General features: G+C 41.3%; 1 protein-coding gene across 1 annotated transcript; it reads left to right on the top strand.

Annotated features, from left to right (window-relative positions):
• The first annotated feature begins 7090 nt into the window (after nt 1-7090).
• Nucleotides 7091-112584, top strand: LOC124775778 (esterase FE4-like). The gene is made up of 10 exons (XM_047250607.1): nt 7091-7231; nt 41563-41700; nt 58069-58219; nt 58381-58509; nt 58725-58910; nt 70962-71161; nt 74215-74380; nt 85887-86068; nt 92692-92824; nt 112457-112584. The coding sequence occupies exons 1-10, from the start codon at nt 7091-7093 to the stop codon at nt 112582-112584; spliced, it is 1554 nt and encodes a 517-aa protein (XP_047106563.1).
• Nucleotides 112585-144179: the final 31595 nt, after the last annotated feature.

Here is a 144179-nt window from a genome sequence, read left to right on the forward strand (position 1 = left end):
ACCGTCATCAAAGAAAAGAAAAAGCTAGTTTTTAAACTTTAAAGAAAAGATATCTACACACATCAGATAAAGTTTTGCATCACCTCGGTTCCGAGAGTCCTCGAACCTGAACAGAAAATTGGAATAGAGATCAACATAAACATCATTTCCGCCTTTTTATTACTCAAGAAAACCACACATTTCATGTTTTACCACCATATATTGAGACCTAGATGTGGTGGTCCTGATTTCTGTAAAAACCGGTACCTCGAATACCCAGTAGCACGTCCTCCTGCATAGATGCATGCCTGTACTCGTCGTGGCACACTATCCACAAGTTCAGAGGCACTGTTGGTCCAGATTGTCCCACTCCTCAACGGCGATTTGGTGTAGATCCCTCAAGTGGTTGTTGGGTCACGTCATCCATAAAAAGCTGTTTTAAATCTATCACAGGCATGTTCGATAGGGTTCATGTCTAGTCGAGCGATGTCATTATCTTGAAGGAAGTCATTCACAAGATGTGCACGATGGAGGTGCGAATTGTCACCCATGAAGACAAATGCGTCTTCAATATGCTACCGATATGGTTGCACTATTGATCGGAGGATGGCATTCACGTATTGCACAGCCGTTACGGTGCCTTCTATGACCACCAGCGAAGAACGTCGGCCCCTACACAATGCCACTCCAGAACAACAGGAAATCTCCACCTTGCTGCACTCGCTCGACAGAGTGTCCGAAGTGTTTAGCCTGCTAGGGTTGCCTCCTAATACGTCTCCGACACGTCTGATTGGAGGTATATGCGACACTCTTCGGTGAAGAGAACTTGCTGCCAATCCTGGGCGGTTCATCCGGCATGTTGTTGGGCCCATCTGTACCCTGTTGCAAAGATGGACCTTCCCATGGACGTCGGGAGTGGAGATGCGCATCATGCAGCATATCGCGCACAGCTTGAGTCGTAACACGATGTCCTGTGGTTGCACGAAAAGCGTTACTCAACACGGTGGCGTTGCTGTCAGGGTTCCTCAGAGCCATAATCCGTAGGTAGCGATCATCCACTGCAGTAGTAACCCTTGGGCGGCCTGAGCGAGGGATGTCATCGACAGTTTCTGTCCCTCTGTATCTCCTCCATGTGCGAACAACATCGCTTTGGTTCACTCCGAGACGCCTGGACACTTCCCTTGTTGACAGCCTTTCCTGGTATGGCATAGACCGTCTAGGCATGGTTGATCTACAGACAACACGAGCCGTGCACCTCCTTCCTGGTGGAATGACTGGAACTGAACAGCTGTCGGACCCTCTTCGTCTAAAAGACGATGCTCAAACATGGTTGTTTACATCTTTGTGCGGGTTTAGTGACATCTCTTAACAGTCAAAGGCACTGTGTCTGTGATAAAATATCCAAGGTCAACGTCTATCTTCAGGATTTCCGGGAATCGGGGTAAGCAAAACATTTTTTGATGTGTGCATTTTAAGCAATTTATTTCAGGTTAATGGACGGATTACACGATATAGGAGCGTCTCTCGCACTCAAATCAGCGTCTGTAAATAAACTGTCCTACACGTGTGTATTACAAACATTTCGGGTATGTGAAATAACATCACAGAATAGAGATTTTGACGCCATTTGATCACATGTCGGAAAAAAAAACCACGATCATTTTACATTTGACAACAAGAAGCTGTAATTCAAAAGGACTTTGCTGTTTTGTACACTACGTCAGGTAACGTTTTACCAGTGCAATGCTGTATCACACTGGCGATTACGAAACAAATGGTGAGAGCCTGTCTAGTAATAGAACCTCCTATAAGATTTTACCGTCCCTTTCTTCCGATACATCGAAATCAAATACCGTTTGAGTGCTAACATTTGACATTTTTTATCCGTAACCCCCTTCTACTGACTGTCTGTAATGTTTCTGTCATACAGAAGACAATCAATCGCAGTTGCAGCAGATTCTTGCATTCTAGTTTTGTAGCAATTTGGTCATCACAGGCTGTTTCACGCAATGTACTCAGATGTCGTGAAAAAATACTATCATTTCTAGATTTCACAACGAGCCATAATTCAACTGATGTCTATAAGTAGAGGTTATGAAGTATGAAATAACTTGTAAGTACCATATACTAGACTGCGAGTGCAGGTAGATGATAGTGCACTACGTCCATTGGGTCATATACATCAAAGTATACCAGTTGTCCCCTAATTTCAACGCCATCCAATGACACAGCAGAATGCTTCCCACGGCTTCATCGTTGAATCACAGCTTCACTACTTTGCAAGTACCATATACTGGATTACGAATGAAGATAGCTGACTGTGCAGTACGTCCATTTGGCCATATACACCAAAGTATACCAGACAGCGTCTTATAATGATGCAGTTATGTTATCTACATATTTTCAGCACATCGGTTATCTTGCAGAATTTACTTCACGATTGACCACCTTTCCCTGTGTGAATGGGCGTCGCCGAGTATTCTCGCATTTGTGGCGTAAAGTCGGAGATTGTCAGATCCCTCCCATATTGTCCTTGACCAATCCTCCCTGCAACTTGGTAGTCATTTAATCTGAAGCTGACCGGAAGTGTGAGACTCCTACAACCGCTACATTCCATGTCCTGTGAAGGAATAAGGTGGCCTGTGTCCGTAACTGCTCTTCAGTGAAGACTGTCCTGCACCAATCCTACCCATGGCACCCATCCAAATGCACAATATCTCTCTAGGTGCGTACATGCCGAGGAGATTAGCTGCTCTTATTGGTGTGTAGTAGACAAGAGAGTTCTGCAGCGATGTAACAGATGGTTAAGAAGAAATGTGTGGTTTATACTGATGGAGCTACAGATCTATGGAGCTTGAAACACTCCATGTAAATCAACTGTGCTATCAATTCTGAAGTATTATTCCACTGTCTGCAATCATGACCCGGAAGCTACCGGCATGAGAGAAATGATTGTAGACCATAAACACAGAATCCTATTGTTTCGCTGTTATGAAACTAAAAATGCTATATCGTTAAAGCCCTGTGGTTTCCAAAGTGTTATTCACGTGGTTTGCAACGCTCTTAATACGCTAATGCAGGATATATTTGTCCATCATCAGATAAACAGCCATCCCACAAGTTTCCTACCCCTATAACCATGCTGACAAACATTAAAGTGATGAAACTACTTCCTTCTACACTCCTAGGAAGACATCGTCAGTGTATACCGCCGCTCGAGCTGCTTATAAACCAATTAGAACAAGTTTTAAGGTGGCAGCTTGAATTAATGTTAATTTTGCACCTTACATGAGATTTTATATGTCATAACGAGTAGATTGATATGTCACGTGACATCCTTTGGTGATAATGAGCAGATTTACCTATCAAAACGTATTGTATGTAATGCAAAAAGGTATGACACTCGATTCGGCGGTATTAACACACTGAACCCAAATCCTGCATGTCAATGAGGAAAATGTGGAGAAAGCTGCTGGAAGAGACGCTTTAGTGTGGGACAGACTCGGGCCATGCAGCCGTGGGTCACATACAAAGAAAGGCTTTTAACAGAGGGTCGGTGACCTATGGTGAGGGAGACAATGAATGCACCAGGTGATTCAACGAAGGTAGCAGGTAACAGCCCAGCGCTGGCTGCAATGGAGAAATTCTTTAGAAAATCCGTTGGGGAATTTGCCGATGGATACAAATAGGCCTGAGACGTGGTTAAAAGAACGTCGCATTTACTGATTACGTGAAAGGTCCGTGGTGCTCTTGTGACATATGTGTGTAACTTTTAGGCATCAGGAATGGGCACAAAATATCCGGTTGGCTGAAATAAACTCGGGCGGAGTAGAAGTGTGGAGGTTACAGGGCAGTTTGAAGGTACGCCCCTTGCGATTGGCGGGGGTAGTTTCTACGAGATGAAAGAAATGCTCCCATTGGTCTAAAAAAGGCTTTGACGTGGAGCACGAAAGGACACAGTTGGGTGTGGGGTGGGGGGGGGGGGTGAAGTTTGCTACGAAAGACGGAATACCGAAAACTTCAAGGACTCTCCTCTCAACGAGCGTGAAGAAGAGTAGAACAGGGCCCAACACGCTCTGCACGACGCCAAAAGAGAAATTTTGTGTGAACACTGCGTTCACTTTGGCTGATATTCAGCTACAAATTAGCTGAAGTCTCGTTGAGCTCCGTTAACAGAGAAACGAAACAGCCACGTAGTTAATTGGCCTTGAGAGAACTGAGAGGGCACCGAAGTATACACGCTGCTCCATCTACGTGAGTGTGTATCGCCCTATTTTCCAGACTAGGGATGAGTGCATGTTTTCCCGACAATTGTCCTGAAATTGTCAAGTCACAATCTATGAAAACCAGTGTGCCTCATTGACAACAATACAGAAGTTAAACCAATTTTGTACAGCTAAACACCGATGTGCTCTGTCGTAGAGTAAGGGTGCACTCCTACCCCAGCTAATTTATTCCAGTGCCGCTAACGCACTCACAGGGTGTTTTTTTCTGATGTCTGACGAATGTGAAAAGGAGTGGTGTGTCAGAAAGTCAGGAGACAAACGTTATGTCTCTTGCGATGTTACTGGATTGAATACGTCTTTTTTAAGTCAGAAATATACGAGAACTGCTCAGAAAGTAATGCGCTGCATTTTTTTTCTCAGCCAGAACTATGCTACGAATGCGAGACGTTACGTATGTATTATTTGAAGTCTCCTGAGCAAGTACACTAAGTTTCCGTAATTTCTGACAGATAGTATAGTTGCCGGAAAAATTCAAAACGGCGTCTGGAGGTGACGTACGTTACAAGCAACATGCCATCATTGAATTTCTCACTGTAGAGAAAGAAACCGTGGGGAATATTTACAAACGCTTGTGAAAAGTCTATAGAGCATCTACTGTCGACAGAAGCAGAGTTAGTCGCTGCGCACGGAGGGTGAGGTCATCAAAAGGCGGTTAGGCGCAGCTCCACGATTTGCAGCGGCCAGGGTGTCCATCCACCGCTGTCACACCTGACAGCCCTGACCTAGCACCTTCGACTTTCACTTTTTTGGACCATTAAAGGAAGCCATTCGTGAAAGACACTGAAACGTCTCTGTGAAGTCGTTTCATATGATGCTTGTCGAAGTCGGTACAACTTATTCACTTTACTACCCGATTTTAGCTCAATTCATTAACTCTTCCAGAAAGACTGAGCACTAAAATAAGTCCTGTTGATCATTATATGCGTGTTTTCATGTAGGGTTTCAGTTTTGTTTTGTGGGGATCGCTGAATTGGTCATCGTCTGCTGGGAGCAGACGATGTTGCTTCTAGTTCGCAGCAAAGCAAAGGATGACCAACTTAGGTTTCTAATATCTGAACAGAGAGGTTTACCCCTCTTAGTCGAAGGCTGTGTCGAAGGCTGTTTTTGTGTGTGAGGTTGGTGACGGAGGGCTACCCCTCTGGTAGCTTCCGCTGCACGGGGAGCTAGGTAATCTCGAAAGAGGAAGCGGCACTCTTCGGAGAACGCTTGGTGAGTACGGATCGTAGCTCTTAAGGGGGGTTTCAGGTGATAGGAAGCAGGTTGAGTTAGGACTTTGTTATGTTTAACTGGTGACATACTTAAGAACTTCAGCTTAACTGAAGCGTGTGAAGCGAGATTTTTTAAAATTATTTTTAATCTTATATTTTGTGTGTCGATTTTGTGCCACGGGTTTGGTAATCAATGACCCTTCTGGTCCACCACGGCACGGCATTAGGCTTTATTTTAACAGTTCGTTTGTTTAATGAGCTACAATTTCTGCAAGAATATCTGTTCTTTCGTGCGCTTTCTACAAAGCAGCACAACAGTTTGAGTCAGAATGCACCACGTGCTCTAGTTCGGCCGTTTGCAAGCAGCAGACGGAGTAAATATGTTAAATAATTATCGCAGAGCCTTGTGAATTGGTTAAACCTCTGTACAGAATCGTGCATGCGTAGAATCGTAATGCAAATCTCACTTAGATATTTTTATGGTATTAATGCAAAGGAGATGATAGTATAATTGTCTCCCATCCCCGTTTTTTGTGTTTCTTCTTACTGTAGTTAATTGTGCTCTGTTTCATTCTCACGAAATTCTTACTTAAACATTTCGAGTCAGGCACCAATTATGTGTAGTTAGGATGTGCAACCAAATATTTAGTTACAATAAATAATTTACGTCAGTGATAAATTCTTTGGTGTCGGTCCTACCCCCTTACTCCGATTTCCAATCCTGAATTAATCAAGTTGCGTCATGCACGACATGGAGTCCTATTTATTTGCTGCTTATAGGAATATGTGTACTTGTTATTAAATTATTAAAGTAATTAAACTAATAATTTTCCAGCTCCGTTTTTTTCTAAATGGTTAGGAAGGGCTTGGGCTGGTGGCGACCCTGAATTTCTGAATTTTTATCGTTAATTGTGTGAGAAGCAGCTAGAAATGCGAGATAACGTATATGGCTCGATGAGCAACGTCGTAAAGATAGTAATACGTTATACGTGGCGGCCCTGCCAGGATGCGCTAGACTTGCGAACTTCTGAGAGATTAAGTTAGATTTAACAGTGTATTAATATATGCAATTTTTTTTTTCACGGCGCTCAAACCACTTCTGTGCTGCTTGAGAGAGAGTATTTCTTTCGACGTTGTGAACGGCATTGTTTGTTGTTCATTGTATCTATGTATGTGTTTTTTTTGGAAATTGTGGGATGTTTAATATGTTATTGGTTTGCATGTGTCGAAATTAAGTGCAGGCCACGTCCAATTTGTGTTCTTATTCAGCCACATAATCGTGTGCTCTCGTGATTAGGGGACGCGTAAGTTATCTTTGTATTGCGTGGATTTTGAGCTATAAAACTATGGATAAGCGCAGCCGTGTAAGAAAATAGTAGTCGGGATGCTCAGGACGACAGTAGCAACAGGATGAATGCGAATGATGAGCCCGTAGAATACGTGGAAAACACGATGCTGAACTCAGTCGAACAAACGGAAGCAGTAAAAAGTAGCGTCGATCCAGTTTGTCACCAAGGGCAAGACATGGAGGATCTAAATAGCAAACAGAATAAATCCAGTATAGAGAAGGAAGGTGATGAACCCACCAATAACCAATTTAATAGTTTGGGAGTAGACATGGGGGCGCTCTTACAAAACATCCTGGGGCAGTTAGGCAAGATCGGCGAGATTCATAAATCTACAATAGAGGCTAATCAACTGACACAAAAGCGATTGGAGGCGAATGAGAAACGATTTGAGAAACTTGAAAACAATGTTGTGAGTAATCTGAAGGAATTTCAGACTACGTTGTGTGAAGAAATAGCCACAGAGTTACGGAAATCGGTCAGTGTTGTGGAGCAACGTATCGGGCACGTGAAAAATGAACAGCTGGGACTGAAAACGTGGTCGAACAGCAGGCGCGGATCATAACGGAGAAATTCCAGGCTTTGGAAATTCAGGCGGAAAGGGACTGCGCGGAGTTATTGTCTAAGATGCAGGTAGAGGGCGAGCAGTGTACGGAAGCCATTAAGACCCAAGTGGACCTCAATAGCACCGCGATTAGTGCTGTCCAAGACGAGTTTGGGGCGAAGCAAACAGGTAAACGCCTCTGAAACCGAGGATATAAGAAATGAGCTCGCGAAGGTCGCAGAAATGGTAGGGAACTGTTCGGCGGCAGGTACTAACGAAAACACGGAAGAGGTGCGATCCTTGCTGAAGTTCCAGAATGGACAATATTTAATAAACCAAAAGCAAGCGGTAGTAACCAGTGATTTAGTTCAACGTGCAGGGGACCTTGAAACACGCGTTGAACGTAATCGGAAAGTGCCCGGACGTAATAAAACACACGAAAGTGCGGAGAAAGACTCTGGGCGCGAGGACGGATGGAACAGTAGCGAAAACGAGGGCGCAGGAAACTCATGGGGGCGAGCAATGAATTTACGCGGGCGTTCTCCGTGAAGAGCAAGGGAGCATGTGGATTTCAAACACATTCTTTCGCTGAGAAAGTTCGATGTGTTCAGCAACGCAAGTGATGGGATCCACCTCGTTGCTTAGACACAGCAATTTGAGTTTGCGCTACCTCCGTCGTGGCCCAGCACGCACAAAAGGGAATTTATGTGAAGTTTTTTAGCAGGGGAACCCCCGCAAGAATGAGAACCGTGGCGCGTAGTTGTGGTTCGGTACGCGAATTCAAGGCAGCTTTCCTTGCGGCCTATTGGTCAGAAGCCACACAGGACAGGATAAAACATAAAATATTCATGATACCTTTCCTAAGAAACTCAGGTTTCACGAGCGCAGCTCAGCTCTTTGATCATATGGTACTGGCGAATCAGTATCTGTATGAACCTTTTGGACCAGCAGAGCTGATCCGAATTTGCTTAACTAAACTGCCGGCACATATGCGCCACATCGTCCTTGCTGCGAGATGCAAAGATGATGTGGAGGCCTTCAAAGGAATTCTACAGGAACTTGAGGACGACTAGGAAGGGAATACATCTAATTATGCGGACGAGGGGGCGCCAACGGACCCGATCACGGTATGATACTCGACAGAATAGAAACAATAATAACGGGTGTCAAAACTTCGGGGATAACAGGAACAATGGGTTCAATAGGAACCGACAATTTGGTAATGAGAGAGTATATGGACATCATGTTACGAACGCCGGAAATGGTGGAAATCGTGACCAAGAATCAAGAAAGCAACCTGGCAGAAAACCCGATCTACACCTACATCTACATTTATACTCCGCAAGCCACCCAACGGTGTGTGGCGGAGGGCACTTTACGTGCCACTGTCATTATCTCCCTTTCCTGTTCCAGTCACGTATGGTTCGCGGGAAGAACGACTGTCTGAAAGCCACCGTGCGCGCTCTAATCTCTCTAATTTTACATTCGTGATCTCCTCGGGAGGTATAAGTAGGGGGAAGCAATATATTCCATATCTCATCCAGAAACGCACCCTCTCGAAACCTGGCGAGCAAGCTACACCGCGATGCAGAGCGCCTCTCTTGCAGAGTGCCACTTGAGTTTACTAAACATCTCCGTAACGCTATCACGGTTACAAAATAACCCTGTGACGAAACGCGCCGCTCTTCTTTGGATCTTCTCTATCTCCTCCGTCAACCCGATCTGGTACGGATCCCACACTGATGAGCAATACTCAAGTATAGGTCGAACGAGTGTTTTGTAAGCCACCTCCTTTGTTAATGGACTACATTTTCTAAGGACTCTCCCAATGAATCCCAACCTGGTACCCGCCTTACCAACAATTAATTTTATATGATCATTCCACTTCAAATCGTTCCGCACTCATACTCCCAGATATTTTACAGAAGTAACTGCTACCAGTGTTTGTACCGCTATCATATATCATACAATAAAGGATCCTTCTTTCTATGTATTCGCAATACATTACATTTGTCTATGTTAAGGGTCAGTTGCCACTCCCTGCACCAAGTGCCTATCCACTGCAGATCTTCCCGCATTTCGCTACAATTTTCTAATGCTGCAACTTCTCTGTATACTACAGCATCATCCACGAAAAGCCGCATGGAACTTCCGACAATATCTACTAGGTCATTTATATATATTGTGAAAAGCAATGGTCCTATAACACTCCCCTGTGGCACGCCAGAGGTTACTTTAACGTCTGTAGACGTCTCTCCATTGATAACAACATGCTGTGATCTGTTTGCTAAAAACTCTTCAATCCAGCCACACAGCTGGTCTGATATTCCGTAGGCTCTTACGTTGTTTATCAGGCGACAGTGCGGAACTGTATCGAACGCCTTCCGGAAGTCAAGAAAAATAGCATCTACCTGGGAGCCTGTATCTAATATTTTCTGGGTCTCATGAACAAATAAACCGAGTTGGGTCTCACACGATCGCTGTTTCCGGAATCCATGTTGATTCCTACAGAGTAGATTCTGGGTTTCCAAAAACGACATGATACTCGAGCAAAAAACATGTTCTAAAATTCTACAACAGATCGACGTCAGAAATATAGGTCTATAGTTTTGCGCATCTGCTCGACGACCCTTCTTGAAGACTGGGACTACCTGTGCTCTTTTCCAATCATTTGGAACCTTCCGTTCCTCTAGAGACTTGCGGTACACGGCTGTTAGAAAGGGGGCAAGTTCTTTCGCGTACTCTGTGTAGAATCGAATTGGTATCCCGTCAGGTCCAGTGGACTTTCCTCTGTAGAGTGATTCCAGTTGCTTTTCTATTTCTTGGGCACTTATTTCGATGTCAGCCATTTTTTCGTTTGTGCGAGGATTTAGAGAAGTAACTGCAGTACGGTCTTCTTCTGTGAAACAGCTTTGGAAAAAGGTGTTTAGTATTTCAGCTTTACGCGTGTCATCCTCTGTTTCAATGCCATCATCATCCCGGAGTGTCTGGATATGCTGTTTCGAGCCACTTACTGATTTAACGTAAGACCAGAACTTCCTAGGATTTTCTGTCAAGTCGGTACATAGAATTTTACTTTCGAATTCACTGAACGCTCCACGCATAGCCCTCCTTACGCTAACTTTGACATCGTTTAGCTTTTGTTTGTCTGAGAGGTTTTGGCTGCGTTTAAACTTGGACTGAAGCTCTCTTTGCTTTCACAGTAGTTTCCTAACTTTGTTGTTGTACCACGGTGGGTTTTTCCCGTCCCTCACAGTTTTACTCGGCACGTAACTGTCTAAAACGCATTTTACGATTGCCTTCAACTTTTTCCATAAACACTCAACATTGTCAGTGTCGGAACAGAAATTTTCGTTTTGATCTGTTAGGTAGTCTGAAATCTGCCTTCTATTACCCTTGCTAAACAGATAAACCTTCCTCCCTTTTTTTATATTCCTATTAACTTCCATATTCAGGGATGCTGCAACGGCCTTATGATCACTGATTCCCTGTTCTGCACGTACAGAGTCGAAAAGCTCGGGTCTGTTTGTTATCAGTAGGTCCAAGATGTTATCTCCACGAGTCGGTTCTCCGTTTAATTGTTCGAGGTAATTTTCGGATAGTGCACTCAGTATAATGTCACTCCTAAACACCTGAGTGTCCCAGTCTATATTTGGTAAATTGAAATCTCCACCTAAGACTATAACATGCTGAGAAAATTTATGTGAAATGTATTCCAAATTTTCTCTCAGTTGTTCTGCCACTAATGCTGCTGAGTCGGGAGGTCGGTAAAAGGAGGCAATTATTAACCTAGCTCGGTTGTTGAGTGTAACCTCCACCCATAATAATTCACAGGAACTATCCACTTCTACTTCACTACAGGATAAACTACTACTAACAGCGACGAACACTCCACCACCGGTTGCATGCAATCTATCCTTTCTAAACACCGTCTGTAACTTTGTAAAAATTTCGGCAGAATTTATCTCTGGCTTCAGCCAACTTTCTGTACCTATAACGATTTCAGCTTCGGTGCTTTCTATCAGCGCTTGAAGTTCCGGTATTTTACCAACACAGCTTCGACAGTTTACAATTACAATACCGATTGCTGCTTGGTCCCCGCATGTCCTGACTTTTCCCCGCACCCGTTGAGGCTGTTGCCCTTTCTGTACTTGTCCAAGGCCATCTAACCTAAAAAACCGACAAGCCCACGCCACACAACCCCTGCTACCCGTGTAGCCGCTTGTTGCGTGTAGTGGACTCCTGACCTATCCAGCGGAACCCGAAACCCCACCACCCTATGGCGCAAGTCGAGGAATCTGCAGCCCAAACGGTCCCAGAACCGTCTCAGCCGCTGATTCAGACCCTCCACTCGGCTCTGTACCAAAGGTCCGCAGTCAGTCCTGTCGACGATGCTGCAGATGGTGAGCTCTGCTTTCATCCTGCTAGCGAGACTGGCAGTCTTCACCAAACCAGATAGCCGCCGAAAGCCAGAGAGGATACCCTCCGATCCATAGCGACACACATCATTGGTGCCGACATGAGCGACCACCTGCAGATGGGTGCACTCTGTACCCCTCATGGCATCCGGAAGGACCCTTTCCACATCCGGAATGACTCCCCCCGGTATGCACACGGAGTGCACATTGGTTTTCTTCCCCTCTCTTGCTGCCATATCCCTAAGGGATACGATGCGAATAGGAATGGGGATGCGCGAATACCACGAGGGGTGGAAATTACGCCGTCGAATCCCGCACACAATCACGGAACTGAAAATGAGAGGCAAGAACTTTGACTCGAAACCGGCGCAGAACGGAGCGAAACTGCAAATAGGACGGACACAAGCATTTTGTACTTGGGGAACGAAGACCTACGGGAAGAGTTATTACAAGAGGCTCCAGACAGATAAGTGGCGGTAATTACTCCCGTTGAAACGATTTCAATTGGTGAATTGAAATTAAGATGCATTCTGGACACAGGGAGTCCATATTCAATTATTGGCAAAGACACATTCAGGCATTGCGAGGAGAGGGGAAATTGGCCCATTCTACCGGTGCGAGGGACGAGAGTAGGAGGAGCGACTCATGGGAAAAGCTTGGAAATCAAACGGCGAGCTCGGATTAACTTCACATGCCAAGGTTACGAGTATGAATTTAATTTTTATATTGTACCCCTGACGCGGGTGGCGGTCATTCTGGGGACCGATTTTATGTGTGCACATGATGCAAGAATTAACGTTAGTGGTGGATTTATGACAGTGGAGGTTCATGGTAACCCCGTCAGTTTAAATATTGATGAGCGCGCGAGAGTGAAACAAGCTGCCTGAGATTTTCCATTTGCACCGAATCGCAACCCGAACTCGAGTTCAACGTCAACCTGATTGATGGACCGGTTTCGATGTTCTCTGAACAGTGTCAGGATGATAGTTTTGGCAATATTCTGAACGAAAGAATATCCTGTTCCGAAAATGCGGGTGGGGAACGTGAAGCGTTGCGTCGGATTATATCAAACGACGCAAGTGTATTTGTAAAAGGGTTACATCACATATCCAATGCGAAACTAAATGTGTAATAAAGTTCCACGACAATGAATCATTGTGAGGTAATGAAGAAGTGTTGCATATAAAAATGTAACTGTATGTGTAATTGTTGTTTCTGTCTCCAACTTATGTTAAAGGTAGCTTTCCTACAAGCAGGCTGTCGAGGCAGCAAGTAATACGGCAAGTATTTGGTGACAGAGAGTAACAAATTTAAACTTATTTTGTTTTATTAGTATGCCAATCAACAGTTTATTGCAAATGAGTAAATGAATGTAGTAGCTTTAGAGAATATATTAATGAGTTAAAATAATGACATGTGGTAATAACAATTTTTTTTTTAACAGGAAGTTTTTTATGTAAGTTTTACCAGTGAAATAATGTAAGACTTATATGTATGTTTAAATGAGCGCAAATCAACAATGTCACTCGATACCAGGAACCAGAGTCACCACATCCACAGGGAAAGGGCACACCACGAGCCTGGATAGTGGTGGTATTCAGTATCATGCATGTATCGCAAATGGAATAGATTAGCAGAAGTGCTCTGTGGAATAACAAGTAGATTTTGGTTGTGATTTGATGTAGATAGTAGTTAAAAGTGATGTGGATAGTAGTTAAAAGTAGATAGTGGGTATTGGAATATCACTAATCAATTTCCTTGTGTTGTCTATATCCCTACAAAAAGGTGATCACAACCATATTGACAGAGCTCAAACATTTCTCTTTTAGATTGTTGTTTTTTTGTGAATAATGTATATTTACTGAGTTATATAAGTAAGATTCAATTGTTGTGTGAGCACAAGCTCATGTGTAATTGACATTGTATAATTCACCTTATCTGTGGTGAGGTACTCGTGTTTAAGCAAATCAGTGCATTACACACTTGACAAAATTTCTTTAATGGGCCCACTGAATAACAGGTTAAAAAATCTTTTAACGTGATAAATTGTAGACTTGTTATAAGATTTTTTTGCGTTTGGTGCAAGTAAACATTAAACTACTAGTACATTAGAATCCTATATCATTTTATTTGTATTTCCGACAAAATTGACAATCAGGGGTCAAGACTATATCGGAGTAGGAACTTGATAAATGTTACTGTAAGAAGTCCTACTGGACCACTCAAGTTTCATATTTTAAAGATGTTTGTAAGGAACAACGTCAAATGATGGAGTATCGAGACGGAAGTTATTGAATAAACAATTTACTGTTTGCCCAAACTTTTGTCAGTGCAGAATTGTTTGGGTGGAGCACCGGGACGAGTGGCGCGGAAAGTGACAGTGGGTGCCCGGCAGCGGAAGACAGCGGGCCCGGAGAATACTTCGGCCAGCTGGCGGCCTGGCGTGGCTGAAGGAAGAGGGGCAGCTACCCCTACCTTCCGGAGGAAGAGGGGCAGCTACCCCTACCTTCCGCTCCTACCGCACAACCCGGCCGGTGAATCAACCAGACGCAGTCCGTGCGTGCGCCAGCTGCATAGCGGGACCAATGCAGTCGGCCTGGCGGCGTGAACACAAATAGTGGATGACAGGCTCTGTGGAAGGACGGGGAAGGTACAAAATAGCCGATGTCCTCTGCTGCCTAGGATGGCGTGCAGAAGAGCCATTTAGCGCCATACTTGCCCGAGGACATCTTACCCACCACATTGTCACTTGATAGTTCGGGAGTAGCCGCTCCTAGATTTTCGTGGCACAACACACTGGTCGATGTTCTGTGCTGCAGACGGTGGTACAAACAAGAGACAATCAGTGTCGCTCTCGTGCAAAAGCATCCACATGACCAAAAACCAGCTGTAGCCACAAGAAAATTATCAAACATTGCCAATACGGAGGACGATATGATCGTCACAAGTGGAAGCTGCGACAACAAATTACCACTTGTCGCTTCTCGGAGACGGTAGAAGCTGGGCAAATTCTCACGGATGTTGCTGAGTAAGGAGAACAATTAAAGTCGTCGGTATAAAAGACAATTGGACACACCACTGCGAATTAGTTCGACAAGTTGCCTCCATCTCTATGTAAACACAAAGAACTGTGATTGTGCAGTGCAAATATCCGTATGACAAGTGATTTATGTAAACAAGTGTGCAATTTTTTTAGCATTTTCTGTCACATCCATCGTTCTAGTGAAAGAAAGAGTACTTTCACAAATCATTAGTTAAACATTTTTAGGAGTTTCCTTTTTAAGGAACCAAGGTTTCAAATTATGTTTTTTACAAAGACTCATGTTTCTTAATTTTATGATAATAAACTCACACTTTAGTTACACATTAGAACCTTGTTTACATGATCTACTGTTCCCATTATATACTATGTAATATTATGTCACAATATTGTATATTTTTTTCTATTATGACTCTTGTATATTATACAAGATTACGTCCAAGTACTGTGTTTTCATGAACTATTTTTCTTTATTATTATTTTGTATATTGTGTAACATTGTACCTATGTAGTGGGTTTGTCTAGTACTATAGTAGATTTAATTCGTATACTAGGTAACATTATGCGTATAATTCATGTTTAAATGGCGTGTATTATCAATTGTTGTGGTGCTTTGCCTATAAATGCTTGTTTCATTGCCGACCAAATGAGGTCAACAGTAAATTCAGTAAATTAGTACCACAAGTAAATTACATTATAAATTTTAAAATTTCTTTTCCTATTTTGGTGGTGGTACTTTGCCTGTAACTGCTTGTTTCATTGCCGATCGAATGAGGTCAACAGTATATTCAGTAAATTAGTACCACAAGTAACTTTCTGCGTACATTTTAAAAATTCTTTATTAAGTAAATATGATAATTCATAAGATGTCCTGTTATGTACACTGTCTTGGGTCACACGCACACACCATTTTTGCTGTGGTACTTTGCCTATACTGCTTGTTTCATAGCCGACCGAATGAGGTCAATAGTTAATTCAGTAAATTAGTACCACAAGTTAATTCACAATATAATTATTTTAGCATAAACTTGTAATTATCCTTATGTTTCTGATTTCTGGTTGCCTGAACTCATACGTTTTTGTTTATGAAATTTAAGAGATGAAAAGTCTATTGGGCAACGTCATAGCATGACAATAACGTTCCCGGCACAGTCTTTTTGGGGGGGTTCGGTGTGATGAAACGTCTCTGTGAAGACGTTTCATAAGACGCTTGACGAATTCAGTACAACTTATTCACTTTACTACCGGATTTTAGCTCAATTCATTAACTCTTCCAGAAAGACTGAGTAGTTAAATAGGGCCTATTGATTATTATATGCGTGTTTTCATGTGTGGTTTCGGTTTTGTTTTGTGGAAATTGCTGAATTGGTCATCGTGTGCTGGGAGCAGACAATGTTGCTTCTCGTTCGAAGGAAAGCACAGGATGAATAACTTAGGTTTCTGATATCTGAACAGAGAGGTATACCCCTCTTAGTCGAAGGCTGTGTCGAAGGCTGGTTTTGTGTGTGAGGCTGGTGACGGAGAGGTACCCCTCTGGTAGCTTCCGCTGCACTGGGAGCTAGGTAATCTCGAAAGAGGAAGCGGCACTCTTCGGTGGACGCTTGGTGAGTACGAATCGTAGCTCTTAAGGGGGGTTTCAGGTGATAGGAAGCAGGTTGAGTTAGGACTTTGTTATGTTTAACTGGTGAAATACTTAAGAACTTCAGCTTAACTGAAGCGTGTGAAGCGAGATTTTTTTAAATTATTTTTAATCTTATATTTTGTGTGTCGATTTTGTGCCACGGGTTTGGTAATCAATGACCCTTCTGGTCCACCACAACACTGCAGTAGGCTTTATTTCAACAGTTTGCTTGTTTAATGAGCTACAATTTGTGCAAGAATATCTGTTCTTTCGTGCGCTTTCTACAAAGCAGCACAACAGTTTGAGTCAGAATGCACCACGTGCTCTAGTTCGGCCGTTTGCAAGCAGCAGACGCAGTAAATATATTAAATAATTATCGCACCGGCTTGTGTATTGGTTAAACCTCTGTCCATAATCGTGCATGCGTAGAATCGTAATGCAAATCTCACTTAGACGGTTTTATGGTATTAATGCAAAGGAGATGATAGTATAATTGTCTCCCATCCACGTTTTTTGTGTTTCTTCTTGCTGTAGTTAATTGTGCTCTGTTTCATTCTCACGTAATTCTTACTTAAATATTTCGAGTCAGGCACCAGTTATGTGTAGTTAGAATGTGCAACCAAATATTTAGTTACAATAAATAATGTACGTGAAAGATAAATTCTTTGGTGTCGATCTAACCCCCTTACTCCGATTTCCAATCCTGAATTAATCAAGTTGCTTCATGCACGACATGGAGTGCAATTTATCTGCCTGCTTAAAGAAATTTGCGTACTTGTGATTAAATTATTAAAGTAATTAAACTAATAATTTTCCAGCTCCTTTTTTTTCTAAATAGTTAGGAAGGGCTTGGGCTGGTGATGACCCTGAATTCCTGAATTTTTATCATTATTTGTGTGAGAGAAGCAGCTAGAAATGCGAGATAACGTATATGGCTCGATGAGCAATGTCGTAAAGATAGTAATACGTTACAAAATTTTGAGGAAGATGAGGAGGTGATACAAGCAGTGAAGCATTGGCTCCGCCACCAGAAGAAGTACTGGTACTGACACGGCAGACACGCCCTTGTTTCGTGCTGGAGGAAGGCCATAGAACTGGATGGAGATTGCGTGAAAAACAAGGTGTCTAAATAAATCACCATTCTTTCGTGTGTGTAATTCTCATTATGTTCAACAGTGAACTGTTGAAAAAAAAAATGCGGTTCATTACTTTCTGGGAAACCCTCGTATACACCCTCAATCACCCTCCCTGTATCACCCGTTCTTATCATTAGTAGTAGTAGTAGTAGTAGTAGTAGTAGTATTGATTTTGATGGATGCAGCTATACTTCACTTCGAAAGAGAACGAGGAGAAAGTGATATGTACATTTTCGGTGCCTCATACATTGAGGTACCACCCAAGCCCTGCTGGACGAAAATGCACACGAAGGAGCAGCAATGTCTTATGAGGGAGTAAGCACCACAATCAATGGGCAAAGGTGATTGACGGTCTTATTGCTGTTTACAGTAGCATCACCATGGCTCTGGTAGCATTCCTCTTGCACAAAGAAGTCCTGGTCTGATGTCAGATACGTTACTCATGTATATGATAATATAGCAATTTCGTCTCTCCAGTACACCCCCATCACACAATTAAAGGTGATGTATGTGGCATCGGTCCATTCCCCTAGAGAACACTCTAGGGAATGGCTTAAGTCTGATAAACGCATTAAATCATCTCCTTAATACTTAAGGAATAACATTGTTTGTGAGAACCAATCATAGTTCGGTAAATCTATATCCGACTGCATGTGTGAGACAGACTGGCATAAGTACGTTTCACCTTCTTTAATACAGTGTCTCTATGTAATTCATATGTCGCCTCTGTTGAAGTATGTGTTACGCAAACCCACGCAGTTTACAGGGTGAGGGGAAGGGTTAAATGTGAATGCAGCCAGAGCATAATTTTTAAGCTTTCTCGGTCACGAGCGTCTGGGTAGACCGTGTAAAGTACTTGATTTGAGTGACTGGGCACATTCGAGTACAGTGCTATACTATACGGTCCGACTAATGTGCTGTTCTGTCTTGTACATAAGAATAATACTGCCGAAGGACTGTCTCCATCCATACAACGGACATCTAGTGCAAGAAGTAGTGGAATTGGGATGATTATGTGTTGTCCTTAGCGTAAGTTCTTTTAAGTTGAATGAAGTAGTAGAGAATTCAAGACTTCAAAATGGTTCAAATGGCTCTGAGCACTATGGGACTAAACATCTGTGGTCATCAGTCCCCTAGAACTTAGAACTACTTAAACCTAACTAAGGACATCACACACATCCATATCCGAGGCAGGATTCGAACCTGCGACCGTACCGGTCACGTGGTTCCAGACTGAAGCGCCTAGAACCGCACGGCCACACCGGCCGGCCCGAGACTTCGCTATTGGTAAGATCTATGCATAGTCTCTAGAAGTATGTTTGCAGAGCTGTCGGCGGCGGGCGGTTGTGGATCGATTGCATAACTTGCTACCTGTTCGTGTATAATTACGTTGCCAGGGTATAGGGAGGGGAAACTCTCAAGTTCCAGGATGTCAACTAACGAATAATTTATTACTAGAATAAAAAAGTACCCGAAATCTTAAGTTTGTTGGTGTCCTGACAGGGTTGTGGGGACGTATCAGAGTTGAAAGTAGCGAAACTCATCCAATAAGAGCATAAAGATCAGGACAGCAGCAGAAATCAACTCTGTACACAGGTCAGCTCCCTGTTCCAGACGCCTACACGCTATACTGGAAGACAGAGGAACGTGTTGAATCGTGTTAGACCTTGAGTTTCCATCACGTGCGCCGATTCGTGAGTCTGCAAAAAAGCTCTCTGATGTGATCTAGCAGTACATGAATTTATTTCCGGACTACGAGTTTCCAATCTGCACCACTACTTATATCTAATCTAGGTATGAGGTGAGTGTTACTATACTTTTCATGATATTCCTGTCCAAAATGCATGCATTTAAATCATGGAGAAGAGAGAAATTCTTAGAGTTTTTTAGCAGATATCTTCGTATAAACTGAAAAAAAGCATGGGTATGTCGACAATATGACCACATACACACACACACACACACACACACACACACACACACACACACACACACATATATATATGTATATATGTGTGTGTGTGTGTGTGTGTGTGTGTGTGTGTGTGTGTGTGTGTGTGTGTGTATGGAAAAATACCGAAACAATTACATAAAATCGCTAAAAATCGAGAAAATCCTGGTATAATTACGACAAACTGATAGACGATAAGTAAAATTGAGGGAAATACACTACGTGATCAAATGATCAAAAGTATCCGGACACCTGGCTGAAAATGACTTACAAGTTCATGACGCCCTCCACCAGTAATGCTGGAATTCAATATAGTGTTATCCCACCCTTAGCCTCGATCACAGTTTCCACTCTCGCAGGCATACGTTCAATCATGTGTTGGAAGGTTTCTTGGTGAATGGCAGCCCATTCTTCACGGAGTGCTGCACTGAGGAGAGGTATCCACGAAGACGGCGTCCCAAAACATCCAGAAGCTGTTCTTTAGGATTCAGGTCAGGACTCTGTGCACGACAGTCCATTACAGGGATGTTACTGTCGTGTAACCACTCCGCCGCAGGCCATACATTATGAAGAAGTGCTCGATTGTGTTGAAAGATGCAGCTGTCATTCCCGAATTGCTCTTCAACAGTGGGAAGCAATAAGGTGCTTAAAACATCAATATTGGCCTGTGCTGTGATAGTGCCACGCAAAACACAAGGGGTGCAAGCCCCCTTCATGAGAAACACGACCACACCATAACACAACAGCCATCGAATTTTATTATTGGCATTACACACGCTGGCAGATGACGTTCACCTGGCATTCGCAATATCCACTCCCTGCCATCGGATCACCACATTGTGTACCGTGATTCATCACTCGACACAACATGTTTCCACTGTTCAGTCGTCCAATGTTTACAATCCTTACACCAAGCGAGGCGTCCTGTGGCATTTACCGGCGTGATGTGTAGCTTATGACCAGCCGCTCGACCATGAAATCCAACGTTTCTCTCCTCCTGCCAAACTGTCACAGTACTTGCAGTGGATGCTGATGTACTGTGGAATTCCTGTGTGATAGTCTTGACAGATATCTGCCTAGTATACATTACGAACAATGTCAGCGTTCTCTGTCAGTTAACAGGAGAGGTCAGCCTGTACGCTTTTGTGCTGTACGTGTCCCTCCACGTTTCCACTTCACTATAACATCGGAAACAGTGGACCTAGGGATGATTAAGATTGTGGAAATCTCGCGTACAGACACAAGCGACACCCATTCACCTGACCACGTTCGAAGTCCGTGAGCTCTGCTAAGTGCTCCATTCTGCTCTCTCAGGATGCCTAATGACACCTGGCAATAGGTGGCAGCACAATGCACCTAATATGAAAAACGTAGGTTTTTGGGGAGTTCGGACACTTTTGATCACATAGTGATCGATGAAATATATAAAATCCCAGAGAAACTTTCGAAATCTCGTAATATGACTGAGGATATGGGATATTACAGAAAAAGTACCATTAAATGCGGGGAACTGAGATGAGTTGGCGGTACTCGGACACTCAAGGCCAAGAAAAGCTGGAAAATTATGCTCTGGCTGCATTCACTTTTAAATACTCCCCCTTCTCCTGAAAACTACGTGGGTTTTTGTAACACATACTTCAACTAAGGCGATATAAGTATTGCACAGAGGCGTTGTATTAAAGAAGACAAAGCATATGTATCCTAATCCACAATTGTGTTTTCACACAGGCAAGTGAATGTAGATATTACGGAATTATGGCTGGTTTTCACAAACAATGTTATTCCTGAAGTATTAAGAAGAAGAATCAATGCATTTATCTGACTTTAGCCATTCCCTACAGTGTTCTCTAGGAGAGTGGACCGATGCCGCATATATCACCTTTAGTGGCCGGCTAGTGCGGCCGAGCTGCTCTAGGCGCTACAGTCTGGAACCGCGCGATCGCTACGGTCGCAGGTTCGAATCCTGCCTCGGGCACGGATGTGTGTGATGTCCTTACGTTAGTTAAGTTTAAGTAGTATTAAGTTCTAGGGGACTGATGGCCTCAGTAGTTAAGTCCCATAGTGCTCAGAGCCATTTGAACCATTTGAACCTTCAGTAGTGTGATGGGTGTCTACTGGAGAGACGTGGAGTTAGAACGAAATTGCTGTATTATCCTACACATGAGTAAAACTACCTCACATCAGACTACTACTTCTTTGTGCAAGAGGGATGCTACCAGAACAGTCATCATGCTACTGTAGACAGTAGTAAGGCTGTTACATTGAGGGGAACGCACATTCAGCTGCCGCCCCCTCTGCACACGTTCGGAACAACGATTTTCCGCAGTACATGTTCGCATTATGACCCATTCATTACGAGTGCTGGTTTTTTTCAATGTCAGTTTTGAGTGTAATTATAATGCATTTCCCATCAGTTGTGGTTGCGTGTATTGGCTTCGGTTACCTGGCCCGCAGGGTGATTGTAGAGCAGACATCTGTAGCGAACTCTGACTTCAAACAGCGATAGATACAGTCCCCGGCTGTATGCTTATAGCTAATACGGTTGTTAAACTCCTCTCTGTCCACCACCAGGATGTCGTCAATTGAATATATTTCCTACCAAAAGAAGTACAGATTGTACCCCTCCACTCCAGCCTTTTCTCCTGCCAGCTTGTAGGTGAGGGTAGAGCTTGAGTGCGTCCGCTACTAGTGGTACTGTGAAATTTTTCCCAGCAGGATAACACCAGTTGTATCGCATCGTCAATTTGTGAGCTGTATTGCAATTTTAGGCAACCCATGTATAGCGCTATGCATGTAGTTGTGTAATCGATGGTGTTTCGTTAAATGGTTCGCACGCTGTCACTTGTTGATAGACCAGCACTGAAAAATGCAGGAATTTGAGGAAGCGTTGCACATCCGTCACGCTGAACGATTGTCTTAAATCGTCGTTGTTCCCTTTCTTGCAGAATCTTTTTCCGGCCGCAGCGATGTCCGAGTTTTGATGTTTTACCGGATTCCTGATATTCACGGTACACTCGTGGAACGGTCGCACGGGGAAATCCCCACTTCATCTCTACCTCGGACATGCTGTGACGCAACGCTCGCGCGCTGACTATAACACCACATCAGCGCCAGACACTTGTTGTCTTATGTAGGCGTTGCCTACGACCACAGCGATGTATTCTGCATGTTTATACAGGGTGATCCATTAATCGTGACCGGGCCAAAATCTCACGAAATAAGCGTCAAACGAAAAAACTACAAAGAACGAAACTTGTCTAACTTGAATGGGGAAACCAGATGGCGCTATGGCTGGCCCGCTAGACGCTTTTTTGCAAACGGATATCAACTGCGTTACTGCGTTATTTTTAAATATCATCACTTTTTAAATATCATCATTAGTTGCAGGTCGTGGTTGACGTTTCACATGTGGCTGAATACTTACTGTTCCCTTAAATAACGTAACTATCCGAAGAACGGTCCAGACACTTGGATGATGTCGTCCAGGATACCGAGCAGCATACATAGCACTCGCCCGTTGGGCATTTTGATCACAATAGTCATACATAAACACGATATCGGCCTTTCCCGCAATTGGTAGACGGTCCATTTTAACACGGATAATGTATCACGAAGCAAATACCGTCCGCACTGGCGCAATGTTACGTGATACAACGTACTTATACTTTTGTGACTATTACAGCGCCATCTATCACAAAGCGAAAAAAGTGGTCCAGCCAAAACATTCATATTTCTTTACGTACTACACGAATATGTAATTAAAATGGGGGTTCCTATTTAAAAAAAAAAACGCTGTTGATATCCGTTTGACCTATGGCAGCGCCATCTAGCGGGCCAACCATAGCGCCATCTGGTTTCCCCCTTCAAGCTAAACGAGTTTCGTTCTTTGTAGTTTTTTCGTTTGATGCTTATTTCGTGAGATATTTCGCCCGGTCACTATCAATGGACCTCCCTGTATATCCGTATTTGAATACGCATGCCTTTGGCATTTCTTTGGCCCTTCTGTGTACATGAACTGAATATTATTATTTTTACTATTACATCCAAACTTCGTGTAATACGATTATTTACGTAAGCTCTGTATCTCTTGTCTTTAGTAGGCGGACGTTAAACCGTCCTCAGTCGGTGATTCGTTTTCACGCACGTCCTCGTGTGGTGGGAATTCAGAGAGTCCGTCCACGGAAAATATCATTCTCTTAACAGCATCTCTTATTGTAAATGATGAACAACCGACAGTCTGAGGATCATAGAAGTAGATATCCTCCATCTTAAATCACGTAATAAAGGCAACGTGTCCGGTCCTGAATAAAGATAAGGACTCTGATCCTGACTGCATACCAGTCAGGTTCTTCTCAGTGTATGCTGATAAAATAGCTCCATAGTTAGCAGTCATATGCAATCTATTTCTCGTTGAAGAAACCGTACCTAAAGAATGGAAAGTTTCACAGGTCACACCAATATCCAAGAATCCGCTGAATTACAGACCCATATCTCAACGTCGATTTCCAGTTGGAGTTTGGAACATATATTGTGTTCGAGCATTATGAGTTATATCGAAGAAAACGATTTGTTGACTAATAGCCAACACGGATTCAGAAAATATCTTTCTTGTGAAATACAACTAGCTCTTTTTCCTGACGAAGTAATGTGTAATATAGACAAGGGATGCCAAATTGAGTCCATATTTTTAGATTTTCATAAGGTTTTCACATCGTACCTCACAAGTGACTTCAAATAGCGTGCCTGTGGATTATCGTCCCAGTTGCGCTACTGGATTTTTGACTTGCTGCCAGAAACATCACAATTCGTAGTAACTGATGGGAAGTCATCGAGTAAAACCGAAGTAATATCTGGCGTTCCCCAAGGATGTGTTATAGACTCTCAACAGTTCATGATACACTTTATATAAACGAATTAGGAGGCAGTCTGAATAATACTCTTAGAATGTTTGCAGATAATGTTGTCATTTACCATCTTATAAAGTCATCAGATTATCAAAACAAATTGCAAAACGATTTAGATAAGATACCTGTATGGTGCGGAAAGTGGCAATTGACTCTAAATAATGAAAAGTGTGATGTCATCCACATGAGTACCAAAAGAAATCCGCTAAATTTCGGTTACACGATAAATCACACGGATTTAAAGGCTGTAAATTCAACTAAATACTTACTTAGGAATTACAATTACGAATAACTTAAGTTGGAATTGTCACACAGATAATGTTGAGGGTAAAGCAAACCAAACCTATAATTTTTTGGCAAAACACTGAGAAAATGCTACAGGACTAAAAGATTGCCTGCACTTGTACGTTCTCTTCACGAGTATTACTGTGCGGCGTGGGATTCGCATCAGACAGGATCTACGGAGGTGTTCGAAAAAGGTCAAAAAAGGGAAGCTCGTTTCGTACTATCGTGATGTAGGGTAGGGAGCTCCACAGATAGTATACATGAATTCGGGGGTAAGTAATTAAAACAAGAGCGTGTTTCGTTGCCGTGCGATTTCCTTATGAAATTTCAATCACCAACTTTCTCCTCAGAGTGTAAAATTTTTTTCTGGCACCGATCTACATTGGTATGAATGATATAATAATAAAATAATAGAAATAGAGCTCGTACAGAAAGATTTATGCGTTGGTTTATCCCGGCGCTGTTCGAATGTGCAACGGTAGAGAAATAGTTGAAGGTGGTTCGATGAACCTTCTGCCGGGCACTTAATTTTGAGTTGCAGAGCAGTCTTGTAGGTGTAAATGTACACATGCGGGGTACATACTTCGTCACGGGTTCAGTTCCCACGCAGCGTATTGCACAGATTTCTTCGGGATGTTCTCGTTATTAAGTATTCTGGTGCTCAGTGTCCTTTCTGGGACAAGGAATGTAAATCGTTGTGGTAAGATAGGACACATGGCTTGCCGGCTGGGGTGGCCGAGCGGTTCTAGGCGCTACAGTCTGGTACCGCGCTATCGCTACGGTCGCAGGTTCGAATCCTGCCTCGGGCATGGGTGTGTGTGATGTCTTTAGGTTTAAGTAGTTCTAACTTCTAGGGGACTGATGACCTTAGAAGTTAAGTCCCATAGTGCTCAGAGCCATTTGAACCATTTGACACATGGCTTACGCTTGTCGCCTCGGCTGCCGGCGCAGCCCCCTGTCGCCACCGGCACGGTCATCTACCGCTCGGCTGCAACAGCCAGGCCCAAAGTTGCAGCGAAAACTTTTTTACAAAAATTGTTTACGTAGTTCGATACGTTCACGGAGACTGAGTGTTGTTTTGCCCTTAACGCTCGTATCGTAACAACTGACATTACACTGTCGAGATGGGTGAGTGAGCACGGCCTGAAAGCCAATAAACTGTAATCGGAAGGCAGATGCTGATCTGGCTCACCATTAACTGGCCTCCTATCACAAGGTGTCAGTGCCTCGTCAATCAACGATCATACATACAAAAAACTGGGCGCGCCACCCATGAGACCTGCTGCACAGGACTCTGTTCTTATTCCAAGCAAAGTACTCCATTCCGTTTGCGAACTGAAAGTAATGTACAAAAAAGGCTCGTCTGAGAGCCGAACAGTTTTTTTGGCATAGATACTTTTCAAGCCTTCGGCTTTCAGACTGTTGACGTAGTCCACCTACGGCAGAATGTCGCAGTTGCGTGACTTTAAGAGGATACAGGATGACTTAGACTTTCCTTGTATGCAGCTAGCTCCAAATGTATAAAAATGTAAGTTATTGCGAATGAGTAACAAAATAATAGTGTAGTATTCGAATACAGCAACAGTAATGTCCTGCCTGACACAGTCACGTCCGTTAAATATCCACTGAAAACACTGCAATGTATTATGAAATGGAACGCACACGTAAGGTTGGTTCAAGGGAAGATTAGTGGTCTTCTTCGGTTTACTGGCAGAATTCTAGGAAATTGTAGCACATCCAAAAAGGAGACCGCTTACAAAACACCTGGGCATCCATTTCCTGAGTACTGCTCGAGTATGTGTGATTATCACCAAGTCGAATTAAACTAACACATGGAAGCGACTGAGAGGCGTGACGCCAGAATCGTCACCACTGGGTTTGATCAACACGCGAGTATTATGCAGATGCTTAGTGAACTCAGGTGGGAATCGCTGGAGGGAACGTGGCGTTCCTTTCCAGAAATGCTACTGACAAAATTTAGAGAACTGGCAAATCAACTTGACTGCAGAACGATACTACAGCCGCCATAATGCATCTCGCGTCAGTAATAGAACTTAGGGCTCGTACGGAGGGATGTAGACAGACGTTTCTCCCTTGCGCTATTTGCTAGTGGAAAAGGAAAGGAAATAACTAGTAGTGGTACACGGTATCACCCACCACGCACCATACGCTGGCTTTCTGTGTATGGAAAAAAGTATTAATGCATTGCTGTTCACGCAAAATAACTTTACTTATTAGAACTAAAGATCACATCCAGAGATGTTACTTGGTAAACTAACAGTAAGAGGTCTTATTTCTTATCTGTATATAGAAAAATATGAAATAAATTAGTCTTCTGTTAAAAGAGTACAAAAATTCTGTAACAGTTCCGGTGACAAGTGGGGAAAGAAGTAATCATACATACAAAAGGAAACTACAATGTACATGTATATAATGACACTGTTTGCATTTTGTAGGCATTCCTCTTTTTGAACGGCTTTGGCATGAAATGAACCAGTTTTGTTGTAGACATTGTTTGAAACCAGTCTTTCTTCATTTTTCATGTTTTACGACCATTCTTTCAAGCTTACTCCAAAGATATTCAATGGGCTTAGGTCTGATCTCTGTGCTGAAAATTAAAGAATATGAGCAGTGTAGGAGAACAACCACAGACGAACAATTACCGTTGTACACTAGGGGCCATTGTGTTGTTGAAAGTAGTAATCTCTATCTAAGCCCCAAGCTTTTAACACATGAAAGATTTTACTTTAGAATAGTTAGATACTGATATCTGTCCATGTCACCTTCAACGAAAACAAGTTGTCCAGCACCAGATGTAGTCGAACCGCCCCATACCATAATTCCTTCGTCACCGCGCTATACTTGGCTTGAATGTGTATCTGGTCGTCTCCACACCGAAATTCTGCCATCACACACAAATATATTGAATTTACTTTCATCTGTGATCAGTACCTTGTCTCAGAAACTTGTCTTCTTGTTTATTTGCTCTCGGCAAAATTAAATCACAATTTCATGTTCTTCTTGCTGATGTAAGATTTTCTTCTAGGTTCTCTATCTCCATAGCATGCACTACTTAAAATATAGTGAACAGCCCTTGGTGTGGTTTCCTTTCCAAACGGACCGTTAACATGTGCAGACAATGCTGAAGTTGTCGTTATAGGATATTTTTTGACAGTTCATATTAACATATTCCTTTACCTTTGCATTAGTTTTATTGGCTGCACAGTTGTTCGGCTTCTTCCACTAACATCAGCTATTTCTGAAAATGATTTTCCCGTCTACATTATAGGAGATAATTATTTTCTTTTCCTCTACAGCTGTTCCCTTCTCTTTGTATCTCTTTTTGCTGTTGCACGGGCATTCACCGCTTATTAAAACCAACATACGCAAGGTGCGGCCTACCACGCAAGCCGTTCCTTGCTGCAAGTGGTTTGTTAGCAGTTTCTATGTTAACATTTCTAATAGTGTATGAATAGTTTTTTCCCCACTGTGTGAAGCGAAGTGGTACAAAGCTGTTACTTACTTCTTGCAGAAGGCTAATTTAGTTCATTCTTTTATACAGGGTGCGCTAAAATTCCCGTTACAAACTTCTAGGACTTATGGAGAGGATTGAATAGACAATATTTTGAATGGGAACCCAGCCGTTTGAATACATGTTTGCTAGGTAGGTATGAAACAGGGTAGTCATAATTGGGGGGGGGGGGGGGTGTTTACGTCCGATCGGCTGATGTCATTTGACGTCTATGCTATGTCTCTCAGCTGATTCGAGTCTCATTCAAGTGTCTGTGAGAGTTAAAGCATAAAATGAGGACACATTGACAGAACACACCGACATGGCCCCGTACGGCCAAGCTCAAGGTAGTGGAAGAGCTGTTCATCTCTTTTTATCAAGACCGTTCTTCATAAAGTACGGCGGCATCGCGCACCCCATTCGTCACGTTTACGCAACGGCCACTACGAAGGGGAACCTTCATCGTCAGCAGGCGTGATTGTGGTTTTCCAGAGAGACGCCTCACAACTAAATTAACTGTAAAAAACAGTGTTTGTGAAAAGTGATAAAGTTTCGCTTTCATTTCTTTGGAAATGCTTGTAAAGCAGCTGTTTTACCAACTTGTTTTTGTTTTCACACGGTTGCAGCACGGATGCGGTACGTTTGCGGGCATGGGTTCCATTTGAAATTATTATCCACTCAGTCGCTTCTACAAGTCCTAGAAGGCTGTAAGAAGCATTTTAGAGTGCCCTGTACGTACAGATTTGGAAGGAAACCCCATATTGTTAGTTTACCAAGTAACACTTCAAGTTGTGATATTTAGTGTTAATAAACATAGTTATTATTAATGAAAGGCGATGTATGAATACTTTTTTCCATGACTGTATGTGGACATGACTGGATGTGGATGTTGATGTACTTGAAAAAACTAAAGGCAACAGAAGGTGCTCCAAGAACCAGGACGAAAGACGCATCGACGCTGGAAAAACAGCGATAGCAAACTTCTGTAGTCAGCAAAATAATACATCTCATTATGCAAACAAGATATCTGAAGGACATAAAACCTGAGGTACCGAATATCAGTATTAGTAACACTGCGTCATTCTATGATTAGATTGGTACCAGATTCATATTCTGCGTTTTTGTTCCGGTTTTTGTATGTTCCTTGCATATGTTTATGATTTCGAGCCTGTTCGGTCGACTTAAAAATCTACACAGTCATTGCTGCATATTTTGTGTATATCTACATTCCAAACTTGTTTGTATTACTGTAAGGGTTTTGTTTCGTACAGAAAATTGTAGGTTTGGTTGTATTTTGTATGTCACGCGACAAAGTAAAGCTTCAATAGGATCTGAGTAAAAATGGGCAACATCACTGTCAAAAATGTTGCCCTGCGTGAGGCTGTTAGTAGAACGTTTGCTTTGTGAGTGGAATGCAGTCTTGGAGAGAGAGAGAGAGAGAGAGAGAGAGAGAGAGAGAGAGAGAGAGAGAGAGAGAGAAGAGTCGATTTGTTTCTTATAATGGAGTAAGATGTGTTTAGGCCGTGCTGCGCTCTGCCAATAACTTTCTTATATTATTTATGGACAGATATTTTGTAAATTCATTCAGAAGACTTCAAAACGTACTGTAATAGCGCATTTACCGAGACAAGCAAGAGTAGTAATTAATTTGGTCAGGGATTTAGAAACGGAGATTCTTGAGAATTTTACGATAGCATAACAAAATCTGATTTACTAGCTTTTCTTCAAAGATGGGTAGCATAGGTCTTTGTATGAAAGTAAAAAAAAAAATTATTGTTCAGGTTTTTCCACTATTGATGTAATGTGAATTTTTAATATTTCAAGTGTTAAATTACTATATGTTAGTGATGCTAGGTTTTGTTAATACCGTTACCTTATTCTTTTTCCATCAGTCAGCATTCGTCTCTTTATTTCAAGTTTCACATATATACTTTTACTTTGGCGAACTTTTAAGTAACAGAACTTTAATTGACAATGATCATTGCAGTAACGAGATTTATTAGCACAGAAGCTTCGTGAATGTTTCTGTAATTTAAAACATAAATTGCAGGTCGTGTTGCCAGTAGCTTGAATTTTTATTTTTTAACCTGCGTAGCAGCAGCAGCCGCAGTAGTTTGGAGATAGCATCAGCACAGCATTTATTCATTGCGCAAACAGGTAGGCAATGTGTAATTTACCTGTGACAAAATTAACATTTTAACACTGAAATACTTTTCAGAAGGGCATTTTTGGTAGTTATTTATATTTCACATTTTTCTCACAGTCACCCATTGCTTGTACAATTGCTAACAGGACAGTTCTCATAAATTTGAAAGAAGAGACTGTACTCTAGCCACGAGCGTTGCAGTAAACAGTTTAATGTTGCATTTCCGATTAACTTTAGCATTGCTGATCACTTTTCAAGAACAGAATGTACTCCGACCACGGGCGTTGCAGTACACAGTTTAATGATGCATTTCTGATTAGCTTTTGCACTGCTGGCCACTTTTCAAGAATTATGACATTTTTCATGAACTTAAATACGAGCTTAACTGTGCCTGTAATCACGAGTTCAACTTCACCTTACCGAAAAGACAAAATACCAGTAAATCTAACTGTATATTACAGCAAAAAGTAATTAACCACTTTCATTACATTAGATTTTTATCTTTTCAAGTATCTAGATAGCTGATAGCGTTATGTGAAATCAGTGAAGTTAAATACAGTACTGGCCATTAAAATTGCTACACCAAGAAAAAATGCAGATGATAAACGGGTATTCCTTGGAATTATATTATACTAGAACTGACATGTGATTACAATTTCACGCAATTTGGGTGCATAGATCCTGAGAAATCTGTACCCAGAACAACCACCTCTGGCCGTAATAACGGCCTTGATACGCCTGGGCATTGAGTCAAACAGAGCTTGGATGGCGTGTACAGGTACAGGTGCCCATGGAGCTTCAACACAGTACCACAGTTCATCAAGAGTAGTGACTGGCGTATTGTGACGAGCCATTTGCTCGGCCACCATTGACCAGACGTTTTCAGTTGGTTAGAGATCTGGAGAATGTGCTGGCCAGGGCAGCAGTCGAACATTTTCTGTATCCAGAATGGCCCGTACAGGACCTGCAACATGCAGTTGTGCATTATCCTGCTGAAATGTAGGGTTTCGCAGGGATCGAATGAAGAGTGGAGCCACGGGTTGTAACGCATCTGAAATGTAACGTCCACTGTTCAAAGTGCCGACAATGCGAACAAGAGGTGACCGAGACGTGTAACCAATGGCACCCCACACCGTCACGCCGGGTGATACGCCAGTATGGCGATGACGAATAGACGCTTCCAATGTGCGTTCACCGCGATGTCGCCAAACACGGATGCGACCATCATGATGCTGTAAACAGAACCTGGATTCATCCGAAAAAATGACGTTTTGCCATTCGTGCACCCAGGTTCGTCGTTGAGTATACTATCGCAGGCGCTCCTGTCTTTGATGCAGGGCCGAGTGTAACCGCAACCATGGTCTCCGAACAGATAGTCGATGGTGCTGCAAACGTCGTCGAACTGTTCGTGCAGATGGTTGTTGTCTTGCAAACGTCCCCATCCGTTGACTCAGGGATCGAGACGTGGCTGCACGATCCGTTACAGCCATACGGATAAGGTGCCTGTCATCTCGACTGCTAGTGATACGAGGCCGTTGGGATCCAGCACGGCGGTCCGTATTACCCTGCTGAACCCACCGATTCCATATTCTGCTAACAGTCATTGGATCTAGACCAACGCGAGCAGCAGTGTCGCGATACGATAAACCGCAATCGCGATAGGCTACAATCAGATCTTTCAAATGGTTCAAACGGCTCTGAGCACTATGGGACTTAACATTTGTGGTCATCAGTCCCCAAGAACTTAGAACCACTTAAACCTAACTAACCTAAGGACATCACACACATCCATGCCAAAGGCAGGATCGAACCTGCGACCGTAGCAGTCACGCGGTTCCGGACTGAGGGCCTAGAACCGCTAGACCACCGCGGCCGGCAATCACATGTTTATCAAAGTCGGAAACGTGATGGTACGCACTTCTCCTCCTTAGACGTGGCATCACAACAACGTTTCACCAGGCAACGCCGGTCAACTGCTGTTTGTGTATCAGAAATCGGTTTGAAACTTTCCTCATGTCAGCACGTTGTAGGTGTCGCCACCGGCGCCAACTTTGTGTGAATGCTCTGAAAAGCTAATCATTTGAATATCACAGCATCCTCTTCTTGTCGGTTAAATTTCGCGTGGTGTAGCAATTTTAATGGCCAGTAGTGTAAATGTTTATTATGAGGCAGTACATAGGAAGTAGTAGTCTAGTTGAACAAGAGAAACATAATGTGCTCTGTGTCTTTTAACGGAGCTGTTTTTAATCTTATATACACAGCATGTTTAATAAAACGTTGCTCATATTGATAAATGAGGTAGAAATTCTGAAAACCATAAAAAATTCCATAAACGTGTCGGGAAACAAATTCTAATTGACACGTGAGCTATTCTATTCTACGATGGCTGTCTGTCTTGAGGAATAGAGGAGGTGCTGAACATCCGATTTGACCTCATGAATGGGAGAAACGCTCCTATAACGTGTAATGGATTAAGGTCAGGAGAAAGTAAAGGCCATCCTGCTGTATTCAGCAACAAATCCAGCGCTGCTTGAAAGTCTGTGTATGGTGTCGCGGCAGAAAATGAGGCAGTGAACCATCATTCATCTTTTTTGCCTTTATGGGAGCCTAACATTTTCCGAGAGAGGGGACAATTTATCGCACAAAAGTTGGTGATAAACAGCACCTGTTAATTAGTCTGAGAAAGTTTATGCGCCTATGTTTCTGCCACACACAATTCCTGACCATACAACATTCCTTGGTTCCACGATCGCTCAAAGGACGAGATCAGCCCACACATGGTTATTGCAGTAAATAATTATTCCACTCAGTGTTAATATTTTTAAAACTTGAATCAACTTTATTCATTTGAATACACACCATAAAATTTCGGTAAGATCGTTTTATAACAGCTGCTCGCAGTTTATAGTGTTTCACGTTTTCCAGGCGGCGAAATAGTTTCCTAAATCATCGGGTTACACTGTGGTGGAAATAACTTTTGTTTCACGGATTTCGTAATGAAACGAAAGGCGGAATGCTGACAGTCTACGTCTGGCTGCTAGGCTATCCGTCAGTGTACTGAGACGACTAGAAACGTCTCACTTTCATATTCCCGATATCAACAAATGTATAGGGTTACATGAAACGACATATCGACACATGTATCCAAAGGACACAATTATATACCTCGAATGTGAAGCTAAGTTGGAAAAGAACAATCACAACAACTTCTACTAGCGTTTCTTCTCGAAAGCGTTGCCTTCACGTTCGCTAACATACTTCACTAAATGACGTGAGCAGAAGTTTGTTCAGTTGCACGAATATTTTGATTCCTCTGAGCTGCTAGACTTCGTGTAGAGAGAAATCATCAGGCACACTACAAAATAAGACTGAAATACAACAAATGGCATTTTGCATGGGAAAAACTGATTGACGAGGGACGGTAATATCCTTAATTTCTTAAACTTGTGTTTAGTCACTATTCATTTGAACGTACTTCCCAAACTCATTATTTCAGTCTATAAACAGAACAAAAATTTGTTACATATGAATAACTTTGATGATTGTTTTTCTGTATTTTTCCATGATATTTACTCAGGTCCTCTTTGTTACATAATGGTTGATAGTTTCTCCCATGTGAATGAAAGAGTCTTAGCTTTTTCTGGTTCTACATAATGCGAAACGGATGAGTAAATCTTTAATTCACAATTCTTGTTACTTTGTACAGCAATTCGATAAGGCTGAAGATATTGTTGATTGCGCTGTTGAGTATTTGATTCATGATAAGAGTAATTATCTGTAAGCGCTAATGTTAAGCACAGCTGTCCACAGTTAGCGTAGAGCGACAGCAACTCTTGAACAACATGGGTGTTCTCTCGGCTCTTCACTTACCAACCATAGTTCAACTATCTTTGTTACCGGTCTTCATATTTGTAAGTCAATAAAATCACGCAAAGCATGGCGCATATTTTGTTTTGTAATACATTTTGTGTGTTAATCTAGGGAACCTATGTGTCTTGCACCGCAGTTTAAGTGTCACAGAAATAGCTGTGATGTTAGCTAATAGTATGAGGTAAAATACTGTTAGGGCATAAATTATATTTGAGGAATTTTATCTCTGTATGTACTGAGAAGTTAACGTTTGTACAACAGACTCTGAAAATAGCCTCATTACTTAAACTTTTCTAAGAGAGTGAAGAAGTGTACCTTCTCTCAGCATTTCAGCCTACATCATGAACATATTGCCAGTTGGGCAATGATTAAGGCGTTATATCATCGCTCTGCCGTGGATCACGCGATCATCGCGAGGCTGCATATTATTTAGTTCACGTTTCAGTTTTGTGATGTTTGTAACGTTTCTTTTTTGGTTGATGATTCCAGATTTTTTATGGATTTTGGGAACGTCTATACAAACGCATCAGGATCACTATTACTCTTTTTAGAGAAATTCGTTATGTTTATTGTTGTAATACAAGTCAGGTCAACACTGGCAATCACGTGAATTAGTCCTGAAGACCACACATCGCCGTGTATTGATAAGAGTATTTGTTGGTGCAGTCCACACGCACTCAAAACAATGCAGCATGAGACAAAGGATTGAAGGCTGCAGTCGGTTCGGTTTCTACTACAGGAGACTGACCAAACTGACTGACATCTTACTGCATGGAGAAATGTGTGGGTGGCTCGGTGGCTAGTCGGGCAGGTACCAGACTACAAATCTAAAGGTTCAGTGAGCACTCCCCAGTCGTTACTAAGACTTTTATTTACCGCTTCTTTGACATCTGAAAGTGAGTCTTCTGTGCAGACCATGCCATATTGCACAGCACGTGGTTCCTCTTTCATAATTGTTTTTTATGAGCTACTTATGTCATAGCTTTGTTAGTCTCGATGTCAAAATTTGAACACATGGTGATGCTTGGGAACTTGGGGCAATGATTTTCTTTTACTGCTCTTAATATCAGGAGCATCATCCTTTCCCATTAGTAGGTCTTGATACTCTCGTTGCATGACACGGAAGCGTTGTTATGTATTTTCGAATGCCTGAGGGTAGATCAGAACAGTTCATTTCCGTCAGACGGTAGCAATACCAACCTCCAAATTTACACTCAAACACCCAAGTTTGCGCTCCACAGTTGGCCAATAAAACAGCATGTCGCATATACTGAGCCATTTCCTGTGTGACTCGAATGGCTAGCCGAGCTGTGCCTCTCCTCACCCCCCCCCCCCCCCCCCCCCGCCCAACACCCCAACCTTCCTTCCACCACGTTACAGGAAACAAGGGACTGTTTTCAAAGGACACCCAGACGCTAGTTTTTAGACTCACTTTTCCTGCAGCCTCCGATGTGTCAGTATGACTTCCCTTGGAACACGGTTTGGGTATAAGTCAGGTTGCTTTGTGTCAATTAGAGTTTCATTATATATGTGATAAAAAAGTATTTGCACTTTCATATTCAGTTAATGATTAAAGACGCTTTTTCAATAGTGTTCGCGTTTGGACACCAACAGATTCATGCATAACTTGAGGTTTTGTTGTGTTACATTCAGTGGTATCTATCCATGCCGCCATATCGCGCTATCTGGTGATAAGACCTGCGTGATCGATTGTGAGACAATCTACTGGTTCACTTTCTTCATCAATTTCGAGCATCTTGTCCCACGTTTCTTCCGATAGGTGGTCTTGCTGATCCATTGCATCAGTTTCATAAATGTCTTTTCGGGGCTTTTAAGGAACCATAGTACATGGTGATTCTAAATTAGTTACCTGAAAGTAATATGAAATAACGCAGTACATTTACTTACTTGAAATAATTTATTCTTAGTTCAGAATCTCAAAGAACATAAAGTTCGTTTTAGCAATGATCCCTGTAGCTTCCTCTTGTCACACGGTACGTATCCCATCAGATGTCTACCACGAGGGACCTTGATCTTTCCCTCCATATGCCACACAACCTGTTTCCGTAGCATGCTTTTATAGTCTTTGCCCGACGGAGAGTAATGTGGTACTCCGTTCAGTAACGTCTTCTTACAATAACTGGCGATTTCTTTCTTGGTACCACAAGCAACACGTTTCAAATGTCTCCATTGTTACCGCGGCCACGCACTGTTCGCGCATGTCGAGCGACTGGAGCGACATCTGGAGGCGTATGATTGAAACTTGTGATCACGGCGTGTGATGCGTAGAGCTCACGGAGAACAATCGGTATGATCAGTCAATGGTTTGGAAATTATTTGTTGTTACTTTCAAGTAACTACGAGGGTAATGTGACAAGTCTGCTAAAAAAGTAAATAAAAATGTTTGTTTCGTAAATAAACGACCTTTCTTCTCGATATAATCTACTTTGAAGGATATACATTTGGTCCAGCTGTACTTCAGCTTTTTCGCCCCATCGGAAAAATGGATTCCGTCGGACCCTACAAAATACTCGTTCTCTGCAACTGTAACTTCCTTATTTGATGCAAATTTCTTCCGAGCAAACCGAAGTATCAATGTAAGTGCAGGAAAAAGTCACTTGGGGCTAGTCTGATGCATGGATTGGATGAGGAACAAATTCCAAACCCAGTTCATGCAGTTTCGCCATAGTGGTCCCTGATAGGTGGGAGTGGTGCATTAGCATCGTTTAACGAGAAGTTTCTTACTTGAAAACCCCTGGTTTTTTTCAGCCAACGCAAGTTTCAAACGATCCAATGATGAAACATAATAGGGTCCAGTTGATGTTCTGCTTTTTTTCCAAATGATCTACGCGGATTATTTCTTGGGTATTCCAATTAGCAATGGCCATCATGGTACCACCTGACAAAATGATCTTTGACTTCTTCAGTGCTCTTTCATCAGACTTTGTCCGTTTTCTTTGTGCTGAAATGGAATCTTATGTAATGAATAAGTGGATCTATGGGAGCTTATCTCCAGTTTGGTTCACCCCTTACAGTCACCAAAATACAAATGCATACGAGAGATGCATTAAATTCCGATATGTGTAAAGCGTCTGTGTTATTAACGAAGCGACTGTTGCAGAACCCAGAAGCGGGAACCACCGGCAGGTTTCCTATCAAAAGGTTGCAGGGGCAACAAAAAATTGATTTTCAATACTTCGCCAAACTCCTGACCGAATTTAAAAACTTAAAATGCTGTCCCAATTTTCCCATTATGAGGTTTAATCTTCTCTTAAAATTTTAACACAATAAGATTCGTAATACACTCAGAAATTGTGTTTTCGTCCTGAGGCAGCGTACTTCGCGGAGCGCATATCACTGCACTTTATTCGTCCAGTATTTAAAAACGAAACCACTTGGCGACTTCCACCAAACTTTACACACAATTTAAAACCTTTACGTAATTTTTATCACTGACTCCCTCCACAAAATGATCGAAGGAAAAATGTTTATCGCCTACTAAATCTTCGCTACTCAAATAGTAAAACTACTGCAACAGGAGTGACGTTTCCATTTATTGTTTCATTACTCTGACGATATTCGCTAACTTCTCAATACAATGCAGGTACATATATTGCTGACTTTACCTACAAAATTATTTCATGGCACGACATAAAGGCTGACCGGAGTGGCCGAGCGGTTCTAGACGCTACAGTCTGGAGACGCGCGACCGCTTCGGTCGCAGGTTAGAATCCTGCCTCGGGCATGGATGTGTGTGATGTCCTTAGGTTAGTTAGGTTTAAGTAGTTCTAAGTCCTAGGGGAGTAATCACCACAGAAACTAAGTCACATAGTGCTCAGAGCCATTTGAACCATTTCTGAACGACATAAAGTTCAAGAGATATGCCGACATATCTCTGCTACCTTCCTCAGTACCATATTATTGGCAACACCTTACATATACCATCATTACTTACGACTAACTTACTAATTTAAAAAAATCATCAGTGGCATCATTGTTTCTAATTATATGAACTGTTCTGAAAGCGATCTTTCTGTATGCTGCACTGGATATTGGTGTTCCGTTAAGGCCAAGAAGGACGCTTCTCAAAAGCCTACCATTCGTTTTGTGTTGACAAATTCATAGTTTTGGGTAACAGTTAAGTTACTTTGATAGTTACTTGCAGCCTGCGCATTGTCAAATGTTTCTAAGTCATATGGGCTCTTTCCCAGAGATACTCCTTATCTTTCAGTATTTCACTAATTGACTGGAACTTTATGTTGCCAAATATAATTACGAGCCAAGGCAGCATGTTGTATATTCAGTCAAATGAAAGTATTAATATTTTGCAATGAAAAAATAACTCTTTTTCTTTAGACTCGTCAACCTTCTTAAATTTTTTTACTATACTCAGGGACTGATATACACTCAGCATCAAGTCACTAGGTACATATTGCTTGAAAATATTGTCTAATCTGTATAAAACTGTTGAACATTATTGTAAATATCTCTCGCCATTTTATTGGGTCAAGGCACGGCGCTCAAGCTCAAAACCACAGCTTTCAGTATACATAGGTACTGAATGTACAGTGTGTGACCTATCAATTTTTGTGACGTATTGGATGTTTAACTGCTTTATGACACGCCTTAATATTCTGTACTACACAATTAAAGGCTCACGTTTTGAAACCCCGCAATTGTCCGCCACTGCGGCGCAAAAGTTTGAAACTTACCCCAAAGCTGTCTACAACCTTCCTCGGTGACTGTGCAGAAGCGCGACGCCTTGTGACGCCATCCTCGGTCTCGAAGGTACCTCAAACATCAAGTCCGCAGCTCGTGGTCTCGCGGTTGCGTTCTCGTTTCCCGAGCACGGGGTCCTGGGTTCCATTCTCAGCGGGGTCAGAGATTTTCACCTGCCTCCAGATGACTGGGTGTCTGTGTTGTCCTCATCATTTCATCATCATTCATGACAATGGCGAGACTGGGCTGAGTAAAGGTTGGGAATTTGTACGGGCGCCGATAACTGCGCAGTTGAGCGCCCCACGAACCAAACATCAACATCATAATCATCAAACAGCAAGGTGTCAACACGTGCGAAGAAATGGCCAGAGCTCAGAAGTCCTGGTGATGTGTAACGTGGGTTCCTGATGTCAAATTGGCACTAAATTTCATCTCCTTTCTGCCCCTGCCGCCGTGGACCTGTCTCGCGATGGGAAGGTTGTCACATTCCGTCCTACTGACATATAAACCCTTCTTTTGACTTCTCTTCCACTGAGGTCAAATCCGCGACGCCCAGCGTTGAAATAACTCGGTTTCCTTATGAGTGGCCGAGGAAAACATTTCAGACACACCACCGCTCAGAATTGACACAAAAGGTCTCAGTGGGTGGCACAAAGGTTGTCAATGAAACGACCCCCTTCCCTGGGGCGTTGATTCCCACATATTTCGCGCTCGGAAACGACAGTTGGCATTCCGATGAGGGACAAGACGACGTTCCAGGCAAACTTTATCACTGCTGACACCCCCGAATGTTTCAGCTCTTTCTCTAAGGACACTTTGGGGCTGTATCGCCACTCAGCGTCATCGCACCCCTGTGGAGTGGAGCGATCGCAAAATTTGCTCTCGTGTACATGTTGGTAACACTATAGACTGTTCAGAACCTCTTGCCGAAATTTGAACGTGGTCGAAAGCAGCAAAGTGGGCTTACAATTTTTCAGCCTTCCAGTTTCGCGCCCTCCTGTGGCGTGATTACGGGTGGTTGCGATACTGACACATGCATGAATACAACAGCAAAGAGTTTCTCTTAATTTCTCTAAAGCCAGGCAATCCACCACCCCAGTTCGGCAACACTCTCTTGGCACCCGCTCACGTTTACCGAGAATTTTAAAAATTGGAAGGAGAAACAGCATTGGTCGTAGTTGTTTGTTTTATTATCCGCAAAATCGACTTTCGGTCACTTAGTGACCATCCTCAGTGCTGTAATATACAATTAAAATTGGTAGGCACTGGTATCAACAAGCTTAGAGCGATCACATAAACTCATTTATGTGATCGCTCTAAGCTTGTTGATACCAGTGCCTACCAATTTTAATTGTATATTACAGCACTGAGGATGGTCACTAAGTGACCGAAAGTCGATTTTGCGGATAATAAAACAAACAAATACGACCAATGCTGTTTCTCCTTCCAAATATATCCATTATCTGGTCGTGGTGCACAGAACACTCCATGGAGTCGCCAATCAATAAAATTTTAAAAATGATGTGCCCTTACAGATAAAAACGGTGAAACAGTCCTCGGCGCCTGCAGCCAGGCAAGCGGAATAGGAAGGCAGTTCAGTGGTTGCCTGCCCGCACGTGGCTAGGGCTATTTCTCATGTTTTCTCTTTAAAAGCACATTTTTAAAATTATCGGTAAATGTGGGCAGTTGTAACCGAAAGTATTGCCGAACTGGGGGGCAGGGGGGGGGGGGGGCGGAAAGGAGTCTTAAGAGGACACAGTCCACCACTCCCTTCCCCCGCTCCTGTGATACCCCCATGGGAGGGCGCAAAATAGGAGGGCTCAAAATACATAAGCACCCATTTCCTACTCTGAATCAAGCCAAAATTGGACGAATGGTTTTTTAAACGTCCGGAGGCGCTAGCATTGTCAAAGGTTGTCGAGAAAGCCATCCAGCTGCTCTTCGGAACGTGAACTGTCGTTTTAGATCGCCCAGGGGAAGAGAGTGGTTCCATTTACGCCCTTTCTGCCAGTCCATGAGGCCTTTTCGTTTCGATTCTGAGCGGCGGTGGGTCTGAAATGCTTTCCTCAGCAACTCATAAGAAAACGGCGTGATTTCAATGTTGCATGTCACGGTTCCGACATCCGCGACAGAAGCGCCAAAAAAGGGTTGAAATTTGGGACATTGCTATTGTGTAACAGGTTCACCGTGGTGCTGGGCCGTATTGTGGTGAAATTTGATGGATATGCGACATCATTTATCAACCTTACACATCACCTAAACTTATCTCTGGCCATTTTCTCTCTGTGTCGACACTTTGCTATTCGAAGGGCAGTCGAACCCGGGGGTGACGTAGCAGTGCGCCACACTTTTGCACGTTTACAGAGAAGGGTTATAGGCACCTATGAGCGAAATTTCAGACTTATGAGTCGTAATGGAAAGGAGTTATGGCGGTTTCAAAAGAGCGGTCTTTTAATTGTGTTGCACAATACGTTTATATCTGTAAGTGTAATATTAACACGATACATTGATGTCCTCAAATATATTTATTAGTTTCAGTTTTCCCGACGTTCACTCTTCCTTGGAGCGCATTTCTTATGTTCTTTCCGTCTGTTGCAGGCCCAAGAGTATGTAACTGTGGAAACGCAAGAAGGAACCCTGAGGGGTCAGATATCTAAAACATACACAAACATTCCCATGTATATGTTCCAAGGCATTCCATATGCGGAGCCACCAGTTGGAGATCTCCGTTTTCAGGCAAGTTAATTATCTGTTCTTTCATCTCCTGCATAAAAAATGTATCAAAATAGAATAGAAGTTACAGTCTGCATCTCTCTTATGGAATGTATTCACTTAACGTTTAAAGAAATGAGATACCGTAATTTATTAGTTTTTTTCCTTGAAAGATAAATTTATCAAGTCTGCATGTGTGTATTGCAGAATATTGTCACATAGCGTTTAAATAAGTGATGTATCACATTTCACTGGCTAATTTTCTTTAACCGCACCCCTCACTAAGTGATTATTTTGGCCTTTATGAAGACCTTTGGTTTGTAAACGAGGCTGTTGAACGTTTGTGGATTAACCACGTCAGGAAACAGTATACGGAGGGATGGATTTTACTGTATACAATCCTTAAGAGTCAAAATCACATTACTATGCTTAAGACGGTGTATAAAAGCCTCCGGCGTTCAAAACAGCTTCCAGTCGTCTCGCAATGGGTAAATACACAAGACCTGTATTGTTTTCAAGGTAATGTTGTACCAATCTTCCTGAAAAATATTTTTATATGCAGGTAACGATGATGGAGATGAACAGGGATCGCGCACTGTTCTCTCCGAAGTACACCAGAAAGGCTCAATGATACTGAGATCCACTGACTGTGTAATTCTTGTACTCACAAAACCAATTGTGGACGTTGCAGACTGTGTGAACAGGGGAACACAACATCACCACTGGAGAGTAAACCTTGTACCATGGGATGGAACTGATCAGCGAAATGGTAATATAATCCTTGGCAGAAATGCGATCTTGCAGAGTAACCATGGAGTCTCTGGAATACCACGATATGGCTGCCCAAATCATCACCAAACCCCCTCAGTGTTCCACTCTTGGGACGTAAACTCGCCCAGAAGTTAGAAACGATGTGAAACAAGACTCATCTGACCAAATTACAGTCTTCCACTGCTCCGTAGTACAGGTATTGTGTCTTCGGCAGCCCGTTCTTCTGTTATGGGTATTTGCATCACTAATGAGAGCGTTTGAAACTCCAGCTCGCCCTGCAATTTCCTGTGTATGGAACTTTCTTCATGTTGTTTTGGTGTTGCAAGGGCTCGCGTGTGCAACATTCAGTTCTGCAGTGACTTTTGCAGCAGACGTCTTCTTATTTTTCATCACAGTCTTTTCAGTGACTGTCGGCCGGCCGAAGTGGACGAGCGATTCTAGGCGCTTAAGTCTGTAACTGCGCGACCGATACGGTCGCAGGTTCGAATCCAGTTAGTTAGGTTTTAGTAGTTCTAAGTTCTAGGGGACTGATGACCTCAGATGTTAAGTCCCATAGTGCTCAGAGCCATTTGAACCATTTTTTTTTTCAGTGACTGTCCACCACGATCATTCCACACCTTATTTCGTCCACTTTGTGACTTAGCAGATAATGTTTTCCCTCTTTCCCTGTATTCGATATGAATCTTCGATACCATGCCTCTTGAAAACCGAAACTTTTCTTAAACGGCAAGGTTCACACACATCTATTTTTTCATCATTTATTTATTTTTTCCAACTCAAATTTCATTAAAAAGAAAATATTGATGTCCGTGGCGTGTGGTGGCCGCCATATATGACGACCTCCAGAGTTTACAGGAAGTGTGGGAAACGGGAGAACACTTACTCTGAAACAGAAATCTGAGTAAGCAATTTGGTCTCACTTAAAGCAAGACCACCACTGGCCGGCGACACTTGAAATCACATCAGTACACTCAGTTGAGCATTGTCATAAAGCTTAATCAGAATAGCATTAAATAAAAGTTCTGTTTTCAGTAAACATTAAACGAGATAGCAACGTGCATAATGGTTCAAAAGCTAACAGTGACCATCAATAAGTTATATGTTTAAGATTTTTCCACGTGCTCACTTAGTAATAAAAGTCACTAGATATGGTAGACATTGTAGCGGCCGCTCTGTTAACTACACCCACACCTCCTAACCTAGATCGTTCACTTATTATCTTTACTGAGCTTAATGTTACTAGAAACTATGCCAGCAGGCACTTATGGTAAACTGTGACTAAAGTAATCAGCAGTAGCCGTAGCTTTAACTAGGCTTTCAGTTTAGGAATGGGACATAACCCCCTTAGAAATAAACAGGCACTAGTCTGATCAAGTAACTGAACAAGCTCTAGTTTGATCAACACTAACAGTAAATCCGAGATTCGTTCTTTAGAACCAGATAGACTTTGGCTACCTTACACGTGGAAGCACATACCATGCGAGCACCAACAATTTGTCCACTATGGAATGCACTTACTTTCCTCACAATTACACAGAACACTGTTCTGTCAACGACTGACGCCTATAAAGGATTCACGACACAGCACAGGTGCCGTGTGTGGTGCAATAAAACGGTCCAACCTGCAGGCATGGCCAGCATCTGCAGCTATGTTAAAGCACACTTTTCTTGCGATGTTTCCATATTTTCGTCCACCTCTGGTATATGGTCTACTGGACATCCCGCAATGGTTCATAAATCCAGTATCTCAGCGAGGTAGGGAGTAGTGTATCATGTCATAAAACCGCCCTCAGACAAGATGTGAATCCGTACGTGAACGTGGTTGTGACGAGTAGACTACTACATTTACCTCTCTACCCCGGAAGCCAGTGCACAGTGCACGCAGGGGTAGTATTATCAAAATTATTGATTTTTTTTTCGCGTATTCTATTTGGGTATAGATCAATAGAAAAATGACTATTCGTGCGCGTCTCGTATGCACTCTTATGTTTCAAATATTGTTCTCACGATCTTTACACGAGATATTCGATGGTGGCAGAATCTTCCCATAATCTTTCTTACAGTCTATGTGCTCTTTATTTATCCAACAAAATATATGGAGAACAATACTCTCTTCCAATATTTCTCATTTATGTTCCCTGAACACTTCTACTACGCTTTCGTACGGACTGTACCTACCTTTAACGATCATAGGAGTGCCCCTTTCGATCCACTTAGCATCTGTTATCATGTCTACTTGATAAGGTCTGCAGTACTATATCATTGGTGACGCTACTCTCTTGTACGCAGTTTTCTCTAGGGTGCTTTGCACTCTCCCAGAATCACATGAACGATTACATGGACATGATCTACGCCCACAGTACTCTCGAACGGCTATTGTCTACTACGTATGACATTTGAACCATACACACATATTAGTATCGAAGGGCCCGAAGTCGGTGCGTTAAATGTATTAGCTCTTGTCGTAGGTGTACAGAGGACAGTATAGGTATATCACTTGATTCAAGTGTATTTAATATCTTAAAACAGATCATTAAAATATTCCATTCTTCCTCATAGAAAATCTCATTGACTATAGATCTAAGCAAGCAAACAAAGTTAACTATATGAGTGACCAAATGTCTAAGACAGATAGTGAAATTTGAAAAGCAACACGCTGCTACTAATCATGTTACTATCTTTCTTCGTAGATATCCTCAAAGTTATTATTTCAAACTTCTTTGACTCCATACCTTGTAAATTCACTTCTGTTTAATCAAAGTGAAATTTTTGATGATGCATATGTTTTTTTCTAGACATTTTAACCTTAAGATAGAGTAAAATTTAAAACCTCTTGAGTCCCAATAATATATAAAAAATTAATTTTAAAATATTTCACGAAATTGACCTTTATCATAATAGCAAGCAACTGGCAAAAAGTAAGCTATCAATTGTTTTAAGGTGGTTGTTTCACTTTGGAATATAATGTTAACATTTTTCAGAAAGTTGACATTTATCAATGCAAGCAATGAAGAAGTTGACATAAAGGAAACAATCAGTTGTTTTAAGAAGGTAATTTCACTTTGGAACCACTGGGATGTACAGTTTTCCTGTAAGTAATTTCGTATTACTTAGATACAATCCAACATCTCGAAACTTCAATGAACTCATAATGCCGAAAACTAATTGTAACGTCAAATAACATGCTGGAATTGGTCTAAAATTTAACAAATTTATATACGTAGTACATACTGCCCCAATGCTTTCATTTCGAAACCACACATAAAACAAGCACTGGAAACTTAGATTTACGTTACAATAACCTTAAATATTCTCACTTTCACTGTCAATGATCTCCTCAACAAGATCATAATATAAAAGAAGCGACAATCTCATGGAATCACTAAGCAAAATCTCGGCGGCGACTTTTGGTTTAAACTCTGTGAGTGCAATGCTTGCCAATCTCTAAACAAAAGGAATTCATACCAAACCGACACGTTTTTAACACATCTTTAATACGCCGATGCCATGAAACATCATGTTTTTGAATGTTGTCTCGTTTGTTCCTCGGCCTCCATTTTCGTGTTTGTGCATATACAGGTTGTGTAAGTTATCTGCCGTCTTCAGCAACTATAATAGAAGTCTTATAAAGGCCAGACCCATTTCACTTTATTTTAAATCATCTTCAGTGTCCACTGTAACAATATGGTTTTGTTCTCTTACAATTTCGTTTGTTATGATCATTAACAGTTCACATGATTTGCTTATTACTACAACCAGATTTTATTCTTTTCATTAATCACGGTTTGATATATTTAATTGCATTCTTCTACGTCTTCCAAGAGTATGTGTTTAATTTCGCCCATAGCACTTTTCCTGCACTTGAAACATTGACTGTTCTGTGTTGGAAGTATCACTGTTACCACTATCCTCACAGAATTCGTGTGTTTTCTTTTCTTTTTCTTTTTCTTTTTTTTTTTTTTTTTTTTTTTTTTTTTTTTTTGGTGCTGTGGGATGTTGGTCTTTTGGTTGTTTTGATAGTGGCGGAAACGTCTGTTAACTCCCTGTAAGTGTTCATATTCCCTGGCCTGTGTGTGTGTGTGTGTGTGTGTGTGTGTGTGTTTTAGGGAGGGAGAGAGAGAAATGAGAGAGATAGAGAGAGAAGTACTTAGCATTTTAGCAAGTGGGGTGATTATTTGTGTGTTTGTGTGCGTGTGTGTGTGTGTGAGGGAGAGAGAAAGAGAGAGAGAGAGAGAGAGAGAGAGAGAGAGAGAGAGAGGAGATGGAACAAGAGAGAGAAAAAGTGGAAGTAATTATTATTTTTTTGTGTTTTTGTTTGTGTGTGTGTGTGTGTGTGTGTGAAGGGAGCTAATATGTCCTTGCTACTATGTGTGTAAGTTACGGCTTTACTATGGTACATTCTCTGCCTCGTGATGACTGGGTGTTGTGTGTTCTTCATCATCATTTCAACATCATAATTGACTCGCAAGTCGCCGAAGTGGCGTCAACTAAAAAGGGCTTGCTAATACGGCGGCCGAACTTCCACGCATGGGGCCTCCCGGCCAACAATTCCATACGGTCATTTCATAGTTGTGGATTATCCAGGGTTGGGATATTGCCTACTTTGTGATATTATTTTGTGGTGTCTATGGGTGTTCTTCTTTCTCAACAATATTTTAATGAACTTCCTGGCAGATTAAAACTGTGTGCCGGACCGAGACTCGAACTCCGGACCTTTGCCTTTCGCTGGCAAGTGCTCTACCAACTGAGCTACCCAAGCACGACTCACGACCCGTCCTCACAGCTTTACTTCTGCCGGTACATCGTCTCCTACCTTCCAAAAAGGCAAAGGTCCCGAGTTCGAGTCTCGGTCCGGCACACAGATTTAATCTGCCAGGAAGTTTCATATCAGCGCACACTCCGCTGCAGAGTGAAAATCGCATTCTGGGAATATTTTAATAGTTTAAATAGCGAATGGCTGCTAATGTTTGCTCGTTTATTATGAGTTTCTTTTGTATTATTGGTTTTTGAATTTGGAAGTTTTCTTGTAGATGTAGGAAATGTTTCTTGTTGCTGAATGTGCCTATTTTCTTGTCTTTTCTGTTGTGTTAGAGTGGTATTTTTCTTGCCAGAAGTGTCCTCCACATGTTGAATGGCTGGTGCCATATTTCCATGCTTTATTGTGTTCGTTAAACATTACTTCGAAAGTTCTGCCTGTCTGTCCTAGTTGTGGAGCATAACAGCTGTTAATCTGGAGTTGGTAAACGCCTGATTTTTGGTGAATGTCCATTTGATCCTCCTTTGTTAGACATCAAGCTTAAACATGAAGAAACACAGCTATTCAGAAAGGCTTAAATCACATGTAAACACAAAAGTAAATGGAAATTTCGTAGAAAATCTGATCATAGAATCTAAGAACATATTGTCTCAAGAACAGAAGAAAGAAACAAGCACCATGAACGTAAGTCCAACAAGAGAATTATAAGGTAATGAAATTAAAAACATCATAGATACAGAGATGAACACAATAAAACCAGAGAGATAACGGCAGAAGCTAAAATATGGAAACTCCTAAGGAAAAATTACGCAGAGACAACCTAATCATAACGAAGTCAGACAATGCGAATACAGTTGTCTTAGTGAATACACAAGAATACAGTAAGAAGTCGCAAGAATTCATTTTACAGCATAAATTCACAAAATTAAAGTCAGACCCAACAAACAGATCCCACACAAAAATCCACTAAAGACAATTAAACACACACTGTGAGACAGCAAAAGGCTTATATGACTGGCATGAACCCCAATGCCCCAAAACTCCGAGGCCAGCCAAAGGTTCATATAGCAAATACGCCAGTGAGACCTGCTATTAACTATAGGAAAGCACCCATATATTCCCTCATCAGATATTTGCTAAACAGGCTCACACAACAGTACACAACAAAATATAATAGAGCAGTTAAAAATACAGAGGAACTAATAAACCACATAAAAGACTTAGACATTCCAGGTAGAGCTATCTTGGTCTTATTTTATGTAGAAAACGTGTACTCCACGATCCCCGTCAACGAAACAATCAATGTTATATAACAAGAACTAGATACTTGCAATTAGTTACCACAAGAACACATAACAGTGAGCAGAGAACCCCTATACCTCATTATTGACCAAAATTACTTTGAATTCAACAAAGAATTCTTTCCAAAAGAAGGGTTGCCAGTGGGATCCCTAATGTTGGGAAAGTTGTAAAATATCTTCATGAACAAAATAGAAGAAAGAACTTATAGAAAATAGTACCATCATAATACAATACACTGTGTTAAAATTATGAAAAGAAAAGTTGAGATTCACCTTATAGCGGAGATACTGAGTCACAGATAGGCACAAGAAGAAGACTGTCACAAAATAGCTTTCGGCCAGTAAGGCCTTTTTGAAGAATAGACGACAGACATCTCTCTCCCTCTCTCTCTCTCTCTCTCTCTCTCTCTCTCTCTCTCTCTCTCTCTCTCCCAGTCGGAAAATATAAACACCCGCAGAACAATAGGAGATGCTTTCACCACTATCAGAACATAAAAGACGAACACATCCCGCAATAGCAAAACAAAACACTCGAAATGGCAAGAGGATAGTGATAATTCCCATCACATAAATTTGAATGTGGTAAGAGCAGGGAAAGTGCTGTGCGTAAAACCCCAACACATACACGTGGGAGACGAAGAAGAATTCAATAAACAACAACAAACATAGGGAATAAAAACCGTTTAAGCAGTAACTAAAGGCTGCGATGAGATAATGATCATAATGAACAGAATTGTACGAGAACAAACCATTTTGAAGGTGCTTTAAAATAAAGTGGAACACGTCTGTTCTTGATGAGACTTCTGTCAGAGTTGCTAAAGACGTCAGTTAACATATAAAACTAGCATATTTTTATTAAATGCCTGTTCTAATACAAAAATCACTGAATACTGTACTTTGGCTTCCGAAAGTTGTATTTTAAACTGGCCTCTGATGACTTCGGGGTGTGACGTAGGAATCAGGCTTGCATCTCATTGGTTCGCATTTATCAGCTTGTTGAGAAACCTACACGTGCTTTTTTCGGCCGTTCATGTGAAATTCCACATTACGACGGACGTCTCTAAACCTCTCAAGCTACACCTCCCTATTCGCATTCACATCGCATCATCTCATGCGAAGACAGCGAAAGCACAAGTTCCGTGAGATTTCAGAGGGCGTTATCTGCAACAGGTTATCATATGTATATTTGAGTTAACTCTTGTAGACTATCATATGAGAAGGTATCTAAAACGACAGTCTGCCTGTTACTGGGGTCGTACTGATCAATCAACAGAATGGACCTAGCATCCCAGGCAAATAAAGTGTGTGACAATACAACACTGTATTTTGGAACGACTTGTAAAGAGAACCCTACACCTTATTCTAGATTATATCAGGACCTGAAATAAATCGACACTATTTCATTATAAAGAATATTCGACTTATCATTTGCCCGGAGTGCTACTCCAAAGAATGACACTGAATACTGCTGCCAGTCATACACTTGACTAGATGAAACTGCACCGTCTTCATTTTATTTTATTATTTATTTATTTATAAGTTATCAGTCTTCTGATCAATTTGACGCTGTCCGCCACGAACTCCTCTTCTGTGCCAACATTTCAGAGTAGCACTTGGAACATAGCCATCATTTATTTGCTGGATGTATTCCAGTCTCTGTTTTCCTCTACATTTCTACCTTCTACAACGCCCTCTAGTAGCTATTCTGCGATGTCTTAACAGTTGTCCTACAATCCTTCCACTTCCTCTTGTCGATGTTATCCATATATTCTTTCCCTCGCCGATTCTCTGGAGAATCTCCTGATTCCTTACCTTAACAGTCCACCTAATTTTGAACATTCTTCTGTAGCAGAACGCCTCAGATGATTCTGTTCTCTTCTTTCCGGTTTTCCTACAGTCCATGTTTCACCACCATACAGTGGTGTGCTCCAAACTACATTCTCATTAATTTCTTCCTCAAATTAACACCTATGTTAGATACTAGTATAATTCTCTTGCAAGAACGCATTTTTTGCCAATGCTAGTCTGCTTTTTATGTCCTCCTTGCTCCGTCCATTTTCTGTACTCATTAGATTGTCCACTACATTCAGAAGATCCTGCTATTCTTCTTCATTTTCCCTGAGAATGCCAGTGTCATCAGGGAATCTTGTCATCGATATCTTTCACCCTGAACTTCAGTTCCATTCTCGAACTTTTGTTTTATTTCTGTGATTGCGTCTTCTATATGCAGATAGAATAGAAGGGGGGAAAGACTACATCCCTCTCTAGCACCCTCTCTAATTCGAGCACCTCGTTCTTGATCCTCCACTCTTATTGATCCGTCTTCGTTCTTGTACATATTGTACACTACCCTCATTTTCCGTAGCTTATTCGTGTTTTTCTCAGAATTTCGAAAATATCGCACCATTTGACATTGCCGAACGGTTTTTCTAGGTCGACAGATCCTATGAACTTGTCTTGAATTTCCTTTACTCTTAGTTCCATTATCAACCGAAATGTAAAAGTTACCTCCTCCGGTGTCTTTACCTTTCCTAAAACCAAGCTAGTCGTCATCTACGGCGTCCTCAAGTTTACTTTCCTGTCTTCCGCAAATTATTCTTGTCACCACTTGGATGCAAGAGCTGTTAAGCTGATTCTGCGATACATCCCGCACTTGGAGACTTTTTCAATTTTCGGAATTGTGTGGATGACGTTTTTCCAAAAGTCAGACTGTATATCGCCAGACTTGTACCTTCTACAAACGAACGTGAGTAGTCGTTCTGTTGTAACTTCCTCGAATGATTTTTGAAATTAGCATGGAATATTATCTATCCGTTGGTTATTTTGCTTCCAAAGCAGCAGGATTCCTTAATTTTATGTTCTTCTTGAACACCAATTTCGATGCTAAGTTTCTCGCTACTCTCATGGCTACTGCTTCAGATTACACTGGTCGTTTTCCGGTTTACTCTCAGCTGATATTCTGTACTCATTAGATTGTTCATTCTATTCCACAGAGCCTGTAAATCTTCTTCACTTTCACTGAGGACTGCAAGAACATCACTGAATCTTATCATTGCTATCCTTTTACCCTGAATTTTAATCCCAACCTTGATCTTTTATTCTATTTTCGTTATTGTTTCTTATATTTATAGACTGAACAGTGGGGGCGAAAGGATGCACTCCTGTCTTACATCCTTTTTGAGTTCTTCGTCCGTGGCCATCCAAACTTAGTTTTCCTTCTCGGTTCTTGTAAATACTCCTATTTTTCTTAGAATGTCGAACATTTATATCATTTTACATTGCCGAAAGTTTTTCCAGGTCGACAAATCCAAAGAGCTTATTTTGGTTTTCCTCCAGTCTTTCTTCCATCATCAAACGCAACGTCAGAATTCCATCTTCTGTGCGTTTACTTTTCCTAAGACGAAATTGATCGTCATTTAACAGTTCCCCAGTTTTCTGTTCCATTCTTCAGTATAATACTCTTAGAGCATCGAAATCTACGCATTCTCATTGTTGTGGATTGGCAAGACAGCCAACCCACTACGAGAGGAAGCCGAAAGGCACACGTTTTAGCAGGCTGGCGTGAGGTCTGGAACAGGTCAAGGAAATGAGACTAACAAAAAACGTACGTAGCTGCTGGAATACTTAACTTGAATCCATAATTGGTGAACATCGCTCTTGACGGTGCATGTTTTACAGCATCAATAGTAACTGGTAATGGCGCCTTGCTAGGTCGTAGTAAATGACGTAGCTGAAGGCTATGTTAACTATCGTCTCGGCAAATGAGAGCGTATTTTGTCAGTGAACCATCGCTAACAAAGTCGGCTGTACAACTGGGGCGAGTGCTAGGAAGTCTCTCTAGACTAGACCTGCCGTGTGGCAGCGCTCGGTCTGCAATCACTGATAGTGCCAACACGCGGGTCCGACGTATACAAACGGACCGCGGCCGATTTAAAGGCTACCACCTAGCAAGTATGGTGTCTGGCGGTTACACCACACTCATAGTTTCGCGAATACGCTGTGGGCTAGGCGTAACTTGTATACTTGTCTCCGTAAGGAAAAAATTTGGGCATTATCTTTCAAATTAGTTCTTCTAGGATTGCTTTTTGTGAAGAGACACTAACTCTTCATGGGCTTTATTTCACGAGGGTCATCTTCCCTACAGATAACAGATATGAGTACTTTTTCCTTTTTTTAAGTACTCTTTGTCGTTGCTTATAAGGGCGCTTCTATTTGTTAACCTTGATTTTGTACTGGTCCTTCCGCTGTTTCAGCAACATCTATCAACTGGAAGCAGTGGGCTATCAGTTCTGTGCAGACAATTACCCGCGTTTCGTCAAGAATCTTCTCTGCGTGACTGGATACATACGTATAAGTGAGACACTAATTGTTCAGTTTTGTTTACTTACCAAAGACATTGCTTTTGGTGGTCACCTGGAAAACATCAACCCATTAAGGGCGCACAGGCCTCACTGTTTTTTTTTTCCACATCTCAATGCATTTTTGCATTTCGTTTTTAGTGAAGTTCCATAGTGTCTCTACAATTTTTGCCTTGAGGCTGAGAAAAGACATCTTCAGCAACCTACGAGTGTATTGCTACTTAATTTTTTTGACATTACGTGTGACACAGCAAGAATACAGTTTAAAGTCAGGTAACAGTCGCACAATAATACACCACCATAAAATGTTCGCTAGTGGTACGAGCAATTTTGTTTCCCTTTTGTCAATAAATATACAAGGTGGACAATTTCCTCTGTAAGTACAACTACGGCAATTTCCACCAAGTACAAAACAGGGTATACTGTGTTTCCTATTTGCGCAATAGAATGTCCGTTATCATGTTATAAGTCTGACTACGAAGGCTTTCCCGGCGTAATAATTGATAATACTCTTCTCAGGTGTGCAGCCGGTTCATAACGTCATCTTGACACAATATTTCAGCGGTCCATCTGGCCGCCGTCTTCAGGTGAGAGTGCTGGAACACGATCTTGCCGGAACTAACGTATCAGCGCAAGCGGCGGCCCCTATATAGGCCGCAGAAGGCCCACGACGCGTGCGCGAGAAGGTGCCGTGATTTTTTGATAGCGATATCTCAATTTCGCCTGTTTCCCCCACTGGGGCGCTGTATGTTTACTTGTTCTAGAGGGCAGTTACGGTACCTTCTCGCGCACGCTTGTGGGCTTTCTGCGGACTATATAGGGGCCACTGCATGCGCTGAGAAGTCAGTTCCGGCGAGATCGTGTACCAGCACTCTCACTTGAAGATGGCGGCCAGATGGACCGCTGAAAATTGTGTCAAGATGACGTTATGAACCGGCTGCACACCCGAGAAGAATATTACGGTATAAGTCTCTAAGTAAGATTTCCTCTCCCCCCCTCCCTACCTCCCTCTCTCTCTCTCTCTCTCTCTCTCTCTCTCTCTCTCTCTCTCTCTCTCTCTCTCCACGTCTGCGCTTAGTTTTCCATTCAGTTGTGAGTTCAGAGGGAACTGTAGGAAGTTGATCCTTTCATTTACTTCTTCATATAGCGTACTTCACTTGTTGTGTCTAGACAAGACACCCTAGACACAATGAGAGGAAGCCGAAAGGCACGCGCTAAGCTAAAGCTGGATGGCGTGAGGTCTGAAACAAGATACGTAATGAATGCTATAAAGAAAAGTACGTAGCTTCTGGAATACTTAACTTTAATCCATCCTTTTGGTACATCTGGAGATTGTGGCGATACAAGTGAGACTCTTTAGATACATGCAATGTTACTAATGGCGCCTTGCTAGGTCGTATCCATTGACTTAGCTGAAGGCTATTCTAACTATTGGCTCGGCTAATGAGCAATGCTTCGTCCATGTAGTCGCTAGCAAAGTCGTCCGTACAACTGGGGCGAGTGCTATTCCGTATCTCGAGACCTGCCTTGTGGTGGCGCTCGGTCTGCGATCACACAATGGCGACACGCGGGTCCGACATGTTCTAATGGACCGCGGCCGATTTAAAACTACCACCTAGCAAGTGTGGTGTCTGGCGGTGACACCACACCACTCATGAAATGACAAGTGTTTATTTACAAGCGTTTCCCAGCTTACTTGTCGTAATCCAATAGTATTATCTCTACCGCTATTTTAATGCTCTATGAAGTTCATTTAAAGAGAAACTTTAGTGTGTTAAGGCGCTACCTTTCGAAATCGGTGTCCGTAACCTGTGGGCAGGCGAACCAAAAGAATGGCTGCCACATTCCACTGCAAAAGATGGAGAAGTGATAAGCTGACGTGACGGAAACCTCCGGTCCGCCACCGGAGCAAGCTTGGCTTTCACATGCGGACCTCTACCGCTTGCTACAATGGCTGGAGTATTGTCCACGCAGCATGTTGCGAGGGAGGGGCTTCCGCAGTGTTGACTTGGATTACACCCTGCCGTGGTCTGGCGCTGCGCTATTTCCGTGGTCAATGTGACCAAAAGTGACCTCTTGCCAGACGAGAGCTGGGTCAAGGGACCATCAATACCGCCAACCCCAGCCACGCAGTATCGGTCCCCGACTGCAGCGTTTACCGAGAAGTTTACTATGACAGCGGTCGACACACAGGCGGACATCCTCTCTAAGCTTCAGTGCATCTGCTAGCCGCGGGTCTACGGATCGCGCCTGGCCTTGATGCTGCCAGGAGCTGGATTGATCCCTTCCAGCTGGGGACCTAATGCTGGTTACCATCAGCCGTCTCCAGAGTACTGTCCATGGTCCCCAGTTCGTAGTTGGCGGCATCCTGCACGGCTAGCCGGTAGCTGCATTTGCACCTGACAGAGTGGCCGGCCTGCACCGGAGATCGCTGTTAGTGCGTGCCTGATGTCTGTAGGCCTGACACAGCTTCGTACTCGACGAGGCACTGACTTCGTCCCTTCTCTCGCTGGCCCTCTTGCCTAACGTGTTTCCACTGGTGGTCCAAGGTCGACAGGCCCCACAGGGTTGTTGACTCCTTCGACTGTATTAATTTTGCTAAAAAATCGTGTGTGTCCTGACCGCGTTATATATTTTGAAGTAATTTCACATAGAACTCTGTCTTGTCTTTTTTATTATACATACTCTTCAAATGGTTCAAATGGCTCTGAGCACTATGGGACTTAACATCTGAGGTCATCAGTCCCCTAGATTTTAGAACTACTTAAACCTAACTAACCTAAGGACATGGCACACATCCATGCACGTGGCAGGATTCGAACCAGCTACCGTAGCGGCGCGCGGTTCCAGACTGAAGCGCCCTAGAGTCGCCCGGCCACATCGGCCGGCTACACATACTCTCTAGTCTGGAATTTCTTGTCGGGCAGACTCCTGCACGACAAGATACTAATTTACCCAACTGTACACTTCTCAGTTTCTCTAGTGCTATGAATTATGTGGAAAATCACTGATGGGAGTAATCACAGAGAAGGTCACCATGTTGTGAGCATTAGCAGTCGCTTTTTCTTCATGTATCCTGTCACATATTCGGAAATACATATTGCTACTTGCGAGATTCACATAGATGTTAGTTCTAGCATCCACACGTATTAGAATGCTGAAGACTGAGCTGGAAGATTCATATTTGTAATTCAGAGATCATTTTTTAATATTTGTCTTAAAACCCGTATTATCTGGTTCAAATAGACCTGAATGCTTTCCGTGTACTTACTTTATACTTAATATTAGGTTGGTGCATAAGTTTGCAGCGTTTTTCCATAAATTTAATTAACGTGACAAATACACATAACAGAACTTTAATAATCAATAATATATTCTTCTCCACTACTTAGAATATTATGTCAACGCTGGCGTAACAGTTCGATGTTGCGACCGTAGAAATCATGTGGTTTTGAGGCGAAGTACGCGTCGAGCCATGTTTAGAGCGCATTTTCATCCATAAAGGAAGTTCCTTGAACGTTGTTCAATTGAGGCCGCAGGATCAGTTGATTAATGTGGTTGCGGAATTGCTTCCCAACCCAACTCCACTACAGTGTTTTTTGTCAATCTAGCAGAATCTAAGGAGGCGTTATCATGGAGTAGCATCACTTCATACAATCTTCCTGCTCTGTGTGGATTAGATGACGTCTCCGTTAGCCGCGCGGTCTAGGCGTCTTGTCACGGTCCGCGCGGCTCCCCCCGTCAGAGGTTCGAGCCCTCTCTCGGGCATTTGTGTGTGTTATCCATAGCGTAAGTGGCTTTAATTACATTAAGTAGTGTGTAAGCTTAGGGACCGATGACCTAAGCAGTTTGGCCCCATAAGATCTTACGACAATGTGTCCGTTATTGACAATAAATATCTAAAATGACGGTTGCACCTCGGGGAAGCAATTCGTAGCACACCACAGCCGTCGCTGTTCCACCAGATGCATAACATTACCTTTCGCAATGCGCGCACGTCTTTGTACGGGAAGGTGCTGCTTGATTTGGGCTCAGTCATTCTTTCTTTTTCTTACGTTACCATAAAGACACTCTTTCTCGAACCAGTGACGATAAGGAATGGGCGGTTATTGTTCTGGAGCCAATTGATGACGAGAAAGTGCACATATGACACTGCGCTGATTTTTATGATTCTGTCTTACAGAATGCTTTACTCATATACCCGATTTCTGAACCCTCCCCGTTGCAGGCAAATGTCACATGATAGTGGAACGAACTACCATTGCTCATCACATTTGCCTGTTCTAGAGTACACTCACCTGAATCGTTGTGGATTAATGAGCTTAAACGATCTTCATCAAAATGTGAAGGTCTTCCTGTTTTACATGCAGAGTCGCTAGCGCCAAAACAATTCTCCTTGAAAAGAGTAAAATATGTTTTTCCGTGGCCTATCCATTAGCATTATCCCCATACACGACGCAAATGTTTCTCGCTGCGCTTACACCCCTGTACTGAACCTGTGCATAAGAGTGTGTCAGGAATATTCAGATTTCTCCACTTGCCACTCTATTTTCTAGCGTTCATAGCTCCACTCATTATCTCCAAATGACAATATATAAACTCAAGTAGCAACAGCGAACTACAAATAAAAATTACATTCGATTAGTACACCCATGGCAACCGGAATACCGACATGCAAAACATAAACGCTACGAACTTATGCACAAAGCTAATAACTGGGCAAATTTAACACCTTTAGTCTTGATAAGGAGTTTTCCACACGCACCAGTGTGTGTGTACGAGTCGTAATCTTGAAAAATTATCGTAATAAGTTAACCTTACAGAGATTTTGCACAAAGTAACTATTATTTAAAACCAAACCTCTCAGAGCCATTTCGTAAGGCGTAAATGTGTAGCAGTTCAAAGAATATTATTTTAGAGAGCTTGGACGATAATTTCGTACTTTAAACCAAGAACAAAATCTTGCTACTTTGCACTTTTATTGATTTGTTTCAGTGTTCAGAATCGTCATAGATACGATCGTCTAGCAAGGACTTTGCTGCCTCGAACATACAAGTGACGATGTAAACGTACTCTTCTGCATTCAACAATTTCATTCCAAGTTTATATATTCTGTTCACTTATTTCCATTTTCACTGTCCTTATTTAGAAGCTCTTTGTACCGCTTTTAATTCTGGCGCCTTGTGAAAACTTAGTTTCTTCTCAGCCTCCAGTAACCAAAGCAGCTTGGTCCGGTGTTAGAGACGCCCTGGCGGTCGGCTCGCAGTGTCCTCAGATCAGCGGCAGTGGAACGGCTGGGAATGAGGACTGCCTCTTCCTCAATGTTTTTGGCCCACAGGTAGGCAAACTCAGCATAAATAACAAATCTCAGACACAAATTGAACCTTTAAGAAAAATCGCAAAAATCTCTAAACTAAATGGCATTGAATAAATGTTTGTAAGACTTTATTTCCCTTTTCGTCTGACGCACTGAAGTGGGTTTATATGGTTTTACAGACGGCCTTACAGCAGGGAACACAGAAAGCTGTTATGGTATTTATCCATGGTGGATGTTTCACATCAGGCTATGGCCAGGGCGCGACACCAAATTACTTCGTGGATGAAGATGTCATACTCGTCAGCATAAACTACCGTCTCGGACTACTAGGTAAGAAATTGTGTTATCAACAAAGTTACTCGTTGTATAAAGTATCCTGTATACAATAACTATGTGTTGAAATCTATGTCTGCACCATACAACTGAAAACGCAATATTTACCTGTACGTAGTATGCCTGTAAATACTGCTCTAGTATCATGCTGTTACGTACGCTTGTTCTTAAGACTAGATTCCACTCATAAGAAAGAAACGAACATTCTTTAGGTTTCCTGAGCACTAGTGATGAAGTCGTCCCCGGAAATATGGGTCTGAAAGATCAGACAGAGGCTCTTCGCTGGGTGCAGAGGAACATTGCAGCATTTGGTGGTGATCCACAAAAAGTGACCATCTTTGGACAAAGCGCTGGCGGTGCATCCATTCATTATCACGTCGTATCGCCACTGAGCACAGGCAAGTCAAACATTTTCAAGTACTCTGCGGGGATAAAACCTGTTAACCGCGGAGTTATCGAATAAACTATTAAGCATTTTACAATAATTAAGAGCACTTGGGAACCAACCATTACAGTTTGTATTTATTAGTCACAGCATGTTTCTGAGTCTTCACGCTCATCCCTAGCCAAACAAACTTGAACATTAACTTGTCAAAATAGATCGCATAAGCAGAACACCGTTCGATGTTCAAAAAGTGTGAAAATTCTCGTGTAGTGACACAGAATAACATTTACCTCTCATAGAAATTTGTATCTTTTGAGGTATAATAGCATACATATGTGCTGATATGTTCCATGTCAGCTGCATATTATATCTGTATCTTACCACTGCGGTTGAATTATAGCCCTATCAACACACACTTAACAGTGCCAAATTTAACAGTCTTTTAGAGTCTAACATATAGTGAAACGAGAACAGATCATAAATGATGTTAACCATATAATAAGAAAAAGAATCTACAGCAGGAAATTGACAATACACAAGTTTTCACCCCCCCCCCTTTCCCCATGAACCATTGACCTTGCCGTTACTGGAGGGGTGGGAGAGGGAGGGGGGAGCTTGCGTGCCTCAGCGATACAGAAAGCCGTACCGTAGGTGCAACCACAACGGAGGGGTATCTGTTCAGAAGTTGCTGAAGATGGGCAGCAGCCTTTTCAGTAGTTGCAGGGGCACCTACACGGATGATTGACTTATCTGGCCTTGTAACATTAACCAAAACGGCTTTGCTGTGCTGGTACTGCGAATGGCTGAAAGCAAGGAGAAACTTCAGCCACAATTTTTCCCAAGGGCATGCAGCTTTACTATATGGTTAGATGATAATAGCGTCCTCTTGCGTAAACTATTCCGGAGGTAAAATAGTCCACCATTAGGATCTCCGAGCGGGTACTAATCAGGAGGACGTCGTTATCAGGAGAAAGAAAACTGGCGTTCTACGGATCGGAGCGTGGAATGTCAGATCTCTTAATCGGATAGGTAGGTTAGAAAATCTAGAAAGTAAAATGGATAGGTTAAAGTTAGATATAGTGGGAACAAGACTTCTGGTCAGTTGAATACAGGGTTGTAAATACAAAATCAAATAGGAGTAATGCAGGAGTAGGTTTAATAATGAATAAAAAATAGGAGCGCGGCTAAGCTACTACGAACAGCATAGTGAACGCATTACTGTGGCCAAGATAGACACGAAGCCCACGCCTACCACAGCAGTACAAGGTTATATGCCAACTAGCTCCGCAGATGACGAAGAAATTGAAGAATTGTATGATGAGATAAAAGAAATTATTCAGATAGTGAAGGAAGACGAAAATTTTATAGTCATGGGGGACTGGAATTCAATAGCAGGAAAAGGAAGAGAAGGAAAAGTAATAGGTGAATATGGAATCGGAGTAAGGAATGAAAGAGGAAGCCGCCTGGTAGAATTTTGCACAGAGCATAACTTCGTTTAACAATCATGAAAGAAGGTTGTATACGTGGAAGAGGCCTGGAGACACTGGCAGGTTTCAGATAGATTAAATAATGATGAGAGAGATATTTAGGAACTAGTTATTAAATTGTAAGACATTTCCAGGGCAGATGAGGACTCCGACCACAATCTATTGGTTATGAAGAAACGCCAAGAAGGTGAGAATTTAAGGAGATGGGACCTGGATGAACTGAAGAACCAGAGGTAGTAGAGAGTTTCTGGAAGAGCATTAGGGAACGACTGACAAGAACGGGGAAAAGAAATACAGTAGAAGAAGAATGGGTAGCTTTGAGAAATGAAATAGTGAAGGCAGCAGAGGATAAAGGGGAGTAAAAAGACGAGGGGTAGTAGAAATCTTTGGATAACATAAGAGATATTGAATTTATTTGATGAAAGGAGAAAATATAAAAATGCAGTAAATGAAGCAGGCAAAAAGGAATATAAAAGTCTCAAAAATGAGATCGACAGGAAGTGCAAAATGGCTCAGCAGGGATGGCTAGAGGACAAATGTATGGATGTAGAGGCATGTATCACTATGGGCAAGACAGATACCGCCTACAGGAAAATCAAAGAGACCATTGGAGAAAAGAGAACCACTTGTATGAATATCAAGAGCCCAGATGGAAATCCAGTTCTAAGCAAAGAAGGGAAAGCAGGAAGGTGGAAGGAGTATATGGAGGGTCTATACAAGGGCGATGCACTTGAGGTCAATGTTATGGAAATCTAAGAGGACGTAGATGAAAATGAAATGTGAGATATGATACTGCGTGAAGAATTTGATAGAGCACTGAAAGGCCTAAGTCGAAACAAGGCCCCAGGAGTAGACAAAATTCCATTAGAACTACTGATAACCATGGGAGAGCCACCCCTGACAAAACTCTACCATCTGGTAAGCAAGATGTATGAGACAGGCGAAATACCCTCAGACTTCAAGAAGAATATAGTAATTCGAATCCCAAAGAAAGCAGATGTTGAAATATGTGATAATTAGCAAACTATCAGTTTAATAAGTCACGGTTGAAAAATTCTAACACAAATTTTTTAACAGTAGAATGGGAAAACCGGTAGAAGCCGACCACAGGCAAGATCAGTTTGGATTCTATGGAAATGTTGGAACACGTGAGGCAATACTTATCCTACGACTTACCTTAGAAGATAGATTAAGGAAAGGCAAACCTACGTTTCTAGCACTTCTAGACTTAGTGAAATCTTTTGACACTGTTGACTGGAATACTCTCTTTCAAATTCTGAAGGTGGCAGGGGAAGAATATAGGGAGTGAAAGGCTATTTACAATTTTGACAGAAACCAGATGGCAGTTATAAGAGTCGAGGGCCATGAAAGGGAAGCAGTGGTTGGGAATGGAGTGATACAGGGTTGCGGACTATCCCCGATGTTATACAATCTGTATATTAAGGAAGCAGTAAAGGAAACAAAAGAAAAGTTAGGAGTAGGAATTAAAATCCGTGGTGAAGAAATAAAAACTATGAAGTTTGTCGTTGACATTGTAATTCTGTCAGAGACAGCAAAGGACCTGGAAGATCAGTTGAACGGAATGGACAGCCTTGAAAGGAGAATATAAGATGAACATCAACAAAAGCAAAACGAGGATAATGGAATATACTCGAATTAAATCAGGTGATTCTGAGGGCATTAGATTAGAAAATGAGACACTTAAATTAGTAAATAAGTTTTGCTATTTGGGGAGCAAAATAACTGATGATGGTCGAAGTAGAAGGGACATAAAATGTGGACTGGCAATGGCAAGGAAAGAGTTTCTGAAGAAAACAAATTTGTTAACATCGAGTATAGATTTAAGTGTCAGGAAATCTTTTCTGAAGGAATTTGTATGGACTGTAGCCATGTGTGGAAGGGAAACATGGACGATAAATAGTTTAGTCAAGAAGATAATATAAGCTTTCTAATCGTGGTGTTACAGAAGAATGCTGAAGGTTAGATGGTTAGATCATGTGACTAATGAGGACGTACTGAATAGAATTTGGGAGAAGAGGAATTTGTGGCACAACTTGACTATAAGAAGAAATCGGTTGGTAGGACACATTCTGAGACATCAAGGGATCACCAATTTAGTATTGGAGGGCAGCGTGGGGGGTAAAAATCGTAGAGGGAGACCTAGAGATGAATAGACTAAACAGATTCAGAAGGATGTAGGTTGCAGTAGTTTCTTGGAAATAAAGAAGGTTCCACAGGATAGAGTAGCATGGAGAGCTGCGTCAAACCAGTCTCTGGACTAAAGACCACAACAACAACAGTTTTCACACAATGTTTACGACAATGTATTGCTTGAAACGTATGTAGCTACAAATATATTCATTATCTTTCATGAATTTTTATCATTTTTGTAAATTACATGAGATATGCAGGAACGGGAAATGTGTTTATTAATTAAATTCAGATTCTAATCTGGTCCAACTGTGTGATATTGGTTTAAGAAACTCTTGATGAAATTCAGAATGTTTTCTCAGAACTGATTTTTTAAATTTTTTGAGTAGTATAATTAATTTGTAGTTTGAGTTGGCTTAATATTTTGGAGAACTCCCAAGATATTTAATTGAAACGATTTCAGTTGAGTACGCTGAATGGTATGTGTAATAACAACGATTCCTATAGATCTCCCTTTTCATTAACGTGGTTTGCAACAGTTAACTAGAGTTTGTTTAAGTGAAGTGCACAGACCTACACACCACATTTTTGGTGAATCCCGTTCCTGTCCGTTTTGTGTAATAATCGTCTAGAAATGCATAAATACACTGATGAGCCAAAACATTACGACCGTATATGGTAGTAATGTAATTCATACATAACTACATTTCAGTTTGAATACAAATTCTTCACTTACGTCAGCAACTGAAAAATCTCAGCTCTACCAGTTTGGTTTCAGTACACATAGATGAAGCTTACAATCACCGTCGGAGTTCTGCTCAGTTGTTTGAACTGCAAACCTACGCGCTTCGAATCACTTCCATCTACTTCCGAGCTTCTTTTTATTTAGCTCAACACCTCTAATGTTGTAGTCAACCATGTACATGGTAGTAAATTCTATCCGCTGCAGAGTGCTTCAAGGTTTCGAGCGTCGTTACCTACTCCTCACCTACCCCTCCTCCCTTCTCTTCAACTTGGCTAGCGCACCGCCGGAAACAATTAGCATTCACGAAACTTACTTTTCAGAACCGTAAGGCGTCCCTAATCCTCACTGATCCTGAACCACTGCGATATCTCTACTAACATTCACTGAAGCGCCAAAAGTCATGTGACACCCCTAATATCGTGTCGGAGCTCCTTTTGCCCGGCATAGTGCAACAACTCGACGTAGCATGGAATCAACAAGTCGCTGAAAGTCCCCGGCAGAAATATTGAACCATGCTGCCTCTGTAGTCATCCATAATTATGAAACCACTGCCGGTGCAGGATTTTGTGCACGAACCGACCTTACGACTATGTCCCATACATTTTCGGTGGGATGTATGTCGGATGAGCCCGGTGGACAAATCATTCGCTCGAATTGAGCAGAAGGTTCTTGAAATCAATAGCAAACAGCTGTGACCCGGTGACATGGCGCATTTTCATCCATAAATTCCATTGTTGTTTGGGAACATGAAATCAGCGAATGGCTGTGAATGGTCTCCAAGTCAATTATCGGTTCAGATGATAGGCAAGGGGACCCAGTGCATTCCAATCCTACACCATTACGGAGCCACCACGAGCTTGCAGATTGCCTTGTTGACAGCTTGGGTCCATAGCTTCGTGGGATCTGCCCCACACACTAACCCTACCATCAGTTCTTAAAGACTGAATTCCGGACCCATCTGACCAGGCCACGGTGTTCCAGTCGTCTATGATCCAACCGATATGGTCACGAGCAAAAGAGAGGCGCTGCAGGCGATGTGCTGTTAGCAAAGCCACCCGCACCGGTTGTCCATAGCCCTACTACGCCAAATTTCACCGTACTGTCCTAATAGATACGTTCGTCGTATGTTTCACGTTGATTTCTGCGGTGATTTCACGCAGTGTTTCTTGTCTGTTAGCACTGAGAACTCTACGTAAATGTCTCTACTTTTAGTCATTAATTGTGGGCCGTCGCGCACTGCGTTGGCCATGGTTAAAAGTAATGCCTGAAATCTGCTATTCTCGGCACACTCTTGACATTGTGGATCTCGGAAAACTGAATTCCCTAACGATTTTCGAAATGGAATGTCCCATGCGTCTAGCTCCTACTGCCATTTCGCGTTCAAAGTCTGATAATTCCCGTCGTGCGGCCATAATAAGGTCGGAAACCTTTCTACATGAATCACCAGAGTACGACTGACAGTTCCGCCAATGCACTCCGCTTTTATACCTTGTCTATGCGATACACCGCCATCTGTGTGTGTACCTGTCACTATCCCATGACTTTTGTGACCTCGGTATACACTATACAGTACATACACTACACAGTATATACAGTATTATTTCTTTTTTTCACATCAACTAACACCACATCTTGTCGTATGCTAGTTTTGACGGACTTCCGTTCCGCGTCAACAATTATTGCGGAACTCTATACTTTTCTTATCAAATGTACTTATTTCCTTACCTATTACTTCTGTTATTCAATGCACCGTTATCCACGTCTTTAAAAACCAACTTCTATGAACCCTATATCACATCTCCCTTTTCACTCATATCACATGATCTTCATCAGGGTTCCGATACCAACACTGCTCTTCTTTTCTCCTAATCATTCATAGGCCGAGGTGCCTCTACAAGAAGCAATTACCCTGTATTCGTACCATAACAGTTACTGCCATTCTGTTTACTTGATCAAACGTTATAGCCCGTATCCTGATCCACACCCGGGCCTTGCACTGCTGTAAATATAAACGTACCTCAGTTGGTACTATGGATTCATTGTTAATCTTCAGAAGAGAATTCGTAACGGATTTATGTTATATGTTAACAAATCCCTCTTCTTCAGAAAAGCTTTCCTTTCTATAGCGAGTCTGCAATTTGCGTCCTGTCCACTTCGGGTATTTTGAGTTATTTTGCTGCCCAAACAGCAAAACTCATCTACCTCTTTTAGTGTCTCATTTACTAATCTGAGTCCTTCAGCATCACTTGATTTAATTCGGCTACATTCTATTATAATTCCATTACTTTTGTTGATTTTCATTTATAATCTCTTTTCAAAGAACTGTCCATTTCGTTCAACTGCTCTTCCAATTCCTCTGTGGTCCATGACTGAATTACAATGTCGTCGGCAAACAAGTTTCTGTTTTTTCTCCCTGAACTTAATTCTCTTTCCAAAAACTCTTCTTCACTAATTATTTGTGCTTTCCGACTACCAGTCACACATTTTTATTTAATGTTAATCCTAACATTAACTGCAAAGCATTTTGAGCATGATTTCGTCATCATGGCGCTTTTATACATACAAATGTTCTTAAGGATAAAATGTCTTAGTTTAAATTAACCCTAGAAATGCCAACCACCGGAAAAATTGACCATACACTTTTCTTTTCTTCGAGAATGATACCAAATATCCTAAATTTACGGGCCTTCTTGTATTTGTCTTTCAGCTTTACTATACTGGATATTTATACGGTTTAAAACCTGGAAATAAAAAAATTGCCCTTGGTTGGTACTACTTGTAACCATAATTCAGATTGGAATTACAGTGAAATCTAGACCATTAGCTGCTTACAGGCGTTGATAAATATCAACAGGAACACTTGAAAAATGTGCTCTGACCGGGACCCGAACCCAGGATCTTCTGCTTACATGGCAGACACTCAGTCTTTTTTTTTTTTTTTTTTACTCGCCAAAAACAGTAACAAAAATGGCTAATGGCTACAATGAAATGATCCGACTGACCATGGCGGACACAGAAGATAATGCGACTGCACGGACTTATCTCTGGTACGCTCCCCGTGAGACCCACATCTCCAACTTCCCGTAAGAGTTTGAGCAATGTGAGTGCATCCGTACTGAAGAAGAAGATCATTGGCCGGTAAGCTTTATCTATATGAAGATGGTATCTGTTCTTTCGAACATGTCTGAAAGAACAGATACCATCTTCATATATAATTCAGATTGTGTCCACATTTCCTTCGGCAACCTTGGCGTGCAGTAACTTCAGCAATCTGTTCAGAACGGCGTTTCTTCGAGTAAACATATTTCTGCTTCTTTATTACTTTTATGTTCTATCTCCACTTGTTTATTCAAATACTCAAACTCCTCCGGATTTCGAGTTTGTCTTCGTCTACGTAAGAGCCATTCAGAATCAGTCATTTTCTGTGCAGGAGGTAAAAGTCATCCAGAAATGACGCTACGCTCTCCAATACAATCGTGTTTCTTAAAAGTTCTCAGCCTATCATAACATATCTGTACAAAATCTGAGGATTTTCTTAAAGGACAAAAAAGTATTATTCAGTTCTTAGATCAAAGAGTCAAAAGAAATTTTGGATAGCCTGTAAATCCAAGTGCGACTTAATTGTTTCTAGTTTATGCGAACTAACTTTTGAGCACTGTTGCTTGTTGTACTTTTTATCAGAGAAAAATAGAGAACTATATTAACTTATAAATTTGTTGACACCATATATGTTCCAAACATTACTTTCTTAGTTACAATGTCACTGAGTACTTTTAAAATGATCTCACTTTGGAAAAACAACACTAACAATAAATACGTATTACAAGAGTTATAGCATATTGTAACACTGACGTATTTTGCGTTTAGTTGGTGCTGCAAATAACCTAAAATAACTTGGTGCAGCATTTGAGGGAGGGGGGCAGTGTATGGCAAGATATCAATGTCTACTTTTGTCTTCTGCTGGAATGAAGCTGTGCCTCGTTATTGTGATAGATACCACAGTGATTCTGAGAACCCAAGGCTTCATCTCCATCGCTGGTGCACTGGCGGAGCTAATCGCTATGGCATAGATCACAACAAAGAGGCACCGCTTCACACCAGCAGAAGATTAGCCAAAGATTTCTGGCCACCCACTGCCCTTCTACTCCCCTCAAATTCTCTACTAACTACTCCAGCAGCAGAACAAACGAACAAGATAATTCTACTTGAATTTAGATTAAGACATTTTACCTATAAGTAACATCTGTATGCATATACCCAGTAAAATTCATGTTGAGATCATTTTTTTATCATTGGATCCTGTTCTTTTAAAATTTTGGAGCATTTACAAAGAACTTCTACAATCAAACCATAAGCATTTTCTGTTTACCATATCGATTATTCCACAGCCTCTTTGACTTTTGTCCTCTTCGGGTTTATATTTTAGTGAAGAATCTTTCTTCACTATACCGTTAATGTATTCTATCCATTTTGACCGTTTTCCTGGCTTTTGTTTCCTAACTTATCTTTTGATCACCAGTAACAACATAACATCGTTTCCTTTGTGATTTAAAAGATAATTATTATGTGTCTACAGACAACAATGAGAATGAAGAAATGGTGAGCAACAATAACTAATGAGACAAAGTGACTAACAAGAATTTACTTTTTTAATATAATCCACTTCTGTAGGTTAGTATATCTTTCCGCCACGTGGAAGGTCTAAGGCCAATCCATGAAAGGATCAAGACATGTCCCCTAAGAAGAGAACTAGGAAAGCACAGGCTCATGAGACAAACAATACAGGGAGCTACTTGGTGACGTGGTGGCACCAAATTCTGAAAGGTGGCTTTAACAGCCAGCGAGGATTCTATCATGTTTCCTGCATTTCAACATCCTTTATACTTCTCTTCTGTATGGCGGTATTTATTCCACTTTATCAAAATGGCACTGTTTTTTTATATTTATTCATGTTGGGACATACATTTGATTTTAATTTGATCAACAACCTTCGTTTATTCTTGTGACATGTCTGGACAACAGTAACTGCCTTTGTTCTAATCTTTTAGTTGCATTTTCTTTGACTTCTATAATATTTCTTACTTCTTCGTTTATTTCTTATTTTGACACCTTATGATCTCGTCTAGTATATTTCTAGTGCTTGTAGGGATTTTTTTCAGTACTGTCTAATCTCCATAATGAGTTCCATGTCGATGTTTCTTCTGCACTTCGGAATTAACGGAGAATTTTGTTGGGTCTCCTTTGTTCTATGTCTTTCACGTTCTGCTTGTTTTACGACAAAAAATCGAAAGCATTTAAATTTCTTATTTCCTTTATCCTCTGCAACACCAATGGGAAGGGAGGAACGGTACTTTATGCCTACATCTGAAAGTATTGTAATCTACTCAATTATTTTATACTTTAATATATAAATATAAATTTTTAATGAATTCTTCTAGTAGGTTCCATGCATGTTTTAAATTTGTAAGTAAAATGTAACCTTGGAGTTGTCACTTTCCCCAGTGAAGGAAGGATGTCAAATTAAATACCTTTCATCTGCCAAATTTCCACCCTTATTTTATTTGGCAACCAGTTTCAGCGTTTTACTACTCCATCTTCAGGCCCCTGGCCGATGGGTAGGAAGAATCTACCTCGGCTGTGATCAAAACAGGAGCCAGCAATACTGGTATTAGTAGATTTTTGCTACAGTTATCACTTCAACCATCACCGCCGACTTGATCACAACCGAGGAAGATTCTTCCTCTACGTCGGCCAGGGGTCTGAAGATGGCTTAGTAAAACGCTGAAACTTGTTGCACAAATAAAATAAGGTTGGAAATTTGACTGTTGAAAGGTGTTTAATTTGACGTCCTCTATCGAACAGCCGAGTCCCGCAACCATCTCTAAAATGATGGAAATACAGAGTTCCCCAATGAATGTTTTATTCAATATTAGCAGGTTCATGGCCGTCCTTATGCATCACGAACTTCTTCAGAAATATGTTGAGAGTAAATGTGAAAAACAATGAATAAAATTTGCATTTTTAAACTTATTTGTGGTTTTCATAAAGACGGTAGTACGCGTTATTGGACAAGCATTGACACTGCTAGGAGTGTAGTAAAAGTTATTTTTAGGTAGTGGACTAATTACACTTCTCTAAAATGTATGTTGTTAATATAATTCAAGAACAATTAATGAATATGGTTTCTTTTAATGTTACAGGATGGTCATAAAATTTTCGTTCCAGATAAACAGTCTTGCCATGAACACTGTCATTTTTAACATCTCAGTTTGTGTGATTTTCGTGAGCAATAAAAAGGGCGTAAACGATATTTATGTTGATCTCTATTCCAATTTTATGTACAAGTTCCGGAACTCTCGGAACCGAGTGATGCAAAACTTTTTTTTATGTGTGTATTATACAGCACTTAAATTTGTAGAACGCGAATTATTTACAAATACTGCGCAAAATAAAACCTCATATCTAACAAGAACAAAAACGGTTGAAAAAGGAGTAAACTGTCGATATCTAGTGCATGTGATTCTAAAATCAGTCTCCAGTCTGAAGTACCGACCAAAAGATTTCCTGCGTCCGTAGGTACACTATCCTACAGACATAAGACTCGCTCCTACAGAAAAATAGTAAAAAAACGGTAGTGTAAGTAATTATCTTTTCAGGTGAACTCCATCACCTCCGTATTGCCTCATCAGTTGAAGCTTCTTGTTCGCCCTTCGCACATCTAGAGTGAAATTAAAAAAGATACTCGTACATCCAGACGAGCTTTAAGAAGCAATCTGTGTTATTATACTAGAGAATATGAAAATCTCTCTTACAACACAAGTCAGATCTCATCAGGATTACGAGAAATGAAGGACTGAAAGAGGAGTCAGAAAGAACCTTCTGTGTCTTCCAAAACCTTGCAACCACCCTCGAGGCCTCTTTTTATTACGCAACCAGGGAAACAAAGGCGGAAAATCTAATCTCAACCAACCTTATTTTGCTGATGAGAATGTATTTTTTGCTTCTAAAACAGATAAAAATGCTACCAGGAATAGAAGCATTAATTGTAGAATTTTTGAAAGTAGGCTTTTACAATAAACCGGTAACAATGTAATCAAAACTGAAAAGCGAGAACTACAAATTAACAGTGAAGTCTTACAAACTGTTGATGCGTTTTTCTGTTTAGCGAAGGTGACGACGATAACGCAATAAAAAGTGAAATGAATAAATAGAGATCTTAAAATGTCGAGTGCATTGCTGATTAAACTGAAGCAAACTTCCGATTCGTCTGGAAAAGGAAGCTCACACTCAGTGTGTATTATCAGTTTCGGCTTATGGCAGTGAGACATCGACATTTAAAGGTGATACCTGCTGTTTTACCTGCTTTGACAGCATTACTTCTCAGAGAGAGGAGTCTGTTCTAGACAATACCTGGAAGCGTGTATTAAACTAGTATTTATTTTATACACATAATATTATGTCTATGCTTATATACTACAAGCATTGTTATTATGCGTCAAACAGTATTAAATATTGACTCTGACGTCTTGCAGCTCACATTAGCTATGCACGTACGTTATAAAAATAGAAATGCGGTTTGAAACAGTTTATATGCAAACTTTATTAAATGGAAAAGTGTTGTTTTCATGTCTGCCTACTACTTAAATGCATCTACTTATCAGAAAACTTTGTTCCTCGTCAGGTCTATTCAAGAACGCCATAGCAATGAGCGGATCGACATTAAACCCTTGGGCGTTCTCTAGAAATGCAACAGACAGGGCGATAAGGTTTGCCCAACACTTGGGATACACAGGGAATACTTCAAACGATCTCGTAAATTTTCTGAAAAATATAGATCCGTCTACGCTAGTGATGGACCCGTATGTTGCTCTATCGGAAGAGGTATGTATATGTCACTCATTATTTTCTTTAAGTCAATGAAAAACTTTTAGTTATATCGCTGCGTTTTACAACACATGAAAACTGTTTTGACAAACCAAAAGCAAATAACAATAATTGTAAGACACAGAATGCCATAGAATGCCATAACATCCATTTAATAATTTTCATGGAAAATATAGTGCTGTAACTTACTTTCACGTCAGTTACCTGTGATGTATCCCTTAGGTATAATTGTCTGCCTTACTACTGTCATACTCTCGCCTAATTGTCTTACATCGCATATCCAATAAAAAACTTGTTTTTGTGAATGAACCAAGAGTTCTACAGATTAAAATAGAAAGAACATTCTGAATAGACTAATAAATAGGCTTTAATAGACACTGGGTTTTGCAGGGGTGTTAACATGTATGTCAGTGATACGTACATTCCTAGAGAAGTAGTGATTTAATTTTTGAACCCAACGCTTCTTTATCCATTGCATCCTGCAGATTTTTTTAATCAACAGGCTTACCTGTTCCTTAGCACTTACGTTATGTTTCAGAGGAGAAAACTTCCATCCGTTATGTTGTTCTCGGAATGGCATATAAGTTTCTCAGTTCATAAAGTGCAATTTTCATAAACTTCATAACACAAAATCATCTGTCAGAGTCATACCAAGTTTCCTCTACGAGTGACAAAAGCGCTGCCCGCAGAGTTACTTCCCTCTGCGATTTAATTAACAAACCCGACATTTGACGTGAAAACAGCAGTTGCCAGCTTTTATTTCCAATTGTCACGACGTTAGCTACCTCTGGCGCTGGTGGGACGCAGAAATGACGAAAACCATACAGTCATAACTTCTAAAGACTAGGTATTATGTCGCTAATGTGATTTTTGATATTGGTGATATTGAGAAGGGGGATAACATTGAGTGTGTACAGATCACACACTCATAATGCGTTGAGATGGGAGACCATGGCACACAACATGGGTTAACGTATCCATCCTGTCCACTGAGTGCCCTGTACCCAGTGTCATGCCATGTATCCCAGACAATACTTGTGCTGACACAACTACATATTGTGCTGGCCCTCACAACGAATCAACCGAGAGAAATGAGAGACTTGGCACGAATGAAGGAACTCAAAGTGTCTAGCTCGTTGCCTGAATGTTTTCACGTGAGTTTACATATGCACTAGTACACTACTGGCCATTAAAATTGCTACACCAAGAAGAAATGCAGATGATAAACGGGTATTCATTGGACAAATACGTGTGATTACATTTCACGCAAGTCGGGTGCATACATCCTCAGAAATCAGTACCCAGAACAATCACCTCTGGCCGTAAAAACGGCCTTGATACGCCTGGGCATTGAGTCAGACAGAGCTTGGATGGCGCGTACAGGTACAGCTGCCCATGCAGCTTAAACACGATACCATAGTTCATCAAGAGTAGTGACTGGCGTACTGTGACGAGCCAGTTGCTCGGCCACCATTGACCAGACGTTTTCAATTGATGAGAGATCTGGAGAATGTGCTGGCCAGGGCAGCCGTCGAACATTTTTTGTATCCAGAAAGGCCCGTACAGGACCTGCCACATGCGGTCGTGCATTATCCTGCTGAAAAGTAGGGTTTCGCAGGGATCGAATGAAGGGTAGCGCCACGAGTCGTAACACGTCTGAAATGTAACGTCCACTGTTCAAAGTGCCGTCAATGCGAACAAGAGGTGAACGAGACGTGTGACCAATGGCTCCTCATACCATCAATCCGGGTAATATGCCAGTATGGCGATGACGAATAGACGCTTCCAATGTGCGTTCACCGCGATGTCGCCAAACACGTATGGACGATCATAATGCTGTAAACGTAACCTGGATTCATTCGAAAAAATGACGTTTTGCCATTGGTGCGCCCAGGTTCTTCGTTGAGTACACCATCGTAGACGCTCCTGTCTGCGATGCAGCGTCAACGGTAACCGCATCCATGGTCTCCGAGTTGATAGTCCATGATGCTGCAAACGTCGTCGAACTGTTCGTGCAGATGGTTGTTGTCTTGCAAACGTCCCCATCTGTTGACTCAGGGATCGTGACGTGGCTGCACGATCCGTTACAGCCATGCGGATAAGATGCCTGTCATCTCGACTGCTAGTGATACGAGGCCTTTGGGCTCCAGTACTGCCTTCCGTATTACCCTCCTGAAGCCACCGATTTCATATTCTGTTAACAGTCATTGGATATCGACCAACGCGAGCAACAATGTCGCTATACGATAAATCGCAATCGCGATAGGCTACAATCCGATCTGTATCTAAGTCGGAAACGTAATGGTACGCATTTCTCCTCCTTACACTTTCTTCATGTCAGCACGTTGTAGGTGTCACCACCGGCGCCAACCTTGTGTGAATTCTCTGAAAAGCTAATCATTTGCATATCACAGCATCTTCTTCGTGTCGGTTAAATTTCGTGTCTGTAGCACGTCATCTTCGTGGTGTAGCAATTTCAACGGCCAGTAGTGTAATATTGGCGATATGCTGTGAAAAGGAAACTTCGGAGAAGCACTGAAACCAAGCAACAGTGGCCGCCTAACAGGTACCAAGCTGAAAATGATGAATAGCATTTCCAAGTCAGCAGAACTATCTGACGGTTTAAAGAAATATTTCTCTTTTCCGATGACAATGGAAGATAAGTACAGGGTAATAGGGTCTAATGTAAGTAGTGCTGCATCTATCACTATCATAAAAATAAACTTAGGCAAAACACTGTAAACTCAACACAAAAAGGATTACGCCATGATTTTACGATCATTATTCGCATAAACGCTATATGTTGTTCATCAAATGCTACAGCCGTAGAATTTAAACGAAATAATGTATTGCTATGTAACTTAGTAAGCTTCATTATTGGTTGGATAACTGCTGATTTCGCTGTATGTAGGAAAAGCGTTCAATATAATTTAAAGAAAAAGCATTAACTTTACTTTATATATTCTTTAGTTGAAGGGAACTTCACACTGAATAGGCTGTCCTTGCTGGAAGTAACAGTAGTAAGTATGTACGAAAATTTTCTGTGGCAGGACAGCATGACGTCGTTCACGTGTATCTGGGTGCCGAGCGCTGAACCGGCGCTCGACGGGGCGTTCTTGGCAGAAGAGCCGTGGACGCTTTTGTCTGAAGGCCGCTTCAATCTGGTTCCTTTCATGGCTGGCAATACTGACCTCGAATTAGTTAGCTACACACAACGTACGTATAATAAATGTTTTCATTTCTGTTTAATAATTATGGTGTAAAAGCATTTGTATAGTAATCGTCTGCGCTAACTATTGTTTCTCTAGTCTCTCAGAATTCAAAAACTGGACGTTTTATTAATATACAGATAATATCAAACAAATTCTGCTTGCATGTTAGCTGTGATTCGGTATGTACTTTGCATGTTGGTCTAGTAACTTGGAAAGCATTTAACAACACACATGGAGACGCAATATTTACGTGGATCTAACTGAATGTATAAGTATTACGTGGATTATTGTTATTGCGAGTACTCGTTATATGCTGCAAAGCTGACAAATTCTAAAGATGACAGAAAATTACGCCTATGTATGGTTTAATATCACGTCGACAAGGTCATGATAAACTGTGCGACGTGAATATTATTGTTGTAATAACGAGTGCTACTAGTTTCTTTTACAATACGTAATATACGAGAAAATGAGGTATCTAGTTTACATATACTGAAGAACATTAAGCCTGATCGGGTCAACGAGCAACTGTCCCATTGCCACGTATAGGATCTGGTCTGAGATTTCAGAAGTGACAAAGTATTTCCTATCTGCGAGGCCTCGAAATTAGAGAAGCGAATAATTATGAATTTTCAGTAAATTTGATTCACTTATACACTCCTGGAAATTGAAATAAGAACACCGTGAATTCATTGTCCCAGGAAGGGGAAACTTTATTGACACATTCCTGGGGTCAGATACATCACATGATCACACTGACAGAACCACAGCCACATAGACACAGGCAACAGAGCATGCACAATGTCGGCACTAGTACAGTGTATATCCACCTTTCGCAGCCATGCAGGCTGCTATTCTCCCATGGAGACGATTGTAGAGATGCTGGATGTAGTCCTGTGGAACGGCTTGCCATGCCATTTCCACCTGGCGCCTCAGTTGGACCAGCGTTCGTGCTGGACGTGCAGACCGCGTGAGACGACGCTTCATCCAGTCCCAAACATGCTCAATGGGGGACAGATCCGGAGATCTTGCTGGCCAGGGTAGTTGACTTACACCTTCTAGAGCACGTTGGGTGGCACGGGGTACATGCGGACGTGCATTGTCCTGTTGGAACAGCAAGTTCCCTTGCCGGTCTAGGAATGGTAGAACGATGGGTTCGATGACGGTTTGGATGTACCGTGCACTATTCAGTGTCCCCTCGACGATCACCAGTGGTGTACGGCCAGTGTAGGAGATCGCTCCCCACACCATGATGCCGGGTGTTGGCCCTGTGTGCCTCGGTCGTATGCAGTCCTGATTGTGGCGCTCACCTGCACGGCGCCAAACACGCATACGACCATCATTGGCACCAAGGCAGAAGCGACTCTCATCGCTGAAGACGACACGTCTCCATTCGTCCCTCCATTCACGCCTGTCGCGACACCACTGGAGGCGGGCTGCACGATGTTGGGGCGTGAGCGGAAGACGGCCTAACGGTGTGCGGGACCGTAGCCCAGCTTCATGGAGACGATTGCGAATGGTCCTCGCCGATACCCCAGGAGCAACAGTGTCCCTAATTTGCTGGGAAGTGGCGGTGCGGTCCCCTACGGCACTGCGTAGGATCCTACGGTCTTGGCGTGCATCCGTGCGTCGCTGCGGTGCGGTCCCAGGTCGACGGGCACGTGCACCTTCCGCCGACCACTGGCGACAACATCGATGTACTGTGGAGACCTCACGCCCCACGTGTTGAGCAATTCGGCGGTACGTCCACCCGGCCTCCCGCATGCCCACTATACGCCCTCGCTCAAAGTCCGTCAACTGCACATACGGTTCACGTCCACGCTGTCGCGGCATGCTACCAGTGTTAAAGACTGCGATGGAGCTCCGTATGCCACGGCAAACTGGCTGACACTGACGGCGGCGGTGCACAAATGCTGCGCAGCTAGCGCCATTCGGCGGCCAACACCGCGGTTCCTGGTGTGTCCGCTGTGCCGTGCGTGTGATCATTGCTTGTACAGCCCTCTCGCAGTGTCCGGAGCAAGTATGGTGGGTCTGACACACCGGTGTCAATGTGCTCTTTTTTCCATTTCCAGGAGTGTATATACCTGCATTTGCGATAAACATTAAGTGGAAACAATCATATATTATATCGTTGCTAATCACCATTACTGTCCTACTGCACAGTATGCATTCTATTAAGTTCACAAACATTTTGCCCTTGTACATATCGTCTCCAAAATGTTCTGAACATTTCACTCTACAGACCTTACAAGGTTATGTATTTATGCTGTGTACGTACAGCCACACCTGTGGACAACACGGTCGCGATTTGTCTCAGAATGAGACTATGGAGAGCATTCAAGGAATTTTAACGGTGTATGATAGTTCCCTCAGAGACTGTTAAAGTGGTTTATGCGAAATTTTAGTTCACTATCAGTACGGGCTGTATGTCTCCTTCCCAGTAACCAACAATGAAAGTAGTATTTACATCCGATCTTAGCTCTGTAATTATCAAATTAATATTGTTACTCAAACGTGGTACTTACTGGAATTACAGAAAACGTGGAAGGGAGGATCCACCAACATAACTGTCTTTCCACAGGACCTGTTTATTTAACAACATAGAAACTGTGTTATCAGACAATCGAAACATTTAACGATAAAATTTTCTTTGACAAAATGAACAAATTTGCAAAATTCTTTTGATAGTAAACCTCAAGTTGCAAGAGGTTTTATCTTGCAAAAGAAATCTGAAGTGCTGTATAGCACAATATGACAATGATTACAAGACGGCTGGACCTGCAGCCCGCCCGTTATCGGGTGAAACGCAGTGTTTGCTACCGCGCTGGACACTGTCTGTCTTGTTAAATTCCCTTCTGCAACACATGAAAACGATATAAGCACCATTGATGACATGAGTATTCAATTACTCAAAACAAATGATTAAGCTTTTAATTTGAAATCTGTATGTCGAAAGGTTTGGGGTTAATGTGCTTAAAGGTTAAACAGATTTGCAAACAATATGACAATGATAAGGCTTACTTCAAAGCAACCAACCACTTAATTCCAATCGACAACCAAGGTGCGACTTGTTCCCAACCCGTCCCTTCTGACAATTGACTAAAGCCCTGGTGACAATTGGCTGTTAATATTTCCAAGGTTAAACTGATTGTCAGTTATTAAGACGGCTCTGAAGGATCGTCTTAAAACATCACTTGTGAATATTTACTACAAGAGAACTCACTCGACGGAATCACAAGATCAAGCTAAAATACACCAATAATGACCAGGTCTTTCAAACAACGAACGAACAGCGTAATACAACAGGTTGTTCAGATTATAACTAATGACTGAGAAATGCAACTACAATCAAAGAACTGTACCGGTTAACAGCTAAATCTAACCACAAGGTCCCTCAATTGTTTAACGACAACCTGTGTCTTAGTACAATTGTTCCGGTTGTATTTACTACAAAGAGCTGATTATTTAGAACATTAATGATCAGGTACAAGCCAGAAAGGAAAGGCCACATAATAGCGGGACAAATTTTCAAACAACTAGTGTCTTAGTAAAATACTACTGCCTATATCTAGGACCAAAGAGCCGACCGAGTAAAACTCTGAGGGGCGGGTACAAACCAGAAAATAATAAGGAGGGCAGGTAGATAATGAAACAAATCACCACGAGGATTACAAAATGTTACTCCCATTTATCACCAAGCAGTTCCATGGATCCATGGTGCGTCGCAGCGGTTTCTGAGTGGTGCCGATAAAGGCAGGTAGAAGAGGGCAGCCAGGACACGAGCGGTCGTCCGACACGAATGTTGCCAACCAACCGACGGAGTGTCGGCCTGCTGCTTGTAGGCAACGCTGACCCCGGTGAAGTACTCCGGTATCTTCGCTCTGCGCACGCCCTCCTTGTGCAGCTCGTGGTTTCGGCCGCTCGGACCTCGTGGCCGCCTCTGTTCGCGACGCTACCGCCAATCCCCAAACTTGGTGCCTCCCTCCTCGGGCCAGCGAACGCCGTATATATATCGGCAAAAGAAAGACCTTTTAAGGATACAACCCACAGATACCAACTCTTCCTCATAGATATTGGCAATGGGGCCGCAAGAGGGATAGTCGATACTACACCTGAGGCAGTGGTGCCAGACAGAACAGTCTGCTAATTCAATGGCACCAAGGCTCAGTTACCAGTTCTTCTTATGTAGCCAATTCGACACAAACAAATCAACGCTACCGTAATCGTTTCATGATCAGTTTCGTCAATTTTATTTTTATAATTTTTCAATTATTTAATTGCAAAGTAAGGTCACGCTACGAATGAATAATTTCTACTGTAACGTATTTGTTTTCATTTGGCGTCTAGAAAACTCTTTGGAGAAAAGTGTTTGGTAGGCTAATCAAAAAGAAGTACAACATCTCTTACAAAATTCGGAGGACTTACTCTCGTTACGATAACATATAAGAAACATATTTTTTTCTTAAAACAGAGAAAGAACCTGCTTGGTAATTCGTGGAACAAAAAGTGCATCGTTAATCTATACTGTCAGCTAAAAGTGCTTTCGAGGTTTACAGATTTTTGTATAACAGAGATAGTAGTTCATAGTACTGGTAAAGAGATGAGTTAATATTGCTAGGGAAGGAGAAAGTGAGCATTACTAATACGCTTACCGGCACTTCATCTACAATTAAATTAATGTTGCACGGTGACAGCCATGCAAACATTTACCAGTATGCTACAATGTGGTGGCCTATAGCCTTTTTGCTTCCAGCGGTAGTAACGTTGGAGATTTCAGGACCGTTTTCAGTACAATATTGTTAAGGTTTTCGTGGCCGCCTGTTGACAAACTGCCTGTTGGCTCCTGTCTCGGGTTCTTCGGTCGACGTTCGTCTGATGATTTTCCTGACGATTCGCCAGCACGAGTTGCTGGCCTTGTAACGAAGTTTCACCCTCCATTGCTGCTGCTGGACTTGAGCTGAGCTCGAGGCCGCAGACTGTATGTACCTGGCACGCCAACTTCCGAGGGCTTCTCCGCGGTCATTTTCGGTGCGGTTCTCCTCTTGCTACCTGCGACGGTCGTTCGCTGCAGCACGGGAAGCCAGGATCCGTTTACCTTGAGGCTTTCCTCTTTCTTGTCGAATCTGTTCGCGTTTTTTTGTATTTCTACAGATTCTCTGAACAAGTGGGTGCGATAGTTCTTCTCAACAGCCATAACTTCCGTGTCGGCGAATTTTACTACGTGGTCAGTCTCACACAACGCGTGGTCTGCCACAGCCAATTTCTCCACCTGCTACAACCTGCAATGTCGCTTATGTTCTGTGATCCTGGCGCTGATCGATCGTCCAGTCATTCCAACATAAACTTTTCCGCATGAGCATGGTATGCGGTATATTCTTTCCATTGCAAGTGAGTCCCTTTTCTCCTTTGCAAATCTGAGACACTCTCTGATTTTCTTTGTCGATTTGTAAATAGTCTTGACGCCGTGTTTGCACAATATACGGCCGATTCTGTGCGTCAATCTGTGAATGTGTGGCAGAGAGGCCGTACCCGACATTTCTTTTTCTGATTTCTCACTTCGCCGACGTTTTGGCTCTTTCATGCTTCTAATATCACTTGTGGAGCACCCGTTGCTCCTCAGAACACTCTCCAAGTGTTGTATTTCGCTCCTGAGGTGCTGTGGCTCACTTATTCGTCTTGCCTGCGTTACGAGCGTCTTAATCATGCCTCTTTTCTGGCTCGGGTGGTAATTTGATAGTTTGTGCAGGTATCGGTCCGTCTGTGTCGGTTTTCGATATACGCTGTGTCCCAGGTTTTCACCATCCCTTGTGAGCAGCACATCTAGAAATGGAAGTTTTTTGTCCTTCTCTACTTCTATATTAAATTTTATGTTGGCATGGAGACTGTTCAGGTATCTTAGGAAGTCACCGAGCTGTTCTCCACCATGGCTCCACACAATGAAGGTATCATCGACGTATCTGTACCATTCATTAGGTTTACAAGGTGCCAAATCCAGTGCCTCTACTTCGAAGTGCTCCATGAAGAAGTTCGTCACCACTGGAATAAGAGGACTACCCATGATGACGCCTCCCAGCTGTTTGTAGAAGTTGCCATTCAACGTGAAATAGCTCCTGGTGAGACATAAATGAAAGATCTTTGTGATGTCTTGCGGGAAGATGGAACAAAAGTGCCACTCAGGGACTCTCTGGAGCACGTCGGTTTCACCTTCTCGCAAGACATCACAAAGCTCTTTCATGCCCCGCAACCCACCGCCACCCCACACCGAATCCAGGGTTATAGTGCGGTTCGGCCCCCAGTGGACCCCCCATCCTCCTCTCCCCCGGGAACACCTCATACCGGACGAGCGTAACCCCAAATGATTGCCTGGTAGAGTAATTCTGGTGTAGACGTACGTGGAGACAGTGTTTGCGCAGCAATCGCCGACATAGTGTAACTGAGGCGGAATAAGGAAAACCACCCCGCATTCGCCGAGGCAGATGGAAAACCGCCTTCAAGACGTGCCAGGAACCGGCACGCCTTCCCGCTCGGGAAGCAGCGCGTTAGACTGCACGGCTAACAGGGCGGGCTGTTATTAGTCTTTACTAAGTTTTTATTATGTTTGCGTTCAGCTAACCAAATCTTTCTGCCAGGCTGTGTTGGATAATATTTTTCAATTTAACCTGGCAACCTTAGTGCAGTAGAATAACGAACTGTGTTATTCTTTATCGCTTCAATCGCATTTTCCATCGCCTCAGGACCCAATGTTTGTTGCTCTAATGTATGAACATATTCTCTAACTTTCTAGGCACCTTGATGTCCTAGTATCTGAAAGAAGAGATGGGGTTAATTCATTCCGAGCCATCACAAATGGATAGAATGGTGGATGACAGCTTTGTATTTAAATGGATTTACAAAATGGCTCTGAGCACTATGGGACTCAACTGCTGAGGTCATTAGTCCCCTAGAACTTAGAACTAGTTAAACCTAACTAACCTAAGGACATCACAAACATCCATGCCCGAGGCAGGATTCGAACCTGCGACCGTAGCGGTCTTGCGGTTCCAGACTGCAGCGCCTTTAACCGCACGGCCACTTCGGCCGACATGGATTTACAAGTCCATCTGTAGTATTATGTGTGATACCAGGTGTTGAAGTATGAAACAGGAATTACACGTCTGTTGTATGAAACTGATAAAAAATATTTTATCCAAAATTATCTCCATTGCTATTTATACATTTCTTTCACCCCTCCGGCAGGCTACGAATGTCATGCCAAAAACATTTCTTTTGAAGCGAACCCGTCAGCGAACCATTTTGGTACACTTTCATACGAATAAAGCGTTTTTCAGCTAGAGCGTGTCCTATTGTCGTAAACAGATGATAATCGAAAGGAACCAAGTCTAGAGAATAAGCCGCATGCCGTACCATTTCCCAACTGAACGTCTCGATCGTTTCCCTGACCCTTGTTGCTGTGTGTGATGGGGCGTTATCATAGAGAAATATGACTTTGTGTTGCCTTTTTCCATATTCCGGTCATTTTTCGCGTAATGCTCGATTTACATTGATCATTTGCTGTTGGTGCTGATCAGTGTTAACGGTTTCACCAGGTTCTAGAAGCTCATAACAGATGACACCCTACTGATCACACCACACACAGAACATTGTCTTCTTTCCAAAGCGATTTGGTCTTGCAATTGACGTCGATGGTTTGCCTAGACTCACACATAATTTACGATGCTTAAGATCCATTTTTCATCACCTGTCAGTACTTTCTTTTGTATCTGGCGAGCAGCATTTCTCGAGTGGCCTTTCGAGATGCTTGCTGCCTTTCATTTAGTACATACGGAACTCATTTTCCCACTTTCTGCGCCTTTCCCATAGCTTTCAACCGAAGAGAAACGGCTTTCTACTTCACATTCAGTTGTTCCTCGAGTTCATGTTGAGTTTGAGTATAATCTTCATCCAATAAGGCCTGTAATTCGTTGCCTCCGAACCTTTTCTGTGGTGTCCCGCGCTCGTCATTTCTCAGGTCAAAATCACCACATTTTAATTTTTTTGAATCACTCGAAACCCTGTTTTCGCAAGAGGATATTCGCCGAAAGTTTCGACAAACATTCGATGTGGTTCTGCAGCAGTTTTCTTCAAATGAACCAAGAAAACCAATGCCGTCCGTAAATCGTAGTTCGTAGGCACAAAACTCAACATGTTTACAGGTTTCAAACAAATATCAGCGTATGGAACTTGAGTTAACGTGTGCTGACATTCTTCGTCAGCCGTTGCAGAAAGCGCATGGAGCTACGGACGCAGTCTCACGGGCCCTACACTGACGCCTAGCACCATGTAGAGGGAAATTCCGGCTTCATTCTTCTACACCTGGTATATGGAAGTAACTAACTGTCTGTGGTGAAAACAGATCGAAAATGACATGAAAAAAAACAGTTAGCTCGGCTGCTTTTTCCGATCATTAGTGCCGCTACTTTTCCCGATTGAACGCTATTTCACAGTGAAATTATCAAACCGAAAGAAACAACACGCAACCACATTCATAAGCAAAAAGATGCTATTTAGACATTTATATTGTAAAAGTGTATTACCCTATGTTTAAGTGAGGTAATAAGGTAAATATATATGACATACCTTACATTAGGCAGCTGAAAGTTGCGATTAAGGAAAGCTTTTAATAAAAAACAACGGACTAGGCCTCCTCTGGAAAACTGACTGGCAGCAGCATTGTCCAGGGGCAAAATTATATATTGGCCACTTTTCCAGCCGTGACCACCTTACCTCATATTCCGCTACTTACAATAATTTTGTAATTCCACCATACAAGTAATATGGAATTTTAGAAAAAAAATATTGATAAGTCTTGTTAATAATAGTTATAATAAAGTTAGGACGCTTTCAGTGGGTTTTAATGTCTTTTTTCTTACACTAGGATTGGTCAAATAATGTGAAAAACCTGTTATTAGCAATTTGTTATCGAAGTATCCTATCAAACTCAACTGTACATCCACTAAAATTTTGTTTTCCTCTAGTACCACAACGTTCAGAAGGTGCCCTTTGCTGTCAGTATGTTTATGACGACGGCAGTGCATTTCTCTAATTATGAAGCAAAATGGCGGTGTTCTACTACTTTGGATGATCATATCTTATTTCTAAATAGACATGCGGTTACTTCAACTGGAGCATTAGTTGGTATGGGTCAGACAAACAGTTCTGTTTGGTCTGTCATTGGTGTAACAGGGAGTAGCGGAGTCCAAGGTGGTAACACTCATCGTTATAACGCTGGAAATATTCAACATACACTGATCAGCCAGAACATTATGAGCAGTTACCTACTATCGATATAAACCGGTCAAGGCGATAGCGGAGTCATCTGGCGAGGAACGACTGCTAGTCAGACACACGCACGGTGCGTACCAGTGACCGTGCTGTCCGTGTCTTGAGTGGGGATGGCGCGTGATGTATCTTAGCTTGACGGAGTGCACGTTGTGAGGGCGCGGAGGCTCCGTTGGAGCATTTAGGAAACTGCACGAATTGTAAGCTATTTGAGAAATGCTGTGGCGAGTGTCCTCACCATGTGGCGAAATCAAGGTGAAATCATGACCAGAAGTCGTAGGGTTGGGTGGCCGCCCCTCGTTACAGATGTCGGACGTCGTGGGCTGGGCAGACTGGTAAAACACGATAGGCGGCGAACTTTGGCGGAGATGACATAAGACTTTGATGGTACAGGTGCGTCTGAACACACAGTGCACTGAACACTCCTAACTGTGGGCCTTCCCTGCCAACGACCCAATTTTAACACCACGACATCAGCAAAAGCGCAGGTGACTCCAGTATGCAAGAGAGGTAAAAGAATGGACCCGCAAAATTAGAGACCTATATCCCTAACGTCCATTTCCTGCAGAATCCTTGAACATATTCTCATTTGGAATATAATAAACTTTCTTGAGATAAGAAGCTTATGTGCAAGAATCACCATGGTTTTAGAAATCACCGCTCTTGTGAAACTCAGCTTGCCCTTGTCTCACGTGACACAGTGAAAACTACGAATGAACGGCAACAGACAGATTCATATTTCTAAAATTCCGGAAAGCATTCGACACGGGTCTCCATTGCAGGGTGTTAACGAAGGTACGAGCATACGGAATATGTTCAGATATGTGAGTGGCTCGAAGACTCCTTAAATAATAGAAGTCAGTATGTTGTTCTCGACGGCGAGTGTTCATCAGAGACAAGGGTATCCTTAGAAGTGTCCCAGCGAAGAGTGGTGGGACCGTTGTTGTTCTCTTTATACATAAGAGTTGCGGACAGGGTGGGATGCAATCCGCAGTTATTTGCTCATGATGCCGTGTTGTGCGATAAGGTGTCGAAGTAGAGTGACTGTAGGAAGATAGAACACGACTTAGACAAAATTTGCAGTTGGTGTGATGAATGGCAGCTAGCCCTAAATGTAGAAAAATGTAAATAACATATATGAGTAGGAATAACAGACCTGTAATGTTCGGATATAGTATTACTAGTGTCCTGCTTGACACAGTGAAGACGTTTAAATATCTGGGCGTAACGTTGCAAAGTGATACGCCGTGGTACGAGCCTGTGAAAACTGCGGTAGGAAAGGCAGATGGTGGATTCTGGTTTATTGGGAGAATTTTAGGAAAGAATAGTTAACATGTAAAGGAGACCGCATACAGTATGCTGGTGCTATCTATTCCTGAGTACTGCTCGAGTGTTTGGGATCCCTACCAGGTCGGATTGAAGAAAGACATCGAAGCAGTTAAGAGGCGGGCTGCTAGATTTGTTACTGGTAGATTCGAACAACACGTAAGTTTTACGGGGATGTTTCGGAACTCAAATGGGAACTCTTGGAGGGAACGCGACGCTCTTTTCGAGTAATACTAGTGAGAAAATTTAGAGAAACGGGATTTAAAAGTGACTGCCGAAATATTCTACTGCCGCCAACATACATCGCTCGTAAGGACCACGAGGGTAAGATACGAGACATTAGAGTTCTTACGGAAGCGTACAGATAGCCTGTTTTCTCTAGCTCTATTTGCGACTGGAACAGGAGGAAAAATGACAAATAGTGGTACAAGGTACTATTCGCCAAGCACCATACGGTGACTTGCGGAGTATCTAGTAGATGTAGACGAAACCAACCCCGACTGTCGCTAGCCGTATCTCCACAATATCCTTTCTTCCCGGAGTGTTACCCCCGCACGCTACACAGGAGAACTGCTGTGAAGTGTAGAAGGTAGGAGATAAGGTACTAGCGCAAGTAAATCTGTGAGAACGGATCGTTAATCAATCTCGGGTAGTTCAGTATGTAGCACTTGACTTGGAAAGGCAAAGGTTCCTGGATCGAGTCCCCGTCAAGCACGCGGTTTTAATCTGCCAGGAAGTTTCATACCAGTGCACGTTCCTCTAGAGAGTGAAAATTCATTCTGGAATGTAGAACTGGAGAATGTCATTTAATTGTTTCTAATGTATTTGGATAATAAATGTAGAAATTTTCTATTTTATGACGACAGCTGGCGGTGGATTTTCAACAGAGGACAAAATAGAGTACCTGAATAAATATTTCGACGAAATAGTAGGCTGTGACTTACGTCTACCGACGAAGGAGGAACGGCTACAAGGCGCTGAGTCTGTCAAGCAATTCTACTACAACGGCAACGACATCACGCTGAAGGACAACTACACCACTGCGCTGGTGAGTCACAAGCACGTGTATATGAAAAGAAAACTGCTCTGACTTCTCTACTCTGTCGAGCTTCATATTCGATTCCGTTGAATATTGAACTTTGGGCTGAGGATTCTACCGGGTGCGATGGACACTGTTTTCACATTCTGTAAAATGGCTGCTTTGCAACTCATAATAATTTCTGTATACTAAATAGTTGTCTTTCCAGATAACAGGGTTGTAAACTCTACATTAGTCGGAAAATGAACGCCTCCAGGGATATAATGTGGAAATACTATGTTACCTTGCAGCAATGATAAACTAAGCCCCGTCCGAACAGGCCTCGGAAGGCCCAACGGTACCGACCGACTGCCGCATCATCCTCAAAAGAGAGTCGTCACTGGGTGCGTATATGGTTAGCATGTGATCAGCACGCCGCTCTCCCGGCCGTTTTCGTGACCGGAGCCGCTACTTCACAGTCAACTAGCATTTTAGTTGCTCTCTGAAGTGCTGAGTACACCCAGCTAGCCAACAGCCCTCTGCAGACTCTGACAGTCCCCCATCCTAGTGCTAGCAAAGTCCGACAGCGCTTAACTTCGGTGATCCGACGGGAACCGGTATTGCCACTGCGGCAAGACTATTGACTGCAGCTCTGATAAACTGTGATAAAATCAAAGATCTGCTCTTAAAATTAATATTCCTCGCTATATCTACCTGTTTCCACATTTCGTTAAGGAATCTTGCTCGTAATGACGAGCAAAACAATTGTTGAATCTTCATCTGCTATAAATGCTACATGCAGATATATCTAATGACCCTTCTGACTATGGGAATTTATGACTATCTGCATATCCAACTGCATCTACGTTTTTATCTGTACTCGGAAAGCCACCTACTGATATCCAGTGGAAGGTAAATATGGTACCAATCGCCTTTGAATCGCAGATCATCATAAGTAACGTGAGACACACTCAATTTTCTCCTTGATCATCATATGAGCCTGACATTGAAGTAATGCCTTTACACTTGTTAGGGTCATTTTCTCAGTATACACTGGCGGAATAATAAATCCCATCACCAAGAAGTTCGTAGGCGTATTTCTACATATATTCCGATTTCGCGCCAGTCGCATTCCTCCACTATGAAGATGCAAATCAGGTTTGCTTTAAAATCAACCTGTAATCCTCGTGAGCGTCAGTTAACTTAGAGATTGGACGTGGTGAGCTAATGTTAGTAATGCCTTTAATGCAAGAAATACGTCATTATCAACACTTCACTGAGTTTGAACGAGGACTGGCAATAGGGCTACGGGAAGTTGGATGTTCCTTCTGCGATGTTGCGGAACGACTTGGCAGGAATGTAGCTAGCCACTGTTCATGATTGCTGGCAGCTGTGGTCACGGGAATGTACACCCGCAAACGGACCGGGCTGCGCTCGGCCACTAGGTCCTACAGGAAGGGAAGACCATGATGTTCGGTGTATGGCTGTGGTGCATCGGCTGAATCTGCACCTGCAATTTGAGCACCAGCTGGCACCACAGTAACACAGCGAACTATTGCAAATCTTGGTTCGTACTACACTATCGACTTTCCTATCAACATTTTCACAATCATTTCTTGGTGATATTTGGAATAGAGTGGCATACTTAGAATACCAGGCGTACCCAAAAATGGAAAAGTCTGATGCTAAATCTCCAAAAGGATATATCTGCAGTCATCAGAACAAAACACATGCCTTTTGGAGATTTAGCATCAGACTTTTCCATTTTTGGGTGCACCTGGTAATCTAAATATGCCATTCTATTCCAACCATCACCAAATTTTCAAAACGACCTTATTTCTTCAAACGTAGTTTTTGGTTAAACTTTCGTGGGACCACTTCGATTCGGAGTTTGTTGCAGCCACAGCAGCTTTATTGCTCGATGCTTTTGGTTGGTATTCAGCAGAGCAGAGTCAAGAACTTCCATCTCATTAACTATTCAGTTTTGCCGTTCAGCAACTCCATTCTACTGAGGAGTATATTGGGCAATAAGCGAATTTTTCGCTTCAGACTTACGTACATCTTTATTACGGAACTTCAAATGGTTGAAATGGCTCTGAGCACTATGGGACTTAACATCTGAGGTCATCAGTTCCCTAGACTTAGAACTACTTAAACCTAACTAACCTAAGGACATCGCTCATATCCACGCTCAGGGCAGGATTCGAACCTGCGACCGTAGCAGGCGCGTGGTTCCGAACTACATCTACATCTACATTTATACTCCGCAAGCCACCCAACGGTGTGTGATGGAGGGCACTTCACGTGCCACAGTCATTACCTGCCTTTCCTGTTCCAGTCGCGTATGGTTCGCGGGAAGAACGACTGTCTGAAAGCCTCCGTGCTCCCTCGAATCTCTCTAATTTTACATTCGTGATCTCTTCAGGAGGCATAAGTAGGGGGAAACAATATATTCGATACCTCATCCAGAAACGCACCCTCTCGAAACCTGGCGAGCAAGATACACCGCGATGCAGAGCGCCTCTCTTTCAGAGTCTGCCACTTGAGTTTGCTAAACATCTCCGTAACGCTATCACGGTTACCAAGTAACCCTGTGACGAAACGCGCCGCTCTTCTTTGGATCTTCTCTATCTCCTCCGTCAACCCGATCTGGTACGGATCCCACACTGATGAGCAATACTCAAGTATAGGTCGAACGAGTGTTTTGTAAGCCACCTCCTTTGTTGATGGACTACATTTTCTAAGGACTCTCCCAATGAATCCCAACCTGGTACCCGCCTTACCAACAATTAATTTTATATGATCATTCCACTTCAAATCGTTCCGAACGCATACTCCCAGATATTTTACAGAAGTAACTGCTACCAGTGTTTGTTCCGCTATCATATAATCATACAATAAAGGATCCTTCTTTCAATGTATTTGCAATACATTACATTTGTCTATGTTAAGGGTCAGTTGCCACTCCCTGCACCAAGTGCCTATCCGCTGCAGATCTTCCTGCATTTCGCTACAATTTTCTAATGCTGCAACTTCTCTGTATACTACAGCATCATCCGCGAAAAGCCGCATGGCAGCGTTTAGAAACGCTCAGCCACAGAGGCTGGCTATTACGGATCTCTGTGTCATCCTCTGAACGTAATTCTTTCACAGCAACAGCAACATGAGTTTTTATCATTTTAATGAATGGTGGTTATTTTACTTAAATGTTATCTTTGCAACGTAAAATTTTCGTTATTCTAAAACAGGATAAATCATCCTTAAAAACAGCGAAGTATCTATGACCTTGCAAACCATTTTCTTTCATATGTCCGCAAAAATCTGCATAAACTTATCATCCGGGTTTAGTGGATTTACACACTCTTTCACCAAACGCCAGCCGATGAGGTTTACCATAGACACAGCCCTCACAATAACTGCTATCAATCTTTGTCTCTATATCACGATCCTTCAAAAACTGCTTCGCATCGCGTTTATTTTGATGAATCATGTTTTCATTCCATTTCTATATGTGTCGTTAGTCTCAGCAACGACACAAGATATGTGTTGACGAACAACCTTCGCAGCTGAACTATGAAGCTAATTTTTACCACTGGATTTCCTTTAGAAAAAAATCACTATATGCCACCTACGAAGTTGGCTCGAACAGAGGCATCTGACTTACACAGGCAGAGCTGTTCTGTTTCAGTAGACCAAGCAAGCTTCAAATATTTCCGAAAATCGTAGAAATCTGTGACGTTGTTAAGGCTAATACAAATGAAATGTCTTCCATATGTTTTTGTTTGTACCCAGTTTCACTTTTAAAGGAGCAGAAAAAACCCAAAAGGTAATTTGGTGTATTAGCTTCGGCAAGAATATCTTTCAAAATGTGGAATCAAATTTTATAATATTTTAAAATTTTTTCAGAACAGCCCACCACATTTAAATATTTTTGAAAAATAATATCGTTTCTTACAACATAAATTAGGGATACTTTCAAGCTACATACATCCATGTGTAATGAAGCTGGTTTCTGCTATACAATTTTTTGAAAATAAGCTGTGCACATTTTATTGACTGAGTATTTTCAACATACCTAATTAAAATATCTAAACATTCATTATTAGTATAGTTATTTATTTAACACATATGTTTTAGCTTTTCAATTTTTATTTTACAAAAAAAAAAGTTCAAATGGCTCTGAGCACTATGGGATTTAACTGCTGTGATCACCAGTCCCCTAGAACTTAGAACTACTTAAACCTAACTAACCTAAGGACATCACACACATCCATGCCCGAGGCAGGATTCGAACCTGCGATCGTAGCGGTCGCGAGGTTCCAGACTGTAGCGCCTAGAATCGCTTGGCCACTTCAGCCGGCTATTTTACATGATACATATTTTTTGTTTTTCTGTTTACCATTTCGTTTGCTTGCATTTTGCTAATTTAAAATGACAAGTAACTCATTATTATGATACAAAACCATTATAATAATGATAACCTGTAAATTAATGCGTAAATCTTACACCATCTACATAAACTCAACGAAATTTTTTCACGTAATACACACGACAGAGAACAGAATATATAACAAAATTCAGCAGGTTTTCAAACCGTCGAGATTGACTCTCTAAGTATCTTGATTTGTATCAAGAATATTTCAGCACATTGGTAAGCCTTGGCTAACAGAACTGTTTGTGAACTGGTGACTGCACCTTGATTATATTGTTTATCAAGCGGAGATTAATATCATAGTCATTTAACAGAACTATATCTGAAAATCTTCTCAGAAAGATCTTTCAGTATCAGAAACCACATATAGCTCACGACTGCACGTGTGCCATCAAGCCGTTTGGGACTACCAAATAAACAAATTCCTTGTCCTCAGACATGAAGCTCTATAGAGTTCTTTTACATTGACATCTTCATGAATCTCAAAATAATAGAGATTTTTCCCATTCAGTGGGAAAGATAACATTTTCAAATACCTTTTGACCTGGTCAAACGTTTGTTTATCAGATTTCAATTCCGTCACCAGGTCATTTGGGTCTTCAAAAAGAGCTTCTCAAATTCTCGATTCAAACTCACCATTAGTTTCTATTAAAGTTATAAAAAGGCGACTGGCTATTCTGAAAAAAAATACGTGTTGACCACTGTATGTCACTCTGACAGCACATTTTGTACAGCTTGTTCTCCAAAAATGGTATTTCGGAAACAAGTCTATTGCTTGAAAGCATTCTTAATTTATGTATTAAGAAAAGTTTCCATTTTCATAATTATTTAATGGTGGTGGAATATTTTGTAAAATTTCAAATTATAATAGTAATTGATTAAAGAGTTTTCAATAACGTTAATTATATATCAACTTTGACCAGATAACTATTTTTTTTGTGTCATCAGTTCGACGATATTCCCTTCAAACCTAATACGCCAGATTATCTTACTGGATGTGTATTACTCGTAAAAGTGAAATTGTGTACAAACCAAAAAATGCGTAATGCATTATTTTGCTCCTTCTAGACACCCGCAGAGTTTCATAAAGATCGTTTAAAGGCACTTGGCAATGTTCCTTTTTTAGTTGTAATATTTCGAATTCTGATAGAAGGTAAACATTTTGTCGCGAATATTTGGGCGGCAGCGGAGAAAAGGCGACAACCTAGAACTCCTGGTCATCAGATCTTGCGACAATGTCACGAGTTTATTTCAGAACACCTTCGCAGTAACTCGTTGAGTAAAGACATTTGACACTGTTTGAGGTGATTCTTAAGCTGGCTTCCCGTCTTGGCGCTTTACAAAACTATTGGGCTACCGAACTGCTCCCGTTTCATAACTCCTGTCATCTGTAACACAAATCGACACTACTCTCTGCACGTGTTTGCAAAATGAGGACAGTGTATTACGAGTAAATTGAAAGGGCTGAAGGAGCCGTTGTGTTGTACGTAACATGAGAAATTATATCACAGTCGCGGAAAAGTATCCTGCAAGCAAACGAAACCTACTTTAAAAGATCTACACTCATTCACCAAGTGCGATTATAAGAATCAGTTCTTTGGAGTCAGCATATATACCACCATGAAAAGCTTACATTTATTGTCGATCTCTTACCCTTCACCCTGTTTTATCCGGCGTTGAAAGAACGAAATTGCTACTGACGAGTATAGCGGAGATGCTGAGTGGTAGATAGGCACAACAAAAAGACTCACAGCTTTTGTCAATTACGGCCTTCGTCAACAATAGACGCACATATGCACACGCACACACAGTCACTCAAACGTTGTCTTTGTGTGAGTGCGTGTGCATGTGCTTATGTGTGCCTATTGTTGAGGAAGGCCTTATAGCCAAAAGCTATTAATTGTGAGTTTTTTTCTTGTGCCTACCTGCGATTCAGAATTTCTGCTGTATGGTGAGTAGCAACTTTCCTTCTCATAATATTGTTACATTCCATCCTGGATTTCCGGTTGTTTGAACATTTAACAAAGCGTTTTCTGCTGTTGAGCAATCACCAAAATTCGTTACTTTAGTATTACCTCCTTGAAGAACTGATTCCAAATTCGTATCTCATTCATGTCTTTGTCCTTTAGATCGTTCAACGAACTTTAAGGCAACTAAGATTGTATTCATATGTATTCTGTGCAGTTTGCAATTTTTTACAACCTTTAATTACATTTTGCAGTTCGACTCGCACCTCTGCTTCGTGGAGGGACTGGACGCCGCCATCAGGAGCATGTCCCGCTTTTCCTCGCAGCCTGTCTACTACTACCAGTTTTCGTTCGTCGGTCCCCTCAGCGCATATCCTGGTGGCCCAGGTACGAGGAATAATCAATATAACAGCATACTCAGTAATTCTCCATCTATCATTAACCGCTCATTGACAATAATGTACAGGGTCACAATTATTGAACTATATGAAGCAAACTTAAATTGGTTACAAACTATGGTATGTACACACTCTAATCAACATGTATATGTCACAACAGATATCCGGATTTAGGTTATGACAAGTTCTATATGCCTGCCATCAATGGCGATCATGTGATGCTGACAATGACCTCCTGAACTGGTGTTTGCAGCTCAGCAATGGTTTTGGGGTTATTGCTGCACACCTTGTCTTTAACAGCCCCCCACAAAAAAAGAGTCTCATGTGTTTAGATCCGGCTAAATGGCGGCCAATGGAGGCCCATGCCAGGGGCCTCTTGGTTCCGCAGAGACAGTCGGTGAACCCCAAAGTACTCCTCCAGGACATCACTCTCCTGCTTCGATGGGGTCGAGATCCGTCTTGCATGAACCACATCTTGTCGAAATCAGGGGCACTTTGGATAATGGTGATGAAATCATCTTCCAAAACCATCCTCTACCGTTCGGTAGTCACAGAGCCATCTAGGAATATTGCACCCATTATTCCGTGACTGGATACTACTCACCACACAGTCACCCGTTAAGAGAGAAGAGATCTCTCGATCACGGAATGCGAATTCTCAGTCCCCCAAATGCGTCGTTGTTGCTTCTTGACGAACCCATCCAAATGAAAGTGGGCTTCCTCGCTAAACCAAACCATACAGCGCATTCTATTTCCCATCGTACCCCGCAGTCAACCATGCAGTTCGAACTTCCTAACGCAAACCGTTCAGAAGATATGACGGTTATATTTCTTATACACACATCAAAAAAGGTTTGGCATCATCTCGGTTCCGAGAGTTCCGTAACCTGTACAAAAAATGGAATAGAGATCAGTATAAATATCATTCCTGCCCTTTTTATTGCTCATGAAAACCACAAATTGCATGTTGTACCATCATACAGCGGGACCTTCAGAGGTGGTGGTCTAGGTTGTTGTACACACCGGTACCTCTTATACCCAATAGCACGCCATCTTGCACTGATGCATGGCTTTATTCCTCGTTGCGTACTACCCACAACTTCATCATGGTACCGTTGGTCCAGATCGCCCCACTCCTCAAGGGCGGTTTGGCGTCTATCCCTCAGAGTGGTTGTTGGGTCACGTCGTCCATAAACAGCCCTTTTCAATGTATCCCAGGCATGAGTGATACGGTTCATGTCTGGAGAACATGCTGGCCACTCTAGTCGGGCGATATCATTGTCCTGAAGGAAGTCTTTCATAAGATGTGCACTATGGGGGCGCGAATTGTCATCCATGAAGACGAATGTCTCGCCAATAAGCCATTGGCAGACAGCGTGACGCCAATCCTGAGCTATCCATTCTGCATGTTGTCGGGCCCAACTTTACCGCGCTGCATGGTGTCGTGGTTGCAAAGATGGACCTTGCCATGGACGTCAGGAGTGAAGTTGCGCATCATGCAGCCTATTGCGCACAGTGTGAGTCGTAATACGACGTCCTGTAGCTGCACGAAAAGCATTATTCAACATGGTGGCGTTGCTGTCAGGGTTCCTCCGAGCCATAACCCGTAGATAGCGGTCACCCACTGAAGTAGGAGCCCTTGGGCGGACTGAGTGAGGCATGTCATCGACAGCTCCTGTCTCTCTGTATCTCCTCCACGTCCGAGCAACATTGCTTTGGTTCACTGCGAGACGTCTGGACACTTTCCTTCCTGGCACAATGTAAAAATGCGGACGCGATCGAAACGCGGTACGGACCGTCTAGGTATGGTTGAACTGCCGACAACAGGAGCTGTGTACTTCCTGCCTGGTGAAATGACTGGAACTGATCGGCTGTCGGACCCCCTCCGTCTAATAGGCGCTGCTCATGCATGGCTGATTACATCTTTGGGCAGATTAGTGACATCTCTGAACAGTCAAAGGGACTGTGTCTGCTATACAGCATCCACAGTCAACATCTATTTTCAGGTGTTCTGGGAACTGGGTTGATGCAAAACTTTTTTGATGTATGTAGTTCAATAATTGGGGGGTAAGGTGTGGGATGCGTCACCAATAGCCTCTCCCACACAAATGTCAACCTCTCCGGAACGTGGTATCCCCTGCTACGCTAACGAGGCTCTGGCGACCGAGTTTCTCCCGGGATAAGGAGAACCCTCTACTAAGTCAACGACCTTCTAGAGGGCGGATGAGCTGGTAGAGCAAGGGCACCCTCTTGTCCTTGGAGTGAGAAATCACTCCTAAAGACGGAAGAATCACCAAGGGTGGTCAACGGCATAGGATGCTGAAGGCAACGGGAAACCACAGCATTAAAGATCCAATGGATATCCCCAGGAAAACTCATCATGGCAGGGTTCAATGTCAAATTATCCGGAGTTTCAACTCCCCCACTCGGATCTCCGGGGGGGGGAGAGCCTTGAACAATGCCACAAGTAAATACAAAAATAATGCAACAATAGCAACTTGGAATGTAAGATCATTATACCAACCAGGCAAAGTAAATAATGTTATACAAGAAATGAAACGCCTAAAAATTAACATTTTGGGTGTAAGTGAAACAAGATGGCCTGACTCAGGAGAAATGACCATTGACAACATGAAAGTATATTACTCGGGAAATTCTGATAGCCAGCACAGGAATGGGGTAGGAATAATTTTAGATGAGTATGCTAGTAAATCTGTCAAAAGCATTTTACCAATCTCAGATAGAGTAATCAGTCTACATTTACAAACGAAACAAACAAACATTAATTTAATCCAAATCTATGCTCCAACAGCCGACAAAGACCAAGAAGAAATAGGAAAATTTTATGAAGAATTAACACAAGCAATAGGAACCTCAAAAAGCAGAGACATTATTATCATCATGGGAGGTTTTAATGCCGAAATAGGTGAAGGAAGTGAAGGTGATCTTATTGGACCTTTTGGTTTAGGAACAAGAAATGAAAGAGGAGATTTGCTGTCACAATTTTGCCAGGAAAACAATCTGTCTATTACAAACACATTTTTTAAACTCCCTAAACGAAGACTTTATACTTGGAAATCACCAAGAGACTGTAATGAAGAAGTTTGCAGAAATCAAATTGATTTCATACTTATAAACAAGAGGTACAAAAATTCTATTCATGGTGTGAAAACATATCCAGGAGCTGATATATTTTCTGATCATAACCTTTTAGTAGCAAAGTTCCATGTGAAACTGAAAGCCATACAAAAGAAACAAAAGGACTATATAAATACAACTATTCTAAGAGACCCCTTGACCAAACAAAAGACTTCTGAAGAGATTAATAAGGAATTAGTTAGGATAAAGAATAATCAAACAGAAGACATTGATGGCAAATGGGAACTTATAAAAGACACATTAAATAATGCATGTAAAAACACAATGGCGACCAAACACGACAAAATGAAAAAGAAGTGGATGACAGAGAAGATATTACAATTGATGGAACAAAGAAGAATACTTAAAAATAGAGATGAAAGTGAGTATAAAAGATTACATGCAGAAATACGAAAAGAAACACGGCGAGCAAAAGAAGAATGGTACAAGGATCAATGCTCTGAAATTGAGAGTTATGAAACAAGACATGATAGTTTCAACTTACACAAAAAAGTTAAAGATTTAGCTGGACTTAATAAAAAGAAAAGTACAAGTTTATTGTTAGATAAAAATGACAAAATAATTCCTGATGTTAAAGGTAAACTGGACAGGTGGACAGAATATGTCAAAGAACTACTTGAAGATACAAGAAAAGATCAAAAATTTTATGATAACATGATCGGAGAACGAGGACCAAGCATATCGAAAGAAGAAATATTACATGTTATCAACAAATCAAAGACAGGAAAAGCCCCTGGACCGGATAAGATACCAAATGACATCCTGAAACTCATAGGAATAGACCATATAGATATATTTGTACAATTGTTTAATGATATTTATAATTCGGGAATTATTCCTAGGGATTGGTTGACATCTACCTTTGTTACATTACCCAAAAAGGCTAATGCCAAAACTTGTAATGATCACTGTACAATAAGCTTAATGAGTCACACCTTAAAGATATTTCTAAAAGTTATACACCAACGAATACACAAAAAAGTAGAAGAAGGTATAAGTGAAACGCAATTCGGTTTTAGAAGTTCCCTCGGTACAAGAGAAGCATTGTTTGCTTTTAACATATTAGCGCAACGATGTATGGAGGTTAACCAGCCAACATATGTGTGCTTCCTGGATTATAATAAAGCATTTGACAAAGTTCGTCATGATCATCTCATAGAATTGTTAGAAAAGAAAACACTTGATAAGAAAGACATCCACATTATATATAACCTCTACTACAATCAAACCGCAACCGTGAAGGTAGAAAATGAGTTATCGAATGATATAGAAATAAAGAGGGGTGTGAGACAAGGTTGCGTTCTCTCACCCTTATTGTTTAATATGTATTCAGAAGACATAATCCAGGCAGCTCTATCAGATGAAATAGCTGGCATTAAAGTGAATGGGCTAAACATTAACAATGTTAGGTTTGCTGATGACACTGCACTACTAGCTGGAAACCTCAAAGATCTACAATTACTTCTTGACAAAGTCGCAGAAAAAAGTGAAGAATTTGGCTTGACTCTTAACGTAAGCAAGACTAAGTTCATGGTGATATCTAAAACACACCAACAAGAAAATCTTACAATCAATAGGGAAAGAGTCGATCAAGTACGTAAATTTAAATATCTCGGAACAATTGTAAATGAGGAGATTGAAAGCTCAGAAGAAATTAAATTGAGAATAGGACAGGCCAGAAGTATCTTTAATAAGATGAAAAATGCATTCTGTTCGAGAGACATTTGTTTAAACACAAAAATGAGGTTGCTAAGATGCTATGTATTCTCAAAATTATTATACGGAATGGAAGCGTGGACATTGAAAAAGAAGGACATGAACAGTTTAGAAGCTTTTGAAATGTGGGCAAATAGAAGAATACTTAGAATTAGTTGGGTGTCGAGGATTACTAATCAAGATGTCCTAAGAAGAATGGGAAAGGAAAAAGAATTAATTAAAACTATTAAAGTAAGGAAGCTACAATATTTAGGCCATGTTATTAGGGGAGTAAATTACAAAATATTGCAAATAATACTAGAAGGGAAAATTTGTGGGAAGAGAACGAGGGGTAGAAGACGGACATCCTGGATTGACAATTTAAAAAATTGGTACAACTGTTCAACGTCAGAAATCCTTAGATCAGCCAAATCTAGATCAGAAATTGCCATGATGACAGCCAACCTTCTTAGAGGAGACGGCACATGAAGAAGAAGAGTTCAATAATTGTCACCCAGTACATAATATGTTAACTTAGTTTGTCACGTAAATGAAATTCTTTGCATGCTATGTAATTATATGGTACTCCTAAAACCTTAGATAAGTACGAGTAGTAACACGAAACTACAGCGATAGAAGACCCAAAATATTTTTATTGGCCTTGAAAGTAATCTCCACTCATTAGTTAATTAGTGTGGTAGAATTAAGTACAAATCTTACACATATTCGAACATTTGTGAGTTGTAACGCTTATACTGTCTTTGCTTAAACCCATCTTCTCCGATTTCAGTATCAACTTCAATCGCCGACTTTGTGACATAAACTTCAGTACAATTGCGTTATTATTTGTTGGTATGCTTGTAGCGATCGATTCATGCATGACGTATCATAAAAATTTACTTTCATCCCAGAACCCTTCTAAGCAGTGTGAACACTCTTCTTTTGTGTCCCGTACAGGTGAATTAATGTCACACCAGTTTCTGCAGCAGTTTTATCTACAGCTATGTGTTGCTGCATTGCGTCGTATCAACGTGCCCGTAGACTCAAATGCAAATGGTTCAAATGGCTCTGAACACTATGCGACTTAACTTCTGAGGTCATCAGTCGCCTAGAACTTAGAACTAATTAAACCAAACTAACCTAAGGACATCACACACATCCATGCCCGAGGCAGGATTCGAACCTGCGACCGTAGCGGTCCCTCGGTTCCAGATTGTAGCGCCCAGAACCGCACGGCCACTCCGGACGGCCCCGTAGACTCACTACTTATCACTTGCAGTGGTAGACAAACATATCTTCTCTTCGATATATGTGGTATCCGTTCATTCGGACATGTCTGAAAGAACAGACACCATGTATATAATTAAAGCGAGACGGGCCAATGATTCCTTATTTGCAGATGCTCACCAGGCTCGAGCTCCTTAAAGGAATCGGTGAAACGCCATGAGTAATGAGGATAATGGGCAATGGGCGCTATGTAATTATAGTGTAGATAAGTTGATAATTCGGGTCTCGTGGGAAGCTTGCTAGGATAGTTCGTGGAGCTACGATGACCACTGCGTCTGAATGGCTTAATGATGAGAGCCGCCTGCAGCCACTGTTTGGAATTCCTTTGGGTCTTAAACGTTTCTTCGGCTTATGGTAACCGACGCCATGTGGCACATCCACTCATAGTTCTTGGCGCACCTATGCTTACTTAGCGCTTGCTGGCTTTAGGATACAGCTTCGTCTACTAAAAGTCCGCACCCGGTAGCTGAGTGGTCAGTGCGACAGAAAATCAATCCTAAGGGCATGGGTTCGATTCCCGGCTGGGTTGGAGATTTTCTCTGTTCAGGAACTGGGTGTTGTGTTGTCCTCATCATCATCATTTCATCCCCATCGACACGAAAGTCGCCGAAGTGGCGTCAAATCGAAAGACTTGCACCCGGCGAACGGTCTGCCCTACGGGAGGCCCTAGTCACATGACATCTATCTATCTATTAAAAGTTTCAGAATACTTTGTGTGTTGTGTTTATAGTAACACCTTTTATCTGTCCATGAAACTAAAATTTTATGGTTTACCTCACTCAACAGTAAGTAGCTTAGCTAGGCGACATAGCTACTGGAAAATACTGAAGAATACTTGTTACGAAACCAATGATTTGCTGTAACCCAATAGTTTTCTCCCAAGGTAAGTGACATGGATTCCAAACTCGTTATGTACTCGAAACTGAACTTACGATCGACCTATCTAGTTATGTATATAGAAAGAATCACTGTTACAAGGTAACTGCCTTATGTCCATGTCCATCGCTTTAATGCTCGACCTAAAGATCACTGATTGAATACACATGATGGAAGAAATTTTCATTAGTGTAATTTGGCGAGCCCACGATCTTGTCGCTGTAGCAACACAGTTTCTCATCAGATCACTGAAGTCAGGCGCTCTCGGGCTTGGCTGCCACATCTTGGTTTGCCCAACACTGTTGGCAAGCGGGATCCATTCAGGCCTTATGAGGCCAATTCCGATGTACTTGATTACCTAAAATAAGTAATGTTTCTGGTCACGAAAAGTGACAGAGGGCCAGGAGAGCGGTGTGCTGACCAAATTCATCTCCATGTCCACATCGAGTGACGTATATCGGCAGAGGACGGATCAGTCGGCACCTGTGGGCTTTCTGAGGCCTACCACTACCTCTGTAGTCCATAAATCATATTTTGGAAGCACAACAGCGCTTTGCCTGCCTGACTACCAAAATGAATTTGGGGATATCAGGATTTGGGATCTGATATTCCTCTGGTAAACTGAAGTTCACTTTTTCCGAAACTTGTTAGACAGATCTGGAATATAGGGACATCGATAGTTGGATGGTGAAAGGCCAGTAATGACGGCTGTACTGATCCTCAAAATATGGAAAATCTACTGCTCAGTGTCGTTTAGGATGTCTGTAGTCTTTGAATGTTTGACATAATGCCCCAGCAGGTGCACAGTTACGGCACCAGTCACCTGTAGAGATGGGCTGGGACTATGATCCGAGTTTTTTGTTCGTCTCATCGATGTCTTGTAGCTCCTGTGTAATCTTGGTGACTACTGTATGTCTTGTCTGGGTGGCTGCATCATGGACTTCCTGCTCTTCCTTGGGGCATTCCGTTTGGCTCGCCTCTTACGTGATCTCCGGCGTCTCAGGAGCGGCAGCGACAGAGACAGACTGCTTTGTGGGGTTGCCTCAACGTGTGTTGGCCTGTTCTCGGTTAGAGCGGTTTGCACCATGCGCAGCTGCTTTCTCAGCATTGATGCCCAGTGTGGCAGCTTCTTCTCCGGTGGTGGTGAGGCGGTCAACGCGGCCTCTGCCATCGTTGCGCCAGCTAACAACATTATCTTCACTGTGGTCGGTGCTGAAGTGCACCAAGTTGGGCATCTCCCACTCTCACTGGGTGGTGAAGGGGGCTGGGGACCCATGGAGGGGGGGAGGAGGCATTCGCGAGGCGCTAGTACCCACGTGTGTCTTCTTCCCATTCGGTGCAGCCGTTTGTTTTGAGGCATCTTTTGGCGCCTTTCTATACCCTGACGGCCCTACCTCTTCTCAACTGCGGCCCTCGTGTGCCCTAAGAAGGCCGGGCAGCCGCGCCAGTCTCCGACATGCGACCCACCGCAGCGGAGGCGTGTCGATTTCTCTTTTTTTCTCCTCTCACGGGTGCGGCTGTCATTCCGTGCGGCGACTTGACGCACCCAAGAGCGTTGCGGATGTGTTTAACTACGTGCTCCATTATGTGGCACTTAAAGCACTGGGGCTTGTTATCCAGATGGGGAGAGAAAGCTTCCACTTTCATTGGGAAACCAAGGAACTTTCGTAGCTGGAATGTCGCCACTCTCCGCTGCTGCTTGCATGGAAACGATGAACAGTGGCTGTTCCGTCCTATTCGTCTGGTTGTGGAATTAGACTGCCACGTCCTGGTAACTGGTACATCGCAGCCCTTCTCGGACTGCTGCTTCATCACAGATCCAAGGGAGCCCACGGACGAGAACCTTTGTTGTCTTCTCGCTCTGTTTTGGCAGCGCCTTCTTCTGCTCTGAAATTTGCACGGTGAGATCGGCCAAAGTGCTCTTCACGGCACTACGGTCGCCCATGTTCGCTACTTGCGGAACGATCTTGGCGTCAGAGCCAAAGGATTCAATGCCATTTTCTACCTTGCACCAGGCTACGATCTAATCGTGTATTTCTGTCCACCCTCTACCTCTGCAACTGATGTAAGGTGCAGAGACAGTTGTACGATTTTCTTCAGTCCTCCGAGCTGAAACTTCGATGAGTTCTACGACCGATGGCCACTTCACAGTCGTAACTTTCTTCTTGTAGCCTATTATGCCCATGCTGTGGTGCGAAAATCACTTAAAATTTGTTTTCTGCCGTTATAATGACACACGAAAATTGCTGTAGTTTTAGCCGCAGCACAAGCACGTCGTCATAGCTCTTAAGCTGCCTCAGTAGCGTAGCGCACAACATCGACAAAGTACACGGCACGCTCGCTCAGGCCGCTCTGGATGATACCGGTCTCTGAGGCCTGTTCGCACGGAGTTTATAATTTGGCCAGCAGAGGAACGAGATGGCATCGTTTCCGATCCTAATTTAGTCTAATACCATAATGGATTCTTCAAAAAGGACATGGCTCTTAAGCGTATTGGTCTAAACCCCAAATCACCTCGCTATGACATGTGGTGTGATGGTTTAACAGACAGGAGGCTCCAACACACTTCCTTATACCAAACATGGTGAGGCGCAAGTCATGTGGCATCATCTGTTCCATCACTTCCAGTCCACACTGCGACACATTCCAGTCCACACTGCGACACATCAATGTAATTACCACGTCACGTTGACCCAGGCTAGAGTCCCGGCACTCGACTGCCAGATCAGAAGAACTGAACATCAGACTACCTGGAATGAAGTATGATGATGAGGGTGCCATAACGTTATCCACTATCAATCGTTTTGGGACAATTACTTGAAATAGCACAGCTACCCACATTTCGACTTATGCTGAAAAATTCTTCACAAATAAAGCTTACATATCAACGGTCTAAGGAGAGTCAGCAACGTACATAAACATAATCTACTTAATAGATTCTTTAATATTGAAAAATTCACATATACAAATCACTTTTATGTAATGAACTAGGAACATTATATAGAAGTAGTGTATTTTACTGGTATCGAAAGATTCACCAAAAGTTTTTCTTTTGTAACGATAAATAAATGACAACTTGTTGAAAACTGTAAATTTGTGTAAGTCACTAATATGTACAGCAAGTTGATCGAGTAATGATCCATGTAGAGTCAAGGACTCTTCAGTCAAATACCAAGTGTGCTGGTATCGGCACCTTGGGAATCCCAGTCTGGAAAATTTTCAAATGAATTTCCAGTTCCACGGTTTGTCCTACGGCCAAACCAAACCTCGAAAAACTTTGGCCAGAATCGATGCTTATGAAACTGTTTTTAATTTAATTCCGGGTGAAAATTTCGCAGACAAAACATGAAAGAGTAACGAATGTGAAAGTATATTTCTAAATCAGTACACTTGTACACGGTAGAGTCAATACGCGTGTAGTTTATCTGTGTCTCTATAGATCGCAATTCACTCATTCGATACTGAGTACCAGATCAATGAATCAACTATTTCACGCAACGTGGCCGTTGTGGTCAAACAGGTAGGGCACTAGAATTGAGTTTGTAGGTTCCGAGTTCAGTTCAATATGGAGGCTGAGATTTTCTTTCGTTCCAATCCTTCCAGCGTGTTCCCAGGTCCACTCAGCCTGGTATCAGATGAGCACCTGCGGTAGAAGGCCACCAGTGCGCTAGGCTCACCACCTGCTGCCCCCTAGTGCTCCCGTGAAGAAAACCCAGTCACAGGCTAGTGTCAGAAAATTTTTTTACTGCATGGAGCAGTTCTTGAAAGAATGGTGTTAAAGGATCATTTGGATGAGTTGAGGACACCACGATCTACTGTTTAAAGTTTACTGGGAGATTGTTGGATAACTACAATTCATTTATGAAATATGTACGAAAGGAAATTTACATTTATCATCCCGTCGACGACGAAATCATTGAAGATGGAAACACGCTCGAATTCGACAAGTAACACTAAGGAAACCGATCGATTCCTCCTGTTAGTTTTTTTCTTTAAACTACTTACGGAAACCGCAGTAAACATTAATCTAGATAGTTGGACGGAGATTTGAAGCCCACTCCTCCCGGGAGTGGGTACACTTTTCCTTTCACCAGTGCACCACATTGATAGCCCTCCTACCAATGCGTTTGCTAATTCTTCTGCCAATTGAGGGGCAAAGAGAATAGAGACCAGGTGCTTGAAAAGCACACAAACCAAAGTACTCTTCCTCTGGAGATAAGTAGGTCATTACAATACTTTATGAAACTTCATGATTGGCACTGTATTTACACAAGTCCGAATTTAGTCTGATTGCAGTAACGGTGAAACAATCGAATTTTCATATTCACTCAGACGTTGAACAAAATAATGTAGTTAAGATCAAAGCCCGATATGAAGTTCCTGGTCGTCTCTTATGCAAAGGCCAAGTCCTGGTGATAGAGAAGGCAGATGGAGAAGTATTGTGATTTATTTGCAAATTGTCTCATGAAGGCAAGATTGATTTGCCGGAAGCGGTCATAAAGAAAACAAAAACAGAAAAATTAGAATTATCAGTCTTCGCTGTTGAAGCTTTCATTCTGTATTTCACATTACTATACATATGAGGTTCCCAAACTTTTCCTATAATGAAACGTTCTGAGAATCCTGGAATTCTGATGGAACTCCTTGTTTATTTTGAAGGTTAATAAGATTATTTAAAAAAACGAGAAAAACTTATTTTATTCAGTGATTAATTCGATTTTAAGCCGTAACTAATGACACAGAAATCATAACATAATATTTCGAAAACAATTAGTGTTCTGAAATTGTCGGAAAAAGCTCTTAATCACTTCTCGCGGGTACCTAGTGTTCGTCGGATCACAATTTCAAGAAGCCTGGTCTCGACCACCCCACACCTGAACGATGTCAGGCATATATTAGAATAGCATGTATGCTCACTGGACAGCTGACAACATCTTATTTGCCAAGACTAAAAACTGCTGCAAGTAAAATGTACCTTTCTGCTTCAGTTACCTCTTCTGCTGCGGACAAGAAGATCTCTAGCATTTCTTTTACAATCGGGAATATCATTTCTCAAGGTACCACACTAAACTTTAATACATATCCTTCAGCATATGTATTAATCTTTCGTTATTTACTTTTTTCAGTTTATTTGCGAAATTCTTTCGGAGCGAACTTATTTCTTTTGAACTGGGCAGGAACTACAATATTTTGCGCAATACCACCCATACAGACTACAACATATTGCGCAATATACTGAGCGAGTATCAGTATTTTAAAAGAACTTGCGGTCTCCTTCAATATATGATGCAAATCGTCAATACCGCTGCCAGATAGTTAATATTGCTGCGTAATACTCAGTACTGCACAATAAACATTGAGCGTGTGAGTGGTCCTTGATGGACCTCGCCGCAACCCTAGGCTCGTGGCTGCCGAAGGTTACGTATTAGCTGTGTAAATAACACCTTCTCCATATCACTGAAGTGTTGCAATATTACAATTACGGCATTCATATCCGTGCATATAACTACCATAATTATCATTGGTTGTATCTTGTGACAAGTGCGTGGCGTTTATAGACGTCTGTTTCTTACAAACTCAAAATTTTTGACACCACGCTGGCGAAGAAGTTCACGTGCCCAGTCGGAGGTGTTTGCGATTTTTCTCGGTGGTATCGCTTGCAACAGCAATCTTGCCACCAGTCAGAACGCAGGAGACAGAGAAGAACGGTCACCTCAGACAATCCACACAAGTTTCAGTGCTCCAACATCGTCACAAGACTGGAAGAAGCTCTAAGGTGTTTTACGGCTACGTGTGCCAGATGGTCGCCATTTGGGACTGTGTTGCGTTATGTGGTCCAGCATCCAACAGTCACCGTTTATAACCGTCTTCTAACATTCATTCCACATCTATAATATAAAAATGAATCGCAAAATGTGTTGGTAAGCGCATAACTCAACAACGCCTCGACCAATTTGGCCAAATCTTTTTTTAAAATGTTCGTTGAAGTTCAAGGATGGTTTTTACGGCGAGAAAAATTAGAATTATTGCTGGAAAAACCCTAAAAATAGCCCTTTTCTTTTTCCTATACAAATGATTTGTAACTAAAACGTAGTCAATTTGAGCTTTATTGTTATGGTATAAAGTTCATATTAAAATGAATCGCAAAATGTGTTGGTAAGCGCATAACTCAACAACGCCTCGACCAATTTGGCCAAATATTTTTTTAAAATGTTCGTTGAAGTTCAAGGATGGTTTTTACCGCGAGAAAAATTAGAATTATTGCTGGAAAAACCCTAAAAATAGCTCTTTTCTTTTTCCTATACAAATGATTTGTAACTAAAACGTAGTCAATTTGAGCTTTATTGCTATGGTATAAAGTTCATATTAAATTACAAGCACTCACTGTTGTCTAAGCAATGTAGGTGTGTTCCTAACGTCAAAGATCATATCTATCAAAACAATGTGCGTGTGTGCGTTGGAGCACAGAATACATAGTTGGAGAAGTTTAATGTCGCGTTCCGAAACTCGCGTTTCTTTTGTATTAGTTTCGGCACGCGAGATAAAATGCATCAGTTTCCACGTCATTACATCAGTCAAACAAAAATCGCGTTACCAACAGTGTTTTATTATTTTTATAATATCCAAATTACAATTCGTACGGCTTAAAAGGATTTGACTTCAAGTCATATAAAATTTAAAAAAAAAAAAGTTGTCTGTGACCTAATCTACTGAGTTTGCTTTTGTCAACTGATACACGAAACAAATTCGTGTTTTGTGCAGAGTGTTTACTTAGTTAGTGTTTGTTTAGTTCGTGATTAGTGAAAAACTAATTTATATTTGATATGCCTCCTATAAGACGAAGCAATTTAGGTAGAAGAACCAGAAATGCTACAAACCAAGCTAATTACCGATCTAATCGTACGGCACAAGAACGTGACGACGGAAATGAACGTGAAAGAATTCGGATATCACAAACGCGTGAAGCGCGAGCGCGACATTCAACTAATAATCGCGCAAGTTTGAATCGAGCTGCTTTCAGTTACAATGTGTCAATTGACTACAGTAACTACCAATGTGTTGTTATTGGTTCTATGAACTCGGTTTGCTCACACTGTAAGGCATTAAAATACAAAAACGAAGCCAATGGATTGTGTTGCGCAAATGGTAAAGTGAAATTGATACCATTGGACCCACCACCAGAACCATTGTACTCATTGGTTTCAGGAATAGGAACAGATTCTATACACTTTTTGACACATATCCAACAATATAACAATTGCTTTCAAATGACTTCATTTGGGGCAACAAATGTAGTTCGGGAAAATTTTATGCCAACTTTCAAGGTATGTATTATAGCAGTTACTCATAATTATTTTAGCGAACAAAATTTTCTGTCACAAAAGTTAAGATGTGTCACTAATGTTCACTTATATATCACTTAGTCATCATATTATATGGTGATTCAGTTTCAGTGACACTTTTATTATATTTTATATTTGATAGATATTAGTTCAAACTAAATATATACTTTTTAAGATCAAATATTATTTAAGTTTGATCACTGACAATCCATTAATTTATACCACACCATAATATTTTATTTTATTTACAGATACAAGGGCGAATATATCACAGAGCAGGTTCACTGTTACCAGTGTCAGATAGCGACAACAAATTCCTGCAAATTTATTTTATGGGCAATTCACCACAAGAAATTGATCTGCGTTGTGCACATAACAATTTAGTAAAGAGGTCTATTGTAGAACAATTACAAACTTTATTTCATCAACACAATCAATTGATTATATTGTTTAAAACTGCCCTGGATCTGATGCCATCCGATAATCACAAAATTGTAATCAGAGCTGATAAAACACCTGCAGGTCAACATACAAGACGTTTTAATGCACCAACTATTGATGAAGTTGCTATCGTTGTAGTTGGAGAAAACTTGGAATCCCATGATATTGTTTTACATCGTCGGAATGATCAATTACAACGTATAAAGGAAACACACCGCTCATATGATGCACTGCAATATCCCATTATATTTTGGCAAGGTGAAGATGGCTACGATTTCTCAATAAAAATGATAAATCCCATTACAGGTAACTAAAATATTAATTTAGCTATGGCGATAATATCTCAGTCATTATATTATGTATTTTAATTTTATATTTGAATGTTATTAAAAGAAAATCTATTTACAGGTTCTGAAACCAACAAAAAAGTCAGTTCAATGAACTATTATTCATACCGCCTAATGATTCGGGAAAATGAAGAAAATCACATATTGAAATGTCGGCGATTATATCACAAATATGTTGTTGACATGTATGTAAAAATTGAAACGGAGAGATTAACATTCATCAGGTTGAATCAAACCAAACTCCGATCTGAAGAGTATATTCACCTTCGAGATGCGATTAATACTGATGGAAATGCACAGAATGTCGGTCGGATGACTATTCTTCCAGCAACATACATCGGAAGCCCTCGGCATATGCACGAATATGCTCAAGATGCCATGTCGTATGTTCGTCATTATGGTACAGCAGATTTGTTCATCACATTTACATGCAATCCGCAATGGATAGAAATCAAGCAGGAGTTATTCCCTGGGCAATCACCCATTGATCGTCATGATATTACAGCCAGAGTCTTTAGACAAAAGTTGAAATCTTTAATGGATTTCATTGTAAAACATAATGTGTTTGGTGAGACACGCTGCTGGATGTATTCTGTGGAGTGGCAGAAACGAGGATTGCCACATGCACACATTTTGATTTGGTTGGTTGAAAAGATAAGGCCAAATGAAGTTGATGCAGTGATATCAGCTGAAATCCCTAATGTACAAGTAGATCCTGGATTGCATGAGGTAGTTATCAAAAACATGATACATGGTCCCTGTGGAACTCTTAATCAAAATTCACCGTGTATGATGGATGGTAAATGTTCAAAACGATATCCACGGACATTAATATCGGAAACAATTACTGGTAATGACGGTTATCCATTGTATCGTCGCAGATCGACAGCAGACAATGGAAAATCAACAATTGTCAAATTAAATCAACAAGATATTGAAATAGATAATCGTTGGATTGTTCCATATTCACCCATTTTATCAAAGACATTCAAAGCACACATCAACGTTGAATCTTGCCATTCAGTGAAATCTATTAAATACATTTGCAAATATGTAACCAAAGGGAGTGATATGGCTGTGATTGGAATTGGTGCAGAGAATTCCAATGATGAAGTTACCCAATACCAAATGGGCCGCTATGTCAGTAGTAATGAAGCAGTTTGGCGAATATTTTCTTTTCCTATTCATGAGAGACATCCTTCTGTTGTTCACTTAGCTGTGCATTTAGAAAATGGACAAAGAGTGTATTTTACAGCACAGAACGCAGTACAAAGAGCTGCTCAGCCACCATCTACTACATTAACCAGTTTTTTTGAGACATGCCAAAACGATCATTTCGCACAAACATTGCTATATTCTGAAATGCCAAAATATTATACCTGGAATCAATCCTCAAGGAGATTTATACGACGGAAACAAGGAAAACCAGTTCCAGGATATACAGATGTATATTCCACCGATGCGATTGGCCGGATTTATTCAGTACATCCAAGCAATGATGAATGTTTTTATTTACGACTGCTATTAGTCAATGTACGTGGCCCAACATCATTCCAACAGTTACGAACTGTTCATGGTGAATTGTGTGGATCCTACAGAGAAGCCTGTCAACGTTTGCAATTGCTTGAAAATGACGCTCATTGGGAGCAAACTCTCAATGATGCTGTAATATCATCACACGCTCATCAAATACGAACATTGTTTTCTATAATCATATCTACATGCTTCCCATCAAACCCAATTGATTTGTGGATCAAGTACAAAGATTATATGTGTGATGATATTTTGTATCAAATACGGAATAGAATGGGAAATCCAAATATACAAATCAGTGAAGAAATTTACAATGAAGCATTGATTTCAATTGAGGACATGTGCTTGATAATGTCAAACAAACTATTAATTCAATTAGGCCTGACCGCGCCCAATCGTCCAATGCATGACGCTTTTAACCAAGAGTTGCATCGAGAAAAACTGTATGATCTCAACGCTTTGAAAGAATTAATTCAAACAAATCTTCCACTGTTAACTGAACAACAGAAGTATGTATTTGAAACTCTTATGAAAGTAACAAATGATGAAACTGGAGGGATTTACTTCTTAGATGCACCTGGTGGTACAGGAAAAACGTTTTTGATTTCATTAATATTAGCAACAATTCACTCACAAAATAAAATTGCACTTGCACTCGCTTCGTCGGGAATCGCAGCAACTTTGCTTGAAGGTGGTCGAACAGCCCATTCAGCACTAAAATTGCCATTAAATATGCAAAGCAATGAAACTCCAACCTGCAACGTTTCGAAGAACTCTGCAATGGCAAAGGTTTTGCAGCAATGTAAATTGATTGTTTGGGATGAATGCACGATGGCACATAAAAAATCTTTGGAGGCTTTAGACAGGACCTTAAAAGATCTACGGAGCAATAATAACCGATTTGGTGGTGCAATGATTTTATTAGCAGGAGATTTTCGTCAAACATTGCCAGTGATTCCACGATCAACGCCAGCTGATGAACTCAATGCATGTCTAAAGTCCTCCAATTTGTGGAAACATGTCAAAGTACTTCATTTAAGCAAGAATATGCGTGTCGAGTTGCGAAATGACCAATCTGGAAACATATTCTCTAAACAACTCATTGACATTGGTAATGGCAAATTTCCTATAGACATGTTGACTGGCTGCATTAACTTTCCTCAAAGTTTTTGTCAGTTAACTCGATCAAAAGATGAACTTATTCAGAAGGTGTTTCCAGATGTTTCTCAAAATTACAGAAACCATGATTGGTTGAGCGAACGAGCTATACTGGCTGCCAAAAACATAGATGTAAATGAATTAAATTTCAAAATTCAAGAACAAATTACAGGCGAATTGAGGATATATAAATCAGTTGATTCGGCTACTAATCAAGATGATGTAGTCAACTATCCACCGGAATTTTTAAACTCGCTGGATTTGCCAGGATTGCCACCTCACAATCTTCAATTAAAGGTTGGATCGGTGGTTATAATGTTGCGAAATATCAACCAACCGCGTCTTTGCAACGGTACACGGTTAGCGATAAAAAAATTACTAAACAATGTGATAGAAGCAACTATACTCAAAGGAAAGTATAAAGGAGAAGATGTTCTCATACCGCGCATCCCAATGATTCCGACTGATGTCCCATTTGAGTTTAAACGACTACAGTTTCCAGTGCGGCTTGCTTTTGCTATGACTATAAACAAGTCCCAGGGGCAATCATTAAGTGTTTGTGGTATTAATCTAGAAAACCCATGTTTCTCACATGGTCAATTGTATGTTGCCTGTTCCCGTGTTGGAAAACCATCAGATTTGTTTATCTATGCGCCAGGTAATCAAACAAAAAACATCGTATACCACAAAGCACTACAATGATAATAATAATAATAATTATGATTCACATGATTAACAATAAAGCGATTACTTACTTTTAAATCCTTATATATGTTTTATTTAATTATTTTTTATTCACAACGCCCTATCACCAGGGTGACGGTTCTGTTCAGGAGAATTTTTTTAAATACGTAGGCAAAAAAACTGCCATATTACAAATCTTTTTGACAGGACGAAGTCTGTCGGGTCAGCTAGTGTTCTTATATGTTATACCTATACGCCCTGTATGGTCCAAAATACCACAAGTGACAAACTCATATCCTGGAGTCAGACAATTATGCCCTGCGATATCTCACGCTGATACTGAAGCTTTTGCCGACCTCTGTGGCCGAGCGGTTCTAGGCGCTTCAGTCCGATCTCAGATGTTAATTCTTATAGTGCTTAGAGCCATTTGAACCGAAGTTTTTACCGTTGAGAAAACTGAAAGAGTCTTTCTTTCCCACGTTACCTAGTTTAATGGCCCTTACTTGGCGACTTTGACATAAGAAACCTTTAAATCATGCCAGAAGTGGTGCAGCTGTATCTATGAACATTTTATCTCTTTGCAGTCGTAGGAAGTAAGTCCTAAAATCATATTCTACATAATTTGGTATCTTCTACTAATTATGGTTAATTTTTCTTTATTTTACAACTTTCAAAAACGTTAGATTATCGACAGAAGACAGCTATCGTTCAGAATGCTAAGGCGAAAACGAGTTCGTACATTCTTCCTTTGTACTCCATTTCTAACTGTATTATTTCTGTCCTCAGCGTTATCCAGTTGCGCCCTTCTTTTTAGCTTCATAGCAAAATCGTTCAAAATTGCAGGTATCTCTGCAGAACCTCTTCATGCTTCGATGTAATGACAGAAAAATGTTCAAAATTTGATGTGTATTGGAAAAAAAGTTCCATTACACTTTAGGTATTAATAAATTAGTGCTCGGCTTATTAAAACATCTTCTACAGCTGAAACGACATCTTTCTCCCAGTGTAACCTTTCTAAAACAAATAAGTAATTAGAGTTTTAGTCCAACGAGGCCTACAACAGGCTGATTACATATGTTCTCTTTCTGTTATGTTCAGGGGCGGCACACGCCGACGATGTACATTACATGTTCACGTCGCCCACTAATCTCGATCCTAATTCGGATGGAGGCATTATCAGAGCGCAGATGATAGAAATGTGGGCCAATTTCGCCAAATATGAGTAAGTAATTTCTTATCAATTTGCTATTTATAACTGACTACGAAGTTTACTTGTAAAATCGCAAACTGAGGTGGTATGGCGCTATGTCGCATAAATTAAAGTGATCGCTAATGCAACAACTTTTATAAGAAAGGCATAAATTTTCTCTGAGACGGTGAAATTTTCAGTGAGCTACCTTTCACACTGGCAGTGTATTCAGTAATTAAGGACGCAAAATCTATATTAGCAATACAAGTAGAAACCCGTCTTGTCTGTCTGTTTCAGCACATTAATCCCAAAATAACAACACGAATCTTTAGGGATTTTTACAGTTAACTTGAGCGTAGGTTGGGACAACGTATAGGTTTTAATTTACCAAAATCATATCAAGGAAAAAATATATCGTAATTTAAAATTATGTCTAAAGCTGTAGTATCTGTCTGTTTGTCTGTTTGAGCACACTTATCTCCAAACCAAATAAATGAAATTTAATGGGGTTTTCACATATAGCTTCAGAATAGCTTGGGGCAACCTACAGCTTTTATTTTTATCAAAATCGGATCATTAAAAAAAAGACACCGAAATTTAAACATTTATCCAAAAACGTCTACGCAGCTTACAAGGGAACTGTCCAGTTCCACATGTTGCAACCTACCCTGATATTTCTTATATAGGACAAATACACTGAAAGAATACCGTCGTCAAAGTTTTAGCTGCTAAGCTACTTTGAAAGTAATTTGCAAAAAAAAAAAAAAAAAGTCATGTTTGCCTACTCCGTAGCTCACCAGGTAACTGGAGTACGCCCCTGGCCCTGGCATAGGTGTAGCAGACAGTGCATGCGCAAACATGGCGGGCACACATTCTTTGTTGGTGGCACATCGGTAAATACATAACACGTCACAACACGATAGTAATTTGTAAAGCGAATTTCAGTTTCCGTTGAATTTTCTCTTATACAGCTTTCTACAGTTACTATTCACTCGAATTTGCAACTCAGTAATGAGCAGTTGTCTTTGCAGTATTGCTGCGTGTTAACAATGGAGATTAAATTGAATTAATCTTCTTTTGTGGTTTCTTCGTATATGCTTGCTAATAACATCTTGCTTCGTGCAGGTTTCAGAGATTCACATTAATGTGGAATCCAATTAACGTTTTCATCTAAGCAAAGAAGCAATATGAAGAACGTGGTACGAAAACGAAATCATCTACTTCTCCTGAAGACCTACATATGTGTTATTTATTAGTTAATTTGATGGGCATTCATTCGAATGATGTCGACATTTCGTTACAAGTTTTGGAAAAATTGGAGCTGATAAGAAATAACTTGGACTATTCTGTGAACTGTGATTCGAACAATGATTGTCATGCTAATTCAAGTCCAGAACCAAAACAGAATACGTTCCAAGTCCTAAGAAAACATATATTGTAACAGCTTTCAGTGAGAAAGAAAAGGCTGTAAGTTTTATAGCTGAACGCAGAAGGAAGAAAACGCTTATATACAATCAGTACGCAAAACCAGCTTGGTTTGGTAAAATTTGAACGTGAATTGTATAAATGGAAAAAATACTTACGTGAAGAATGAAATAAGCACCAAATTAAAGCTAGCAATAGTGAGAAACTATTCGAAAGGTATTTTATTAAAATTGAGTGCACGTTTGTGAAAGACCACATAAGTATTACCCCCGTTAACGCTACAAACTAACTGTACAATTACACAATAGACCAAAATAATTGCATGAAATTCAATCAGTGGCACTGCCATCCATAAGAATCATATACACATATAAGTGATTGCTGGTACTAGCCTCTTGAAGGAGTTGGTACTATTTTTAAAGAGTTCAATTTACTCTGAAAAAAAGGAGGCACATTGAGCACATTAATTTTTGACACCTGTTTATAAAGATAGGGAAAAGGAATGAAGTGACCAAAAAATTTTCCTATTGCTCACTCACGAAAAAGTATGCCCTGCTGAATCAGCAATGTTTATTTACTATCAAATTGAAATTGCGATGGAAGTCTAAGGATCAGCTGAATCATGACCATAGCTGAGTAAAAATTGAGATACCCTAAACTACCGGAGCTCAGCTGCAGTTTACTGTACTGAACATGTGTGCTGCGTCGTTGTGGCTGCGTTGGCTGGTGCGATGGCACGGCCCATGTGCTGCATGACGGGTCTGTTTGTGCAGACGTGTCTATTGGCGAAAATGCGACTAATCTTTACCTACACTGAAATGAATACCTGTTCAAATTTACTTTAATGAGGACGATGGTATGCATCCATACCAGTGCAAAACCAGTGCAATGTTAAACATTTTAATAATCAAGCCAAAATTCCAAGAAATATTCTATAGGCGTGAATAAAGTGATCCTGAGCGATGCTCAAATCGAACACACTGTAAGTAGGGTGTTTAGGTTTTTATATTGCTAACGCCACCGTTACGTAGCGCTCTGTATGAAAATCACTGGCTGTGCTGTGTGCAGTCTGTGGCTGGGTGGGATTGTTGGAATTTGCTATTGTAGTGTTGGGCAGTTGGCTGTTAACAGCGCGTAGCGTTGCGCAGTTGGAGGTGAGCTGCCAGCAGTGGTGGCTGTGGGGAGAGAGATGGCGGAGTTTTGAGAGCGGATGATCTGGACGTATGTCCATCAGAGACAGTAAATTTGTAAGACTGGATGTCATGAACTGATATATATATATATATATATTATGACTTTTGAACACTATTAAGGTAAATACATTGTTTGTTCTCTATCAAAATCTTTCATTTGCTGACTATGCCTATCATTAGTTAGTGCCTTCAGTAGTTAGAACCCTTTATTTAGCTGGCAGTAGTGGCGCTCGCTGTATTGCAGTAGTTCTAGTAACGAAGATTTTTGTGAGGTAAGTGATTTGTGAAAGGTATAGGTTAATGTTAGTCAGGGCCATTCTTTTGTAGGGATTACTGAAAGTCAGACTGCGTTGCGCTAAAAAATATTGTGTGTCAGTTTAGTGTTGATCAGAATAGGTAAAGAGCGAAATGTCTGAGTACGTTCAGTTCTGCTCAGCTGTTTGAAAATCAAATAATGTAAGAGGTTTATCAGCACAGTAATTCATTAATTTTTCTAAGGGGACTTCGCAACACACATAGAATGTAGCTCTCCTACTTCGATCGAAAAATGCTAGGAACTCAACACCTTCAGATATCTGAACCATGTCTAATGAAAAATTTTAATCTCAGAAAGCAAGAGGCTAAACATAAAGCTATCAACTTGGCTGAACACTACGGCAAGAGGTCATTCTACAAATGCATAGTACCAAATAAAAGATCCATGACCACACGCCAATGCAGAGGTTTTCCTGCAATCACATAGGACCAATCAGAAAACTGTTTGATCTGGTGAATTTGAAAACCATGTGACACGCCCATCTGGAGTCAAAGTATAGAGGGTGAAGAAGTGATTTCTCGCGTATGTCTCCTAGTGGCGGTTATGAAACCTCGTACCAACACTATAATTCGATCTTTTCCACTTGTCTTTACCAATCACAGGCCTTAGCATAGCAACAGTTTGTTTACAACAAAAAGAAAAAGAGCTTTATCCAGTTAAACGCTTATTTTCAGACTTACAGTACTGGTAGTGCCCAACGCAGCGCCTCTCTCATTTCACAACATTTTCACCAGTAGGAACAACGCTCTCTGAATGCTACAATATTCCCACGCTACGATTTGGGGTTAAGAAAGAAAAACTATTTACTACTGATTGGTGGCTCTTATTTTTGCGTCCCGTGTCCGTATTTTGGAGATTCCAATCTGCCGAGAGAGTTATCTGCCCTGCGGGAAGAGAGGGGAACCATTTTCTAACACAACAGAGGCAGCCAAACGGAAAATAGAGGCACCTTTTTTCTATTTTTCGAGCTCTGAAGACAATTGTTAGTTAGACAGCACCCCTGTGGGCGGTTGGCAGCGCCATGTCGTAAACCTATCACTCTGGAGTCATCAGAACAGAGTCCCCAGCTGGCTCTGTCCCTTGTAAAGACTGCTTGTCTCGTTCATTTACTTCCCGGCACTGACGAACTTCTACTCTTATAAGCTAACTTCAGGTACAACGTAATGACATGCTACAATTGTAATATATATTTGACATAGATTCAGAATACCCCAAAAAATTATATGATGAACATCATAACTTCATAACTTACCATCTGAAAATAATATTGTGCCTGGGACAAAGAGAAAGGTTAGTAAGAACATTGAATAAGAAATATATTTATGTATTTCTTTGCAAGCCATATTCCCAACCATCATCTTTAAATTCGTAACATCAATGAAATCCAAAAAATTCTCTTATCATAGTTCTCAATGTACAATGCATATATGATAGTTAACAGTTTTGTCGATTTATCAAATAAAACTTTAGGTGTTTCCTTTCAAAATAGCGAATAGTAAAGTTTCTAAATCTTCTAAAAATTTTAAAGACCTATTTGTATTGCCAAATTATTTTTGTATAAATTTTAAGGACATAAATGAATAAAAGAAATGGAAACATATTTCTTATTTGAATGAGTTTTTCCATTTTCTTATTCACATTTTCAAGAAAAGAATGGTGGAGATAACAAGGAGATTAGAAAATTTTAAATCTAACAATAATTTTTATGTTTTGCTTGAAATTTTACGATTTTCCCTTGAAATATTTGAAACATGTTTGGAAAATATTTGGACAAACGAAATATACATTAGAAATTTCTGAAAAATAGTAAGAATGCCTGAAAAATGATGAAAATGCTTCAAAATTTTCGAAAAAAATTTAAAATGTTTGAAAAACTACTATTACTTTACGTTCATATCGATTTATCTTTTGCTGTTGTTGAAGTCTGACTTTTGACAGAATCATTTCTAATAAATTTCATGTGAAAGTTTTCGATTTTTGTGGTTTTCGTTGATTTTTAAAAAGAATTCCAAAATTGTGCTATAAACTGTAATACATACATACTCCCACCGCCATGGTGGAGCGCTGCCTTCTACAACGATATGTATGACTGCAGTGCCCTTGTTTAAAATTACACATCTGATGGGCCGGCAGACTCCTTGCCTAGAGACAGCTGCATACAGTCTGCAGTATCATAGACCTGAGAAGCTGTGCAGTGTTCTGCTCTATCGTATTCAGAATATCTAAGAACATTAATTTCTAGGAAGTGTTCGTCAGCTGTGATTGAGACATACGGTACCATCAATTATTTCTTTCTCATAACAGCTGTTCAATCTTTTATTGACTTCACTGCAGTGTACATCAATTTGGTGGGCAATTTCCCGTGACGCCGCCATTTCATGTGCACTGGACTACCTTGAAGTAAGTCCACGGGGAATTTTAGCAGACTGAATACATTATACTGTCAACAATTGCATACACTGAACAGTCTAATGAACTCTACAGAGAATCTCATTTACATAAATTACTGTGTGTAACTATATTCCGAGTGTTCAAAAAAAGGTTTCTACTGAAAGAAACGATTACTTTGTTTCAGTCATTTATTTGGTGCTTATTTGACATGTATTGAGAAAATACACTTTGCAGCAAAATGTCTCTGCATATCACTCTGAAATGGAAATGTCCCTGCATAATGACTGGCTCTGTGTCCAGTCGCATCTCAGTGCAATATTATGGACCTTCTTTTACTTCAAGGGCAATGAAGACACCAAGTGACCGTCGACTGAATACGATTGTTGATGTTTTCACCATATCACAACAGACACTTCCCATACCCAACTATAAAGTTTGATGGAGCTGATGAGACGTCCTGGGAATGCTTTTTCCTGCTTTTAACGAGCACTAATGATGGTACATGACTATAAGATATATCACTCCACTAATAGAGATGCATTAATTTGGAGCTGTGAAACTGTACATCACAAAACATGGACCAGATCACTGAAGTTATACTTAAAGCTGTTGTATTGGGCTCTTCAAACACTCATCTCCAATATCGGAAAACATGAGTGTGGGATGAACTGAACATCAAAAAGATGTCGCAGTATTTGGCTCAAAATCTGGCCACATCTATTTATCATCCTTCAGGAGGCATTGAAACTTTTTCCAACAAAAAAATTTACGGGCAATATGTGCTGAAATATACCATATGGCCGTGGGAATGTGGGCCCAAAAAGAGTGCAGCAACTTTCGTGTGGAATTCAAATTGGGTTAAATACAATTGCTGATATTGCTCGAGGAAAATATAATAAGTTTCATGGTGCATCAGAAAGAAGCCGAGAAAACCATTTGGCGTTCTCGTGATGCATGAATTTCGCACGTTGAGGAATAGGGAACTGAGTGGATCACATTTAATTCAGTGTTCAAGCATGACGATGTTGTAACTTAAGTTTGGTGGATACCGCTATGCCATGCAGGGAACAGAACTGATCATTCTGTACCTGTAGCAAAAACTTTACTTCCCATATTACTGGATTTCAAACTTGACTCCATGGCTACTGCTAATTTTACTGTTGAACTTGCTACATAAAGTCACGCAGGGTCTTGTGGTATTATATAAATACTGAACATGTCTGACGACAGCTTTCTGGTTGATAACAACAACCTTCTTGTGGTTAAAACGTTTTTCCAAACATGTCCAGAGGTACCGCTTCAATGGAGTATTGGAGTAAATAGCTCAATATATGGGTGATATCTGTCTCTGATCAGTGGTACGGAGGGGCCGTGCGGCTCTAGGCGCTACAGTCTGGAGCCGAGCGACCGCTCCGGTCGCAGGTTCGAATCCTGCCTTGGCCATGGATGTGTGTGACGTCCTTAGGTTAGTTAGGTTTAATTAGTTCTAAGTTCTAGGCGACTGATGGCCTCAGAAGTTAAGTCGCATAGTGCTCAGAGCCATTTGAACCATTTGAACCATCAGTGGTACGATACATGTCACATGACACAATATCCTGTATTAAGTTCTTTTACCTAATATTCTGATTATGAGCTATTCACGACACGAGGGAATAAAAATATTTTAACAATAACTGGACCTATTCGCAACCAAACATCGGTGATTAAGGTGTGAAAGATAATTTCATCGTAAATCCTGGTTAGTCAGATAAGCAGTTCTATTCTGATCTCTAATAAGAATCACTCTGCAGGTCATCCGCTGGTAAATCAGCGAACGTTAACTGGGAAAACTTGAATCGGTCATTTTAGAAACAATGTAACTCCAAATTTTATACAAAATGAAATCTACATGCAGGCATTCTTTAAGGGTAGCCGCAGCCCTCTCTATAGAAATGACGTATTTTCCGTTAATATGTGTATGTTTCTTTGTGTGTGGTAAGTTTGTGTTAGTTTTAGAAACAACACGAGTCCTGCAGTTATGGTGTTTCTAATCTCAGTGTGGCACCACCGTTGAGTCTGTTGGAAGTGCTGTGTGATCTGATCATTCGTGTGATAAAATTTGTTATTGTTGAAGAGTTGGTTGTCTTTTAGACAGAACATACCATTACGTTCTTGGTTATCTGATGTGATTAAGAGGTGCAGGTTGATAGTTGTTTTATTTTAAAGTTCTCTGACAATGGAATGTCCATAAAATAAAACAGGTGTATGAGGAATGAAGCTGAACACAAGGGTGAGGTAATTAAAAGAGCAATGTTCATGGAAGTGAATATATGAACTATGCAGAAAAAACAATTCCAGAAAGAAAAACAGGTGAGTGATGAAACTGTAAGAAAGCATGTTTTGCTAACGTTGACACATTTCATCAGACACTTCATCACTCTCAGTGATGAAAGGGAGGAGGTTTGTCAGTAGACATTTATAGCTTTCATGGTCTTAAGGGTGACAGTAGACTCCGTCATCTAAGAGAATTGTTGAAAAGTTGATTTAAGAAGAATTCACTGGAAAATGAACATCGTTCAAGAGACGAACGATGTCAACATTTACACAGTTCAAGTACTGATTTTGGCATCCAGGGACAGGAGCTGCATCGCCATTCATCAACATAGCACTTTTACATACATTCATGCTGTGGGGTACCAGGAAGCGATATGTGTGTTTACAATGAACAAGTGCATACAACGGACAAAATTTTGCACAAACATTGATAATTTGAAATAACTGATTTCAGTCACACATTAACATTGAAAAGTCATAACACTGTAAGATTATTTTCGTTGTGTGATTTAAAAAACCAGTATGATGGCTCAAATTAATGTTAATGTTAAAGGCAATATATTACTGATGTCACATGTTTGTGTAAGTTTGGTATATAAGTCAGCATTTACATATTTTATAGCTTTTGAACTTGAAGTTATCATTAAGTTGATTACAAGAGCATGTTAAGGTGATAAAGTTTCTCAAGCATTTGAGTTAATTTTAGAAAAAAATACAACTATAATCACATTGATCACCATTTTGGCTATATCTGCTAGGATCTTGAGATTATACTGACTGTTAAGTGATTCACTTAACTAAACTCTTTAAAAAGGACAAAGCTACTTTTGATGTGTATTGACCTTTCTTTAAAAAAATAGTTTCTTATGTTTCCTGAAAAATATGTATTTATGAAGTTATGCTGTTTCTGAAAGGACTGATTACTTGCCATTTGGTAAGAAAAGTATCTAGATGTATTTTAAGTTACTGCTGTTGGATGTTTCTTGATGTAGTTCTTATGAATCATGCCAGCAATCAACAAGATACAAAGGTTATCCTTTCTATATGTGAGCCTATCTGAGATGAAAATTTGCAACCAATTACAGTATCTCCATCTGGACAGGATGCTATTCTAAACGTTCTTCTGACTTTAAATATATAATAATAAATGGAATCTTGGTCGATTAGTTACTGGTTATTTATACACACATTGTTTACAAAGTAGATAGGTCATGTTTACTGAGGTAAACAGATTTTAAAAAGTTAACTGATTAATGCAACCTGTGATATTCTCTCGAGTATGTCTAGAATAACATGTTGTATTGTTGTGTTGATATGTGGTGTGCAATGTTTTTTTCATACTGGGAAACAAGTTAATAATTAATGTACAGAAATGCTTGTACAATATTCACCTGCACCACAGCACTGGTCAATGCCCACTCTATACACACACTACACAACAACAACAACAACTACTACTACTACTACTACTACTACTACTACACAACAACGCACTGTAAACTAGCATACACAGACACACACACACACGCACACTTTCAACTGGCATCAGGATTCTGATGATACCTCCACTGTTCTGTTGAGCTTTTTGTGGCGTCCCTTTCGCTACCTGAGAAAGATGCATCAGCATCTTACCACAATGAACGCTATTTTGAGCTCGAAAAATATAATAAATATCCATCATCAATTATGGGGAAAGCATTTTACAACAGGATTTATTAAACTTTGACTGTTTACTGCAAAATGGCGTTCCCTATTCTGCGTTATTCAAATAATCCTTGACTTTGTATAAATATTATTTGAGGCTTATACCTTGGATATCAACAGTTTCTTTAAGCAGCTTAGACAATTTATTGTGCTTTGTAGCCTACCACAGAAAATGTTTGTTTATTCTCAATAAATTCAAGTATAGTTTGCCTGTTGTTCCATGATCCTGAATGCTACTGTTTCTGAAAACATAATTGTTGAAGTTCTTGAAGTGCATAACAGATTAGTAAATGTATGGACGTAGCGCAATTAAAAATCCCTAACTGTTTAACAAGGATCTCAGTTACTATTTTCATATATTGACGACGAATATTTTTAAAGTAAACACAATGCAAATAAAACAAAAATGTTATTGATTTACACATCTGTAAATAATAAGACCTTGTTGTGATAGTCCAAAATTTTCTAACTTACTTTCATAGATAACCACCCAAGCCTAATAAGCTGCAGATATGGTCAGACTAGTTGCGTTTCTTCTTCCATTTGATGCTGGTAAAATACCAACCAGCTTTTGTTAATTATTTATAAGTTGAATTACTCTGAAATAATGTTATATGCAAGGTGAATAAATCACACAACAGCAATGAAATGTTGTAAAATAGTGTATGCTATAGTGCAAGCATGAATTGTTGCCATTAATCTGAGATGTACATAAATAATTGTCATGTAACAATGTAGAACATAAATTGATTTTAAAAGTAATATAAATGGATCTTAAGGATGTGTGAAATAAGAACTTATGACTCATTGTTATAATTTCAGTAATCCCACGCCAGAACAGACTTCCCTGCTGACGGAAACGTGGAAGGAGTACGACGAATCGTCCCCATATTATTTGGAGATAACGAGACCTCTACGACTGGCAACTAACTTGTTTGAGCCAGATATGACCTTCTGGCAAAACTTGCTGCCGTCGTAAATACAGTTCATCAGCATGAGAGCATGGTGATTGGACGTGTGTTGATGGTATTTTATATCCCACTCTACCATGTTCAGTTATTAAACTTGGCACGAATGTAGTATAGCGAACTATGTGTATCCTAATAGTATACTTTTGATTATGAAAAACGTATATCCTGCTTCTCCATTATCAGGTTTGTAATGTATGGAAAACAATGTTTCTCTCTTCTTACATCTTTCCACTATTGGTACATGTAGATGATACAATAGACAGCAGAAATGCTTCCTGCTAATTCCTGTAAAGAGTATTTGTAGTTTTTGTTACTGTTATAGTATCTGCCTTACTTTGAGAATATACCCTGGACATGGCGAGTACTAGGAAGCTACATGTGACAACATACACAACTTTACAGTGTGAAGTATTTTTATGTTTCCTGTATTTTTCTGTAATGTGTATAATAACATGTCTAATCATTTTCCATGTAACAACCTACATGCATTAGTGAATAGTAAAACGATTAAAAACGTTCATATGTTTTGACAAAATAAAAAATGTGCATCTCAACACAATTTCCATTCAAGTTCTCACATTTTCCATTATTCTATTTGTTCAGAAAATAAATTTTATTCGTCCAATGAGATAGTAGCAATGATAAGAAGAAAGACAGTACCAGTTTAGTAAAATCGACTTTCTCTTCTCTACTTAGGGTGCCAAATCTCGAAAGAATGTCTGTGGATCACTCCTCATGCTTCAGGCCTTTGTGACAAACAAGATCACATTCGTGTCATTACAGCACCGCTGCTGGTAAAGGGACGAGTAATCGATGGACTGGAATAAACTAGTGAAAAGTTTTTTTTTTTTTTTTTATAAGGAGCCCTTGCCATAAGTTTACTACTGAGAGGAGTTTGACAAGTTACATTTCTGATAACGTTGACCACTGATCTTGCAGCAATCTGTTTGCTCTAAGTGAAATACCACGACTTAACAATGAACTGTGAACATACAGCAGTAAATGTTCCCGTTCACCTAACGCATCTCCTTGTAACTATCTTGAAACTTTCAGCCATACAATATGAGTTCCAAGAGATACAGACTAGGAACCTCACCAAAACAGAACTTTTCAGTTCCATAATGAGAATGCCGTTTATACTGACATCCACAAACCACTGCCCAGCAAAGTTCCTGTTAGCTCTATGATCTAAAGAAGTCTGCCACTAATTGATAGCTTATGCAAACATTGAGTAACTCTAATGAAACCGCCCGGTGAGCCCGCTGGGAAGAACAGGTAATAGGATTGTGGAAAGGGCCAAAGGTTGAGGTCAGTTTCTCCTAATTGTCAATTATTGTAATTTAACAAATCTACAAGATAAATCCAATTAAGATAACAATAAAATAATTAAAGAAAGCAGCAAACATATGCAAAGTGCAATACAAATTGCTGACGACCACATTAAATTTCAAAATTTGGAATATATGGCCATAGACTTTTAAAGGCAGAAGGCTAGAAAGCTTAACAACAAGAAATCTTAAAAATCAACAAGATTAAAATGCAATTAAAGAGGCAAATGAAATAAATAAAGAAATGTATCACAGCTGCGTGGAAAGCCTTAAGGCTAAGCACATAGAACATACATATGCAAGGTGCAATACCAACGGCTGAAGGCCACAATTAAGTTTCAAAATTTTAAAATGTATTACCATAATGTTTTAAAGGCAGAAGGCCGCTATGTTTAAGCTTGAAAGAATAATTTAAAAATCAATTTGAAAAAAAAAATTTAAGAAAATTAAAAAATAACCACAAGATTTGAATTTAAAGTAGCTGACAAAAGATAATTAAACACCGGTAGTACTCAAAAGTCTCCTGGGAGATCGGTCTGCCCTCGTTCACTTAGGCAAGACAGGTGATGAGCCCAACTATACTTGATCCATTGGAACCCAACCAGGGGACAGCCACGGACCGACAGACACAAAGACTTGCTTCCCGTCAATCAATACATGAGAACGCAAACTGGAAAGGTTACAAACGTGATAATCCATAATGGAGTATGTATTAGCTGTCAAAATTACACACCATGTTGGACCGTGACAACAGGTGAAGAAAGGATGCTGCCTGAAATTACGTCAGTGCCCAGTAGGTATCCAGAACACTAACGGCCACAACACACAAAATTCCACTGGTGCACTCAAATTGTAGTCGTCCAAAATAGTTAATTGCACCGCATGGCGGCTAAATTTCAGCAGTGGAAACGCTCGGTGTAGCTCACAGGAAAACCTCCCCAACAGCAAACTACCGAAACGAACCACCACAACGTCAATGGACGTGGCTTGGGTAGTTGAAACCACTACTTAACTTTGGCGTCCTGGGTCGGTGAACCACGAAGCTCGTAGCGATCGGACAGCTCCACACACGCTCCCACACTGCGCAGGGGCTGCCAGCGGTCCCAGCCGACTGCACCGCGCGGAGATAACTTCACTCGTCCGCAACAACCGACCGATTGCCCACTGGTCCGTCTGCGACTGCTGCTCGGTCGCGACTGCAAAAAAAATGGTTCAAATGGCTCTGAGCACTATGGGACTTAACTGCAGTGGTCATCAGTCCTCTAGAACTTAGAACTACTTAAACCCAACTAACCTAAGGACATCACACACATCCATGCCCGAGGCAGGATTCGAACCTGCGACCGTAGCCGTCGCGCGGCTCCAGACTGTAGCGCCTAGAACCGCTCGGCCACTCCGGCCGGCTCGCGACTGCACCGCGGGTGCATCTCCCACTCACTTCCAGGAACATGACGGCGGAAATACCGGCTCGGACCCAACCATGCAGAGGAAACACGCCCACTGGCTAAAAGACATCCCTGCACAAGGAAAGGACCGACCCAAGTTCCACAAGATGGTAACTGAAGGGGGCCAGAAGCACTCGGAGAACCAGTTACATGTCGCCCGATAAGACGACCGACCTCTCAGAGGCAGTACGCCGACAATATTTAAAATAATCGTCAGTCGAACTAACAGCAACTATACACAGAACCTGAAAACCACTTGCACGAAGACCTGAACGATACCCAACAGTAACTAAACACGCACGAAGACAAATACAGCCGACTCATGAACAATCGGCGAGCCAAGACACGTCGTCCTGTAGGACGATCGACCGACGATCCACGAAGACCGAGGCCCGGCTCAAGTGATGCGTGACGACAATGGTCGAGCGAACCACATCGATGCAGACTTCACTTCTGCTCCAACCTGACTGCACTAGTGTCGCATTGCATCTCCCCGACTGGCAGGTCAGGACTGAACTCCAGATGCGTTCCAACTGAATGGCAGACGCGAACACGCTCTCCGAACTGGCTTATGACAGACAACAAGTGGGAAGTAATAGCAGTAGATCAAAGACACTACGAGAGGGTATATATCGATATGTGCTGCTAACGCCGCTCACGGTCAGGCAAAGCAGCAACTCAGTGACAGCAGTAATTTAAATTAACGTAGTGAGATGGAAGTACGTCAAAAACAGGGTGTGAAATAGATGATGGCAGGAACACGAGCCACGCACGGCTCACCTAACATCGCTAACTATCATTTTTCTAGTTAACTACTCAAGCCTGACTTTGATTAGTGACCATCACTTGGTATTGTCCCTGATACCATGTCACAAACTTTTTGTATGGTTTGGTGTGTAAAGGCTTTACTTCATTACCCAGTGCCCTACAATATACTGTGATGATTTCCCTGCGAATAATTTCTGCCATTCCAAGGCGTTGGCATTTTCTCTCTGCTTGTGCCTCTATATCTCCTGTAGTGTGATGGCAAAACTGCTAACCAGCTCTTTGACCATACCCATTTGAGTCTAATCATATCTAACGAATGGTGAAGGCATACTCCTCCGACACTCCACATCATAAGGGATAATCCATTATTAACGTGAACTTTGAAGTTGTAATTTGCCATTGAAAATGAAAAGTATATATTCCAATCATTGCGCTGAGAATTTACATAGTAACGCAGCATCTATGTCACACACGCACCATCCAACCTTCAAATTGTGTGTGCACTGGAGTATTTCTTAATTTCCAAAACCATAGCAAATGACATACATAGGTGTTTCATCATGTTCTACATGAATTTATCCCTTAGTGTGTGATTACGGTTTCGAGTATACCAAACCTGAGCAATCAACTGTTGACCATGGTTTGTGCCGCTGTAGTTGCTTGCTGATTCAGAACTAATGCTAGTTCCACAGGCAGTGGGAAGTGATTAATAATCGTTGAAACGAAATGTTTCCCACTTTAAGCCAGCTGAATGGACCTATAATTTAAAATGATTCAGTTGCCTCTGTAACTGTGTAGTAGTCCTTGTTTATGGTTCATATCTGCTGACTGCACACTGTACATAATTCTGTGCATATTGGTCCTCGTATTCCTTCGTCACATCCCATCAATACCATTCATCTACTCTCCAGCTCGTTGCCCTCCACCCTCCATGTCCAGACTGAATATGGTCCTGTGTTTCCCTTATCACTTCTTCCTTGAGCTAAACTGACATATCAACTGCAATCCCAAACAGCTTACACAACAATTTCTGGCACATGCTCCACTGTCACTGCAGCATGTAAATCTTGCATTCTGGGTCGGTGGCTTGCACTGCTTGCCAATCAGCAAGGTCATGAAAAGTGTCAATGCTACCTTCCTCCTCAATCCATCTGCGTTTCCATGCTTCTTGCCTGGCTTATACACAACTTCATAACCAAATTCTGTTTACCTCAACTCATACCTTGTGAGCCTGAAAGAAGGATAGTTCAACCCTAATAAGCGTTTTGCACCTACATGATAAGCCACAACTTTTTTTCCGCAAATAGTACCAAAAATATTTAGTTCTGTATATACCACTGAGAAATCTTGCCGTTCCAATAGCAGCTTCTCCATCTCTAATTTTTCAATTTTCTCATGCTCTTTTATTGGTGGCCTGCAACTGACTATGGTTCTTGTCTGACATCCCCAGTCATCCAGTTATAGGATATTTGCTATTAATATACCTTTTTTATCTTTGTTTTATATGTGACAAAACAACACACAATACGTCAACAAGCAGCTCAGATTCTGCACTCTGACAAAACAACATTACGGGGGCCGTGGCACAACACCATGCAAATCAAGCCGTACTGTTTTTGTCCACAATTCAATTGATTTGTCCCTAAAGTGGACAAGCCTTGTGACATTACTTCAATGGCGACAGTCTGAAATAGCTCGAATGTCGTCCCATTAATTTCCACTTTACTAACCAAAGGTAAATTAAGACATGATGTTCTTACAGAACATCCTGCTTCTCACAGTGCCTATCACTCCACAGTCTGCCTTTCCATACGTATCTGTAGCATCAAAAATTCATGGGAACATCGATCGGAGGACTTGGGATTCTCTTCTGCTTTTAACACATGTCCCCATCCCTCTTTCCTAGTCCTGCCGTCGTTACTACCACCTGATTATTGATATCCACACTAGTTCTACCCCATTAAGGGTGCCTACACTTCCCCGAGCGCCATCACTCGTAATATTTCACGTTAGTTGAAAGCAGCCCTCGCTTCTCACATACCCCTGTTGCTATACCAACATTTTACAACATCATAGCCGACCTGTCTGAATCAGACTAGACATATCTGGTGACAGACTCCTCAGGAAGGCATCTAGTGCAAGATGTACAGCATCTTGGGGTATAATTTTATTCACCTCGTCACTCCTTCGTCACATTACTTAATTGCTAAATACAGGCAGTCGTTTTTCCATCGCTATATTTGCGAGTGGAACAGGGAAGAAAATGACTAGTAGTAGTATAGGGTGCCCTCAGCCACGCACGGAACGGTGGCTTTCTGAGTATCTATGTAGATGTAAATGTAGATGTTCTCATCAGGAAAAACAAACCTGAATTCCCATGGATCGGAGCAAGGAACCACGTTAGAGAATTTGAAAGGAAGACTGCCTGAATTGAAGTTGGGATAAATAGTGAATTCCATGAACAGGGCTTACGGTCAGGTGAGTACAGGATTCTAAGTAGAGAATTCGATAGATCTAATGGAAGAACAGGAACAGTAACGTATATGAAAACAAGGATGTTGGCAAGCTACTATTAACAACATAGTGAATGCATCATCGTGAATAACATAAATGTAAATCCAAAACCCACAAAAATATTACCTGTTCATATGCCTACCAGCTCTGCAGATCCAAAAAGATTGAAAAAACTGTTCTACCCTCGCCGCCTACACCTTTATACGAGTACCTGTATGTGTGTGGACATACCCAGTGAAGACTGTAAATTATTGGTTGCTATTCAAGGATATTTAATTAACGCTAAATCATACCCCTACAGACTTCAAAAGGGTGAGTGACGATGGACGAACACTAGATTTAGATTTGTGACCACGAAAGATATTTATGTTAACAAAAGTCAAAAATACCATAAATTCTATGGTTTTTTTACAAAACCTGATATAAACACGTCAGTAGTTGCGCTGAAGTAGAATATAAACCTATTTAATTATACTATTCGTTGACAAATCTTTTGCCAAGTAAGTGAAAATTACAAGGAACGATGGTTGGTAGATAGTCAACACAAGGAACTCATCGGTAAAATTGTTATATTCTTAGCATGATTGATCTGTTTCTGTGATGTGACAACAGTGACTGCCAAACAGCGTGAGATTCAAACGCTATGCGTAACAGAAGGTCATATTCCCCTCGCTCATGAAAACTGTAATGGTCACTGACCACCTTGTAACCTACACGTGCTGAAGTTCATTGTAGGTCTTACCATTTTTAACTGCATCGTAGTAATGATAATGTCCACCAGTACTGCTCTACACTCATTAAGTGCCCTTGCATAAGCACATCCACAGTAGCGTTGAAGATCTGTTCCAGGGTGAGGCCTTCGAAAATTTCTCCATCTCCTGTCGGATCGTGCTGAGGGCTGTGCTACTGCCATTCACATTATCTCGACTCTCGACAGGTGCCTGCTTAACTTCTCCACTGCACACAGTAGCTGTTGGCGTATACTGTTCTACTTATACCATGTTAACAGTGCCTTTCTATCCGCTTCGCTCTCTGTCTGTTGGTGAAACTGTAAGCACAGCCAAACGCAATTTGCAAAGAAATAGAATTGCTAGTAGTAGTTAAGGTGTTGGCAATCACTGTTGTTAAAACAATTAAGTGAAGTGAACATGTGAGAAATCTATAATAAAATAAAGGAGTATATTACTTACAAATCAACTTCATAAGATTTACATATCTCAGTAATTTGCGTATCAAATGTGGATAAGATGAAAGTCGATAAAACCATCTGGCTTGCATCTCCATTTTAATGAGATCTGTGACAGACTTCTGTGTGTTACACAGTGAAAGAAAATTTGAGTATCCCCACCCATTGAGTAACTGGAAAGGAAATTGATTCGGACTACTGGGAAGGGATGAATTGCCAGCCCATAATCATTATTTGGGAATCAAATTAATTTGATTTACAAATCTTGGTACATAATTTGCATATTAAATGGGGATAGTGTTAAATTCGACAAAACTGTCCCATTTCCGTTTCAGGTTTGGTGAGGTCTATGGCAAACTTGCGTGTGTTATAGACTAAAAGAAAATTTGAGTTTCCCGAACAGTTGGGTAATGGGGAAGAAAATTGATTGCAACTATTGGGAATGGGTTCGCTGCCAACCTATAAATGAATGTATAATATTCCCTGTCACACTCACACTAATGGGCACAATTCTCATTCAAACTTACTTGCTGTCTGACGTGCAGATGGCACTTATGTATGCAACATATAATTCAGTTTTCGAATGATTATAACTACAAAAATTCGAACAATGAGAAAAACAAAATCGTTTCAGCTCTCTCAAACAAACAAACAAACAAAAAACCACAGTCACACTTTATTCAGGACAGAATGTAAAATTGATGACACGAGATGTTCACTCCTCCCTGTCAACATAGTGATACCCTCTTAGTGTTATTTTACAAAGCAAGCAAGATTTGACATAAGGTACACATGCAAACCTACCATTTAAATTAAACACTACTACTTGAACAAAAATTTTAAAAAATGGGGGATATAATCAACTGCACAATAACTATACATTATAAACCATAAAATAATTTTGTTTTTTGTTTAAGAAGGTAAAATCACAAGTGAATTCAGAGACTAGTGTTTAAAAATAAAAGATTTAAAAATGTAATAAGTTAAGATTCCCACCTCTACAACAATTGAAACATATAAACAACAATTCAAACAATTAAAGTACATAGTGTTAACATATAAATGACACAGGCATAAAATATTAGCTTTACAAAATTCAGTAACAATCTTGCTGAAAGGAAATAAAATAATTAAATGTCGAACTTATTATTAGCACCTTCACCCTTTTTTTCAGCACTGAATAAGTGATTGCACACAACACAAAGGACTTTTGCAGACAGGGTTAACACACATATTATGGGGATGAAGATAATTTCCTGCTCATCTGTGGAGAGCAAAGCACTAGTTACTTGGCGACAAGACGTGAAATTGTCCTTGCTTGTTGGCCAGAACAAAAGAACCATCAATGATGTGGTGCACTGTTGTATCTCTCCCATTCATGAAACTAGTGTGGGCATACTGAAGGGTCATCATGGAGGTTGTGACGATAAACTTAAATTCAGACCGAAATTTTAAAGAATATTATTTACTTACATGGTATTGAAAGATAACCAACTGACTAAAATTATCGATATTACACTAAAATTTAGTTTTCAGAAAACCTCTATAACTATGTCAAGATATAAAAGTGTTATTTCTGTAATAAACGTTCGTCGGAAAAAGAGGGAATTATGTGAAAACATTAATAATTTTATGGAAAATAAAATATAGAAAGGAATGTAAGTTATAAATGCACTGACTGTAACATTCTACTGGTATTAGAACATGTAACTCATTTTAAAAAAACTGAAATCATAAAGGTAGGAAATTAACCATAGGTTTTCTACTGCCAGTCTTTTGGTCACAGTTAACTTATTTTGGTATTATGACAATCTTTCAGCGTCATATAAAAGTAACCACCAAGAATAATCATTTATTTTCATTTTGAAAAGACAAATTGTGGTGACTTTGGTATGTCACTGTAAATTTCAATTTTATGATATTTCCTACTTTTAAATTTGTTTTACCAAAACAGTAACTTAATGCAATTATTCAAAATGAAGATGTCAGCCATTATGCTGTATAAGAATGTCTGAGTCTTCCTCCATCTTGTTTCCAAGTAAAATTGTTGCTACAAAAGTCATTAATGTAAAATTTATTTCTGGCACCTTTAAAAATATAAACTGAAAGTAATTATTGAAAATGCTCTTTCAGAGCTGGTGAGCAGACCAATCTTCGTAGGTATAATTTTCTTTCACTGAATCTATCACAAGGTAAGGTTACTTACCTGTAAGCTGTTTGCTACAGCTTAGGCCATATAAAGTGTTTTGTGTGTTATAATTTGCGTGGTGCACCAGTTCTGAAAATCTGGCCTCATTATTCACACCTCGCTTTGGAGGGAAGTTTAAATCTTAAATAGGTGCCTTGATAATAATGTTATTCTGTTAGGCAACGGATGTCCAAATTTGTATTAGAGATTTCTGTTAATGTTAGTAAAAGCTGTGTAATGTTGTGGGGTTTTAATGAAAGTACTCTATTGGGCGAACTAGAAGCTGTATTTTTCTGAGATTTCTGAGAAGCGACATGTAGCCAGCACGGAAGGAATGAAGATATGAAAGAGGTTTTTTTTTTTTTTTTTTTTTTTTTTTTTTTTTTTTTTTTTTTTTTTACGCATTCCCGGCAGATAGCGGTACATGCGCACGGGATGTCTAAACACAGCCGCCAAATGGTGGATTCCCTTTCCATAGCACTGCCAACACCAAGTATCCGGCAGATTTTAAATATTGCTAAGTTCGCAGTTAAAAAACATTCCTTTCCCTACTACGTGAAGTTAGAAAACTGTTCGATTACATGTGATTGGGATGTTTAGAGTACAAAGGTGAATCGATCACACGTGGAATCGGCGGGTTCAGTTGCTAGATGTCAAGTTCTCATCATAACAATGCATTGCGTCTTCATACGCCTTCTTCGTCGACTGGGCTACAGGACTCAACTCTGAGATTTTTGTGCCTATTCGATGGTATTGCTTTTAATCTATTCATCAAGATGTTGGATAGGTCTGCCTCTCCCATGCCCAATAGCTTTGGTATGTGGTGTTGGGTAGGTTAACCAGATACACCATTTTTATCCCATTTTTCATGATATGGGACAAGGGATCAAGCCGACATAATTTTTGGGTTGTGGGTTATCTTACTTCGATTTCAAGGGTTGCCAACCCGTGTCGTCGCTTGAAATCCGCCATCAACATCTGCTCCTAACTGTCAGCTTTCCGGTGCCCCACCGTCACCTAGCCGCGAGGACAGGACCTTTGAGACATTCTGGCTGACCTGGCCAGACAGGGCAATGGACCAGACGTATTGTGTCTCGACTCTCACCTCGAACCAAAAAGAACTGGGCCAGGAGGCTCTCGCTTTCACTCACAGCAGCGGCCGTTAGCCTTGCCGTGGTCTCCTTCTGTCTCACCAGTGTCAGTGAAATCCTCTCGGCACTCTTTCGTTGACTGGTGGGCCATGTTAACATTACTTGTAACTACATTAGTCTTTTATAAACACTTTACATTACATTGTGAGTCAGAAACTATCTTATCAAACTTTAAATTGAGAGTATTTCTCACAAAAATTATTCACGAAATTACATTATATATAATGGCTCGATGGCTTCCAATTCTTTTTAACTAAATTCCTTGGCTCAGTAACCTCAAACTGTTCCAAGTTATACAAAAAATCTATTGTTTTATCTATCTTTATTACTATGAAAAATATCAGGAATAAATTATAAGGCGAACGTGTATTCCTTTACGATTAGTTCAGTTTGTTTTACTTACATGTACTATGCTGGTGTGTGCAATAACTTAACATGCATTAATCCTTAATCACCATCATGCTTATGTAATTGCAGATGCTTTTATGCTACTTTGTAATTTTAACCTACTATAATTGTTCTCACCTTTGTCAAGAAGCTATAACAAAATGATTTCCCATCCATTATACTTGTTCACCTTCTTCCATTTATCTACTCCATCTAATTACTTGTCGCTCGACTTTTAGTTGAGTATCTACTCATTATTACTGATGACTTAGTCGTTCTCTTGCACAGCATATAGATTTTGGCCTAAGCAAACACACAACAAAGAAAACAGAAACACAAACATACCTATCCTCAACTCCAAATCATTCTAATGTGGCTGCGGAACAAATGTTAGAGTGGACGTAAAATATAAACCGAAAAATAGAGAAAATATCTGTGTAGTCTTTATGTTTTCTTTATAAACCATTATCTTCCGTAAAAAATTCCTCTTCTGTCGTCTGGTTTATTCTCCAAGGGTATTTCTTTCCCATCTTATTCCTTTTCTTTGGTCTTATACCAGGGGCATCGTACTTACCTACCTAATAATATAAAAGTACATTAAGGGTATATGGAACGCCCTACGCTTACGCTGTTACATTGAGCCAAAAGTTAGGAACATTTCTCATAAATGATAATTAATTGAAACCCTCAGCTGCCGACAGGTGTTGTTGACATACCTTGATGAGGACAGCCGAAAATGTGTGCCCCGACCGGGACTCGAACCCGGGATCTCCTGTTAACATTATACATTAGTCTCTACCCATCTGAGCCACCGAGAACACAAGTGAATAGCGTGACTACAGGGACTTACCCCTTGCACGCTTCCTGTGAGACCCACATTCCCAACTGTCCTCAATCTAAATACGTAATGTTCCTAATAGATACTTTGCCCATCCACTCGTTACTCGCGCCCACTTAAGTTGACGATATCACTGCCAGTACCTTCAATTCTGACACGGAGTAGTTCCGTACACATTTACGTAACACTCCACTATCGAATGCTATTCCTTTCCTAACCACATTGCCATCCTCTTCGTACTCTTGAATGATATCTGCACCAAGACCTGTCATTCCTGAGTCTGTAATCATGCAGATACCTTGTGACAGATTAAGATGGAGCAGAATCGGTGCATTAATCAGAGCTGACCTTAAAGCTTGCTTTAAGGTATCACACAGTAAGCTATACAAGTAACGGGTAAAAGCAGCTGATGATACATTCCATCAAACGGCAGAAGTTTCAATTGGTAGCATCTTCCGGAAGCAAGCAATGCAGTATATTTCCGCCAGCATGGGTGGAGCTGTATCTGCCAGAAAGTTGCTCGTAAAGTTATCATCGTAAGTGACGACATACCATGAAACTTCTGTAATAAGATCTCCAGAGTCTCTGGCCTGTCTGTCTCTGGCGCAGTTATTAAGCTGACCCGCCGAAATTCCAGTACAAGTCGAATTGATTTGTAGCGGCACCACCGTGTAAGACAGGAAAACGTTAGATTCGGTGTAGTATTTCTGTGCGCACAAGTTACATTCAGGAGCGGGCCAGTAGACAGTAAGTTACGCTTGCCAGTGTTTGCGAAGTACACTACTGGACATTAAAATTGCTACACCAAAAAGAATTGCCGATGATAAACGGGTATTTATTGGACAAATATATTATACTGAAACTGACATGTGATTACATTTTCACGCAGTTTGGGTGCATAGATCCTGAGAACAACCACCGCTGGCCGTAATAACGGCCTTGATACGCCTGGGCATTGAGTCAAACAGAGCTAGGATGGCGTTTGCAGGTACAGCTGCCCACGCTGCTTCAGCACGATACCACAGTTCATCAAGAGTAGTGACTGGCGTATTGTGGCGAGCCAGTTGCTCGGACACCATTGACGAGACGTTTTCAATTAGTGAGAGATCTGGAGAATGTGCTGGCCAGGGCAGCAGTCGAACATTTTCTGTATCCAGTAAGGTCCGTACAGGACCTGCAACATGCGGTCGTGCGTTATCCTGCTGAAATGTAGGGTTTCGCAGTGAAAAAATGAAGGGTAGAGTCACGGATCGTAACACATCTGAAATATAACGTCCACCGTTCAAAGTGCCGTCAATGCGAACAAGAGGTGACCGAGACGTGTAACCAGTGGCACCCCATACCATCACGCGATGACGAATACACGCTTCCAATGTGCGTTCACCGCGATGTCGCCAAACACGGATGCGACCATCATGACGCTGTAAACAGAACCTGGATTCATCCGACAAAATGACGTTTTGCCATTTGTGCACCCAGGTTCGTCGTTGAGTACACCACTGCAGGCGCTCGTGTCTGTGATGCAGCGTCAAGGGTGACCGCAGCCATGGTCTCCGAGCTGATAGTCCGTGCTGCTGCAAACGTCATCAAACTGTTCGTGCAGATGGTTGTTGTCTTGCAAACGTCCCCATCTGTTGACTCAGGGATCGAGACGTGGCTGCACGATCCGCTACAGCCTTGGGGATAAGATGCCTGTCATCTCGACTGCTAGTGATACGAGGCCGTTGGGATCCAGCAAGTCGTTCCGTATTACCCTCCTGAACCCACGGATTCCATATTATGCTAACAGTCATTGGATCTCGACTAACCCGAGCAGCAATGTCGCGATACCGTAAACCGCAATCGCGATAGCCTGCAATCCTACCTTTATCAAAGTCGGAAACGTGATGGTACGCATTTCTCCTCCTTACACGAGGCATCACAACAACGTTTCACCAGGCAACGCCGGTCAACTGCTGTTTGTGTATGAGAAATCGGTTGGAAACTTTCGTCAAATCTTCACATTGTAGATGTCGCCACCGGCGCCAGCCTTGTGTGAATGGTCTGAAAAGCTAATCATTTTCATATCACAGCATCTTCTTCCTGTCGGTTAAATTTTGCGTCATCTTCGTGGTGTAGCAATTTTAATGGCCAGTCGTGTAGAATGGAGGCCACAGGGCTGTAGAACCGCTGAAAAGAGTAAACGCAGCGGTTTGCATGGCGCAAGTTACAGGCAGAAGGGATCCACTGGCCTACCTAGGTGTTACGAGTGGCACGTTATCAAAACGGAGGCGCAAAGCCTTGTATAATTAGGTGCCGATTTTCTAACGAGGTAATTCAAGTGTGGCAGCTCTCCTGGATGGCGGGGTTTGTCACACCACTGGCCACACGCCAGTGTTCCAGTCCACGGCGGGTCAGTGGTTCGACCGAGACCAACGGGGGTCCGTAGACAGCCAGCGGCGGGCCACTCGACGGCTCGCTACTGCAGGCAGACTTGTTGGCTCCCAACACACACCAGAGGCATCCCGAGGCGAAGGCCGCTGAGTGGCTGCCGGCGCATCCTGACGTCGTCAAAGCCCCGTGGCTGTACACGGCCGGCACGCTGCAGTACACTGCACGGGTCGCTGAGGTAGCCTTCCGCGCCAAGTTGTTTTGCAGGCAGCGAAGTGGCGTCCTCGGCATCGCGAAACCCTGTGACGCAGACAGAGAGGAACGCAGCACTGTAGCTGGGAATAATAAAGCACTTGAAGATCACGGCCGAGTTTTAATACGGTGCATCCTGACAGTTCCCATCTACGTCCAACATTCCTCCACCGGACGCCAACATCTACATTTGGCAGTGACAACTACAGAGTGATCGTTCTTTGCCACTGCATGCGGGGGCTGCTGAAGGAGATATTGTGTGCTCGCTTATTCCCTCATTCAGCATCTTGCTCAGTTCTCCACAAACCTTCTTTCTATGTGCAAGTGGTACAGCATATGGTTGTTGCACAAAACGCCTTATGGTCACTTACTTCCAATTTGTGTTGGAGATTTCCTACTGCACCTGTCCTGGGTAAGCAAATATTCCCATTACTATGCAAAATACCATAGAATTCTTGCTTTTGTTGATCCTCCACGTCATGCTTTCTCGCCACTCTCTCATTAATCTGCTGCTCTATCTTACGCTGCATCTGTGCCTCCTCTTGTCCGAATTGCCGTACCTAGTTCTGATAAAATTCCTCGTTTGGTTGTACTTTCATCTCTGGTTCCATGAACAATCTCAGACAATTCACTGGGACTTGTAGCGTAATAGGTTGTTCCCCTAAACGTACTTACACTTCTTTTTCTCTCAGAAGCGTAATCAGCAGCAGTAACGTAAAATAAATAACGAGGCAGCTGACAAAAAAAAATACAATCATTGCAAGAAAAGACCCAGATTACGAGTTAGCAGCACAATCTGACAATTAGGCGGCTGTCCATGAGATAATAAGTAATCGAATAAGCAGTTGGTTTGGATCTGCTGCAACTACGCTGTTTAATGTTTCGAGTGGTTTATTATGTACGGTAACACCTGTATGCGGCAGCAGAGTGATACAATGAAAGTTCATTTCGTTATTTTTTAATTAAACCGTGCTTTAGCTCATAAATTCGTTCCGTGTCCAGTATCGAATTAGGCAAGCCAGGATCGACTTCTGCTGCCTTTTTAACGTGTGTGTAAATTGTGGATTACTTTAAACTACGATTAAAATGGTGTATGTGAAAGAATACTAGAAAAGTCGCTTTATTTTGAAATCAAAAGAATATGGAATGTTTCATGCATAATCAATAGGCAAACTCAGTTTAGAATGGAGAAATCTGTTGTAGTGTTATATTTACTGACAGTGCCTGCAGAGCAACCTTTATATTTTGGACGGGGCTGAAATGTTAACGAGCTAGAATATGTGAGTAGTAAGGTACAGTGTATTAAGAAAATAGTCTTTAAACATATTTATTTACTAGCTTAGAGCCCGCTGCTTCGCTCGCCTAACTGTATGGTCTGCATAGATTGTCGTTTTTTTTTTTTTTCTCTATATCGAATTTGGTGTTCACAGGTTGCAACGTCGTCTAAATTTTTCACACTAATTAAGGCCATAGAAGTGTGGAATTTCGGAATATACTTCGGACAAAAAAGCGAATCTGGTAGCTGCAGTCTGAGGTCTTTGATAATCCTGCCTTTTGAGTTCCTGTGGTCATATTTCCACAAACACTTTCATCCCCTAACACAAACATTTTCATCCCCTATTTCAGCCCTTAGAAATGGAATTTCCAACAATGGATTCTTAAACGACGCCTATAGTAGAAGATCAACAAACACTGCAAATTTCAAGTTTCTATCCTTATCGGTTTGGGCTGGGCGATGATGAGTCAGTGAGTGAGACAGTCGGTCGGTACATTGCCTTTTAAATATTTTTTCCACTGAGGTCGAATTTTTAAGTATAGAGACCATGTTAAAGACAACGTCTGCCAACCATTAAGCTCACAGTAATGTCCCAAATAATTTATCCAATTTTAAATAACAGCTTCTATAATAGCACAGAGTTCATTTCATAAAACCAAAGAACACTGTTTTTATCTTATAAATATTAGAAAATAGCCCCAAAGATATTTAGTAAATTAAACAACTGTTATATTAATTCAGTAAAGTGTCAATGGACACGAGGTAATAGAATATGTGACTTCTAAAATTACGAAAGGTATCACTGAAAAATCGTCAGGCGCTACTAATTATTTACAGAAGGAACAAAATTCAGTGCAGGAATCGGGCTGAAGCAAATAAATTAAGCAAAACATGATAACTGGCTCGAGCTCGGCCGAAGCCCCAGACGGTTGTTCGATGCAGTACATATTCTGAAACATGTACACAGAACAATGTAAATAATTTGCAATACATAAATGACAAATAGCATATCGGTACCACATTGACAGATGATAAGAGGGCAGGCAACTGAGATCCATTGACTCGAAACTAATTTACATAACGACATAAATTACAACACAGACATGGACCTCTTTTTAACATTAACTAGCAACGAAATATATTTATAAAAATTTAAACCAGGAAACTGTAAGCACGAGTAGTGTGGATAAAGATAAAGGTTAAAAGCGAACAGGAAAAATTAAAAAATTAAAGCCAGAATAACACACAGTCGTGGTGCAGCTAAACATGAAAGATTTAAACAAACTGTTTTACAGTCGAGTAATTGCTTATTCGGATCACGCCCTTATTACAGGGATGCTAATCCGCTTTATGGGCTTCGGCCAAACAAGGGCAAGCAGTGTAAGCCACGTCAGCTAACGACAAGAGCTTGAAACGAAATTCGGTAGCAAAGCACCGGTAGCAAAGCACAAGGGATTTGACGAAGCGTGGCGGACATTTAACTGTATGGTGCTCACCGTTGTTCCTGCGCCGGGCCCAAGAGAATGAAGGGCGGTGTAAGTGGCCACGTCCACCACTCACAATGCAGCAGGAAACAGGGCCAGTCGAACTCCAGAGTGTGGCTGGGCGCCGCACCGACTGAGGGAAGTGCCGACTCTAACGCGCTACCCGAAGTAATCGGTCGCCACGACGTTCTGGCCAGCTGACGTCCACGGCTAGCAGGCCCAGGCCGCGGTCCAGCAAGGCTCTGTCCACCTTAGTTAATCCACAGCCGACAGACCTCAGGGTGCGCTGTGTGCAAAGTCGCGACAGAATCCGTAGCGAAGCAACGAAAACACGGAGATTCCACAGACAGGTATTTACAGGATCTCTCTCCTAAGATTTGTCAGGCGCATTTTCTTTGAGGTTTCAACAGATACCTCGAATCCGTTTTTGCATCGTGTAGCTGGAGTTAGCCCAAACAAATAGTATTCATCACGTCTTTCATGCAACGCCCGCTGTTGACGGAAAGCATGTATTTGTTTCCCGTTACATACAGAAACGGTTTTTAAATAGGAATTCAACGTACCCATTCGATATGGCTGTCCCACGGTACTCTAATGCGATACCTGTTTCACCGTCATGTGTTAACAGGTACAGCAAAACTCTAGGACTAACGAGTACTCCAGCAGCGACTGTAGTACTCTGACCAACACTGACCGCTATCCAAAAGCATGCTGCGCTACTGAGTCCCAACTAGATTGCTGTCTGTTTCTGTTTTGCTGTCCCTGTTAATACATATCGATAAAACAAATATCGCACAACCATTCTTCCGATTTAAAAACCGTTTTGTTTGTAACGGGAAACAAACCGACGCTCTCTTTTGACACATGAAAGACTTGACGAACAATAATTGTTTGGGCTGACTCCAACTACACAGTGCTAAAATGAAACTGCAGATGTATGCTGACACCCCAAAGAAAATGCGTCTGACGTCTCTCAAGAGAGTGACCTTGTATATGCACGGGGGCATGTCCGTACGAAACAACGAAGGGGGAATACATACATGATATGCAAGGAATATCAAACAATGCACCGAACCGATTCTGAAAGTGATTTACGATTTTTGGTTGAAACCAATATTACAGACCTATTTCTGTATCTCACAAACTACAGGTCGACGCTACATAAAACTAACTATGATGATGAAGCTGCGTAGCCTAAATGAAGCTCGCTTGTTGGAAAATACCAGGGAACCTAAGGAGGGTCGTAGTTTCGGGACGTCATCCTCCTACGGGTTTAGCTGGTGGTGTGACTCGTCAAGTGTCGACGATCGAATGTGGTTCGATTTTCCCTTTACTATAAAAAGATGTGGGGTGAAGTTCAGTGAAACCTCCAGTCAGTCTCTTTTCTTTGCGATGATTTGTCCCGCTCATTAGCAGTGTAGCATATAAATGTAGATTCTCCAGTGTGTGGCTCTTGGTTGTCATAACGAGAAATTTGAACAACTAAAGTTCTGCGAATTATATTTCCCTCTCTCCTGTTTTCCTAATATCTCTGGGTAGCCTTCATATGGCTCAAGGTTTTAAATGCGGCACTGGCTTCACGGTGACAACGGAACCTCAGATGCCTTTAGCGTGTTTTTCCAAGTATGCTGATGACATGGGGGTCAAGGCTCAGTACTAAAGGCATTGCACTATTGCTTTTGATACACACGTTTGTTATCAGCAGATACATAAATATTCAGAAGTTATTCATATCTCGCGTTGATTGTAGTTCATATTGTAAGACACTGATTGAGAGCTCACTCTAGCAGTTTTTGTACTTTCGCATAGCTGAACAGGTTTTTAACAGCTAACCATATCAATGTAAATAATGACGGAAAGGACTAGCAGTCATAATGCTAGAAGTAAAGAGAGCAAGAGGAGCAACTGAGAATGGGAAAGCAATAGGTACAGATACAATACCAGGAGAAATACTAAAATGTTTGAAACGAAAGGAGTGAGAGAAACATTGAGGTTATGTAACTAAATATATGACAATGGTGAATGGTCACAGGGCTTCCTGACAACAGTAGTGATTCCAGGACCAAAGAAACCACGAACGAACAAATGATGTGAACACTGGACAATTAGTTTCATTTCTCATGCAGTCAATGTTATGTTAACAATCATTAATAAAAGGCTGGAAAACGTAATGGAGCAGTTTCGTTTTGGACGGAATGCAGGCTCAACAGGTACAGTAGGACCCTAGCGAATTTTGGGAGAGAGTTTTATTGAAAAAGAAAGAGATTTATATCATGTGTTTTATATACCCGGAGAAGGTCTTTGAGAGTATGGCTTTGGTTAAGTTTGCAACTATTATTGAGGCGAAGATAATGGACTGGAAATCCAGACGATTTATAAACTGGTTATATTTCAATCGAAAAGCGTCAGGGAAAGTAGCAGCTACAAAGAACTACGAAAAGGCAGTTGTCTTTCTCCTATCATTTTGAATCTACGGGGTTAGTCACTAACTATTGCCACCTAGTATAACTCCAAGAGTATGATAGTAGCTGAAACGTTTGTGGGACAAATGTTGCGTGGGACAACGGGGGCCTTAATATGACGTTGGTTTTTTGTTGCTAGGTGGGGTCTCGTCAGAGATATGAAGTTCTCAACTTTGTTCTTTTAAATGGGATGCTATTTGGTACTTATTTTCTGATAGTGGCTATCGAGACGAATCCAGAGATGTGTAACAGTAAGGTCTTTGAAGGTCAGAGAAGGTCAAAAAGGTGGCATGAACGTCTATTTACAGAAGGTGTTCGAAGTGATGACCACTGAATCAATGCAGTGCTGCAATCTTCTTATCATGGATTATCTCACCGGCACTTATCGAAGCACATGCTCTGACAATTCTCTCTCGCATATCTTCAGGTGTAGTTAGAATGTCATTATAACCAATGTCTTTTGCGAATCCCCACAAGAAAAAATCCAGAGGCGTCGAGTTTGGCGAACGAGCCGGCCACGATACATCTTCTTCGCGTCCAATCCAACGATTTGGGAATTGTCTCTGCAACCCATTTCTAGCCATCAGCGAAAAATGTGCCGGACACCCATCGTGTTGATACCACAGTCTGTTCCTTGTTCAGCTACTATCATACTTTCGGTGTTATTCTTGGTAGTAATAGTTAGTGACTAAGCCCGTATATTTAAAAATATGATTGTCCATAGTCAACTAATTGGTAATGGGAATAAAAATTGGAGAAAGAATAATATGGTGTTTGAAGTTTTCAGACGTCATGGACCTCATAGCAACAGCTGAAAAAGAACTACAGCATGTAGTATATACCACTGATGCTAAGGAAAGATATGTGGAATGAAAGTGAATGCAAAGAAAACAAAAGTAATTGCACTAGGAGGGGGTAAGAAGGTAAAGATAATTCTGTGTGGAGTAGTACCACAACATACACGAAGAGATTACAGACATTAAAACCAGATTGGCGATGGCGAGAGAGGCATTTTAAAAGAAAAGAGAATTATCTGCAGCATTATGGAGAAAAATGTGAGGAATACACTAGTAAAATATTTTGTGTAGTGTGTCCCGTATGGTGCTCAAACGTTGACAGTGAATAAGAAAGAGAGAACAAGGATGGATACTTTTGAAATGTGGACGTGGTGGATGATGGAAAGAATAAGTTCGAAACAAGGAAAGGAAACTGGACTGGGCATACGTTAAGAAAGAAGGAGGAGCTTACAAAAACAGCCTTAGAAGTGTATATGGAAGGAAAGAGGACGCGAGGGAGGCAAGACATTTCAGACCCTGAATGGTGTGTTGGATGGCAGCACCTACAGTAACATTAAGATGTAAGCAGTGGATGTCAGGAAATGGAGACGCAAAGCAATTGTTAATATTCCTATGTTACACCAAAACACCCTGTTGATGATCTTGCTTGCTTGCTTCTGACTTTAATGATCAACTCACATGCTCGACTGATAAAGAATACCTAGCAGTACTTGAGACAGATCATTTCTCTTTTACATAGTACCTTCTATGAAATATGTGAGTTGCAAATTTAGATGAATGTACGAATAAATATTCATTTAAAAAAACTGTTTTTGAATCATGGGCAATGAAATTTCATACCCTGAGATCCTTATTCCGGTGTTCTAGTATCTA

The sequence above is a fragment of the Schistocerca piceifrons genome, chromosome 2 (assembly GCF_021461385.2).
Source record: "Schistocerca piceifrons isolate TAMUIC-IGC-003096 chromosome 2, iqSchPice1.1, whole genome shotgun sequence".
Lineage (NCBI taxonomy): Eukaryota > Metazoa > Arthropoda > Insecta > Orthoptera > Acrididae > Schistocerca > Schistocerca piceifrons.

Bases quoted from the DNA above. Each gene is read 5' to 3' on its own strand.
- LOC124775778 (XM_047250607.1), top strand. From the start codon at position 7,091: ATGGGGGCGCTCTTACAAAACATCCTGGGGCAGTTAGGCAAGATCGGC. The intron at 41,701-58,068 runs GCAAGTTAATTA...GTTTCTTCTCAG, and splicing joins TTGGAGATCTCCGTTTTCAG to CCTCCAGTAACCAAAGCAGC. The intron at 92,825-112,456 runs GTACGAGGAATA...TGTTATGTTCAG, and splicing joins CGCATATCCTGGTGGCCCAG to GGGCGGCACACGCCGACGAT.